A 138559-nucleotide genomic window follows, 5' to 3' on the forward strand; every position below is an offset into this window, starting at 1 on the left:
AACTGTGGACGTTCTGTTGATTGGGAGCAAATGTGAATGTGCAGCTTAGGTTGTGGATGATGGATTTAGTGAATCCCTAGACAACATGGCTAAATTTCCAGTAATATCAAAATAACCACATATATATTTTCAATATTCCAACTTTTGTTCTTCTCTAGCTTGGTCTCACTTCTCTTGCTTCAGGCTACCATTGGCTAGGGAAAGTAGCACTTTGGTATAAAGGATTCATAAACTAATGGTTCCCTAACTATTTGGCTTTCTCTTCCAGTTGTCCAAAAGCAATGAAAGGGGATACCAAAGAAAATTAGGGGGTGAATACTTATTTATTGTCTTGAATATAATGAAAACTATGTTGATAATGTAGAGACTCTGAGGGTTAAGTTGGGTTTAACCTATATAGTTGGACACCTAAGTGGTACAGTACATGGCAACATTGAAAAGTATAAAGAGGTATAGCCCCATGTGCTCAGGGTATTTCCTGTGACCTCTCTGGGAGGATGATGCAGCCCCAGGGCTCCATTTGTTTAAGTTTTAGATAAGGTTAGCTAGTGATAACCAGCAAGAAGAAGGCTTGAGTAAGGTAGTGAACAGTCCTTCGCTCCAACGAGGAGAAGGAGTGGGGTTAGGACCTCCTGGGGTCCTGTGAACAACTAGTGCAGGGATTTCAGTGGGTGAGTTGAGGACAAGGTAGGGTGCCTAGGCTGCGGATCCTAAAGCGCAGTGCTCTATTCTAATGGAGGAGTTCCCTCAGGCGTTTGGTAACTTGCACTTTGTCTACTTCACCCGTGGGAAAGATCTGTCACTATTACATTTAAATTTGCCTCAATCAATCAAAGCGACTGTAAATCTCTCTATCAAAGTGTTCCATGTTAATAAACCAGTTATTTTGATGCAAGAAACTTTTCTGTGATCTGACTCCACAGGGTGTCAGGAGTCGCTGGGACACAAGTGGGTCAAGGGCACCAGACAAACATCATAGACCTGTACTCATACTTAACTTCACATAGCTAAAGCACACCCAAGGGTGGGGTACAATCATATACCATGGACTTTTTCTGAGCTCAGTCAAAAGTTAGACTGCAAAAGGGACTCAAACCCCTAAAGTCTAAAGACCCATCATAAATAGCATGGCAGCCCTTTTTTGGTGTACATACCCAAAGGTTAGGAAGACCTTACTTAATTCTATTCTAAGCATCCAACAAGACCAGCAATTTTATTACAAGGAAATATATATATTGTATTTTTACAGGACAGCTGAATCTACTAAATGAAATAAAATTGCCTTTATTTACAAAAGGTATACAAACATAAACAACCCGAAGACACATTGCTTTGTAAATATTTAATTGTACAAAAAATAAAAAAGGCATTACAAAAAACATTGATAATACTTTCATCTTATAGGGAAACTTCGCCCTAAATTATACTTGCATAATATAAAAAATATAATTCTAAGTGATATTCCAATATACAATACTTGAAATGTCAATATCCCTTTCTGCACTGCTGGTTCAAACCCAAGGTAGCAGAAATCAGTTTATCAATTCCCACAATATTGTGCATGCTTCTTCCCAGGGGGCTTCTGCTACATTGTTCCATTTTTAAGTCAAAACAAGCAGTGCAAAGACTAACATGGGACAAACGAATACCACTTTCAATAGTAATTACATTTACAAATAACTCATATTGGGAAATTGCTGAGACTGACATTTTCATAAATTTCACTTACATAAATGGGATGGAATTCCCCTAAAGAGAACTTTACCATGTATTGAAACAGAAATGTACATATTTGGCCCAGAAATAAGTTTAGAATTCTGGTTGCAATGCTATTTTTAAATTATGCCAGAACACTTCTTGCTGCTCCTCGTCAGTAGGCCACTCCAAGTATGTTTTAGTGTTCATGAGCTTCCTCAGCTTGCAGAACCGTTTCGGAATAGTTTCTTGCTCAATGGGTTCCAACAGAATCAAAATGGCGGTGTCGTTATTTTCATCAAAGAGACGGAAGTGAGAGAATTCCAGCTCGTACTTACACCATTCGCTTCTGACAAAGTGCTCTGACAGTACAAAGAGGGTTTTGTAGCTCTTCTCCATGGCATCTATAATGTTATCAATGATCCACTTGCCGGGTACAAAGTCACGCTTATGCAAGCACAGTTTCATTGGCGGGCCAGCAGTTTCCAGCTTTGGCACCATCATATTCTCAACCCATTCAGAGTCTCTTTCACTGTAAGAAACAAATCCATCATAACAAATCTCTCTGTCACAGTTTTTTAAGGGCTTTCTTTTGGCTTTTAGCCAGGCCCAGGTCATCTTTACGTACCATATAATATGAAGGAAGTGGCAAAGAGCCACAATAGCTGCTACAAGTACTATCAAGAGAATACAGGACAGGGTTACAATTAATGTTTTATGGCACACTAGGGGAGGTAGGTTTGCATCTTGTATCCTTAGGCCTCTTACTGAAGAAGGAGAGTCACATATGTAGTCATTTGGCCAACCAACCAATGTAATTTTATGAGAATGCATAAAGCTTAAAAATTGGCAAGAACATAAATAATTATTCTCTCTTCCATCCAGTGTAGTAAGTTGGGGAAACAAATCCAAATCTGATTGACGGAAGTCATTTAGTTTGTTTTTACTTATACTTAACATTACTAAACTTGGAAAATGTATGCCTTCTGGCAATGTACTCAGCCTGTTGTTTGATATGTAAAGTTCTGTCAGATATGGCATTTTAATTGTAAATACGGTGAGAAAATTTAAACTCACGTCCAAGATCTGTAACGTTGAAGGAATGCAGCTATTTTTCATTTGACTCATTTGAGTGTTTGAGATGTTCAAGTATTTTAGGTTTTCAGGCCATTCGCACGCAGAAGTAGATAACTCACCAAAATTATTTTGACTGATGTCCAGGTTAATGAGGTGATTCAGGCCAGACAATATTTTTGCAACTTTTGGCAGAGTGGTCAGAAGATTTCTACTGATGTTTAAAGTCTGCAACATGGGCCACGCTCCCCGGCACGCAGCGTCTGCTAACATGGCGTTGGCAAGGATGTTTCCACTAAGGTCCAGAAATTGAAGAGAAGTAAAAGATTGCGAAAATGCACACGGCATTAAGAAAACTTTGCTGTCTGTACAGGCGATATTTTTAAAATTTGAAGCAAGTTTATAAATTCCTGAAAGGTCAGAAAACAAGAAAAAATTGGGTATGTGCAATTTATTGATAATAGCCGTCGTAACAGAAAAGGGCTTATCTCCAATTACTGGGGATCCTCTCCCTGTTCCAAAAAGTGTGTTGTCATCCAAGATAAGCTCTGTTATGTTTCTGTAAGTCTGAATAATTTCAATTAGTCTTGATCCACTTTCGTCGGTAATGAAGCAATTCCTGAAGAGCAAATGCTTCACGCTGGTATCATTGAGTATCTCCATAGCGTTCATGTCCTCGGTGTGGTTGAACTGCATGTCTTTCATTTCTAGCAGTGTCACGGAATGTAGAAAGTCATTGAGCAGCGCACGTAGTTTCTGAATATTCACTGTCAAAAAAGCATCGTTTATTTGCTTGATTGCTGCAAGACTTCCCTCTTCATACAGTCCCAGCTGTGGTGCGTTTATTTCAAGTTTATTTAGTCTCTCTAATCCCTCAAAGTTTTGCTTCTGAATAGCGGAAAATTTCTGATTTCCAAATCGTAATGATCTTAAGGAGGAAATACCAGCAAATAATGAATTCTTTCCAAGTGATAAATATTGGTTTCCTAAGAGATTTAAATGCTTTAACTTGTACAGATTTCTAAACCAGGCTGAAGATAAATGGCCTAAATTGTTATATGATAAATCTAATTCTTCCAGATTTCCAAGTGATTGGAATGAGGCGTCGTTTATAGTGTGGATTTCATTATGCTGCAGCAGAAGTGTTTGCAGTTGGTCATAGGGGTTCAGGTCAGTCTCAGTGACAATCTGTATGGCATTGCTGGAAAGGTTTAATCCCTTTGTATTTTTTGGTAATCCAGATGGAATCATTTTCCAACGCATTGAGGAACAATTGCAGAAATCATCTGTGTCACATGGGCAGTCTGTATCCCCTTTAGAAAGTACTGAAACAACCAGTGTAAAGATTATGCAGCTCCTGTATGTAAAATGCGTCATTTTGCTGTGAGGCACCTAAACAAAAATAATAAAAATAAATAAATAAAAACCATTCGATTTCTGTGTTTTTAAAGCAAATATTATGGTTTGATGGAGCAGAAAACTAGCTTACTAGCCTTGCCAAATGTATTTTAAAGAATAGAAGCCCAAGCCCAGGGTAGAAAGTATGTTTTTTTTTTTGTATTTAAGATCTGATTTTCTTTGTAATTGTATTACACTACAACCCCCATTTTACATTTTTCAAGGGACCAGAAAAAAATGGTGTAAAATCCAGGAAAATGTAAAATCAGGGAAATTTATTATGCATAATATATAGGTGGGACCACAAAACAACAATGTAAAATGAGGGGAAACTAAAATCAGGGGATGTAAAATTGAGGTTTCACTGTATATTTGTATGTTTTCTAATTGTTTATTTTTCAATAAAAATCTAGAAAAGATGTGTTTTCAGCCAATGGCAGTGCTTAACAGTGTGCCAACCCACTTTTCCCTTTAAAATTAAGAATAGGTTATATAGCTATAAAAGGCAAATAAAGTTGCAAATAGTTTGCTTGTGCACTTATGGTATAGAGAAGCAGTATGAATATCTGTCTGTGCATTAGCTCAATTCAATATAAAAAATAATTACGTATATCTCTCTGTTCAACTTCTTGATTTTGACTTGTGTTAAAATTGCACCCATGTTACTGACATGTGTAAAGAACTGAACCAATCATGAGGGTGCAAGTCCTAACAATGCATCCCTTTACATGTACTGTACCAAACTTAAAGGGGTCCTCCACCCAAAAACATTTTTTTTTTACAGTTAAAGAAATGTAATTCTAATAAATAATCAATTTATTTAAAATTATTTTTAATGGTGACTGCAGTGAAAAGCAGCCTCTGTCTCACTGTTACTACATGCTGTGCAAAGACTGGCTTTGACTCCTGAAATGTTAAAGCTTATTAAAAGAGTTGGAAGAATTTTGACTCCAATGGCATATGCCCTTATCAGTAGATAAGTTCTGGGGGAGAGACCCATATCTTCCTTGCATCTCCCACTCTTGCCAAGGATCGGGTGGCCTGGAATTGGGGGTCAGAACCAGAGAACAGAATGGGATAAACAAACACTGATTTCAATGATAACTGCAGATAACAATGGAAGAAAGGCTGTTATAATACTTTGTTCCCAGATTCTCCAAGATGCACATTGAGTGGCACTAACAAACCCACTTAAACTCATCCTCAAAGGGGACCTGTCACCCAGACATTAAAAGCTGTATAAGTCCTTTTCAAATTAAATATGGGATTCTTATTTTTAATAAAACATCCATGCATGTTATAAATGTATTTACTAGGGATGCGCCGAATCCACAATTTGGGATTCGGCCGAATCCCCGAATCCTTGGTGAAAGATTCGGCTGAATACCGAACCAAATTCGAATCCTAATTTGCATATGCATATGGGGCAGGAAAGGAAAAAGTTAAAAAAATTCTTCTTTTGTGATGAAAAATCACGTGATTTCCCTACCCACCCTAATTTATATATGCAAATTAGGATTCGGATTTGGTTCGGCCAGGCACAAGGATTCGGTCGAATCCTGCTGAAAAAGGCTGAATCCTGGCCAAATCCCGAATCGAATCCTGGATTCGGTGCATCACTAGTATGTACAAATCTCAGCTATTAGATATATTGCCTTCACTACTTCAATGGCTCAGGCACATCAAATACTTTCACTTTCATTTCTTCACTTCCCTGATGTCACTGCCCTCTTCACATTGCCCCTCTCAACTAATCATCATCATTTATTTATATAGCGCTGTCAAGATGCGCAGTGCTTAACTCACTGACTATACTTGTGCAGCTTGTGCATGGGTCTGGGCATCAGGTCCCTATTTTTTGAGCATTCACAAGATTTTGGGATGTTGCAAATAATAGTGACCCCAAAATATCACCTGCCTGTATGCTGTGATTGTCAATTCCAAGACTGAAAGAACATTTTAAAAACTCATATAGGCTAAGTAAAGTTTATTTATCTAACAGGATAGAAAGGGATTTGGAATTACTTAGGATGACAGGTTCTCTCGTTTCACCTGGTGAGATCTGATTGTCCTTCCCTACTTACTTTGTTGGTATTGGAGACAAAACTTTAGTTTTCCCCAGCAGTGAAATTCAGCCCACCACCCCCTCTCTCTAATAAAACTGTCATTCGTTCCTATTCAAGTTAACAAGATATGTAAATGAAACTGATTTATCTACACTTACCAAGAAGTCCCAGCAGTTTATACAAAATGATTGGCAGCCCACCACCCCTGGAATCAATTGTTGACAATCTCCAACCTCACCTTGTCAGCAGTGGAACCGTTGTGATTGGATTTTGTTGACTGGGTTATCCTTTAGGGTTTAAAATTTCCTTCCACTCGAACTGAACTGTTGAACTGAAGAAGCCATTTGGATGATTGCTGAAATTTCCTTTGAAAAGATAATTCAGCAAGTCCAGTTGCTTTAGACTACTAGGAACACAATTAAAATGATTGGAGATGATGATGATTATGATGAAGATTTCACCGTTAATTTGGCTTGAAAAAAAGGCAAAAGTCCGTCCAAGTTGTCTTGAAATATTAAAGACTTTGATCCATAAGGCACATGATAATGATGAAATTTTAGTGAAACCCTATAAAAAGATAAATATAAATTAATTATACATGACCTGTGCAATCTAGACCAGTTGCTTTTAAACTATCAGGTATGCCCACCCAGGGAATGAGGGAACATGTAGGGGGCATCATTTCATTTTTAAGGGTAATGGTGTTAATAGCTGTAGACACAAGCCCCAGGTTCCATAGTAAGCAGCACTAATTGTTTTCAGTCTTAGCACAATGTGGGTGAGACACTGTAAGTTCCAGTAAACTTGCTGTTGGTACTGCAGACATTTTGTGTGAGGCATGCTGGAGCCGTTTATAGTTATTTCTCTAAATATCCCTGTTTGAAGGGTTTGTGAGTCTGCTTTGTTACTAATAATCCTCTGGTCCATATCAATACTAGCACATCCTTACAGACATTACTACTTTACGCTGCACAGGGTTTAGTATTGAGCACTCCCACATGCTCTTGAAATGAGAAAAATTCAGAGCAATAACTGTAAAAGGCATGACAATAAAGTATTATAATTGCTTTATCAAAACTAGTTTATCTGGTGTGAGCCGCAAGAACATTAGCCTTTGAGCACACATCTCTTTACAATGCAGTTAGACAATAAAATATACCACGCCAGAATTTGGAATGTACATTCACAATCAGGGGTCATTTAACGGTCTTAATATAGAGTAAAAGCCCATAGTCCCCATAAGCTAGGCCACCTAGTGTAATGGCAGATCTTATGGAGCTCATGTTGGCGGGCAGAGACAAGTATAGGCCAACTAGCCAAGCAGTTTGGATTCCAACAAGGAGTTTTTCAGGCACTGATGCCCCAACAATAGTGGTTCTTAATATGCAGCACTCATTGAAACTCTTTATTTTTATATACGATGTTTGTTTCCCTTGTCTGTCCTAGTAATGTATTATAAAAATGTAAGTTGCTGTATGTTGTATACAAGTATAACTTTGTAAACCTATATATACATGCATACATATTGTAAAAACATATATATATATATATATATATATAAATATATGAGATGGTTCCTCTTTACCATGCGTGCAATATCTGAGAAGTGTAAGCAGACTCCATTCATTACGAAAATACATGGTATTTGTTCATCAAACAGTTGACTGCTATTTGTCTAAATAGTTTCCTATTTAGTTATTCTATTTTCCTTCCTATATTCTTCATAGATGATTAAGTTGTGGCTTTGCCCACGGAGTCTACATTTCCACATTTATTCCTACCACTAAAGACTGTTGCAGGCGCCATTTCACTTTTCACTCAATTGTGTTCTAAACTGGATCTTCCTGTTTTTATGCTGCATTTAGGAACTATTCCACAGTGATTCTCAATCTGCAGAGGAATTTCTTAGGGGCTTAAAAATGAAAACTTATTTACTGCCATGGATGCCCCCCTAGATCTATATGGGAGACTGGTACAATTGTAGTCTATGTACAGTGTTTGTTATCTGCTTACGGACTAAACACAGAGGGGGTAATTTACCAGTTTGTGGGGTGCAAGTGCTAGAACACTAAGGGCCATATTTATTAACATTGGAGACAACCAATCAGATCTTTGCTTTTGGGTTTTAATGTGTAGGCGACTGTTCAAATCTAATTGCTGATTGGTTGCTATGGTTGTCTCCAATGTTAATAAATATGCCCCTTAGGGTGGATAACTGAACTCTGCTCCTCACAACTGATTAAAAAAAAGTGTTTGAACAACACAATGCAGCAAATCTTTTCAAGGACCATCCTCCCATCCACAAGGACAAATACTTGCAACAAGTTGCATATATATCACAAGTGATGGCACGCCAGCTATTTTTGTTCACAAAACATTGGTCCCCTGTCTGCCAATTAATTCATTTGCCTTTTGGAATGTCAGTTTAGATTTTGGCATTCCGTACATTAGGCTAAATGCTACAAATCATGTTCCTAGGGGTTCTGCTAAACTTTAATTTGTCAATTATTTAGCCCAAAGTCATAGGCCTGCCTATCTGACAAATGAGATTTACCATTCCCTAGTACTGTGGAACTACTCAGCAGCACAAAACATGTAACTTGGGGTTTTCAAAGGTACTGAGCTTTAATCTGCCCTCTGGGCATCTCCAAATCACATGCCTGTCCATCTGACCTGTGGGTTTGTTCCACTCAGTAGTATCAAAGAACTACTCAGCAGCAGTAAAGGAGAGGACATACATATTGGCATTTCACAAACTTACCCTTCTGGCCAATGAGAGAGCCATTCCATAGTATCAGAGAACTATTCAGCAGCAAAACATGACCTAGGGCCTTTCAAAGGCGCTGAGCTACAAAATCTGCCATTCATTAGATAGATAAATGATAGATAGATAGATAGATAGATAGATAGATAGATAGATAGATAGATAGATAGATAGATAGATGATAGATAGATATAAAGATAGATAGATGATAGATAGATGATAGATAGATAGATAGATAGATAGATAGATAGATAGATAGATAGATAGATAGATAGATAGATAGATAGATAGATAGATAGATAATAGACAGACAGAAAGATAGATAGATAGATAGATAGATAGATAGATAGATAGATAGATAGATAGATAGATAGATAGATAGATAATAGATAGATAGATAGATAGATAATAGACAGACAGAAAGATAGATAGATAGATAGATAGATAGATAGATAGATAGATAGATAGATAGATAGATAATAGACAGACAGAAAGATAGATAGATAGATAGATAGATAGATAGATAGATAGATAGCAGTGCAGCAGTTTGTGGCAGTTTCAGAGGGAATGTTGTAAATCAGATCTCTATGGATAGACAGAATATCTTTCCTCAGTTTATACCAACCTGCATGCAGCTTGTGAGGGGCTGAGTTCCTGGATGGGTGCTGGATTCCGGAAGGTGATTTCTGTGCAGAGTGAGTCTGGTAGAAGCTGGATTCTGTGTGTGAGTCTGGTCCACTCCTGCAAAGGGTTGTCACACACACACTGAGAGATCAAGTGACAAGACTGAGCCGCAACCCTCTATGGGAGGAGATAGTTTTTTTCAGTGAAGCTGCGGAGCAGAGGAAATCCATGTCTTATGCATGAGCTTCAGCCTGGGTCTGCCAACAGGGAATGGTTGAGAAGAGGAAGCAGACACATACCCAAACAGTCAGGCAATTTGCTCACTGTATAACCCAAGTGAATTAGTCATCTACATCTGTTGTTGCACTTGACTTCCCAGCATGCCCAGTTAAATCAGTGTAATCTGTGCTGGGGCAGTCAGTTTGCAATCAGTGCAAGATTGTGGATTAAATATTAGTATGTGATGAGATGGTAAATGTACTGTATACAGAAGGTATAACTACTACTAACACTGTTTGTATCTAAAATTAAACAAAAATTTTTAAAGATTGTCATATTTTATATATTTCATTCTGTCACGTTTCAATATAAATGTCAGCAGAGAGGAACAGACAGTGCTTAACTAGTTCTTAACTTAAGGTCATGCCCAGAATTCAACGTTCTGAAACCCAGACAAAGCCACAGGAGTCAGGAGCATAGCAACATTTCATAACTGGTGGCTGTGATTTGAATTGGTCACTCCAAGAATAAAGCTGGCCATAGACGAAAAGATCCGATCGTACGGACTTCCCCATCTCCCGACCTGCCACTAACCATTCAGATCAAAGTCTTACCATTCCGATCGAATAAAGTAGAAAAGAACAGATCAGCCGATGTTCTGCCCCTGACAGCAATCGTACGAAAGTTATGTCCGACCAAAGCTAGTGACAGTCTCCCACTGAAAATCGTACGATCAGCAATACACGCAGAGATATTATCGACAGGCAACAGAAATCTTTTAACCTGTCTGATCGACCAAACAACCAATCTCCACCGGACGAAAAATGTCGGGACTCTCCATCCTCGATTCGTACGATCAGATCGTTGCGTTTATGGCCAGCTTAAGTAAAAATGTGTTTAAATACAATGGAAATGCAACTGATTTGTCCAATTAGTCTATGCACACTCCCTGGTCCCCTGTCTAATTCAGTATAAATGCAAGTGCATGTGTTTACAAAAACAGGGGCTTTTAGTTACAAAGTTATGATCACTAACCATTCCGATCAAATAAAGTAGAAAAGAACAGATCAGCCGATGTTCTGCCCCTGACAGCAATCGTACGAAAGTTACGTCCGACCAAAGCTAGTGACAGTCTCCCTTTGAAAATCGTACGATCGGCAATACACGCAGAGATATTACCTGCAGCCGACAGAAATTTTCTAGCCTGTCCGATCGACCAAACGACCAAACGACCAATCTCCTCCGGACGAAAAATGTCGGGACTCTCCACAAACGGTCCGAAAATCGTACAAATCCTCGATTCGTACGATTGGATCTTTGCGTCTATGGCCAGCTTTAGATAGAGAATTGGTCACTGTATAATATACTAAACCTTGACTTAAAGGTGAACCACCCCCTTTAAGAGCAAACATCTTATTGGTTGCTACTGGTTACTGCTACTGGGAAAACTTTTTACTATTTATGGGGTACTAGTGTGGCTTCCTCTCTTGCGTAAAGCTGGCCATACACTAACAGATATTAACTGCTCATAACGCATGGACAGAATATGGTTGTCAGACTTACCGATCCAGGTGAAACCACTGACGTTGAGGAAGACAACCCTTACAGCTCCCTCACCAGTTCTACATCCAAATAGGTACGGAGGGAGGCCAGTGAAGATGACTTATGGGAGCCTGTAAATCTAGGTGGATACACCAATCTGTAGTGCGACTTCAGCGCTGGATAACGTGACTGCAGGAGTACAGAGAAACACAAGATAAATGGTGGTAGCCACAGGAAGCGAAGATCTGTAGTTGCAGGGAGAGGTTCTAGGAAGCACATTGGCATCAGGTGAAACAGGCTCAGGCGTGGAGACCAGCAGGAGTTGAAGATCCGCCCAATGTTAAGGATTGGTCACGAACCTCACAGCGCAGAGAGATCAGGCAGGCGTCCAAAACGACAAAATAGGAGCACACAAGGCTGGATATCAAGGGGTTAATCAGTTGTGGAAAAATCAGGCAAGCAGGGTTGGCAACAGCAAATCACAGTCTATGTATCAAGGATAAGCGTAGCGGAGAGGTCAGAAGGCAGGCAGTCCAATCGAAGTATCAAGGGTTAACACAAAGGAATGGTTGAACAGCAAGCAGAGTTGGCAACAGTGGGTCAAATCCCAATAGAGAACCCAATAAATCTTTGCACTGCCTTGCGGTCACTAGGAGCTGGCCAATCAAGAATGGAAGACACTTTCTTGGAGTCCATAAAGACACCGTTAGTAGAGATGATGAATCCCAGAAATTCAATTTGATCTTTTTCAAACTCACACTTTTCCGCTTTGACTAGTAAGTTGTCTGAACGCAGTCGAGAAAAAACCTCCCATATGTCTACGGTGATCCTCCAATGATGAAGAATAGACTAGAATGTCATCCAAGTAGGCCACCACAAAAGTATCTAAAATGTCCCGAAAAATATAATTTATGAAATGTTGAAACGTTGCTGGCGCGTTGCATAAACCGAAGTGCATAACAAGATATTCGTAGTGTCCGTAGCGAGTGCGAAAAGCAGTCTTCCACTCATCTCCTTTCCTTACTTGAATTAGATTGTACGCTCCTTTAAGATCAAGTCTTGAAAAAATAGTCGTTGAACGTAATCTTTGGAAAAGTTCATGAGTTAAGGGAAGAGGATACCTGTTCTTGATGGTAATTTTATTTAATTCACGATAATCAATACAGGGTCGAAGTGAATGGTCCTTCTTTTCAACAAAGAAGATTCCTGCCCCTGCTGTAGACGTGGAGGGCCTAATAAAATTCTCGTCTATATAATCTTGTAGAACTTTGAGTTCGGGTTCAGAGAGAGGAAAAATACGCCCAAACGGAATAGTTGAACCAGGGAGTAAGTCAATAGGACAATCATATGCCCGGTGTGGAGGAAGAACATCGGCACGTTTCTCATTGAAGACATCCAAAAATTCGTGATATGCCATTGGAACCGCTGATAATAAACTCAAATCTCCTTCTGAGACACAGACCAAAGCTTGCTGAGAGGCGGGCGACCTTCTTTTGAAACAGTTCTTAAAGGGGACAAAATGAACTTTAATTACACTGTATAAATGATTTGAATCTTGTTTCCTTCAGTCTGGGAATTCAAAATGATAGCAAGCAGGCAGCAGCAATTTTGTGGACACGGTTTTTAAGAAAAGCCTTGTATCATCTCAGAATCTTGTTTGTGCACCAGAATGGGGGACCCGATGTCCATTCCCATGCCCTGGCTACACGTTTAAATGGTTAAGAGAACGGGGGAATGTGTGGAGAGCAGTGACATCTAGTAAGTGCTGAATGTAAAGTGAAAGTAATTGTCTGCCCCGAGTGGCAGACAATATTTGATTGACAGCTGAGCTTTTTAAATGAGTTTACAACAGCTATGAATGCTTTAATAAAACATAAAAATTGGATTTCATGTTTAATTTGAAAAGGACTTTTATTATACAGATTTTTGTGTCTGAGTGACAGGTCCACTTTAAGACAATAAGAGGATAACAAAGATAATTTCCCTGATGCCCAGTCAATAATAGGATTGTGAACCCTTAACCATGGTAAACCGATAATGATTGGAAACAGAGGAGAAGGAACCACGTCAAAACGAATGATTTCAAGATGAGACTTGTTTATTAATACATTTTAGGGTTCAGTCTCAAAAGAAACAAGTCCAGAACTTAAAGGTGAACCGTCCGCCATTCTGATCATCACCGGCTGAGCTCTTGGACGTAATGGAATACCATGGAAACGAGCAAAAGAGGAATCGAGGAAACAGCCACTGGCTCCTGAATCAATGATTGCTGCCACTTGCGTCTGTCAATCTGGATGGTAAACTGAATGAGCTCATCCAAAGGAACAGGAACTCCCACTCTGGCTAGTTCATACTTTAACTGGGTTGACAGACGACTCGATAATGAAGTCTGAGGGCAGACTCGTTCCAGCTTGTGTCAACAGCCCACCTCCGGAATTCCGCAGCATAATCTTCCACAGGGCACTTCCCTTGCATGAGGGCATGTAATGTGGCTTCTGCTGTTTCCGGACGCTGCGGATCATCATATAAGGATGCTATAGCTGCAAAGAAAGTCTCGACATCCTTCAGAAGGGGGCTATTTAGCTCCAAAAGGCGATGAGCCCAAGTTTGGGGTTCTCCTTGAAGAAAAGAAATGACACTTCCCACCTTGACTTTTTCACCAGCATAAGTCTTGGGCTTCATGGAGAACAGTAACCTGCAGCTGTTCCAAAAGGACCGAAACTGCTTGCGATCCCTGCCAAATTTCTCCGGTAAACTGATCTTTGGTTCAAGACGCCCGGAAGAAGATGCAGGGGAACTGTCGGCGTCATCAACTGGAAGCTCGGTTAAACGGGTTTGAATGCTTTGATAACCACCTTCCAAGTCTTGGACAGCTCGCGTCAGGGCCGCCATTTGCTGGGACAAAGTCTCTAGAATACTAGCTTCCTCAAGTGGTTCCTGTTGATATGGCTCGGACATACTGTCAGACTTACCGATCCAGGTGAAACCACTGACGTTGAGGAAGACAACCCTTACAGCTCCCTCACCAGTTCTACCCCCAAATAGGTACGGAGGGAGGCCAGTGAAGATGACGTATGGGAGCCTGTAAATCTAGCTGGATACACCAATCTGTAGTGCGACTTCAGCGCTGGATAACGTGACTGCAGGAGTACAGAGAAACACAAGATATATGGTGGTAGCCACAGGAAGCGAAGATCTGTAGTTGCAGGGAGAGGTTCTAGGAAGCACCTTGGCTCAGGCGTGGAGACCAGCAGGAGTTGAAGATCTGCCCAATGTTAAGGATTGGTCACGAACCTCACATCGCAGAGAGATCAGGCAGGCATCCCAAACGACAAAATAGGAGCACACAAGGCTGGATATCAAGGGGTTAAGCAGTTGTGGAAAAATCAGGCAAGCAGGGTCGGCAACAGCAAATCACAGTCTATGTATCAAGGATAAGCGTAGCGGAGAGGTCAGAAGGCAGGCAGGGTCGGCAACAATAAATAAAGTCCAATCGAAGTATCAAGGGTTAACACAAAGGAATGGTTGAACAGCAAGCAGAGTTGGCAACAGTGGGTCAAATCCAAGCAGAGTTCCAGGGGTTAATACAGGAGAATAGTCAAACAGCAAGCAGGGTTGACAACAGAGGTTCAAATCCAAGCAGAGTTCAAAGGGTTAATATAGGAGAATAGTCAAGATGCAGAAACAAGTCAAAACCGACTTCAATATATATATGAGAGTAACTTACTCAAAATGTAGCCAGGAAACACGATGTCTGAGCACTGGAAATCCCCTCTGTGCAGACTTTAATGGAGACGCCTGCATCATCACGCTGAACTGCTTGGCTCCCTGGAATCAGCGCCGTGACGCCCCCATAGTGACGTCACTGACCCGCACCATGCTGGAACGCAGAGCGCCTATCAGACCCAGCGCCAGCTACTGAGGTAAGTCCCTGACAATGGTACAAAGCCTCAAAGCCAATAATATGTGTACGTGTATGTGTATACCCACCTTTACAGACTTGCTTTTTTACTGAAACACACTATTCCAAATACTCCAGGTCACAGTTGCCTGGTATCTTGTTTTGTGATGCTAGTTCTGCAAGCTGAGCTGGACAATTGGATCAGCTGCTCCCTTGACTCATATCTACATGCAATGCTCTTTGGAGAGAGAAGGCAAACCTAAAAATACTGAGTGGGAACCAAACTAAATAAAGGATTTAAATAAGGTATGTATCGTCTGACTCTCTTGTTACTGTTCAGTGTTTGCCCTTGATATGGTACTGGAAGACTTTTATACACAATAAATTATTTCATTAGTAACACATTTGTGTCCATAGATTGAGGTCAATATTCCTAGCCAACCTCAGCTGGCAAACTGATTAGAATCACTGTGACAGTTGGCTGAGGCATAATATCTGAGTATGTAAAATGGGGCTTGTTACATGACCAAGCAAATATCTGATTCATTCTCAGAAACAACAACAAAGCCAAGAATGGAGAATGCAGAGGGGTTGTTCACCTTCAGACATCTAGTTGTTTCCAGATAGTTCAACAGAAATAAAGACTTTTTCCAATTACTTTCTATTTTCTATGTGTGATTGTTTTTCTAATATTGAAGTGTAAAGTGTAATGTTTTAACTGCTAAAGCAGCTCTGGGAGGGGAGGTGGGTCGCTGACCCTGTAAACTGTTCTAAATGGATACATTTAGTTGATTTCTTATCTTTGTCCCTGCTGAGCAGAATCCCTGAATTTACAGGCAGCTGTTAGAATTGATACAATAGTTGCTAATACTCCAGAGATGTTGCTGAGAAATGTATCAACTAAATATAAAATTGTAACAGTTCAGACACCTGAATTACTGAGCTGCCAGACTCAAACAACAGAGACAGGAACCTTAAACTTTAAACTTAGATTTTGAAAAAAAAACATTAAAAATAAAAAATGGAAGGTCATTGAAAAAGGTATTTATTTCTGGGGAACAATCTGAAAACAACTGAACTGACAACTGTTTGAAAGGTGAACCAGGTGATTAGGACATGGCTGCTCTGTGCACTGCACTGATTCAGAGAGCAGCAATGATGCAAGGGCTTATTAAATGAAGCCTGAGGAGTATTATTTTGTAGAGCCTGGTAGAATTGTTGGCCAAGGCAATACTACTTGCTTGGTACCATGTAAACCTTACCCCTGTCTGCTCAAACCTCCACCTTACTGCCTTAATCGGTGGCTCTGTCCCACCCCAGAATGTCACTCTGAACTGTGCCCTAACAGCAACTGCACCCTAAGTATGTGCCTGTCCTGCCTAGCACTAGTACAGGCCGTGACATTAAACATGTCTGGGATAATGATTCATTGGAGTGTGCTTGTTGATATGTCTGGGATTAATTCAATGCCCTTAATATAATATAGTCTAATTGGTATGCTTGTAGTTAATGCATTCCTAAAGTAGACTTTCATGGATGGCTGGTGTTAACAAAGTGCATTAAATCCATTTAGGGGGTAGTCTTTATGGCATGTCTGACTTTGCTTCGTGTGTCATACACATTCATATGAATTTTAGTGGGGATTTTCTAATGTTGCCTTAGCAGAAGCCACTCAATAAAGCAATAGATATCAAGCTGATGTTTAAAGAGGTCAGTTAGCTGGTGTCTAAATTGCAGTTGTGTCCATGACTAGTTGTAAATGGCACCAAGTGCAAAAATGTATGTACCTCTGTCAAAACCATCATGCATACAGTCACATACTGAAAACATGATACTTAGTTATAACCGGGGTAATAACCATTTCGCTTGTCCCTGTTTTGCTAGATGGTCAAGAATCTCAGATCTTCATAAATATGAGATTTGCTGACAGTGTGGCCACACAAGTTCAACATTCCAAAGATTGATCCCTGTAACTAAATCTGCAGAATATTTCATAAGGAAAGAGGAATAATGGTAAAAAAAATAACAGTACTAAGAAAGAGGAACATGGGTCACAAGGCTCACAGAGGGGAAGAGACCAACTCTCAACCATAATGTTGTTAAAAATGAACATAAAAACCGAATCCTTAGAATTCAGCACAGAAGTGAAACTATTTTTTCTTGCCCATTCTCAACATAACTGAATGCTGTGGTTTTTTAAAGCTGGCGTTGGTAAGTTGAAATTCTTGATTTTATAACACAGCCAGTGTGGCATAGAGTTTCTCAAAGAACTGGAGACTTTCATTCTGAAAGAGCACTCCAATGTCCCTAACTAACAGTTAAAGAGAAAAATCTAAAATAGAATAAGGCTAGAAATGCTGTATTTTGTATACTAAACATAAACATGACGTTACTGCACCAGAAGCCAAATTAAAAAAAATTATTTATGCTTTCAAAGTTGGCCACAGGGGATCACCATCTTGTAACTTTGTTAAACATCTCTGCAAGACCATGCACATGCTCAGTGTCAGGGCCGCCATCAGAAACCGCAGGGCCCGATACGAAAACATTTCCTGGGCCCCCTGGGCTGCGCCCACCACAAGCCCCACCTACGGGTCCGCCCTCCCCACCCCACAGGTCCACCCCCCACCACACACTAAAAAAAACATTGGTGGCTATGGTTCCCACATGTTAGTAAAAAAAAGGCCCCCCATTAAAAAATATTGGTGGCTAGAACCCCACATGGTGAAAAAAATTGGTGGCCAGGCCCACCCCCACGTTATAAGAAAATTGGTGGCCAGGGCCCCCCTTAAACGTCCACGTAAAAAAACTTGCCCCCCCAGAAGTTTAAAAAAAATTTGGTGCCGAGGGCCCCACCACACAACAGGGACCACAAAGGGTTACCTTTAGGGGGGGCCCTGCCATGTTACACTTACTTCATTAGTGTGGCCCACCTGCTGTAAGTGAACTGCCAACTACAGAAGGGAGGAGGGGAGCACAGGTGGCTGCATCTTCTTCCAGTGACAGCATTTTCTTCTCTTATTGGTCACAGAATTTCAAGTCCTGGTAAAGCTGCATGGTGATTGGATGAGCTGGAGGAGAAGTTCAAACCTAAACTATCCAATCCCTGAGCAGCTCAAACGGGACTTAAACTCAGTGACCAATAAGGGGAAGTAATGGACAGAAGATACCTCTCCTTGTGCTCTCGCCCCGCTTTCCCGAATTCGGCAGTTCTCAGAAAGCAGGGGGGCCCAGCTAATCAAGAAAGTGCGGCGTGGCCGGGCCCCCCTTACCCTCGGGGCCCCCTACAACTCTCCCCCCTGTCCCCCCCTGATGGCTGCCCTGCTCAGTGTGGTCCGGGCTGCTGTTTAGGAAAACAGCACAAAAATAATATTAGTCAGAAGCCGATACAACAAGACTGATTAATAATCAGAATATGTAGACTGCACTGGGTCCTGTGTTGTCATGTAATCTAATGTGGATTTTATAGTTTTTGTATTGTGTAATAGAAACTTTCTCCAACTCTCCTGAACCAGTGGCTGCAGCAAAAAAAATCCTCCAAATATAATCCCAGTTTATCTGTTGAAATCTGGCTCCATGATCTTTGTCCCTGCAGCTGGAGTTGGAAACATTAAAGAGGATGTAAAGGTAAAAATAAAATACAATTTTTACTTTATTAACTGAAAAATAAACCCGACTGTATGCAGTGAAATTCCCCCTTCATTTACTTGCTCTGACTGCTGCAGATATCAATCTCTATGTGGTCACTGACTTTTCTACAGTAACACAAAGCTGCTCCAGTTCTGGGAAGTCCTTCCCCCTTTTGGTTTGAAAGTATGATCCTTTCCCTGCAGAGTAGTTAGGGACAATCTGAAGTTTCCTATCTGCAGCTGTCAGAGCAAGTAAATGAAGGGAGAATTTCACTGCATACAGTCAGGTTTCTTATAAAAACGGTAGACGTTTTTTAACTTAAGTGTTTCTTTTTTGGAACAATGCATGATTATACTGTATCTATGTCTTGTTGTGGGTGGCATAGATGTGGGACTTGCACTCAATGTGCCATCTGTCCTAAGAAAACAGGAATCTTTGTTTGCAATGGCAGAGGCAACAGGTAAGTGTGAGGCTCCCTAGCTCCTTACATCTCCTAGTTATCTCCAACTTGTGTTCTGAATGACCCGCACAAGGGGTGTCCCAGGGGATGCCCATGTACCACACACTTCTAATCTTACCTGTAAACTGTCACCACCTATATCTACTGCTTCCTTCATATCTTCGTAAGCTGTGAGGCCTACATCCGGGCACATTGCCTGTTGATTCTGCCTGGACAGAATAATCACTGAAGTGTGTATGCACTAAAATGTGTTCTGGTGTGTATTGTCCACCTATAGTAACGAGTATTCAATACCAATTGCAAGTGTTACTGTTTTTTTCCAATAATATTATTAAAAGTTGATTTAATACTCACTGTAAACTTTATTTTGAAATGAAATATGCTTATTTAAAACATCACTGTCAATATATATATATATATATATATATATATATATATATATATATATAACGTTGTCAAGCTAATATACAGTATATAACACTGTCAAGCTAAAAAAAAGTAAATAAAAACAAGGAGATATTGTTTCAATTCTATAACCCTTAGGAAAATGAAGAAATTAAAAACAAAGAGGGAATGGGTGGTGTGTATTACTGGACCGATATAAAACAGGAATTGTGCTGCTCTAATGGTTTACCATGATTTTGATCCTGGTGAGCCAATAAAGGTACCGCCTTTACATAATTTTGGAAAATGATTCATAAATTCACGGTGTCTGCTGGTTCAATGCTATTTTTAAATTATGCCAGAACACTTCTTGCTGCTCCTCGTCAGTAGGCCACTCCAAGTATGTTTTAGTGTTCATGAGCTTCCTCAGCTTGCAGAACCGTTTTGGAATAGTTTCTTGCTCAATGGGTTCCAACAGAATCAAAATGGCGGTGTCGTTATTTTCATCAAAGAGACGGAAGTGAGAGAATTCCAGCTCGTACTTACACCATTCGCTTCTGACAAAGTGCTCTGACAGTACAAAGAGGGTTTTGTAGCTCTTCTCCATGGCATCTATAATGTTATCAATGATCCACTTGCCGGGTACAAAGTCACGCTTATGCAAGCACAGTTTCATTGGCGGGCCAGCAGTTTCCAGCTTTGGCACCATCATATTCTCAACCCATTCAGAGTCTCTTTCACTGTAAGAAACAAATCCATCATAACAAATCTCTCTGTCACAGTTTTTTAAGGGCTTTCTTTTGGCTTTTAGCCAGGCCCAGGTCATCTTTACGTACCATATAATATGAAGGAAGTGGCAAAGAGCCACAATAGCTGCTACAAGTACTATCAAGAGAATACAGGACAGGGTTACAATTAATGTTTTATGGCATACTATGGGAGGTAGGTTTGCATCTTGTATTCGTATGTCTTTTATTGAAGTAGGAGAGTCACATATGTAGTCATCTGGCCAACCAACCATTGAAGCTTTATTTGATTGCAAAAAATTTAGAAATTGACAAGAACATACATAATTTTTGCCTCTTCCATCCAGCGTGGTAAGGTTGGGAAACAACTCCAAATCTGATTGGCCAAAATCATTTAGTTCGTTGTTGCGTATATTTAAAATGACCAAACTTGGAAAATTTATGCCTCCTGGCAGCTTACTCAGTCTGTTGTTTGATATGTAAAGTTCTGTCAAATGTGGCATTTTAATTGCAAAAACTTTGAGATCATTTGAACTCACATCCAAGATCTGTAAAGTCGTAGGAATGCAAGTATTTATAATACTCATCCGGCTATCTGAGAGGTTCAAGTATTTAAGGTTTTTAGGCCATTTGCACGTAGAAGTAGATAACTCACCAAAATGATTTTGACTGATGTCCAGGTTAGTGAGATAATTCAGCCCAGACAATACTTCTGCAACTTTTGGCAGAGAGGTCAGACTGTTTCTACTGATGTTTAAAGTCTGCAACATGGGACATGCACCTCCACCCGTACGGTAGCACACTGAGCTTTCTAAAGCAGTATTATCCAGGCGACCTCCACTAACATCCAGGTATTGGAGAGAAGTGAAAGACTGTGAAAAAGGACAGGGAATTAAAAACACTGGGGAATCTGTTATAGTCACGTGTGTAAACTGTGGTACAATTTTATGCAATGAGCTAAGGTCGGAAAATATAAAAAACATTGGTACCTCCATTTTATTTACAATAATTGTAGTAACAGAAGATTTTGTATTTTGCAGATATGGACTCTGATATCCTTTCCCTAAAAGTTTGCAGTCTATCATGATGATGTCTGTTATATTTCTATAAGTCTGGATAATTTCAACAAATCTGTAGCCACTTGCATCCACAATTGTGCAGTTCCTGAAAATCAGTTGCTTCACGCTGGTGGAAGTGAGTGATTCAAAGGCTTGCATGTCGGCTGGAGTGCTGAATTCTGTATCTGTAATTTCCAGCGAGGTCACAGAATGTACCAAGTCTGTGAGCAGTGCAGGTAGTAAAGAAATATTTACACTCAAAATAGCGTCGTTAATCTGTGTAATCCTTGCAAGGCTTCCCTCTTCGTAAACTGTTAACTGTGCAGCATTTATTTCAAGTTTATTTAGTCTCTCTAATCCCTCAAAGTTTTGCTTCCGAATAGCAGAAAAGTTCAGATTTCCAAATCGTAATGATCTTAAAGAGGAAAGACTGGTAAACAGTGAATTATTTCCAAGTGTTAAATATTGGTTTCCTAAGAGATTTAAATGCTTTAACTTGTACAGATTTCTAAACCAGGCCGAAGATAAATGGCCTAAATTGTTATATGATAAATCTAATTCTTCCAGGTTTCCAAGTGACTGGAATGAGGCGTCGTTTATAGTGTGGATTTCATTATGCTGCAGCAGAAGTGTTTGCAGTTGGTCATAGGGGTTCAGGTCAGTCTCAGTGACAATCTGTATGGCATTGCTGGAAAGGTTTAATCCCTTTGTATTTTTTGGCAATCCAGGTGGAATCGTTTTCCTTGAGGAACAATTGCAGAAATCTGCTGTGTCACATGGGCAGTCTGTATCCCCTTTAGAAAGTACTGGACCAACCAACGAGAAGATTATACAAATACTATAGATATACATGACACTGCTTGAAAAAACACCTGAAAAAAAAAATCAAATGAACGTTAGGTCCTTTTTCATACTATATTATTAAATTATTATTTAAAGATGTATACATCCTAAATTAATATGGAGCAATTTAATACAACATCTTCCCAACTTTAGCAAACATTTTGCGGGGTTATTTATCAAAGTCCTAACAGTAAAAACTCAAAAAATTTTAGTTTGAACTATGAAATCTGAAATTTTAGTGGAAAAAAAATTCTGGCTTTTAGTGAAAAATCCTGAAAAAAAACGGATGATTCGGGTTTTTGCTCGTTTTTATCGAGTTTGTCCCTGATACAATTAAATCAATTAAATCGTGCTTTTTTAATAATAAATAAGGTCAAGATGTGGATTGGTCAGTGGCCAAAAATATTTTGGACTTGACTACTGGGATGTCAGGAAAAATCCAGTTGATGCCCTGGTCTGGGTGAGTTCTACTCCCTTTCTGGGGCACAGAGCATTGGATATATTTTCCAGGTTCTGTCTTTTGTTTTCATTTATACAAGGCAGCCTTCATTGAAGGAATAACACATGGATATCACACTTTCTTTAAAAGGAAATACCTTGTACAATGTGCCTGGAGGAAGAAAGATCGTGTAACCCATGAGAAGAAAAATGGTAAAGATTTAATTTAGGGCTCTGTGATGAACTCCAGTACAGGGGTAGGGAGGTTTGCCTTGTTTACTCCTTCTTTTGTTGTAAATGTTATTTATAAGTTTAGATCAATAGAGTAATCCATCAACCATAACAATAACCCATTATTTTCCATTTGAAATGTGTACGATTTAGACATTGTTTTGGAGAAAGCATGTGTACTAGTTACCATCAGCTCAAAGGGTTTAGAGATGAAGTTATTGTCTCAAGACTACCTGCCGTTCTGTGTGTTCTGTTATGGCAAACAAAAAATCTAGAAAACAAATCTACGCATATCATTAGTTTCAGGATCTACCTGGACTCAAACCTTGTGTGTGCTCCTGCATTACTCTGGTGAGCCACTGGAAGGTTTCAGATCTTTTGCTGGCGAGTTTCCTTAACAGGCATCGAGTATCTCTCCCTTCCACACAGTTACCTCCTTTTATGTCGGTAACTGCATATTTTCTATTGATAAGCCTGCTTCATGCAACTCCTAGCAGCTTGGTCATTAAAGTTCCCCAGCCTGTTATTCTATTGAACCTCTGTGATTCCCTACCCAGTTGCTGCCTTGTTCCTGAGTCCCTGCCTGGTTCCTTACCCTGTTCCTGTTTTCCCGTCCCCATCCTGTGCCCAATTTTTTATTGCTGCGGATCTTCTGGTTTGACCTCCAGCCTGTTTATTGTTTGCCTACTGCCTGCCTAGACCTCAACCTGTCTTCCACCAGCCCTGACTCCAATTGTCTGCTGCCTACCCAGACCTCAGCCTGTCTTTTGGACTACACCTGTCTTCCACCAGCCATGGCCCTCTGACTGTAACTGGACTCTGCCTTAACCTGCCACTAGCCTTATTTCTCAGTTTACACCTTATTAGGTTCTTGTTATTTCCATTCTCATTATTAAATCATTGCTTCCACTTTATCATGACTTCTTAATCTAGCCAATAATTAGCCAGTGCATATATATGCATGTATATATATATATATATATATATATATATATATATATATATATATATATATATATATATATATATATATATATATATATATATATATATATATGTATTTTGTGGTCACAGCCTCATTGCACCCCCTCCTAATGGTTTTAAATATTAGTGGTGAGCACAACTTTCCCTTGTTTGTTATAGTTATACAGGAGCAGTGACCAGCTCCATGTTGTAGCTCCCACCCTTCCCAGCTATAGTCAGGTGATCCCACTGGTGTCTAATAAAAGGGCAGCCAAGTTTGGGAGTTTTACTTTGAAAGCAGCTAGTAAGTTGCAGGTAAAATTTAGTCCCTTTGTAAAATGTATATTAAGCAATTGATTTCTTAATGAATCAGATGAAATTAAGCGTAGGACTGGCCAGATATGGGATGACTTTGACGTAGTTGGCCAGCTTAAATATATTGCAATATATGGACAAACAATCCCTGTGTTGTTTAAAGGGTAAGGCATTTTTTAGTAGCAGTATGCACAAAATGTCTCTGTCTTAAATATATTGATAATGGGTTGAGTGCAGAGGACCTCTTGTAGTTGACTATATATATATATAATACACAAAAGCCATGATATCCTGTAAATTATATCCTTATAAACGGTGAGTAGTGATGTCATCAGTTATAAACGGTGAGTAGTGATGTAATTTCTGTCACATGACTTACTAAATTTGTGTATTATAATAAATAAAGTACCCCCAGTTGTAAAATATGAGGATATTAGAAGTTACCTTGGAGTTCCATGACCTGTATAAAAACACTCGGCTTCGGCCTCGTGTTTTTATATGGTCATGAAACTCCTCGGTAACTAATAATATCCTTATATTTTACAAGAGGGGGTACTTTATTCACTATATATATATATATATATATATATATATATATATATATATATATATATATTATATATATATATATGTGTGTATGTATATATATGTATGTATATATATATATATATATATATATATATATATGTATGTGTGTATATATATATATATATATATATCTACACGTATGTGCATGCAGGGGCAATCCTGGCAATCTGCCGCCTCCCTGCATGCCCACCTTTTTGCACCGGAGGGGGTTTGAGGGGGGAGTCTACGTCAGCAGAGGGTTTTAGGGTCTCTGTGCTAGAAGACCCGAGTTTCTGGTTTGAAAAATGGAAATTCAGCTCTTAAAGTTGCCAGGAGCGGCATTTTTGCCACCCCTGGTAACCCGTGGGGCACTGCTGCCAGATGTGAGTTTCTCGCCTCATTAGGACAGCGCCCCTGTGTGTATGCATATAGATTGTCAGAATGGGGGGTGGAACCTGGCAGGGACTTGGGAGGGGCAGGCCAATATGCAGCAAAATCACTTATGTATATGAGTTGGCATCTGCAGTAGGTTGTCGATTAAAACCTCAATTAAATCATTATCAGTAGAAGATGCTACCACCATACTACAATTTAGTGTATAACTAACATTCATGTTATTTATTCATGCCATAGCACATAAACTTGCATTCATCAACATTGAAACTCTTTTACCAGTTTGTTGCTCAGTTCTCTGCTTTAGTCAAATCTCTCTGCAAAGTGGCAACATCCTGCCTGGAACTTGTAGCTTTGCACAATTTGTTGTCATCAGCAATAATAGAGGCATTGCTTACAGTGCGCACCTTGTGCTTCATTTATCAACAGTTAAAAATGTAAGGACCAAAGACAGACTCCTGTTTTTTTCTACTTACAACACTGGTTCAATTAGAAAATGTTCCATTACTTCTTGTAATCAGTCCTTCAGCCAGTTCTCTATCCAAGACTTGGGGCAGCTGGGAAATTGACAACATGTCTAGCCCCATGTCAGATTTCAAAATTGAATATAAAAAAATCTGTTTGCTCTTTTGAGAAATGGATTTCAGTGCAGAATTCTGCTGGAGCAGCACTATTAACTGATTCATTTTGAATTTTTTTTTCCCCATGACAGTATCCCTTTAAGTGTAATCATAAACATTGTCTAATCATAAACATTAGACATAGCACTGTGTCAAACTCTTGAAGTCAAACTAACAGACTGGAGTTTTCAGGTTGAGAACAGAATCCCTTTTTGAATAATGACATATTAGAAATATACCAATGTCTTTGCACAATGCCAGACCTCATAGAATCCTGGAAAGAACTAAAGCTGTTTCCATTCACATGTTCTATTCTCTTTTGAACTTCCTCCAGTCATCCAGCCATCACGGCTTAAATGATCAAAATTGCAAAAGTCCTTACAAAAACACTTTAAGCAATTGTACATTCATGTGCTTTCAGGGTTTTCAATTTCTTTAAACAATTCCATTAAAAAATGTAATACTAAAGATATATTGGCTTAACCAGAGGCAATGCTCAGTCTTTGACATGCAGAAGAACTACACATAGCATCTACCTACAACTGTGTGTAAAAGCAAGAACATGTTTGTCAATACCATACTAAATAAATACAAAATTTAGTCAATAGCAGAATAAATATATATATATATGAGCAGTACAGTAAATAAGGAAAAGAGAAAGCAAAAATAATTACAAATAATAATACATATATACCTGATAGTTTTGTAGTTAAGATGGAAACTATTCAGTCTGCTCTGTGGTCCCTAGAAAGAGTGTGTGCATCGTTCCTTGAAAGCTAAATTCACAGGTAAACGTTCTCCTCTTCTTGTTCCAGTCTGCATCAGAATATACTCATGTACCTTTGGCAAGAGTATAATGTTCTGGATTTGTGGGGAAAAAAATTTATACATAATGGATTAGCCAGACTTACTTGTGATTGGCTGTCTTTGTCGTAAACCCAGGTGAATGCAGAAGGGAATAAATGTTTTCATCTCTTAATTAAACTAATGGTTGGCTTTAATGACTGAATATATAATCACATAAACAAGTTGAACTGGTTATTCTCATTAAAAGCATAGGGATACTGTCATGGGATTTTTTTTTAACGCCTCAGCTAATAGTGAACTCCAGTAGACTTCTGCATTCAAATCCATTTCTCAAAAGAGCAAACAGATTTTTTAATATTTAATTTTGAAATCTGACATGTGGCTAGACATATTGTCAGTTTCTTAGCTGCCCCCAGTCATGTGACTTGTGCTCTGATAAACTTCAGTCACTCTTTACTGCTGTACGGCAAGATGAAGTGATATCACCCCCTCCCTTCCCCCCTCCAGCAGCCTAACAACAGAACAACGGGGAGTTAACAAGATAGCAGCTCCCTAACATAAGATAACAGCTCCCTGGTAGATCTAAGAACAGCACTCAATAGTAAAATCCACATTCAGACACATTCAGTTACATTGAGTAGGAGAAACAACAGCCTGCCAGAAAGCAGCTCCATCCTAAAGTGCAAACTGACCTGAGATGGTGCCTACAGACCAATATTGCAACTAAAAAAATACACTTGCTGATTCAGAATGGAATTTACTAGTGTAGAGTAAAATTATTTGCAGTATAATTTAGAAATACTACATTATAAAAATGTCCTTTAAAGAGACATTAACCCTTATTTATCATTTATTTCTAGCAAATGCTAAAAAAACGGTATAAAATTGTTTATAATACTTTTTGCCAATTTTAATCATTAAAAATATCTAGGGGTTATTTACTAAACTCTGAATGCAGAAAAGCTGAAAAATTCATGCTTTTTTTATCGGAATTTTAAAAAAACATGATTTTTTTTGAAAAAGTCCAAATCTGAAATCCGGCATCTCAGACCTGCCGAGGTTGCATATCAGTCAATGGGAGAAGTCCCAAAGATTTTTTGATCTGCGCTGGGTTTCTTGCAATTATTTAATACGTTTTCTAATAATAATATGTTTTCTGTCAAAAATCAGAGTTATCGGCTGGAAATTCCAAAAAACCCATAAAATTAGTATTTTTACGTTTTCTTCCCGCACATTTTTTTCGGGAAAGTGTATTAAGAAATAAGCCAAAAAAACTCATGTGGATTTGCCCAGAGTTTTTTTCAGAAAATGTTGAGATAAATAACCCCCCCTACTGTTTTTGGATTTTTTTTTTTGCTAATTATTTCCTGTTCCTGATGGCCGATGTTTCCTTTCAATCATGAAAATAACTTTTGTCCACACAAAAATCGTGGGTGGGTTATGTGTTAGAAAGGCAAATGAAATACAGAGGAAAGGTGAAAGTGGGTGAGCAGAACTTTTTATAAAACAAATAGGAGAAATAGGAAGAATAAAAAATGTAAAAGAGAATAGGGAAAGAGGTGTGGGGCACAATAGAAAGAAAAGAAATGGTGGGGGGGGCAAAGAAGAGGATCTAAGCAGCGAAAAAACTTCATTTGTTTAATTATTTTAGGAATAATAACTGAAATGCGGTTGCTAATATTGCCAAACATACAGACATCTGGCATCACAAGATAATTGACCCATCTTTGATTTTGTGGGCATCCAAGTTTACCATGTACCTGCTAGTTATTATGTTACAATTGGCTTTGTTTATGGACAGATCCAGTGGCAATGGTTTAAGCTACAAGTGTACCCAAACAATTTTCAATGAAATCAACAGGTGGCAATTGCAAGCAACAAACTATAACAATTCTGCAAGGCCATTTCCACTATAGAGGTGCATATTTTCAATACTGTACACAACAAAATTTCCCTCTTGATATTTATGTCAAAATAATGTGTCATTTAAGTTATGGAGTATCAGTGCAGTACATATAATTAACATAGGGTATTCCCGAAAACAAACTGTGATTACTAATCCTTTTAGCATGACCGCTATTGAGCTGGTGTGTCCTACATATTTAAAGTGCTATTATTGGGAACTATATTAGACAATTTTTAGTTCGTAATTGAGGCCACATTTATTTAACCTGTTTATTTGCAATCTGGCATAGAAAGCAATAGAAAGAGCTTTTGGGGGCGCCATCTTCTGGATCTTTGGAATTTTTCGGGTCCTCTTCAGATCCTCTTCGGAAATTTGGGTCCTCTTCGCCAATTTCTGGCACTTTTGGCTAGGGATGCACCAAAATCACTATTTGGGATTCGGCCAAACGCCTGAATCCTTTGTGATATATTCTGCCAAATACCAAATCCGAATTCTAATTTGCAGACACAAGGATTCGGTAGAATCCTGTACGAATCACGAACAGAATCCTTGATTCAGTTCATCCCTACTTTTGGCTCATTCACAGTTGGTACAAACCGGAAGTCTGCTCATGCCAGTACGGCGCTCTATTACAGATGAAGACTGGCGATCCGGAAGATGACGCACACAAGCTCCACTTCTCTTACTCTGCACTGTTAGGTGAGAAATATTTTAGGGACATTTTCAGACCTATTTAAGTATTGGGGGGGGGGGGAGCAGGTAGGGGCTTTTCTTAATTGTGGGGTTGAGTTCTTTAAAGTAGATCTGTTCCGTTCTTGCTAGATGAATATACAGTTACAACTCGGCAGGCTTCATTTCCCTTCTAACACCCATAGAAAGAGATTCTATTAAACAGGGAAAAGATTCACTATAAAATTTTACTTTTCGTCCATTTGCTGTGCTTTCAGCTACTGCGTGTGAACAGATAAATCAACAGTAAAGAATGGAAATGTAAAACTTCCCTAGATTTCTCTCTTAGTGGCACCTTATGCTCCAAAACGTTTTGCGAAAACAACAGAATGTGTCTCAATTTTTATAAATGTTCTATATATCCCTCCAGTTGGCAGTGAGATTCTGGAAGATAACCATAACTTCAGGTTGCCCATGCATGGTCAATCAAGACGATTGCTTCTGTACACATGACTGTACTGTGACTGTTTATTTGCTGTGCTGTTGAGGCTTTGGGTGTGAAACCAGTTACTTCCTTGGGTGTACAGCAAGTCAGACACATATTTTATAAGTACAGTCTAAATATAAATCTGCATAATATCACTTCCTCAAAGATGTAGAGCGCACTCTCCACCTTCTTATAACAGCAGAAGCATTATTTTATTTTGGCAATACCCTTCATTAATTAAGACAATATTGCATTGATACCCACAAGGGTAATATTGACAGATAATAAATAGGATTCATTTGCATGGGGAATACCCCTTGTATATTTATACTGTGCCTTCCCTCTGGCTAACTACAAATTAAAGGAATAGTACTGTGCGTAGTACGATCCATAATCTGCTGAGGACCAGTCAGCTGAAAGAATTTGCCAAATGGGAAATCATTTCTGAAACAACAATTTCTTAAGATCACAATAATGAAAAATTCAATCAATTAAGGGGCAGATTTATCAAGGGTCGAATTGAAAAATCGAATTTTTTAATTTGAATTGAGGTTATTTTAGTGTACTTTGACTAGGACTAGTCCAAATTCGAATCGAATTTGAAAAAAATTAGAAAATTTGAATATCGTAATTTATCATGTACTGACTCTTTAAAAATTCAACTTCGACTATTCGCCATCTAAAACCTACTGAATTGCTGTTATAGCCTATGGGGGACCTCCTAGAACCAATTTGGAGTCATTTGGTGGACTTTGAAAAATGTAAGTTTTTTTTGGGAAGAACTTTGAATTGAATTCGATCGAATACAATCCAAATTCAATTCGACTGATCGAATACAGCCTATTCACACGAGCTTAAAACATTTGATTTTTATAATACATTTCGGTTGGTTTTTTTTTTAAATTAAAATAACTCCCATCAACTCGAAATTCGACCCTTGACAAATCTGCCCCTAAGTGTCAGGGCAGCCTACTATACACAATATATTAAAAAAAAAAAAAAATACTGGCACTAAAAACAGAAAATCATGCACTTAAAAAATCAAACAATCCCTTTACGCTATCAGGCCCAGATTTGTCAAATCCCCCTTGGACAGTCCATTCGCCCCAACACTCTCGCTCACTTCAGATCCCCTCCCCCGCTAGTTTGCATGTGCACATTTTTCCGGTTTCAGGACTTAGCACGCAGGCAATTAAAATCTCCTGTGCACCCCTTAATTTCCACAAATTCATGCCTGTTTGCAATTGGCAGACCTTTCCTTTCTCTATTAAACACTTTGATTTATTTTATTGCAAATTTGTCTATTATAGCCCTAAACTCCACTGAAACCCAATACTTCTTGATAGCCCTGCACAGGTGCTTCTTATGATCTGATCTGCTCAGGGCCACGCTTTGGATAAGCCCAATTCAGCCCAGCATGTAAGTGGCCAAAAACTGGCAAAGTCAAAGATTCATTTGTTGGCCTCGCCATATACCTGGATGTAAATGTGTATGATCCACATTGGTGGCTGCCCTGTATTCAGAAACAGTGAAGTGCTCTCCTAGTCTATGATCTATGGAGGGCACCTGTAAAACAATTTGGAGATGTTTTTAATCCTATGTATAGCACAGGACTGGACTGGGAATCAAAATAGGCCCTGGCATTCCTAGTACACAGAGGCCCAAACAGCCCCCCACCAGCCCACGTAATACTGACTTTCTATGGCATCTTACAGCCGCCCCTCTGGCATTTGCCAGAACCCACAGATTGCCAGTCCAAGCCTGACATCTTTACTACTGAAAGGATTGAATCAAACCCAGTTAAATACTTTACATGAATTTACCAATAGGGAATTACATGCAAGGGCAATTAAAACATTGTGTGTTCAAAATGCTAGGTTCCGCCTATCTAGTTATATGGATAATTATAACTACAATGACACACCTAGTAAGTCTGTTTTGAGCCAATGCCAAGAAACAAGTTATGGAAACAACACTTCTGTTGCATGGATCCATGTGCTGGGGCAACCATTTTTCTCCATTACATTTCTCCATTATATTGTAACAAATTTTGAGTAGGGATTTCCTGTGTGTCTTAGTCTCTTCACTCACTGCACCATTTGTTTCCGTTGTTTGAAAAAAAAAAACCTTAGATTTGCTTTACGAGGGGGAAATTTTCTTCCTGAAAATATAAACTGACATTTGCAGACATTGTTTAAAAACTGTGCCTTGAAATATTTAGGTAATTACAAGAAATTTTAAGACAAATTCTCAAAGAGAACAAGAAATCTGGAAAGAGTCAGAAGGCGGCAAATAATTAATAAAAGCTATAAAAAAGACCAATTGAAAAGCTGCTTAGAATTAGTCATTATATAACATACTAAAAGTTAACTTAAAGGTGAACCATCTCTTTAAATGCCAGGCCATTCTTTGAGCCTTTGGTGCACAACTTGGAAGCCTAAATCCAAATACTCTTTTTCGGAAGGAGCAACTCTTAACTGTGTCATTAAGTGCCAAGCCTTGATTATGACTTCCATGATAGTCCAGATTTATGAGGGGGTGTATCGGCTACTAAACTAAACACACTAAGCATTGTTGGTCACAGGGACACATGAGCGGAATTTACACATCTCCATCCATAATGAAATCACATTCGGTTTTAGGAAAGCTTTTCTTGCATGTCTTGCGTCAAACAGATCTTTGTCTCTTTTATCCCATCTCATCATAACCATTAAGATATTTTAGCTTAAAGGAACAGTTCAGTGTAAAAATAAAAACTGTGTAAATAGACAGGCTGTGCAAAATAAAAAAAGTAGTGTTCTGGCTATTATGTTACTCCCAGACTTTTTTCTTGGCTAGCTAACTATATTGAAAACATTTAGCGCATTTGAATTGTACGATTCAAAGTTTTCCCCCCAAGAAAACTTCTATTTATTAAAGTCCACAAATTGACTCCAAATAGGTTCTAGGAGGTCCCCTATAGGCTAAAACAGCAATTCAGCAGGTTTTAGATGGCGAATGGTCGAAGTCAAATTTTTAAAGAGACAGTACATGATAAATTTTGAAATGATACATTTTTTTCAAATTCGAATCAAATTTGGACTATTCCCTAGTCGAAGTACACACAAATTAGCTTGAAATTCAAATTTTCACGTCGACCTTTGCTAAATCTGCCCCATAGCATATGCATGCTCAGTGTGAATGATATTGATTAACAGAGAATATCTGCAATTTGGGAACAGGAAGAACAAATACGACTCTTCTGGGTAGCACTCACTGGTGTGGTTCAGGAAAGGGTAATTTATACTTTTTTTTTTGTATTTTTTGTATTAGATTTTGTTCTCCTTTAAGCACTACATTGCTAGCATTGCACTCTCACACACCTGTACATGCTAGGTTATTTCAGCCAATCAAGAGACAGTGGTGTATTTTCTCCCACATTTTGAGCTGTTACATTTATATTTTACACATGCCTATGTATATTGTTTTAGCATTTTATTGTATATTTACCCTGTGGTGTTGCACAACGAGCCCCTATTTTTATAACTAAATATATTAGTGTCATTTTGTACATGAAAATATACTGGTTATCCTCGTGTTGCCTATACCTTTAAAACCCTATGCATTGACTGACTTAAGGCTGTCCACAGTCCCATGGGCAAGATATTTGTCAAATTTGGCCATGATTGTTGATGCCAGATTCATACCTAGAAGAGTGGAACCATGTTATGAGCTCCATGGTCAGATGGTTTTTCCTATCACCCTAAGGGCTCTTACACACGGCCGTTCCGACCTGCGCTCCCCTGCGTTCCGTTTGTTGGCGTTCAGCCGCAGGGGAGCGCAGGAATAGACGCAAGTAATGATTTGAAATGGGGCTGTACTCACTCAGGCGCGTGTAGGCGCCGAACGCAGGAAAAATGCAGCATGTTGCGTCTGAACCTGCGTTCGGTGCCTACACGCGCCTGAGTGAGTACAGCCCCATTTCAAATCATTACTTGCGTCTATTCCTGCGCTCCCCTACGGCTGAACGCCAACAAACGGAACGCAGGGGAGCGCAGGTCGGAACGGCCGTGTGTAAGAGCCCTATGGGCTCTTACACACGGGTGTAATTTCCTGCGCACCGAAAGCAGGTAAAATGCAACATGCTGCGTCCCAACCTGTGTTTGGCGCTTACATGCGTCTGTGTGAGTACAGCCTCCTTCACAATAATTAAGTGTCTACTCCTGCGCTCGCAGGAAAAACCTGCTGTGTGTAAGAGCCCTAACTGAAACACAAATTTATTGTTGGTACACAAATACTGGTGGTACACTGAGTCGGCTTCATACGCAAATGAAATGAAAAATTTGCGAGTGGTCTGCTTTTTTAAAGGCTTATTTTCAACTGCTATTGTACCGAGTATTTGCAATTCTCTATATGAGGTGTTTAGATGTTAGACATCCTGCGATTCAAAATATTGGTCAGAAATGCAAACCCTTGAAACAAATTAATCAAAACTGCCAAGTGCTTTTCTGTGCACTTTTGCAATATACATGATTTCTTCCTACTTTTCAATATATTAGCAGATTATACATTTAATAATAATGTATTTGAAATGTTACCACTTGTTGTTTTTGGTCGGCACAAAATTATGTTGAGTCTTGTGATGTGTTTAGAACTGGCTAAAGAAATGCCAGATGACTCTTCTTTGTTCATTTGTTAATTCTCTGAGCAGACTTTTTTCATTAACTTAATTTTCTACCAATCAGCCAAAATAAACAGCAGGTGGTGCCATTTTAAATTCATTAGCAGCATGAAAACGGCTTGTATTTTGAAAAAAACCCAGAAGAATTAAATACAGTAATGCAAATGGCAAAAGTGCTCAGAAGTGAACTCGGACCTAATTTAAATCAATTTGTTTCAAGGATTTAAATTTCCTTTAAATTTCTGTTGTCAACATTTAAGCAATGCAGTGCTAGAAAAAGGAAATCAGTGGCACACTGGTTATGTGCAAAGTGGTTTATGTAGATATATATATTCAATTTTTTTCATTTTAGGTTTATGAAAAGATCCAGACAGAAATGCAGGACAATTTTTTGTGAACTGCGCCAAATAAAAGTTAGAAAACGTCCGTAAAAAAAAAAATTTATTGATATAAAAAGTGCCAGAATATTCACCAATATTGTATTCTATTACAATAACTTGCTCACTCTAGTGATCAAAACTGCAAGCATTAATATTCACATTATCTTGGATCAAATTCAGTTCACAAGTTCCCACAGTAACCGGAGTCTCTCGAAATTGGGAAAGCGGCATTTCTGTTAGCGGTTGCTGTCCAAATGTCCAGGTTCATGTAGGCATGGAAGGGGTTAAATCTGGGCGAGTACTCCTGCTTGCACATGACGGATTGATTTCCAATGTGTTCAGAATGAGGAGGAGAGCCACTGATTGGGCAGCAGCCATCAAAGGCATCATTCCGAGGAGCCCAAATAGAGCCAAAAAGTCCTGACATGGGGGACAAACTTCTGGTGCTGGAGAGGTAAGACTGTAAAGCAATGCACAATTAGAATATAGTATCTAATAGTGGATTCCGGTTTAGTCATATACAAAATGCCGGATAATTGATTATGGTCACCTTGTATATCAGGGATTTCCAGCCTGATGAGCTACAGTCCTGTTCAACTTTGTATGTTTAGCAAATGGGTTATTTTTTATGCTACATATGCAAGAGCCAGATTATATTAAAATGATGATGGAGCCCTTGAACAGAGGGGGCAAAAAAAAAAAACCCTTGGGAGGGTCTCATCCAGCAATTGGAACTCCAGCTGCACAGACCTGAGCAACAAGATGCACGTTTTTCTGTAGTTTAAAAATGCCGGTGGAGCAAGTTTGTATTCAAACCATATCCCTTTCACTGGCACCAGGAGAGCTGCCGCTAAGCTGCAATGCAGTGTAATTGTTTGATTTTAGCTTTGCTTAGGGAACTCCACTCTACATTCTGTCATTTTCCTTTCAATGCATTATTTTTGTTCCTTTCTACTTCCCTAATTCAGTCCAAAAACCTTGACATTGCGGTTTGTTTCTACCCTAATGTATCATCCAATCAAGAGAGGGAGCTTACAAGCAATATTTTATGCAGGCTTTGCAGCTGCATCAATAACATGGCCAATAGGACTTTAAACTGACAGTTTTGGATGATTAATTATGCAATGTCATAAGTTACCAACTAAACAGATTGTCCCCTCTTTGCTTCTCTCATTTTTTATCCTCAGACCTGCCATGGTGCACTTATCATGATCATATTTGCTACATAATGACTCACATAGCTTGCTGGCTCCCAGGTGCTGGGCATGGGGGAGTCCTGGGGAGGAGCAGGGGGCACAGGGGCACTCATATTCCATGTAGGCTGGCACTGGTGATCAATAAAAGCTGGGCTCTGAACTTCAGGACATGAAAAACCACTGTGATAATTCATGTTTTCTGTAAAAGAGAACAAAATCGTATTAGTGTGCAATTATATCACATTCATGTATCCATGTTTAAATGCCCATCTCTCAACTGCAAACACCTTTTCTCTTGTTTATATTACCTAATTGGCGACTATTAGTAAATAGTTCTACTGAGAACAGACTCTCAGTGACGATCATTTATCAACACAGGGCAAATTTACACCAGGGCAATAACCTATTGCAGGCTATTAGTGAGTGGCTTTTTTCAGCCAGGAGGTAGAACAATAAATGCAACAATTGGATTGGTTGCCATGGGTTAGTGCCCGGGTGCAAATTTGCCCAGTGTTAATAAATGATCCCCAGTGTATGTTTAAAAGACCACTATATCCTTAGAGTTTTCAGTGGGACTTTGCTTGGTACAGGGGGAAAACTTACGCTAGCACAGGATTAATGTACCTTCCATAAAGGAATCTATCTGTCTATGTAGAGGGTATAGGGACAATGTCATGTTACAAAATGAATTTTCATTTCAATGCTTCAAAATAAAAAATATCATGGAGAAAATCTAGGGTAGGGCTTGTAAAAACTAAGCTCATTCTAACTGCCCTAAAATGTGTTCTCAGCAACATGTTAATTTAACGGGCTTACCTTCATTATATGGGGCCAAGTCATTTAACTCCAAAGGTCCATACATGCCAGAAAACTGTCCGTCACATGTGGAATTCCAATTAATGAAACTGAAAGTAAAAACATGTTTATGCAACTCTTCACTAGTCATATGACATTGTCTTCACATCTGATCTGGGAAGCAGAAATAAAGGAATCTTCTTGGGTTTTTGCAAGAATTAGAACTGACTCTTTGGGATATGGCCGCTACTTATGGTGCCAATCAAAAATCCTCTACTGGCCCTGGAACACTTTCCAAGCGCCCTGGGTATCCAAAAGGAGCTTAAAGGAGAACTAAAGCCTAACTAAAGAAGTAGGCTAGAACTGTTGAACATTATGTTTTGGGATACCACAGTCCTTTAGCAGTAAAGATCTGTGTCTCCAAAGATGCCCCAGTAGCTCCCCATCTTCTTTTCTGCTGATTCACTGCACATGCTCTGTGCTGCTGTCACTTACTGCGCTTAGGGACCCACTCACAATATACAGTACACATAGAATAGAAATGTAACAGTATAAGGCTGATTAGTAATTAATACAGATAATTACTACATGGCAGCACAGAAACCAGTGCAATTAGCATCAGCATTTAATAATTAGCCTTGTAGCATCAGCTTGTATTACAGGCCAACCTCATTTTCTGCTTGATAATTTGCAACAACCCCTAAGCTTAGCTTCTCAACAGCTGCTCAGAGCCCAGTGATCATGTGAGTGTCACAGACACTTTCCAAGATGGTGACCCCCTGTGACAAGTTTGAAGTCCTGGATCATTGCTGCTAAAAACTGAAACGTTAGGCTGGTGCAATAAGTTCAGTATATAAATTATACCATTTTTAGCCATTCATTCAAATTCAAATATATATATTTTTAAATGAATATATATATATATATATATATATATATATATATATATATATATATATATATATATATATATATATATATATATATATATATATATATATAAAAACCTCCATCTGCTTCCCCCTACTCATGCACATGTACAACTAAAAGGTTATGGTATGGCTGCAACACGTACCTATTTTGCACAGGAGTAGGATCACGCAAAACACATGCCACTGTGTTCTCCACATTATAGTTGACATCATTTGGTAAACAAGTGGGTTGGGTGGACCAGATGTCTTCATGGGAATACCGACCTACAAAGTACAAAATTGGGGTGACACTCGATTAAGATCAACTAAAACAAGCTATGTTTAGTAAAATCCTGCATGCCTAGAAAAGAGAAGCATAAGCCATGACAATATGCGATGACAATATGCGATTACACTGCAAATATTTAACATGGAGGGGGGAATTCACAAAAAAAGGTGCAGCCAAGCTTAACAAGGTAAGGAATGCAGTTTTATAGCTTCTAATGAAGGAGGAGAAAAAGTACCTTTGCTTTTCTCTGTATCTGGAACACTGGTGTAAGAAGGAGATAACATTTCTGGGTAATGAGGGATAGCATTTATATCTGAGCTGGAATCAAAAATATACAAAAGTGTTAAAAAAAAAAAAAAAAAAAAAAGTGACAACATGAGCAAAATATGGACTATATCACACGTGGAATCTCCTGCTGGTGGAGAAACAACATTGCCACTCAAGGTGAGCATATTTTGGGCTGAAATCTGGTAGATGCCAGTTGCATCAATGCTGGACAGACACTGGGCAGTAGTGACATTTCTTGCCATTGCATAAATACCATGTGTGACACAGCACTTAAAGGGATTCTGTCATGATTTTTATGATGTAGTTTTTATTTCTAAATTACACTGTTTAAGCTGCAAATAATTAATTCTACAATATAAAATTTCATTCATGAACTTGTAAGTTAATTATAAACTTTGGTGTGTAGGCAGCCCTTTCAGGTCATTTTGCCTGGTCATGTGCTTTCAGAAAGCACCAGCACTTTAGGATGTAACTGCTTTCTGGCAGGCTGTTATTTCTCCTACTCAATGTAACTTAATGTGTCTCAGTGGGACGTGGATTTTAAGTGCTATTCTTAGATCTACCACAGAGCTGTTATCTTGTGTTAGGGAGTTGCTATCTGGTTACCTTCCTATTGTTCTGTTGTTTGGCTGCTGGGGGGGGGAGGTGATATCACTCCAACTTGCAGTACAGCAGTAAAGAGTGACTGAAGTTTATCAGAGCACAAGTCACATGACTGGGGACAGCTGGGAAACTAACAATATGTCTAGCCCCATGTCAGATTTCAAAATTAAAAATAAAAAAAATCTGTTTGCTCTTTTGAGAAACGGATTTCAGGGCAGAATTCTGCTGGAGCAGCACTATTAACTGATGCGATGCGAAAATTTGTTTCCCCATGACAGTATCCCTTTAAACAATGTAAAAGGTAAATGAACTCCTTTCTGACCTAGAAGTTATAAACGTATATGTGTGTGTAAGTATGTGTATACGTGTACATTGGATTTTCCTTCAGCAACAGTCCCTGGTTATATGCTTAGATTACGTATAGGTTTTATTGTGCAAATGAACACTCCATCCCCATGTACACAGTGACAGGCAGGGGAGGATCCACAATGGCTGCCATTAGCCTACAACAGTGGCTTATTTGTACATGAGCAGTGTTATTTTTATTTTTAATTCTTCATGAATTTGTCACATTTCAGCTTATTCTAGTTATGTCAACAACACCCTCCTATAAAATGTCTAATACAGTAATTTCAATAGCCATCATTGCTCAACCTGTCAGACTATGAAATGGCTTTTATTGCCAAGTCTCATCTGCCCCAGACTGAAATCTATTAGGGGTTTTCCATGCTCTGGTGCAAACAACACAATGTTCATACAAGGTGGAAGCAACAGAAAATGCTTAAAAGGATACGGTCATGGGAAAAAATGTTTTCTTTTTTCAAAACGCACCAGCTAATAGTGCTGCTCCAGCAGAATTCTGAACTGAAATCCATTTCTCAAAAGATTTTTTTTATATTTCATTTTTTGCTGGCTTAGGAATGACATTTTATATTGTAATTAAATTATTAATTTGCAGTGTAAACAGTGTAATTTAGAAATAGAAACTACACCATAAAATTCATGACAGAATCCCTTTAACAGAATTTCTTCAATTGACTATAAGCGAATACTATTTTCTTATAATACACAAAGCCATGAATATTTTGTAAATTATATCCTTATAAATGGTGACTATCAGTTATAAACAGTAAGTAGTGATTTCATTTTAGTCACATGACTCACTAAAACTTGTGTATTATAATAAATAAAGTACCCCTTGTTGGAAAATATGAGGATATTAGAAGTTATCTCAAAGTTACACGACTTGTATAAAAGCCCTCGGCCTCGTGCTTTTCTATGGTCATGGAACTCCTCATTATAGCCTTAAATTTTACAATAGGGAGTATTTATTCACTATATTCTGTTAGAATCCCGTTCAGGATTGCTTATTCTCAGAAGTCAACACACCTCTCCGGCTAGAAAACATGATTAATAGAATGAAATCCCCTTTTCAACACCTTTCTACTTATCCAACATACTATTTATATCACTTTCACCAACTTACTGTTTTCATATTTGAGGAATGTTTTCTATTTTAAAACCTGCCTTTTGTTTTGCTTTCTAGAGAGGAATGCGCATATTTGGGTGCAGGTTATATATCTCTCTCATCACTGACATGTTTTGTCCTTCAGAGAATGTGTCGAAAATAGGCAAAGAAAATTTTCTGACAAAAGAATAAAAATCCCTTAATGGAGCTGTCCATCTATTATCTTACTTATCTTACTCAATCTTTCTTACAGGTCTCTTGCCGAATTAAGCATTTGGCAGTAGGTACTTGTTTAACAGAATTGTTGTTTAACGCTTCTAATATGCTCTTCTCCTGATCAGGTTCAGCACTCCTCTGATACAGCCAGAAAGAGGACGGGCAGTGTGAGGTCCATCTTTCCCTTTAATCATTTGCATAGAGTGACTCATATTGGGCTGGCATTACAATTGGGGCTATGCAAATGAACAAGGAAATGATGGGACAATTTATGTCTGTCTGTGTCTTTATTAAGGATTAAACAGCAATGTTTCTATAAGTTAGCCCAGTCCTGAACACGCAGCTTTGTAAGGAATAGTTATACAGGTATAGGATCCCTTATCCGGAAACCCGATATCCAGAAAGCTCCGAATTACGGAATGGCTGTCTCCCATAGACTCCAAATAATCCAAATTTTTAAAAATGATTTCCTTTTTCTACGTAATAATAAAACATTACCTTGTACTTGATCCAAACTAAGATATCATTAATGCTGATTGGAAGCAAAACCAGCCTATTGGGTTTATTTAATGTTTAAATTAATTTAAAGATCCGTTATCCGGAAAACCCCAGGTCCCGAGCATTCTGGATAACAGGTCCCATACCCGTACTATTATATCCTCTCTAGAAAGCAAAACAAACAAGCAGCCAAAGGGGATAAACTTTAAAGGATACTTATAACAAAATATGGCAAATTCTAGTTAAATATGTTCATACCTGGTATTACAGATGCTGTGTGACAGGTTGAGAGCAATGGGCGCTTCTGCAGGGTAACCACTCTGCGCCATGCTTTCACCTAAAGTAAGCACAATGAACTGTTAGCAGCCACACAAACAGTACATCTTAAATATTACTGGGAGGGGGGACATTCATATAAACATTCATAGCCTCTGGTTATATACATTCATATAGAAAGCGCAACAGATACTGTTTTCAGTAGCAATAGCATTTACAAATAACTAAAACCATGGCAAAGGTTACGTGTTCTTTCATTATGCAAATTCATTTTAGAGCAGAGGTCCTCATTAAAGGAAAACTATACCCCCCAAACAATGTAGGTCTCTATTTAAAGATACTGAGTAAAACAGCTCATGTGTAAAACCCTGCTTCATGTAAATGAACCATTATCATAATAATATACTTTTTTAGTAGTATGTGCCATTGGGTAATCATAAATAGAAAATTGCCATTTTAAAAAATAAGGGCCGCCCCCTGAGATCGTAAGATTCACTGTTCACACATACAAACCACATGTAAGGTCACATGAGCCAATTAACAGACAGAGTTCTGCCTTTTGCTTCCTCGCTTCTTCCTGTTACAGTTAGAGTTGTAGTATTTCTGGTCAGGTGATCTCTGAGGCAGCACAGATAGAGTCACGAAATGGTGGTTCAAGGCAAGAGATGTAAAAGAGCAATATTTATGTAAATATATATTCCAGTTTGGTAAGATTCTTTAATATGTCATTCAATTTGATATAAACTATCTGTTGCTTAAGTATTCATTTTGGGGGTATAGTTTTCCTTTAAGCAAATAACATTTGCCATTCCTCAGTCATTTTATTATGGTACCGCAATGCCCAGCCCAGGGCTTGGCTGAATCTTGATTCACTGAAACAAAACCTTTGTTTACAATATTTGAAACAGGTAGCTCTCGGGTTGAATTTCATTCTAGATTCATTGACTGGAATACAGTAAAAGAACACAAATCCCTTCTTCGACAAGGAAATCAAAGCCATTGATAGAGATGGCAATGTGTAAGAAAGAGCTGTGCCCCAAATTATCGAGCTAAAGTGGAAAAAAATAATCCGCTGCTTTGTCTTTCTCTAGCAGAAATACAGAGGTTTTCACATTACAGAAACTTAAAGTAGCACAGCCAGTGGGGTTTGGTTACACATTAAAAGTTAAGCTGGCCATACATTCAGGGATCACTCTCCAGCCCCTGGATGTCTGAGACAGACTTTCCGATGTTGCCCCCTTTGCCTGGCCACACCTAACATTTGAAGATACTGTGCGGGTCGAGGGGGGCCTGCATGGCTAGCACAGAGGGTGCAATAGTGTTCTCTGTACTAAAAAAAAGCAAACATGCCAATTTAAAAATTGAATCAATTAAATTTTACAAGGAGTGGCTTTTTGCAAGCCCTGGTAGCTTGTGGGCTGCTGCCTGAAGCAAGTTTCTCAACTCTTCCCTGCATACATGTAAAGATCAGATCATGGTAATGGGCTTATTCGATACTTTGGCCCAAGGGCCACAATGCAGGCCATTGGGGAGACGACCACATCAATGAGACAACGTGTTCCTCCACCAAATGGGATTTTAAAACCTGCCCAGATATTGGTTGGGGAGGCCCCCACACACAGGCCAATAAGCTGCCAACTGTTAGCTTTTGTCGGCTCAGTCTTAGAGATGTAAACATTAAAGGGGGTTATTTATCAAAATCTGAATATCTCTATTTCCGAAATATACTCTGACCAAAACCGCATGGGTTATTTCCCCATATTTATCAATACATTTTCCCGAAAAATTCCAGTGTTGGAAAAATTCGAATCGTACCATTTTTTATTTTTTTTTGGATTTTCCGCCAAAAAAAAATATATTTTTTTTTTTCTCGGATTTTTGCCCGAAAACCACAAAATCTTCGGATATTTGCAGGAAACCCAGCGCAGATCAGGATATCGTTGTGACTTCTCCCACTGACTTATATAGAACCTCGGCAGGTCTGAGATGCTGGATTTTTTAATTCAGATTTTTTCCCATCCTCGTGGTATAATAAATCCCAAATAATTCGAGTTTTTTTTTTTTTTGCTAGAAATCAGATTTTATAGTAAAAAAAAAAAAGTGGCATTCGGACTTTAATAAATAACTGCCCCTAACTGTCCAAGACAACCGGACAGTGTTTATGAATTAATAATGTGTATATATATCTATTCTGCCTCTCTCCTTCCAGAAACTACTATCTGGTTGTGGGGTCAGTAAACTTGAAAGCAAATTAATAGCAAGATAAGCCCTGGTTATGGTCACTATTTATTAATTTGGCAGGCTCTCTCTTTTTTTATCATACTTCATTCAATCCACTCCACTGTCTTGGCACAGAGGCCAATGATCCTCACAGAAAGATAAGAGATCACACTCTGGACTGATGAGGTGCAGAACAAAAGTAAAACAATTACATACAAAAAGACACACAAGAAGTAGACCAATAGCCAATAATATCTTGGACTAGCACTGTAAACATTGCATCAAATGTTCCATTGATGTTCTGCAAAGATCCATAAATCAAAAGGCAAACAACACCCCCATTGTTCTCAAATCCAGAAAATCATCTCAAATATGTATTCAATGAATCTTTTGGAAAGGTTTTGATTTTTTAAAGTTAGTATGGAAAAACAATGAAGTTAATATGTAAACATATTAAAAAGCTGTAATAGGACGCAATGAAAATTTAGTACAAATTTAATTCTAAGGCTCAAAGTTTGGCAAAGCTTTTTCCTGTATATTAACTGCTATGCAAATCTATGACTAGGAGGGGCAGTTATAGGGTCATAGCAATGTATACTTTAGCGACTGCTTAACATTTAATATGCACAATCATATTTAAAGGGCCCCTGTGTTTGAGAATGTGTGTATTAAAATGTGTGCTGAACACGTTTAATGCATAAACTAATTTAAAACAATTTTGTTTTGTAAGTTTAGCAAGTTTTTCTTTTTTTTTTTTAATATTCATAGTGTATATTAAAAGTCTAAAAACACAGTTAAATACAATATTGTTAAAATGTAGACCTGAATGCTCAAAGGCAAAAGCAGGCAGTTTTCTTCTGTGTTTTTGGTAGTAGTTTTCATAGTTGCCCAAATGCTCCAATTGTCTGGCCTATGGCCCCAGATTGATGATAACAGGGGCCTATAAGGGACAAACATGAAGAGACTTTATCCGGAGCCCATTGTGGTCCTTGTCAGATGGAATTTTTAAACCTGCCCATGTATATCTGCCCCAGACAGATATTGGTCAGACAGGTTGTCATTTTGGACCACACACAGGCCAACAAACTGCAGACACAGTTTTCAGTGCCCATCTCCCACCCCCCAAAAAATGATCATTGATACATACGTGAAGGAATAAAGTGCCTTGTAGATAAGCCATTTTTCTTATCCCCCTCAGAACTACTAGCGCTACTCCAGCTTCCCCAGCTACCACGGCTGGCTCTTACGCTACCACGAGAGCTGCTACAGTCAGAACTGGAGTCTGAAGAAAACTTGTCTGCTGGTTTCTTTTTGAGGATCTGATAGCATTCTGGTAAAAGAAAAGAGAAGGTTCTAGAATTATACAGAACAAAATACGGTGAAAGACAACAGCTTTGGACTAAATTAGCACTATACTCAAATTAAAAGTTTCTTTTAAATATATCATAAGGTTGGGAATCATACAGCAGGCAGAATAACTGCTAATAGGCTTTTATTTTGTGTCCACACGACATGTTTCCGGCTTCAAGGGCCCTTTCTCAAGTTTCTTTTATTGGCTCAATTTAGTTTATATGCTCACACACACACACATACACTCTCTCTACACTATTGCGGAGAAATTCAAAGTTCAGTTCTGCACTGATATTTATTCCGTTTACTAGGCAATGAGAAAAAAAATCACGTACAGAATATTTAGTCTTGCAGAGTTCTGGTAAATAAAAAAAACTGAAATTAAAGCAGAGGAACATGCACTAAAAGGCAACAAGCTTTTATTTGTAAAATATTATGATGCAAATTTTTGTTAGGAAAAAATCCAGAAGCACAGCAAAAGATGGCTGTGTGAAAATAGGTGATTTATTTCACCTATAAGCATTCAAAAGCAAGGCAACATTTCGGACCCCTCCGAGCCCTTTATCAAGCCTTATGAGTACATATTAGAGAACCTGAATTTAAGGAGGAGGTAAGGGGGGGTGGGGAGAGAGTGGATTACAAACACCTCCCACATTCCAAAGTGATGTCATCCCAAATTGGTATAATAAGTAGTCCACAATGTACATATGTCTCTTAATACTGTCCACCATCATGTGGTAAGTCCATAACACAAAGTCGGAGGAAAACACCTTCAATTAATCATTATTATCCATTGAACGAACATACATATATGTGAATATCTAGTACTTTGACTGTGATAATCGACATACCGGAGACGTATAGTTCTGCATATGGCTCTCAGCACATTTCCCAAGACGCTTTTTATACATGCAGTAGTCCTGAACCACACTCAAGGTATTCAATGTCGATTTTTTGATATCATATGTATGAATAAATAAGATATATATATATCTATATATATATCTATATATATATCTATATCTATATATATATCTATATATATATCTATATATATATATATATATATATATATATATATATATATATATATACACACACCCACACAATATTCTTAGAGAAGAGCATTTGCAGTGGCAATTTGTTTACAAGTGATCTAGATGAGTTTGCAACCAGTACAGATAGCCCTGGTATGTCAATGCCCAATAACAGAATGTCTAGCCAAAACTGCAATGACCACATTACCACATGTTTGTTCTTGCCTGAACAGTGCTTCTTTAGTTTATCTTTTCCTTTCGCCCTCCCATCATTATTCTATCAAATATCTTCATCACCCGCATCTATCCACATATTCCAGCTTTTAAATAAGACACATTTTTTGCCCCTTTTCTTCTGCTTTTATCCCTCCAAACCCTGATCCCTGCTCCATAACCAATTGAGCTCCTATCTCTCCAGTTTTCTCATTCAACTCTTTTAAGGTTCATGCATTTCATATATACCATTATCTCTCTCTCTCTCTAAATTATTAATACAGATGTCAGTCATCCACTTCTCTTCAGCTAACGTCCTTTCTTACTTTAAAACCATGCAGTGACCTCTTCTCCTTTTCTAATTATTACCTTATTACATTTTCTGCCTTATCCCTCTCCTCTTTTGCTAACTTTTCCACCACCTGTTGAAATACACGTGCTGTAAATGTGCCACAAACCTAATATTACTGTGTGCTCAAGAAAGCATTGGAGTGAGTGAGAAAGCAGAACTCAGCTACAATGAATATTTTATTTACTATGCAACACTACGTTTCGGGCCCAGTGCCCTTTATCAAGTGATAACCAACAACGCAATTCTGGTCTCAGTAAAGTACCTGTATCTCCACGGAGTGGGAATCTTCCATTTTTTGGTTCCCCTTTACACAGGTCCCCATTTGGCAATGAATTCCAATGTTTTAGCCTATTAGGACCTCTTATGTCTGATCGCTCTACCTCTTGCCACTTGTGTTTCAAGTCATTCTGTTCAGTACCCCTATAGAAAAAGCACAAAGAAAATACAATGAATTGGACGGAGTGTATGTTGATATATATCAGAGAAGGAAATCAGTTTTAAAATTTAGAATTTATTGATTAAAATGGTGTCTATGGGAGATGGCATTCCCGTAATTCAGAGAATTCTGGATAACTGGTTTCCAGGTAATGGATTCCATACCTTTACACAGATAGATAAATGATATATAGATAAATAGATATAAAGATTCTCTAGAGCACAGCCCTATAAACATGTTGTTGAAGTTTTGTTTCTGCAGAAATATGGCTACAGTATAAATACTAATTTCTGTCATTAGAAGAATGAAACAGACAGACGGGATAAGAGAGGCAAAGAGAAAGAAGTGAAGAGAAGTGCGACTGGCAATGTGTGAGTGTGACGAAGAAATGCTGTTGGGCAAGTCTCCTGAAATAATCTACATGTATAACATCTGTTATTAGGTGTATGTGTAACCCTACCCTTTCTTTAAGGAAAAAACAGAATATCTAAGCAGATGGCTGGCAATTTACAAGACGCTGATCTGGTTACAGACAACAAACCTAAAACAGGACATATGCAAAGATGCGGATCCCTAAGATATCTTTTCTGTTTGCTAAAACTATCCAATATCTGCAAACTGAGCAGTGTTTTTAGGCTCAAGTTATATACATGTTACTTATTGCCCCTTTAACAGCCACACAACTGTGCAGAATATTTCATATAATGTTTATACGGCAAATTAAGGAGCAACGGCAAACAACTTCTACTGTTTCTCTAAAATTCTGCTCGGAAATTATTATTATTATTGGCATATTATATATACAGGACTTCCACTGTCTTCAGATATACAGGACTTCTGCTTTATAATAATCATGTCTTCAGATATACAGGACTTCCGCTTTATAATAATGTCTTTACACAGGACCTTCAGCCTGCTCTCATACAATGCAAGACAACTTACATGAATACAAAGGACAGCTTTGTTCATGGAATGAAAAACTAGAGAAGATAATATACCCCGTGTGCTATGATCCTTAGTGAGAAAGTAGAGTGTGTCTGAGCTTTGTTTTGCAAAGTCCATGCTACTGCAATCAACAAGCTGTTCAGATATAACTTCTTCTGAGCCAACAGAAATATGCATGTGAAAATATTTATATTCAGTGTAGATCAACTGAGATTGGACATTTTAACTTCAGTCAAGTTTTAGCATTTCCCAAAAGACTGTGGGTGTAAAAAATAAATGTAAGCGGAAAAAACGGACAGCAGAAAGTGTATGATGTTTCTGGCACACGCAGCTAAGAAAAAAGTCTATTTGAAGGTAACTGATAGATTCTTAACCTTTGTTACATGCCATACATGCTGTGACCCTTCCTAGCAGATGGATACAGTATAAAGGTTTATATATTGTATGTCCATCCTTCTACTGTTCCATTCATTCAGGACCAAAGCCCAAATAATCAGAAAGGCATGCTGTTCCTTTTCACTACCTGACAGCTGACGCTCCACTGTGATGTATTGGCAGATTAGATTTTTTCCCAAAAGGTGGCCATAGACGCACAGATAATATTGTAAGAAACTAATTTTCATTCGATATTTGGTGCGTGTTTGGTGGGAAAAAAGCCGACCAATATCGGCAGAAGACTGTGATATCGGTCGGCTTGCCGATCGGCTGGACGGAAAATTTTGATCAGGTGGCCTTTGAAGGCATCCAAGCATCCAAATATCCACAACTGTTAGTGCTGAATCATCAGATACAGGTAGAATTCTATTGTTTGTACCTGTATATCTGTAAATATCTTTAGCAAGCCATAAATGTGCCAAACATAATATGAAACAATATTATCAGTAAATGAATGGCAAGCTTTAAAAACATACAATTACTATTTATTGGGCTGGCGAGGGGCTGTTTGGGCCTCTGTGTACTTAAAATTACAGGGCCTATTTTGATTCTCAGTCCAGGCCTCTTAACAGGTGTGTAAAAAACGAAACTCACAGAACGTGCAAAGACACTTTGGGAAATGGAGTCTTGGCACATTAAAAAAAAAAACAAAAGAAAAAAAGAAATTACAACTGAGGTTGCTTTCATTAAACAATACTGGGATTTGCAACCCCTTTAACTGCTAATTTGTTTCTTAATGTAGCTATTTCTGTAACTGGACCTTTGCCCACTTATAGGACATCATGCACCATTACCTGAAATTACATTTAGGGAATGGTGATTAAATTCAAGCAAGGCTATGATTAAGCCAAAATAAGAAAAAGTTGCAGGACAAGTGAGAGCAAGCTGTCAACTATAACAAGGAAACAAAGTAAATGTGGTTAACATGAGTGGGCGAGGGAGGCACCTTGCAGGAAAGATGCTGTTCTTCTTTTTATTTTTTCGAGCAGAAGATCTGTTTTTGTTCCAATTTAAATTTTGGAAAATCCCATCTCTCCTGTCGGTGGGGATTTTTTTCCTAAGTGGCTCTTCGTGCTGTAAAATATAAATATGACACGACTTACAGGACAATCAGACTTAACTGGTTCTTAGCCTGTGAAGATTTGTTTTCAGTTTCACTAACAATTAATCTCAGTTGGCATAAATGGCAAACAATAAACAGAGGTGCTATAAAGAACAAGTGCATATTTTAATTCCAAAATTAATACAAATTATGACAATGTAAATAGCCTTCATAGTCACTGCATCCAGTACTGTGTTAAAACAGAAAATCAGATGTTTAAAGGAAAACTATACCCCCCAAACAATGTAGGTCTCTATTAAAAGATACTGAGTAAAACAGCTCATGTGTAAAACCCTGCTTCATGTAAATGAACCATTATCATAATAATATACTTTTTTAGTAATATGTGCCATTGGGTAATCATAAATAGAAAATTTAAAAAAAAATAAGGGCCGCCCCCTGAGATCGTAAGATTCACTGTGCACACATACAAACATGTAAGGTCACATGAGCCAATTAACATACAGAGTTCTGCCTTTTGCTTCCTCACTTCTTCCTGTTACAGTTAGGGGCAGATGTATGAAGGGTCGAATATCGAGGGTTAATTAACCCTCGATATTCGACTAGGAACTAAAATCCTTCGACTTCGAATATCGAAGTCGAAGGATTTAGCGCAAATCCTACGATCGAACGATCGAAGGATTATTCCTTCGATCGAACGATTAAATCCTTCGAATCGAATGATTCGAAGGATTTTAATCCAACGATCGAAGGAATATCCTTCGATCAAAAAAACTTAGGCAAGCCTATGCTGCCGAAGTAGGGGGTCGAAGTTTTTTTTAGAGGCAGTCGAACGATTTTTAGTTCGAATCGTTCGATTCGTAGTCGAAGTAGCCCATTCGATGGTCGAAGTAGCCCAAAAAACACTTCGAAATTCGAAGTTTTTTTAATTCGAATCCTTCACTCGAGCTTCATGAATCGGCCCCTTAGAAGAAATGAACAATTATGAAAGGTTTAAGCAGCTAGCATCAGCTGCATGTTATAGCTATAGAACAGGGCTGGTTCACTTGATTACTGGATACTAAAGATTGGTTTTACTGTAACAGCCAAGTACAAAAATACTTTTCAATAGAGCTTTCAGAATTGTCAGATTTATTCACACCCATTAATGAAACAGTATGTATAAACCAACAGAGCCCTCTAGAGGACAGCTAATGTCAGTTGTGAGTAAATGGCTTAGTATTCTACAGGACTTACACAAGAACTGTTTAAATCAACGTACTTCAATTAGGGATACACTGAATCCACTATTTTAGGATTCGGCCGAACCCCTAATGCTGCTGAAATAGCAGAATCTTCACCAAATCTTTCTTATGAGAATCTAGCTCTTTAGAACACAAACTGAAGAAAGCCTTCCAAGTTTACAAAGTTCACTTGTTAGTTGATGAAAACTGAGGCTGAGGACAGAAGCTTTGATGGGTCCCAAGGATTTAGATCTGTAAGCTCTTCATCTAGTCATTATTTGGACTCTGAAATTCTATTTAAAGGGGTTGTTCACCTTAAAATTAACTTTTAGTATGATGTAAAGAGTGATATTCTGAGACAATATACACTTGGCTTTGCATTTTTTATTATTTGTGGTTTTTGAGTTATTTTGCTTTTTATTCAGCAGCTCTCTAGTTTGCACTTTGTAATTAATTAAAAAGTAGCAATAACAATACATGTGTGGTCTTAAAGAGCTTTGTTTTTTAGATGGGGTCAGTGACACCTGTTTGAAAGCTGGAAAGAGTCAGAAGAAGAAGGGAAATAATTCAAAAACTGTAAAAACTAAGGGGCATTAACTCAAGGGATGAAAACATAATTATGCCTCTGGTGATGCCTGATGAGGCCTCACCTAGAATATGCAGTGCAGTTTTGGACTCCAGTTCTCAAGAGGGATATAAATAAGCTAGAGAGAGTGCAGAGACGTGCAACGAAACTGGTTAGAGGGATGGAAGACCTAAATTATGAGGGTAGACTGTCAAGGTTGGGGTTGTTTTCTCTGGAAAAAAGGCGCTGGCGAGGGGACATGATTACACTTTACAAGTACATTAGAGGACATTATAGACAAATAGCAGGGGACATTTTTACCCATAAAGTGGATCACCGTACCAGAGGCCACCCCTTTAGACTAGAAGAAAAGAACTTTCATTTGAAGCAACGTAGGGGGTTCTTCACAGTCAGGACAGTGAGGTTGTGGAATGTTCTGCCGGGTGATGTTGTGATGGCTGATTCAGTTAATGCCTTTAAGAATGACTTGGATGAATTCTTGGACAGACATAATATCAAAGGCTATTGTGATACTAAACTCTATAGTTAGTATAGATATGGGTATATAGAATTTATGTAAAAGTAGGGAGGGGTGTGTGTATGGATGCTGGGTTTTCATTTGGAGGGGTTGAACTTGATGGACTTGATGAAATTTTTTCAACCCAATTTAACGTTACTATTTAATGTAACTATGAAAGCCAATTGAAAAGTTACTTAGAATTAGCCATTCTATAACATTCTAAAAGTTAACTTAAAGGTGAACCACCCCTTTAACCTTCACCTTTTCACTATTTAAACACAATTCCACTGGAGAGCTTGCGATCACAAATGATTGCTACTTGATGCCCTGCAATCCTGACACACATAAAATAATTACATACATGGGGGGGGGGGTACTGGAAATTAGGCCCAAAACAACATAACTTAGACTCATTCAAAATGAAAACATAACATATTAAGACTTGCTTTGTAGAACTGTACTCTTTTTCAGTACTCTAAGAAATGGCAATGGTCAATGCCTGTACCTGAGAGAGGCAAAGAATGACATCACACAGTAAACTGTCTGGAATCAATTTTCAGCAGTTACTAAAAGGAAAGGCTTAGCATACTGGACTAAAAAATGGAATTAACTCAAATGCAATAGGACTAGCAGGAACCTGGATAAAAAGGACAGGTGAAAAACAAAACAAAAATTTCTCATAATTGGTACCTTAACTACAAGTGCATCAGTTCGCCCACAAAGTTTCTCCTCTCTGGAAGTGCTACGGGAAATCTTCTCATTGGAAGCATCTCTTGTCACTTGTTTTTTCGTAGATTCTAAAGCTTCTCTGTGTGAGGTAGGAGGTGTCTGCTGCCTGTTCCCTGAAGCCAAAAAAACAGAATTTAGCCTCTCAGTCTAGTAGACTATTTCAGTCATGTTTCCAATTACAAATTAGAAGCTGGAATTAACCACAGGACACACACACAACACTGTATTTGCTTTTTTACTGTTATTCTAGGGGCATTCAAAAGCTGAAATGTCAGCATTTATTTTTCATAACACTACTGTAATGCTAATTAAGTTTACAGTGTATGAGTCCAGGGGAATCAAAGGTTACCACAGTTAGGATATTGAAACAAGAGGACTATGTGCATGATGTGCTGCATGTTTAATGCAAGCTAAATACATAGGCTCAGTAACATTATAATAGATTGGCCTTGAAATCTTTCCTTTACGTCGGGTGTAACCATTTCACAAGCCTGAGAAGTTATGTGCAGAAGACATGAATGACATGTCTTCAAATGACAGAAGACATGAACTGCATGACTTGCATGGTTACTTTTAAATGCAGAAAAAAAGTGACCTATAGGTCAAACGAAGTCCAAAATAGTAACGCATGTATAAATTAATAAGTGCTCTGTAGTGTTATTTGCATGATGCATTCAAGTGCACCTTAAAGGGATTCTGTCTTGATTTTTTTATGATGTAATTCTTATTTCTAAATTACACTGTTAACACTGCAAATAATTCACTCTACAATATAAAATGTCATTCCTGAACCAGCAAGTGTATTTTTTTAGTTGTAATATTGGTGTGTAGGCAGCCATCTCAGGTCATTTTGCCTGGTCATGTGCTTTCAGAAAGAGCCAGCACTTTAGGATGTTACTGCTTTCTGGTAGGCTGTTGTTTCTCCTACTCAATGTAACTGAATGTGTCTCAGTGGGACCTGGATTTTACTATTGAGTGCTGTTCTTAGATCTACCAGGGAGTTGTTATCTTTTGTTAGGGAGCTGCTATCTGGTTACCTTCCCATTGTTCTGTTGTTCTGTTGTTAGGCTGCTGGGGGGAAAGGGAAGGGGTGATATCACTACCACTTGCAGTACAGCAGTAAAGAGTGACTGAAGTTTATCAGAGCACAAGTCACATGATTGGGGGCAGCTGGGAAACTGGCAATATGTCTAGGACCATGTCAGAATTTAAAATTAAATATATACAAATCTTTTTGCTCTTTTGAGAAACAGATTTCAGTGCAGAATTCTGCTGGGGCAGCACTATTAACTGATGCATTTTGAAAAAAAAAACAACTTTTTTTCCCATGATAGTATCCCTTTAAACTTGTGCCATGAGGGACAGAGGGTAGGTCAGTGTAAAATACTGTACCAGTACCAGTGCTTGATAGGCTTGATTCAAAACTTAAAAAAGCTTAAATTAACTACACCATTAAAAAAATCCATGTTAATCATTCTGAAACGGCACTAATACCATAGAATTGTGATATATTTGGGTGCAAGGACGTATAAATAATTTACCCTCATTCTTCTTAGAAACAGTCCGCGATTCCATCTGCGGGTGTGACAGATGCTTTGACAGGTGACTTACAGACATTTTACTAGGCACAGGAAGATCACAGAAGTCCGGCTGCAGTTTGGGCTCAGATAGGCTCTCTGATGTTTTCAAATTGGTTTCCATAGGAAACATACATAGAACAGGATCTTCCTTCAAAGGGCTTTCACTAACAGTCCTTTGTTGGAGGTGAGGATCTTGCTTTGCAGACTCCTCTTTGCCCAGATTGCTGTCTGGGCTGGATAAGTGCCTTTCATTATCCATATCTCTGGATTCTGTTAGGTTCGGGATCTCATTACAATCTGAGTCCTTTGGGCATGCAGAGGGCATATCTGAGGTTTGCTGTTCACTTGCATCACACAACGTGGCAATACTGCTTGCTGCACTGCTCGAGGATTTCTGCTTTACACTGTAGTAAACCGAGCACTTGTGCTTCTTTTGAGAGTGGCTGTACGTTGCAGGACCCCTCTTGGATGCATTCTGGCTTCTGTTCTGGGGTGCGGTGACAGTCAGACACCCTCTTCCTTTCCCTTTATCAGGGGAGCTAAAGGAATCTGTGTAATTCTTGCAACTTCCCCTGAATAAAGATTGAGGATAAAAATTAGAATCATGCAAAAAAAAAAAAAAAAAAAAAAAAAGCAAAAATTTACTACTCAACTGCTGCAGTCTATACAGGCCTGTCAAAAAAGGGCCAAAGTGCTGGAATATAGCCCCCAACTCCAAAGGGCACTCAAATCAAAAATTCAAAAATATATTTCCAGTCAATTCTTAAAGTTAAAAAATCACTCTTTATTTATCACAAACATTAAAAAGTAGGCATACAGACCAATTGATGCTCCGCCTTACGCATTTCGCACCCACAGGCACTTATTCATAGGCATTACTGTTGTTACATTTGGTCACAAAATTTATACCCCAGGAAATCCCTCCCCAAACGTTAAAACCAATCACGTGTTGCCACCTCACGTTTCTTTTCTTAAAGCAGTTTAAATATAATATAAACTTATGACACACTGCATTGTATACTTCTTGTGTTGTATGGTAATTGAAGACAAAATAACTTATTACCTGAATGACTCAGATGTGATTGTGTCCACTTGACTGGAGATTTGGGGAGATGCAGAGATTGCACAGTTTCTGTGTCTTGACTTTAAAAAATCGATTAGAATACAATGTGCGTGTTGGGTGGCTATTAAAATGACGGCAAGCAGAGAAAAACTGGAAATCAGAAAGAAAAGTGTTTGCTTTACATGGGAACATACATAAACATATCAGAAGACAACTATGAATTTTTTGTAAAAAAACGCTGAATACACAAAATCTGCATAAAAACACATGTACTGAAAAGGCAAGCTTACTAAGATACAAGATAGTTTAATTAAAAAACCTGCATTGTTCAGCAAAATGCTAAGGGCTACCGTTTTGCCATCATATATGAATTGCAGATGTGTACAAGTAAACAATTATCAAAAAATATACCGGCATTAAGAGCCTAACATGGAGCGATCCTACGTGAAATATTGTCATACAAGCCCTATGTGTAGTGGGGTAGCGAATCTTTAAGAAAAAACACTTTAAAGAAGAATGAACTTGGACTTGGCACCATTATTTATCTAGCTTAAAAATAACAAGACATTGGTATGACAGGCCATCTCTTTGCTGCTTACTTGGTTTGGAGGTGACAAGATGGCAGCTACTATCAGCCACGTGTCACTAACTTAACTCTGCAACTGTGCGAGTTCTGAATCACACAATAAGTTGCATTAAGCAACAACTTTAAAGTATAAAATAAAAGCACAAACATTATTCCCTAAAATAATTCCGAAATGTGATGGCACGCACCTGACACACAAGACCGTAATCTTCCAGAAAGAATTCTCCCAACTTGGGCCTGGAACACCGTCTGCACACAGTGGGAGCAAATGGTGAGGCAGAGTCACGTTAAGTGTAAATCGGAATTCTAGATTGGAAGCACTCACAAGAGTCAATTCACGAATAACCCATGATGATGTGAAATCCGGAATGAATCTAATCATAAAAAAAGGATAACTTTTAATATGGGCAAACATTTCAACAAAACTACATATAAAGCATTAGTTTGGCTAAGGCACTAAATACTGCCTGTATTCAAAGGAAAAATATCATGCAAATGTTCTTAAAGGAACAGTTCAGTGTAAAACTGGATAAATAGATAGGCTGCGCAAAATAAAAAAATGTTTCTAATATAGTTAGTTAGCCAAAAATTTAATGTATAAAGGCTGGAGTGAGCAGATGTCTAACAGAACACTACTTCCTGCTTTTCAGCTCTCTAAAGGTGGCCATACACGGGCCGATAAAAGCTGCCGACAGACCGTGTCGGCAGCTTATTGGCCCGTGTATGGGGGCCCCCGACGGGCTTCCCCGATCAAGATCTGGCCGAAAGTCGGCCAGATCTCGATCGGATGGGATTAAAAATCCCGTCGGATCGCGGCCGCATCTGTTCGTTGATGCGGTCCCGCGATCCGACCGCCCGTTTGGCGAACGCTAGGATCCGATCGTTGGGCCCTAGGGCCCACGATCGGATCAGCCCAATATTGCCCACCTCAAGGTGGGCATATCGGAGGGAGATCCGCTCGTTTGGCGACATCGCCAAACGAGCGGATCTATCCGTGTATGGCCACCTTAACTCTGAGTTAGTCAACGACTTTAAGGGGAGCCACATGGGACATAACTGTTCAGTGAGTTTGCAATTGATCTTTAACATGCAGCTCAGATTCAAAAGCAACAGTTATAACCCCTGTGCCCCTCCCTCAAGTCACTGATTGGTAACTGCCTGGTAACCAATCAGTGGAAACCAATAGAGCTGAAAAGCAGAGTAGTGTTCTGGCTATTATGTTACACATCCAGTCACTCAGCCTTTATACATTACATTTTTGGCTAAATATATTGAAAACATTTTTTTATTTACCCATTTTTTATGTTTACACTGAACAAATCCTTTAAGTCCTGTGCACAAGACTGGATTGCTGTTAGGCAGCTAAATAATAGTGTGGCTATAAAGATTTCCTTAGGCATGCTTTCAATACTAAGGGGCAGATTTACTGTATTAAGGATCGAAATAGTACATTTTAAATCAAATTAAAATTTTCTAATAGTTTTTCGGTGTCAAAATTCACACATTTGAATTTTAAACCCCCAATTCAGATGTAAATTTGAATGTGAGATTTATCACTCCACGACCATGGAAACAGTTCTAATAGAGTAATAATATTCGCCACCTAAAACCTGCCAAGTTCATTTACAAGTCAATGGCAGAGGTCGATAGAACAATTTGAATATGTTAACTGTCTTCCTGACATTCATGTTTTTTCCGGAGGGAAAACTCGATTAGAATTGGATTCCAATTTTTGGGTCAAGACTATTCAATCGAATAATAGATGTTCAAAATTTTACTTAAAGGGATACTGTCATGGGAAAAAAACTTCAATCACTCTTTACTGCTGTACTGCAAGTTGGAGTAATATCACCCACTCCCCTTTCCCCCCCCCCAGCAGCCAAACAAAAGAACAATGGGAAGGTAACCAGATAGTAGCTCCCTAACACAAGATAACAGCTGCCTGGTAGATCTAAGAACAACACTCAATAGTAAAAACCCATGTCCCACTGAGACACATTCAGTTACATTGAGAAGGAAAAACAGCAGCCTGCCAGAAAGCATTTCTCTGCTAAAGTGCAGGCACAAGTCACATGACCAGGGGCAGCTGGGAAATTGACAAAATGTCTAGCCCCATGTCAGATTTCAAAATTGAATATAAAAAAATCTGTTTGCTCCTTTGAGAAATGGATTTCAGTGCAGAATTCTGCTGGAGTAGCACTATTAACTGATGTGTTTTGAAAAAAACATGTTTTCCGATGACAGGATCCCTTTAAATAACCTCCCATTCGAGTTGTGAGTATTTCCGAATTTATTAGGGTAAAAAAAAATTTCACATAAATTCGACCTTTGATAAATCTGCCGATAAGAGTTTCTATGTTGACTGCAGAATTCACACCTTCAACTGGCGCTGCAACTTTACTATGAGGAAGGAGCTTATAGTAGTGCATTATGAATTGGTGTTAGTAAGCCAGACAAATAAGATTTCAGGACACTTCTTAGCTTCAACCATTTCTCACAAGTGGTTGAGTTTTAATTCTGCATGCCTCAAACAAGTGCTGAAATATTAAACATAGGGACTTGAGCAAAAACAGTCACCTAAAGATATAAACGTCTCAAGAATAATTGGGAAAAAAACCCTTACACAATACTGATTTCTCTAGAAGAGTTTTGGCTGAGAGAAAAGGCATGGCAGTCCAGCACTTCAAACCCAAAGCCTTGGCAGCTGTACCCATTAATCTTCATAGACTGTATGGTTATGGGCAGGGAGCCAATATTCTCAACTTTGAAGACCTTTGTGATGGACAAAATCTGCTTGCTTTCCTTTAGCTCTATACAAAAAACACATAAGATGGAAAAAGTAAATTTTATCATCTGAAACATCTACAGCACATTAAAGAACAGTGTACAGAGGACATTCTCCTGCCAGGTACAGGTAATCACGTGAACCACACACCAAGGAAGTAATACTGAGGGGCATATTATTTACAGTGATACTGCACAAGGGAAGCATTGCGGCAGCTATGAACATTTACACAAACTTAATGTAGAAAGAAGAATGGATGCTTTATTTCCCTAATAAATTCATAAATCATCTTCTAAACATCTTATAAAATAGTTCTATAAATATTCTACTCTAAAAACACACCAACTACAATGCACTGAGCAATTTATTAAGGTAATACTGGAGAAGAGAATGCTGAATAGTTTGGCTGGTTAAGATGCCAATAAACACTGCTGAAAGCAAGTAACCTGAGTAAAGGTAGGCCCGTCCATGCCCTGATATTGGCAGTTATACAAAGGAGGTGCAACTCACGTTGTCGACAGTCCATCAATGTTGACTCTGGTACTTTAAATCTGAGGGATCCCCCTATGCCGGGAAGTCTTCCTCCCATGCGCAACATCTCCCGTGCTCCTACACCTTCCACAGTGATCATGTCCAGAATGGTCAGATTATTCCTGGAATACAAGACAAATATTGTCATCCCTGTAATGTCTCTGAGTAGGAGTGCAATTTTATGAGAGAAGTTTAAGATACTTGATGTATGTAGCTACCAGTCCCTACATACATCAAGTAACCAGCTACAGGTTAATGTGGTAAACACCACAACAATTTTATGCAATAGTATAAACAAAATGTGGAGCATTTGTTTCCTTTAGTTTCCCTTAAATTATATGCACGTGTGGGGCACAAGTGGAGCTCACAATACTATTGTTCAAAAAGTTTCTTATTCTGCATGCAGAGTAACTGACTGACCTACCTGATCAGTATGAGTGAGGTAACTTTTCTGTAATCAAGTGGGGTAAATATTACACCAATCCGCTGACTCTCCCAGGGTAGCAGCTGTAACTCTAGTACTTCAGTACTGCATTCATCAGGCTCTTCGTGCTGTAAGTTACATACATAGTTATATACTACATAAACAACACACAAGTACACGGTCCCTGAATTCTGTAAATGTTGTGCCTATAAAATGCTACAATATTTCCATGGTACCTACAATGGGACTGAGGGGCTAGGGAAAAGTCATCCAAACAAAAGCCTAAGAATTGCTTCAGTCATAAAGTTCAAGTGGTTATGACAAAGCTACCACTGCTTCAAACTTAGGGGCAATAATCAACTTCGTATGCCCTCATACAGTCATTATAATTCAGATAACATCAACATCTGTTTGTTTCATCTGTTTCCATTAGAAATCGAAAAAACCTTATTGCCTACAGGTCACACACTAACTGATATGGGGTCCTTTGCAAGTTTGTAAAACAACAAAGCTTGCTGAAAAAGCTCTAAACTTTCAAAATCCATGTTTTCGTCACGGACATGGATTTATACTGTGTTTGTTAACAAAAATAACAAGATGATGTCATTTAGAGGGTTTAGAAGCATGCGGTTGTGAGAGGAAACAAGAGAATTACACAACAATGTGCATTTACATAAATGTAAATAAAACAACACATATTTTAACAATTCTAAGTGATGAGTAAACAGGGCAATTCAAACACATCTTAGCATATACAGTAGATGATCCTGGCCTTTCTCAGTTTATATAGAATATCTTAACCATCAACACCCATGAACAAACCTTTACACAGCAGTTGGAATTCATGAGAACATACCATGTCGCTGCATTCTTTCTGAAGCCTAAATTCAGCAGTTGTGACATCAAAAGCCTGCTCCTTCACACCATACCTAAAAATACAACGAAAACATGTAGCAACAAATAATACTGTGTGCTCAAATAGTTAGACAATAGTAAAAAAAAAAAAAAAAAAAAGTTTCTAAAAACTAGAAATTAAGTTACCATTGGTAACTTAATAATACACCATTTTTTTTTATTCCCACAACATGTTTTAAACTGTGGCACTTTATCAAGTGTTGAAAAGCTGTAGTAGATGAATAGGCGTATTTTCCACCGGGTCCTACTTTTCTCCGAATCAATCCGTTGGGCACAGTTGATGCATTATCCTCTATTATTTAATGAAAATTTTTAATTCTCGAGTACTTTACTTCCTGAAATGTTGCTACCCAGTAAAAAATGGTTTAGCTATCTGCTTTTTAGACATTTAGAATGCAAGAGCTCACATGTAAGGCAAATTCCTGTGTCTTTGCATTATTATTTCTGTTACTTGTACTCCACTCACTTCTACTTCATTACATTTGTTTTACTGACTAACTAAGTTAAGCTAAGTACACAGCAAAAATGGCTCTGGCTATACACACAGCCCTGCCATTATTAAAATTCACCAGCAGCCATTCTATACCACTGCTCAGAAATGCTGGATAAAAAAAAGTATCTAAACTTAAGTTGAGCTATGAATACACGTAATTTGGTCCTGTACTTTAGTTATTAAATAAAAAAAGACAGTAGCACTTTCCATTTGTCACAGAACCCAAAATACTCCCAACGCCTAGTAAATGGAGTTTAAGGGTAGGGACACACTGGGCGATTTGGGGAGTTTTAGTCGCCTGGCGACTAATCGCCGCGACTTTTCTCCCCGAATGCCTCCCCTCGCTCTGCGCCTGGCTAAAATGAAAAATCGCCTGCGCTAATCACACGCGGCGATTCGTTTTCCGAAGTCGCCCGAAGTTTCCTCGTGAGGCAACTTCGGGCGATTTCGGAAAACGAATCGCCGCGTGTGATTAGCGCAGGCGATTTTTCATTTTAGCCAGGCGCAGAGCGAGGGGAGGCATTCGGGGAGAAAAGTCGCGGCGATTAGTCGCCAGGCAACTAAAACTCCCCAAATCACCCAGTGTGTCCCTACCCTTAAGCGTCACTGAAAAAACGTACCATTTGCTGAGCATGCTCAGAGCAGCTTGTGGATTAGGATAATGGGAGAGAGGTAGAAGTTGCACTGTCACTGGGAAGGGGGTTGGATTCTTTAGAGTAACATGCATAATCTAGGGAGACATAAGTAAAAAGAAATGTTAAGTATTGATACCATTTTTGTGAACAGTACTGTTCCCTCATGCAAAAGTATTCAGTTGCAAATATTTATCCAGACCATGGATATCTTGAACCTTTATAAAGCTGGCCATAGATGTTGAGATTTTTAAAAGATCAGATCCTGATCGTGAGACCACGATTTCTCAGAACGATCGTACGATCGTACGAATTTACCATCAACTAAAAAGACCAATTTGCCAGGAAAACAAAGGGGAGCTGCCTGCTCGGCCCTGCAAACATAGATAGATTGCACTGGGACCGACAAAGATTTTTTGACCTGGCCGATCAATTTCCTGACAGATGTCGGCCGAAAAATCTTAAAATGTACGATCGTTCGAATCCCACTAACCGCACGAGAATTTCGAAGGATTGGTCGGGCTTCCCTAAAATCGGTCGCTCGGCAAGAAGAATCGTCGCGTCTATGGGGAGCTTAAGTCTTACATGTTTAAAGGACCAATAAAGACTAGTAAGAAATAAAAATGCCATGAAAGTATTTACAAATTCACTTATTCTGCACTTTTTAAGTTCTGCACCACTGGCAGAAATTATTATATTTGTGATGGTCTTGTATGGCTTTTGTGGGTAATAGTATGTTTATCTAAAGCTCTAAAGCTATTTAAGGTGTTTTGGTGGCTGTGATTTTTTTGTAACCCCAAAACCTGGAGACGAATTGCACAAATTGAAATGCAAGTCAGGTGGTTGTATCTTGGAAACAGGGCAAGGATCACCGTCAGGCAGTTTGCCATAGCAGGTAATTGTAGGAGAATTCTGGCCACCCCTCCTGAGTTAAAATAAATTGCACCAACCAAGGAGTTGATACCTCCCCATATGCCAAAATTAACTTTTATACAACTATTTGAGTATAAAAAGAAAAAGTTCACCTTAACATTATGTGAGACGTAAACAGTGGTATATTGCCAATCCCTCTGTGGGTATTACAGAAAACACAAAGGATAAAAGTAAAGAGCAGCCACTTTATTAGCCAAACATAGTTATTTTGCTCTCTGCAAACAAATGGCATTAATACTAACAATAAAATAGGACTAGACTGAATGGAATTGCAGTAAATATCTTGAAACAAACTTCCCCAGATCAAGAGGCGCAAGGGGAGCACTATTGCTCTAGGGAGCACTAGGGGAGCCACAATTCCATTTTAAAAAGTTACCAGAGGCAATATTTTTGCTACCCCTGGCAGTAGAACTTTCATAAAAAATGTAATAAAACTTTATACATTACACATTATTACAGTTTAATAGGGGATAGGAATTTCATTTATAATTAGTCATAATAAGGTAAGGCAATTTAGCAGACAGAACTATGCTTACAGAGTTGTTACTTAGTGCAGTTGCAGTGAAATTAACCACAACACCAGGCTTGGTGATTAACTGTGGGAGAAAGGAGACAAAGTGTTTCTTTCCATCACTCTTCTGCCTTGCAGACCTGGAGCCCTCCAAGTTTTCCTTTCTGAAACAGGAGAATAAACAGATTCATCCCATTGGAAGAAACAAAATTCAATAAAATGAGCTTTTCTCTTATTTACAAGGAAACTTAAAAAGCAAACTATGTATTTACAGCAACCACAAATGGGTTCTAAAGATATTATCTATAGGTTGTGGGTTGCCTCCCCTGTTATGGAAACAGTTCCACTAGCCAAGGGACAGATGTGAATGGTGAACCCCTTTATTGCTGTAGACTGCAGAATCTATGCTGCTGACACATAAGTATTACAGTATTACAGTGCAAGCACCATAGATACTACATTTTCCCCTATGAGATAAATGCATTGTGCTGGTTAATGCTAAACATTATGCAATCTCTATATAGAGCTGCATGGTGTGTTTTCAATCTGTAAAGAACAAGAATAAGCCACTACTAATTCCAGAAGTCCAGTCTCAATGCTGAGCCTTTTTCTAGATTGGAAGCAAACATATTTACCCAACATTTTCTCCATCGTGCATCTTCTGATATTTCTCATAAATTTCCGTCCCAAGCTCATAATCAATACCCCATGCAGACATACTAAGGGAAAGGCTCTGCTGCCACCGAAGAGCTCCTCCTAAGAAAAATAGATTTCCTTTAGCCTTTCAAAAGAAATTCTAATGAAGTTGTTATAATATATGAATAATAATAAAGGTAAATTAACTAGGATAAAAAAATTAAAACCTAAAACAACAAATAAAATGCAAATAAGTTTGTGCTGGTATGACTGGGAATTAGAGCAAAAGGAAAGACCATATATCATATATATCAATATAAATAATATATTTTATAATTACAGATTATAAAGGAAAAAATTAGGAAGAAATTAAAGGATGAAGCAAGGGCTTAGAAGGGACAGGCAGAGGCTGGGGATTGTAAAAGTAGGATGCAGATTGAACAGCAAGAAGCTGGTACAACTAGCATAGAGAAAGAAATCAGAAGAAATTGATGAAGAAGCAAAGAAAGCATGGTAAATGACATGATGGGCTGGAGAAGGAAAGTGGATTGTGTAGGGCTGAAGAAGAAGTGAGCAGGAAATAGTAAGATGGAATTAAGCAGAAAGCACAAGTAAGATTTAGGGAAAATAAACCGAGCTTAAGAAAAGTAGATATTAGAGGGAAATGACTATTCAGTTAAAAGCAAAGCATGACAAAAAAAGAGTAGACAGGGGAATTAAGATTCATCTGTAAATAAATATATATATATATATGATAAATATGTGGCCATTCCGTCTGCCATTGTGATAGATTATAGAAGGAGTCCCTGCTGTGCTGGGGAAACAGTCCCTCTACCTCCAATTGTTAGCACCCCCCTAAACATGTGATAATGCCATCATTAATAAACTCCCGAATGAGAATAGCGGAATATGTTACTATAACCTTACACTGCTATTATAAAATAACACAAGTATTTACCAGCATCTAGGATTCTGATAAGTGGATGTTCTCCACATTGTGCATGAATCTTATCCTGCATGTTTCCCAGCTGAAAAAATACAAAGAAAAACACAGAACACAGTTTGTGTTAAAATGAAATTACAGTAACCCCCATATTTCTATAAAAACCTTCCTAATACAAAACCTCTCAAGCAGACTAATCGCAGACATTTCATCTACCCTATGCTGATGGGTGTAATATTCAAACCACCTGTAGTGCCAGAGAAATTCACAAATCATAATAATATATTTAGTGCTGTAATGGAGGCTGCCGTTGCCTGTGTGGAGAGTGTGAGACTCTCTATGCGTGTGGGAGAGAGAAGACTATGTCTGGAGCTGTGCTTCAGACAGTGCTGGATAAAATTACTTGGAATCTGGTTGTATTTAGAAAACTACAATCACAGGCGAGAAACTGTGATCATGTTTAGTTTTGTGGAATAAAGCAATGGCAAAGCCATGTTTTCAGCATTTTTATTGCCCGTCTTTTCTGTGCTTGCCTTCCATAATAAATGCTTATCTTCCCACAAAATAACATACATACAAACATATACATACAAGAGCTCTCTTCTATCATTTTCATATTGGATGAAGTGTTACAGCTAAATACACAATAAAACCAAACTTGGCTCCTGTGTGCCACATGGTACCTTAGAAAATGCAGACTGAACATGGACAGGAATCTTAAATGTGGTGCCCAGAGAGGTGCCAACCAGAATGTATGTTAGGTAGTTCAAAGGGGCATCTTTGGCTTGAATTTTAAATGTAAACACCTTCCAGCAACCAGGAGGCAATGCCAACAGTCTGGTAAAGTTAAGAATCTATAAAAACAGAACAAAACACAGTTATTTAGCAACAAATCCAGCACATTCTATTCCTATTTTTTATTGTTTTGTTAGTGCTAGCTGTGCCAGTCAAAAATCTTTTTGAGACTGGTTTTGTGAAATGTATAGCAAAACCAAAGACTAATTTTAAAATATAAACAGAGCAAAGATGTACTGTTCACACTAAATTGAATAAACACTTTCCATTTGCATTTTATTCCAACAATTTTGCAAGAAAACAGTAGGGGTCACGTTTATAAAGCAGAGTAAAATATTTATTGCCCACTATTGTCCTTACTTATGCCATGCGTATTCTGGTGTATTCGTAAAGAAGTATAATTTTAAGGCCTATGTTAACACTTCTGAAAATAACATCATTATTTTACAATGCAGTAACCCAATAAAGTCCATTAGGTGTCAGAATTGCAAGAAGAAAGTGATGCATAATATTGTGCAAATATAAAATATGTTTTTGTCTAGCGTTTTCAAGCACACATGTTGGTGATGTGTGGTGTATTGCATGCTTTCCTTTATAAATATGTCCCAAAGCACTGTGTAACGTTTAACTGTATGAAATACCTGAGTGAGTTTTCCAGGTCTCCTGCTGCTTAGTAAAGCAGAGCAATAATAGTTTTGTGACAATTCTGCCATTGGAGAGCAGTATTACTTTAGATATTATGGCTGGACTTACCAATTAGATCAGCCCGGGGTATTGGGTGGTGGTGGCTATGAAGCAATTTTATCTTTTTTTTTTTTTTTTAAATGAAAGTTTTGAAATACAAAACATAAATATAATTTCTAATGATGTATAAAGTGATAAACCGTGAAATAATACCAACCAATTTTATCTTTTTGTAATAGGAGGAAGGCAGCAATGCAAAAAAATAATGTCCCTCCCAATGTTGCTGAAAAACAAACTATTTTTAGAGGTTTAACAGAGAACCCTGAGTTTTTCAATTATTTTTAGCTTTAAAGGGGGAATGAAAATGAAAATTTAATATAAGCATCATAGGTATATAAGAAACTTTCTAAATAAGATCAATTAAATATTCTGTACTGTTTCTGAAATAATCAAGTTTATCTTCACTATTCCTCTCTCAGCATCTGTTTCTCTTATTCTGTAGTAGTTGGCAGTATGCAGTAGTTGGCAATCATCACAGTTAGATCCAATATATCTTATAGGCTCCTTTTGCCTAGAATATGTATTACTCTATCACTCTATTAAAATCACCAGAAATCCTCTCTACGTGCAGGATTTATGCAAAAGGCAGTTACTTTGTTAGATTTTGTTTTAACTGGAATCAGTTATTTGAGTGAGCTCTAATTCATCTGCTAGGAAAGGAGCCCCCTATAAGATATATTGGATCTAACTGCCAATGATTATCTGACACCCAACTGCTGCATGAAGACAGAATGAAGAGAAACAGATGCTGAGAGAGGGATAGTGACGATAAACTTGATTATTACAGAAACAATGCCGAATATTTAATTGATTGTATCTACAAAGTTTCTTATTTCATGGTGAAGCTTGTATTAAATTTTCATTTTGGCAATAGTTCCCCCATATACCCCCCAAACAATGTAGGTCTCTATAAAAACATATTGCATTAAACAGCTCATATGTAAAACCCTGCTTCATGTAAATAAACCATTTTCATAATAATGTACTTTTCTAGTAGTATGTGCCATTGGGCAATCATAAATAGAAAATTGCCATTTTAAAAAATAAGGGCCGCCCCCTGGGATCATGCGATTCACTGTGCACACATACATACCAAACAAACTATACGTCTTAGGTCACATGAGCCAATTAACAGACAGAGTTCTGTCTTTTGCTTCAACACTTTTCCTGTTACAGTTAGAGCTGTAGTATTTCTGGTCAGGTGATCTCTGAGGCAGCACACAGACCATCACGAAATGGTGGTTCAAGGCAAGAGATGTAAAAGGGCAATATTTACTTAAGTATATATACCAGTTTGGTAAGATTATTTAATATGGCACTATATGATATAAACTATCTGTTGCTTAAGTATTCATTTTGGGGGTATAGTTTTCCTTTAAGGCTTCATCTGGCAGTTACCACTTTAAAATGAGAGAAAAAGGATATTTGGCAAACAAAGCATTTTTATCCCCCCCCCCCATCTGTCCAGCTCCAAAATAGATACACGCAAAGCATTGACAGGAATACAGAGGCATTTTGACTGCTAGTCGTAGTCTAAACACACAAGTCATTAGCCTAAAGCTTTGCAAATGTAGTTTACACACACATACTCTAACAAAGGTGAGGAATGCCAAAATATATTAATCAGGGGTGTTTTCTGACATTAACTGAAGCTGTGTAAACATACCTTTAATAAGTCTTCTTTTCCTTGTGCCACTGACACTTCTGACAGAGATATATGGAAGTTGAAGTTATTTTCAAGCCATATAGACCATAAACCAATAGGGTCCTGAAGTGGTTGCATATAGAAAGATATGTTTGACAGATCCAATCCAAGATACCTACCAAGAGAGAACATACTGTACATAAGCACTAATATTTATGTAATAATACCACACCGATTTTAGAATGCAATCCCTAGGATCCCTAATAAGTATATTTTGTTAGCCAGGAAGTTCGTTCAAGGCATGGCACAAGCTGTTCTCAAATAAATACAGAGAACATTAATGAAAAAGCAAGAATCATACCTGTCTGTCACATTATGGGAGATGCAGGGGTACGGGGCAGCAGCAGCCTCAGGAACATTCCATTTGTTGTCGTCTGTGAAAGCGTTCTCTAAATCACATGCTATAGCTGCAATTCAAAATAACCACGTCATTAAACAATTGAAAAAAAATTGCCAAGAGTTAAGATGTGAGGTTCCATAATAATAATAAAGACTGTACAGAAGCATAGCATTCTGGAAAACACAAACTATAATCCAATACAGACATTTATTAAAAATGAAAAATGGAAGAATGCAGGCATAAAGCATATACATGTCATAGAAAACAGCCAGAGTAAATGCAGCTCCTAAATATTTTATAACAGACATTTATATTGTAGGACGGTTGCAAAATGTTTGGACATGGAAGCAGTTACTATTTAGCAATACCTTACTTTAAGTGGCCTGTACTGAGAGCAATGTATATACTAGCTTACTGACATACACTACAAACCAAAGGTTTTATAATATAAAGCTGCTGCTCTTCTGTGAAGGTTTTCTAATAGGCCTGGCTCACAGTTAGCAACCTAGGTCATTCCACAGGTATTAATTTGAGTGGAGTACAAAGCTCTATGCAGAGCATTTTGGGTTTAAATAGATTATAATTTATAGAAGGAGACTTCCAAGATCTCGCCACAACTTGTCTAGCAGCTAGAAATATTTGGTTGATTAGCCTCTTTTGTGCCTTTGTTGTGTCTCGGGGCAGTGCTTCCATTAATGCCTTGAATGGATTTTTTTGGAAGATAAAATTCAATATTGCAAATATGAAGTTATACACACGTAACCGGTATCTGGATACTCAGGGGCCATGGTCCCTGGTGTAGAGCATCCTCTGAAGCAGCTGTTTCTAAGATCAGGGTACATGAGTGCTAGTCTACTAGGTGTAAGATACCATCGGAAAAGGACTTTATAGCTGGACTCTAGTAATATTGTTTTGTTTGAACTTCTCCATAGATTCTCCCATAATTTGCCCCGTTCTGTATCTGTTAAGGTTTTCCCCAGTTCTTTCTCCCATAACTGAATATATTTTAAGTCTAATGCCTAGTTAATATAAGAATGTGATGGCTCTCGAGGGTGTAACCCCATCCATGCACCATTTCTCAGAAAAGGTCTGGTCTGCAGCATCTGGAGTATGTTGGTGCCAACACTGTTTAACAAAATGAGGCTGTAAATGTCTCATAAGTAATCTAGAGTAGCTGGACCTCTTGCAGTGAGTAAGTTTCTCATGATGTTCTGGTTACTCCACCATTGAAACAGATGACTCTTAAACCCTGGGATGAATTGTGGGTTATGGAAGAATATAGGGTTGTGTGTTAGTATTCCAGATCCTAAGAGAGTGCCACAAGGTGGGGCTAGTGATAAATGGTCTGTGTTTTACCTGTGTCCAGAGTAAGGAGACTGATGTATATGGGGCAACAAACCAGTTCTCTAGACATGTCCATAAGGGAGCTGAACTTGCATAAAGGGAAAGTGTACCAATTGAGCTGCTAGATAACACCTAATCCTATTCCCTACTACCCCATCCGATGTGGATCTTTGTAATATGTTTAAATGTTCCCCAGGTTCCAGATATGCGTTGAGATTTGGGATAGGCAATACTCGAAAAAAGGTATAGGATCTTTGTAAGCAAAACCATTTTTACCACTGTTATTCGCCCTATCCATGATAGTATGTGATATTTTCCCCAGGTCTGCAGAAGTTTACGTAATGTTCGATATAAACAGGGGTAATTGGCTTAGTATAGCTGGTCAACATAACACCCAAAATCGTTATGTATATAGTGTTCCATTGAAACTCAAAATTAAGGGTAGTTTGATTAGCTCATGTAGCAGATTTACACTAAGTGCCTCCATTTTTCATGGTTAATTGTGAGGCCAGAGATATAACTAAACCTGTTTAGGATACAATACAAATTAGTATCAATCAATACAAAGAGTAAAGGGGAAAGGGGGCAACCCTGTCTGTTTCTCTTTCAATAATAAATAAGGCAGAGAAATATGGCTCAATGTGGATTTTTGCTGTCGGGTTATCATAAAGTGCATTTAAAAAATGTTTTAACCATTGTTCCATGCCCCTCATTTTTGTAGGATGTAATGGAGACACTTAAGAATCAAACGCCTTTTTAATGTCCAGTTTTAGGAAAATAGAAGTTTTAGTATTAGTAGAAGTTTTAGTAACCCATGCTACTAATAAGATTATTAATCTCCTTATTATTCAACTGTCTTCCCTGAACAATCCCCACTCGATCTCTATGAATTAAGTGTGGAAAGATTATACTTGGGTATATAATTCTGGAACTTTCAAGATTCATTCATAGTCCACCATGCCAGGATTCTGAAAAGGGGGATAAGTGTTAATTTATATAGCATAGGGGAGTGATCTGACCATCTGATATATTTAAGATTCTGGAGGGCTGGGGCATTGTCACTATCCCTTGAGAAACCCAAATATGACCTGGTATATAATGTATGTGGTGATGAATAGTGAGTAAATTGTCAAATACCAGATGCAATTCTCTCTAAATATCCACCCATCCTTCAGATGTTCATAAAGTTTTTAATTTTTGCCGCCTCGGCTGAAATATGAGGGTGTTAAGGCTGTAAGTATCGCTCCTGATAATGAAATGACCTATAGTACCATTTTCTCAAACATATAGAACATTTGAACAAAGGAAAAAAACAACAAATTTTAGTAGTAATCCAGTGCAACCGTCCACAGTTTGGTGAGTTTCACCCATGAGCCCTTAAAACAAGGGAATCAGGGTAAAATCTACTAGTGGGCATCAAGGTAACAACATGGGGCTGACCCTGAAATAAAATAATCTATTTTGGGTAGATCATGATTTGTAACATCAAGTAACTGATAACTAATGATTAGGCAACCAAAATTTTGCATAGTCTTGGCAAGGTGTAGAAACAAAAGCACACTCAATCCAGGTTGGCCACATCAGGACTCCTTAAAGGCAAGATAACCATCACTGATCCGTACCAGTCAGGCATACTTAAATATGGCTCATATCCAAAAAAAGTATTGTCAAAGGCTAACAAATCTACTATTCTTAATTACAAGACATTTTCTGAAGTCCAGACAGTAGAATCATGAAGCCACTGTAGTGCAGAATCAAGCATGACCCTTGTTTGCCCACTGACCTGAGCAGGATATGGTGGCAGCCCTTGTAAAGTTTATGGAAGCACTCAGAAGCATCACAGGCTCAAAGTTTACAGTCAATGTGTCACCTAGAAAATGATGAACATCCTGGCACACAAAAAAAACAAAAAAAAAGTAAATTTTTACTTTCCAAAGAGCTATTAGCAGATCATTGGAACAATAAAACATTATTAATTATGTTACAAATAATAAAAGTGGCAGGTATTTAAATATCATTCCTTAGTCACAGCTTGACTTGAAGATACCTGCAACCTGCACAAAGCATTACTGCAATACAGTCTGGATAATTACCTGCATATGAACAAGACCACTGCCAGAATTTAACACATATACACCAATTGTGGGATCATCTGTAACAAAGGAAAAAAAAATATTCTTCAATTTTTTCATGTGAAATGTACATGGCTAAAGATGCAGAATGCCCCTTACCAATATTTCCATTGTGACTGCTTCTTACGAAGATCATAAAAATATTCTCCAGCACGTAATTCCTGAGAGTCTCCAAATCGTGTTGGCCGCCATCCAGCCTGACAGCAAAGTAGATCTGCAGCAGTAGCGAGTGTCCTGATGGCAAACAGTTCTGTGTGGTGTGAAGAGAAAGCCATATGTTAGACTGCAGTGCCCAGTTGAGCTGCCTGAATGGTGGCTAGTTCCGGAGCATATTACAACATACCTTGCCTTGCTGGTGCTTTTTGAAAGGAACACTGCATTTTAGGCGGACCTGCCAAACGCTGGAGTTTATGGCTTCTGACTGTATACAGAACATACATTTGTTTCATTAATGTATAAGTAGCAATAATCTGAACATATTCAAGTACACAGCTACTGGGAAAGGTATTAAAACAAATGGGTTAGGACGGGTTATAAGTGTTATTGTGTACTAAAAAGAAGAGATTAAAGGCACATATGTCAAACTCCCAACCCTCTGGCAATATCTAAACTACAACTACCATCATGCTCTGGTTGGTGAGATTTAGCTCAGAACTGGCCGGAGGGCTGCAAGTGGGTTAAGAATATGATGTGTTTGATGAGCCATGTTGTATCATGTAACAGCCCAGAGAGAATGCTTTCAACCAATGCCAAACACGTGCTGAGAACTGTGGCTACCCAATGATTAACTGGCTACAATACAAGCCACAGTTTGCTTCTTGGCTTTATAACTTGGCAACAAACACCATTATACGTAGTTTTAAAAGGGATGCAAGAAAAGCACTGTGGAATTAATAGTCACCACAAATTGTATCAAATTCCTTCCCATTATAGTTAATAAGTATAGCCTGGCTAATACTAGTAAGCACCTCTTTTGCCCATCTGTTTGAAGTTCGGCTCTGGGTACAACTTGTTATTTCAAGGTTTTCCACTTAAAGGGGTGCTTCACCTTTAAGAACTTTTAGCATATTATAAAATTACTAATTCTAAGCAACTTTTCAACTGGGATTGTTTTTTTCTTTTTTATAGTTTATACTTCTGCTATAGTTCATAGTTTATATTTCTGTCTCTCTACAGCTTTCAAATGGGGTCACTGACCCAGATACCTAAAAATCCCAAAAACTCTTTAAGGCTGCTGAAATTCTGAACTGGAGAGCTGCTAACTAAAAAGTTCAAAAACCAAAGTTGTCTCAGAATAGCCCTCTGTACAGCATGCCAAAAGTGAACTTAAAGGTGAACAGCCCTTTCAAACTGAAGTATCACATGTATTTATCTGTATTTGTCTAATCCCTGTCATGCAGAACTGCAGAGCACTGTGGCTGGCATCTAGAATAAAAACATAATAATAAATCCTAAGAGCGACAGCTGGAAAGGCTTGTCTCTCCAGACTGTTATATTAAAAAAAAAAAAAAACTAGAAGCTGCATTAGCTAATTATTTTTCACTGGCAAGGTGAACCTTAATGCAGCCATTAAATATGTCCTCACCATTAAGGAGGCCTGCTAATTAAAAGATTTGAAGCTCCACTCAGTAGTAAAAATCCAGCTTTCCTTTAGAATCAAGGATATTGCCTACAGCCCCTTAGTTACAGTGACTTACTAATGCTAAAGAAACCAGCAACAACTGCAGGTGAAATAGCAAATTGTGCTAGTATTAAGGCAAAACTTGTGGGTGTCGGAATTAGACAACCCTAAAACACTATTCCTCTGTATAAGGCCTTATTCAAACATTATTACATAAAATGTAAGGTTTATCTTTTACATATAAGGGCTAGCCAACGCCCTCTTCTTTAAAAATCTTTCTGGACTTAGCATGAATACTTTTGTTTTGTGCTATTTTGCTGCTGTGCCAGTGGTTCTCTGGATCTCTCAGTTTCTGTGCAGTACTTCTCCATGCATGGCTCACAGGCATAATTGTGCTGCCACATTTTTAAAGAAAACTACCAGTACTAGCAAGGTGTTTAAAAGATGGGAACCAGACAGTATGTACCAGTTAAAAATTGTATTGGCCTCCCAAACTTTTTGGCCTTTCTTGGTTCGTTTCGCTTTATACAGTTGTTGGAAGTACAAAATAATACAGAAATCCAGTGCAATAGTATAAACAATATCCAGAGCATGGGCTGGGGTTTTTACTTGACCTTTAAATGCAAAAATAGACCGTCCCATAAACATGAAATGACCTTGGCAGCAAACGGGCAGCAGATGCTGCTACTCGTAAAGCTCACTGCAATGTTTTATACGGAGAAGACAAGTACTTGGCTCTAGGTCTGCCCCTTGCCAGCCTATGGATTGTCACCCAAAGAGGCAGCTGAGTGATTAGCGCTTCATAACCAAAGCAAGATAGATTAGTATCTCTCTAAGTGAATCATCTCATGCTGGTAGAAGGCCTAGCTGGGATTCATATTGTCTGGAAGTATTGTATGCTCTGTTATTAGTAAAAATATTTTTAATTTTAAGTACAGACAGTCCCCAGGTTACGTACGAGATAGGGTCTGTAGGTTTCTGCTTAAGTAGAATTTGTATGCAAGTTGGAACAGGTACATTTTTATATTAAATGCAACTTAAACAGATGTTTGTCTTAACATGATGTTTATTTTTACCTTTCCTGTGCATATTTATTCTTAACTTTCTGTGCTCCGCAGTAGACAACACACACCAGAGGGGGTTGGGACGGGTGGATTATTAAAGCTTAATGCTAATAAAGGCCAAGCAAACCACAGTATGTTACGGTAATAGCCTCCATTTGTATGTGTGAGTTGTACGTAAATCAGATGTTTGTAACCCGGGGACTCTCTCTAGTAGACTTTATAACATATTGCAGTATATGCAGGCTATCACTTGGGGGCGCTGGCACATAAAAAATTATTTAAACCAGCAAAATACAGATGTTTATTTGGATTTCTAAGAGACTGGCCAGTGCTATGCTACTAAATTAAGCAGCAGTTTTTGCAGTAAGAATAGTACTTCTGGATTCCAAGGGCCCCTGTGCAAAGGAACAATATCTGGCAAAGCAGTGGCTACTATTTGTCATTCGTGCAAAGATTTCATGCCTTCCTAGAATACTGCAAGGTGATGGATCCCACATATATTGCTAAGGGATGTAGGGAACTAACCAGGCCCTCCAGTTGTAGAACTACAACTCCCAGCACCCTGCCAACCATCGCTACAGATGACAAATATGTGTGGATTTTTAAGGCAGAGGCACTAGGAGGGGGCTGGGCAAGTTTAGATAAGATTTGTTAGCTTAGACTTGCTACTGTGATCTTCCATTTAACCATTCTAACATTCCCTGATCAGACCACGGAGGCAATCATTTTGGGTCCATGCACAGGTCAATTATCTGTTGACTTTCTCAAGAAAGGTCAAGCAGGCAACCAACATCTGCCTCTGTGTGTGGGTATCTAGAAGCTGAAGAGCAATGCAATGCAGGTTTCAGAATTAAAAAAAAAAAGTTCACTAATTCAATAGCCATACAGGGGAAACTAGTTTAAGTGATTAGTCTACTCTAATTATCTTTTTTTTGAGCAGTCTGCTATAATTAGTATTAATTGCCGAGAGAGCAGCTCTTTTTCATTAAAAATCTATTGCTAAATTAGGAGCACCTTCTGCACGGAAGGGTATTTAACAATGACATTAAGTAAATATAATACAGGAAACAATGATTGTATTTCCCGTTTCTTATAAGAACTAGTCTCAGAACGTTCCCCTACAGTCTTCCTTTCCCACTAATTAAAGACTACTATTGAAGGGCTACTGAAGTACACAAATAAAACAACACATACGTTTGAAATATGTGCACTTGTAATATATTTTTGTAAGAACTATAATTCCCCTTTAAATGGGTGAATAATCTTAAAGCTTTCAAAGAACAGAGCTGCCAGTGTCCCCATACCTGTGATTGTGAAAGATGAATATTTGCAATATGTGGAAATATTACATCGGTGTTCTGAAGTGCATTCTTGGAATCATCAGAGCCAGCTGCAGGAATCCCCACTCCAAACACCTAAAAACAAAGCATGGGATGATTTTTAAGTACCAAGGAATGCTTTCCCAGTTGCCCACTTTCCCTATCTGTCATGGTGAATCACTGTCTCTGGTAATAACCTAGGTTTTTAAAAGGAAATTACACCTAATTTACATGCGGGCTACATCTGCTATTTTATTTTCCCAGTAAAGTATGTATAAACAGAGGTTCCCTTCTCCGTACATGTATACATACAGGGAAGCCCTTACATATAGTAAGGGCCTTTGACCAATGGCAACTGCCATGGTAGGATTACTACTATATTTCCCTTTTAAAGGAGAACTAAACCCTAAAAATTAATATGGTTAAAAATGCCTTATTTTATATACTGAACTCACTGCACAAGCCTAAATTATCAGCTTCTCAATAGCAGCAATGATCCAGGACTTCAAACTTGTCACAGGGTGTCACCATCTTAGAAAGTGTCTGTGACACTCAAATACTCAGTGGGCTCTGAGCAGCTGTTGAGAAGCTGAGCTTAGGGTTCGTCCCAAATTAAGGTTGGCCTATAATATAAGATGATGCTACAGGGCTGATTATTAAAATGAGATACTAATTGCACTGGTTTCTGTGCTGCCATGTAGTAATTATCTGTATTAATTACTTATCAGCATTATATTGTGACATTTCTATTATATGTGTACTGTATATTGTGAGTTGATTCCTAAGTTCAGTAAGTGACAGCAGCACAGAGCATGTGCAGTGAATCAGCAGCAAAGAAGATGGGGAGCTATTGGGGCATCTTCAGAGAGACAAATCTTTACTGCTAAAATGTTGTGGTTGCCTTAAGCTGGTACAGAAGCCCAAAACATAATGTACAACATTTCTAGCCCATTTCTTTAGTTAAGCTTTAGTTCTCCTTTAACTAGTTTAATAGGGCAAGACGTCTGACTAGTTGGCTTAACTGGTTAACATGGTTCCTTACCTGGTAGGACAGAATCCCATGCGAGGAAGTATTTATAAATATAGAGCTTTCAAAATTTCCCTCATTATCAGGCAAGAAGACAACTGTAAACGAAGCCTTCCCCCGGGCTCGAATAACCTGCACACCAAACAGATCACAATGAGAATCCATCATGTCAGGCTACACATCTGAAACTCAGGCATTCTAGGAACAGTTCCCAAATGTAAGCAAAGGGGCTTCATAGACATGCATGTTTAGTGTCACATAGCCAATGCTCTACTATTTGCCTTATTACTTCTGTTTAGCAGCATACCTAATTACGATACAAGTATTCTTTCTGTGAGATTCCAGGATGTTTTGCCAAATCCCAGCCTGCATTCTTGCACATTAATGCTCTTATTTTAAGTGGAATGTAGCAGTTACAGTAAAGCATACTCATATTTAGAATTGCAAACGACATCTGTAATTAATTACACATTTCTATACAAGTGAGGCAATGTTCTGCCCAAGGAATTTGTGTGTACGGAGTACTGACCTCATACGGCATAACAGACAATGACCAAATCTGATTGAAAAGTAATCTCTCCACACAGGCAGCATCTGTCTCTTTGCCAGTTAAACGTACCTAACTGCCTGTATTGTGTTATTACTTTATTACAGGCATGGGCCCTGTTATGCAGATTGCTCGGGACCTGGGGTCCTGGGGTTTTACGGACAACAGACCTTTCTGTAATTTGGGTCTTCACATCTTAAGTCTATTAGAAAATCATGTAAACATTAAATAAAACCAATAGGATGGATTTGCTTCCAATAATATATCAAGTACAAGTACTATTTTATTATCACAGAGAAAAATTTGGATTATTTGTATAAAACGGAGTCTATGGGAGATGGCCTTTTGGTAAATTAGGAGCTTTCTCGGCTGTCCAGATAATGGATCCAATACCTGTATTAAATAAAGGGTACTCTTACAGCTCATCCTTAGCAATCATGGAATGCCATAAGCGAATATGATACCATTTCATGAGATACTGTGGCTCCTACCATATGAAAGAAAAGCCTTGCAGAGAATGGGACTGTTCCCTAAAAGTGGGAGAGATGCTATTGGATGTGAAGTACCAAACCATGGTAACCACCAACTCAACTGCACGTTTTTTATTTCTAGATCATGTAAGGCTGGGGGGGATTACAAACAAAGCAAGATAATGGGCAAAACAACTTTGGGGTAATTTATAAACACTGGGCAAACTTGCACCTGGGCAGTAACCCATGGCAACCATCGGATTATTGCTTTCAGTGTTCAATCTGCAGCTATCTGAAAAAAAGGCAATTGGTTGCTATGGGTTACTGCCCAGGAGCAAATTTTCCCAATGTTTATAAATGAGCCCCACTGACTGATGCCTTTTTCACATGTCTCAACAAGATTGTAGCAAAACCCCTTTCCCTGACGAAGCCAGCATATTTATACACCAGTTGAAATGTTTAATAGATTTTACTGAGGGTTACGCTTCTATAATAACTTTTATAATGATTGGGCCTTTAAATGTTTCTGTAGCCAGATTTCTGTGAACAGGGCGAAAAAAATAAAAATAAAAAAATGGCGGCCAAAAGGAGTATAGTAGTTAGCACAGCTGAAAGGAAGTTAAAAAAGTTAAAAATAAATACTACCTATTTATTATGCCTTCTGACATACTTAGGTTGCACATTTCATAAGCAAATAAAATCCGTTTCTTTATAGAAGTATGCATCTGCATGCTGGAAAAGGGGCTTAGTTGGCAGCTGCAACAGAGGACAATTGCGCCAAGAAAAGCAAAAGATTCTGGCACTGGACCAGCGCATAGTTTCCAAGAGTACATCAACACTCACCCTGCTCTGTATGGGAGACACGTGGAAATGTCTACCACTTGTAAACACTGAATTCACTTCAACATCTCTATCCCTACAAGGGTTGAAAGCACAGAAGGTTTGGACTTTGGGGAGCCCCAATGACCTGTAACAGAAAAACAATGTCATTAAATAATATATCATGTAGTGCAATCAGTCCTTCATCAGAAAAGTCAGAATAGATGACAAGAGAGGAGGATTCGGAGGGATTTTAATCTCTATGGTACAAGCCCACAAGTTCTTTCACTGTGAGTTACAAGGATACACCCATACAGTATACTGTATAGTTATATATAAGCATAAACAGCCTGAAATGTTTAGTAAAACTGATTGACACAGATTTATAGAACACCTGAAAAAATATTATTATTACTACATGGATATTGTTAAGATTATGGTTTAACATATTTACATTACTCTTTAAAAATGTAAAGCCACCTTTTTTAGTTACATAAAGGAATATGTTCCTTGTACTTTCATCCTAGCATCCAGCCAAAGTATTTTAGAGGTTTAGAGTTCTCTCCAGAACCAGTAGCAGCAGAAAAAGAAAATATTTTGTATGAATTTAAAACAGAATATACTGGTACACCATTCTGGATAATGGATCCTATACTTGTATAGTAAACTGGCCTACTAGATGGGAACTATAGGATATGTAATCAAGGGGCCTTCAAGTTACCAATCCCAATTATATGCTCAAGAAAAAATTCCCCTCATCTTTATTCATGCCAAAGGAACACTGAATTAAGATTTATACTTACTGAGTTCCAAAGTCTAAAACCGAAGGCTGCAGATGTAAGGCCCTCCCACTAGGCCTTGCAAAACTATCAGGAAAAAAAGAAAGAAAGTGATTAACATTTTTATCTTGGGATATTTTATTTCAAAATACATCTTTGTGCAAATGAGCTAAATGTCTCAACATTATCCGCACTGTATCATACAGAGGGCTACATATGGTACAGGTATCTGGCATTATTATATACAGGGCTGCCAGCCTTTCTTTCAGTTATCTTGATTCACTGGTTAGGATACTAAACTGCCAGCCAGGTGGCAGCTCTATAGCTAAATAGGTCTGCCCTGAGATTTAAGTGGTATCAGTCTCACTGCAAGAGCGAAGAATAAAAAAACTCAAGCACAGCAATAAAAAAGGATGGGAAAACCAGTACTATAAAAGAACAAATAAATAATTAGTCTTGTATGTTGAAAAGGCTAAAGTTAGATTTCCATGCCTATTTTATAAGTAGTTATATCACTTTCCCCAGTCTGATTTATATTCAAACCAAGAGCGCTTATACACCAGCTGACCTCAAAGTTATCCAAAAATTCATACCACAGGCCAAACAGATGGATATTGGAGAGTCTCTTCTAGACCGTTTCTCCTTTCCCATTTCCCAAGCTCCATGTTTCCCCAACACCCTGTGGGGACTGTTTGTCTGGTAGTTATGCCACTTATAATAACCAAAAACAACTCTACCTGGACTGGACATCAGACCAGGTTAGCATATTGGCAGGAATGCCAACGTAACACAAGGCACATCCGATTTACTTTACAGTTTTGGCAGATCAACTATGAACCCATGATGGCCTACTGAAACTGAACACTACTGTGACTTACATGGTAAGTTACTATTGGTCAGTATAGTTTAAATAGGCCACGCAGACTGACTAAAACATGTATGGCCTGCTTTAGGCCCACTGTATAAAGAATTCACGTGCACACCCGGGCCCTTTGGATTAAGGTTCTGCCTGGTGCACAGACATTAAAGAGGACGGCATTTCCAAATAAATTGCAAAAAAGAAATAGGTGACGAAGGGGGAAGGCCCTGAAACATTGTGACGCAATAAACACACAAGGGGCTTATCCCCTGCTTGAATCACTTTGTGGAGGTCCTATTTCCTTTCTGCTTTAGGCCCACTCCATTCCTTGTTTCCAACACTCTAACATCCTTTACTTCCATTTTGTTATAACGCTACATGGGAACACAGCTACACAAAGCTCAGAATAATTATATAACTACTGTCCCATATTCAGATAAAATGAAGAGAAAACTGGAGAAGGATACTTCACAAAACCTACTGTTTTGAAGGAAGTTCAAAAAAATTGTATAAAAGATACAGACATGAGTAATTAGCACTATAAACTATTCCCCACGACCTGGCCGGTTTCCAAGTACCATTTAAATAGAAGACAAAAAATAAGGAAGAAAAGAACCAAAAAGCACCAAAATATTCTCCTTCCACATAACTGCTGTAAAACGGTTTGGCTAATTAAATGTAGACTAAAGCAATGCATAACCTGCTTCGGAAAGGATAAATATAGATGATGCAGCAATAGTGAAATAGATGCTGTCTTTAAAGGAAGCGGTATGATTTTGGTCAATTACAGAAGAGCTCTGCATGCATGGCTTATCAGTAGGCTGGGTGAAGCTAAAAAGGGAAGTTCATACTCAAACGTCATTTTAGTGTCTTAACGTCTTGTGTTTCTCTGTGGTTTTGGAATTATCTGCCTAATTATCTGTTCTGCTGGTAAATGTAAACTGCTATCTGGCTGCATGGGTCAGCCTGGCAAACATTCTGCAGTTCTTCCTTTCCTTTAATTACTACAGGTATGGGATCCCTTATCCAGAAACCTGATTTAGGTAAAGGCCATCTCACATATAAGCAAATAGTTATAATTTTCTCTGTAATAAACCATAAGTTTTTACTTGAAGGTAATTAAGTTGCATGAATCCACAGTGGCAAAACAATACTATTGGGTTTAACATTTAAATGATTTTTAGTAGACTTAAAATATGGAGGTCCTAATTACAAACGTTTCTTATCTGGAAAACATCAGGTTTCAAGCATTCTACACAATACAGTATATCCTATACCTGTATATATTTTAAATATTCTAAGAAACTCTTTCAATTGTCCTTTATTAATTATGTTGTATGTTTTTTTTTTTGTCTACAACAGATATTGCGTATCAGATCATCCATGTGGGTTAAACTTTAAAGGAGAAGGAAAAGCTTGTTGCACTTGGGGGTGCCAGATGTTAGGCACCCCCAAGTGATTGTATTGACTTACCTGAAACCCGGTGCTCCTATCAGCAGAAAACTGCACCGGCTATACCAGTGAGCACCACGGATCAAACTTCTTCCGTCTTCCTCTGTCTTCGTGCAGCTGCGAATGTGCAGTAGAACGAAAAGCTAATCTTTAACTAAAAAGTCACTATTTCGTTCAACAACGCATGCGTTTGCCCCGGAAAATGAAGAAAAAAGAAGACGGAAGAGGATCACTCCGTGGTGCTCACTGGTATAACCCTGGGCCGGTGCAGTTTTCTGCTGATAGGGGCACCGGCCCGGGGTTTCAGGTAAGTCAATACAATCACTTGAGGGTGCCTAACTTTTGGCACCCCCCCCCCCTTTCCTTCTCCTTAAAAAAAAGATTTATCAAAATTAAAAAATTCTTGATCTTGAGAAACGTATCAAAGTGGACAGTATTTCTACAATATTTATCATTTGTTGAGAGATACAATTTTAGCATTTTGCAGTGTTCCCATAGACTTTAATGACAAGGCAACTTAAGAAAGCGATCAAAATGCTCAAATGACAAGTATATGTCCACTGGTTTGATTTGGATTGAATTTTTAAAAGCTGGTTCAGCAAAGCTTATTTAAAGGTAAACCACATCAATAATATTCTTTCTATTCAAACCAATGGTTTCCATTTTATAGGCTGTCAATTAACCCTATGCCTAAGGTAACACACCTGAAGGACAGATTATTTTTTGGGAGAGTCATTTGAATCCCGCAACTGTTGATATGGTGCATGCTTAAAGTAAAATGGTGATGTATAAAGAAATTGAAAGAGTCCAGCTACATACAGCCCTTGGTCATTCTTTTTAAAATAAAATATTCATTATATAGGATCCTTAAATTCAACATATCTGGCTAAAGCTTAACACTTGTTTTCTGTTTTGCAACTACTAGAGGTTTAACTTTGGGTAAAATTTTGTAACTACAAATTGTTACAAAATCACTAGTGGATAGAGCTACGCACGCACACACAAGATAAGATAATATTTTGTGTACACAATATGAAATAAACCCAAATCATAATAGCAGTGTACCAGTTCTAACTCTAACTGGAAAAAGTGACTTGGAATGTCTGTGCCTAATTTGGTTATAGAGAAAGGCTTCTGCATGTACACTGTAGTGTGTGAATGTGGAGAAGAAATTCAGTGGTCTGAAGGAGCTTTTACTTTCATAATAAAAGAAACCACAAAAGTTTCAGCTTCTCAGCATTTAGCGTTGCTTTTTTTTTTTATTATTATTAGATTGCTCCTTTAAACACCCAGTATATTATTCAGCTACGGTACTTTATTCCCACTGCACTGAATTCCCACATAGGTTGCTTTCAGGTTCACACACAGGTATTTGCACAGTGACATTTTATTTTTCAAGCAGTAAATGGATGACAGAGGGCTCTATTCATTATAGTTAATAAATTAGTTATATTTAGGAGGGTGCAGGTCAATCTATGGAGAGCTTCTATACTTTAGATTAGTGTTGTATATGCTTGGTGTTGTAGTTCTTATTGGGTGGCGGTCAATAAATATGACACCCATGAATATTTGTGTTGAAGCACTTACTGTATAACGAACACTATTAGGCTCAAACGTGGTTATATTTTTTATAAATGTGTAGTGGCATGCACCATACATGCTAAAGAAAAGTTGCCATGTTTGTAAAAAAGGATCAAAAAAGGACAGCCCTCCAGAATAGAATGGCTCCAACAAAAAGTGCCCTTTAAGGGCAGTGGCCGGCGGGACGATTTATCACCCGTTATTATTTATGAGCGACTATGGATGACAAATTTCCCAAAAATGCCTCTCCATCTGAAATCATTGAAACCTCTGGTGGTATGATGAATACATCCCTAAATCGCCCAAAGTTACCTCTGGTGGATAAATTTCCCCGTTTGATGATCATACATTTTTCACTTTCTTGACCTTTAGTCTAATAAATTGTTGCGCATTAAATCATTACGCCAGTTTTTACTAATTTATTATTCCGCAGTTTTTTACACTACTTAATAAATCTCCCCCATAGTTTTGTATTTCTACTACTTTTTTCTACTACGTTTTTTTTAATTGAATTTGGCCATATTTGGTCGAAGTCAAATTGGTTGAACGTACGATGAAATCCTTAGAATCAAACGATTTAATCGATCAAACGATTTTACTTCGACCTCTAAAAACTTAGCCAAATGTTGGCTAAAGGTTCTAGGAGGTCCCCATAGGCTAACATAGCGATTCGGCAGGTTTAAAGTGGCAAAGTCGAACTTTTTTAAAGAGACAGTATTTTCGAAGTCGAACTTTTTTACTTCGAATCAAAGTCGAATTTAGGTCTATTCGATGGTCCAAGTACCCAAAAATTTGAAGTTTTAGAATTTGAATATTCACTTCGACCCTTAGTAAATGTGCCCCTAGATGTATTATTTTAGGGGGGTATTATTGTAAACATGATTGCTAGAAATACCAATATACACATGACTCTCCATGCCAGTGAAATTACACATACATGAAGCATGAGGTTAAAGGATAACAGTTGCTGCATCTGTAGAACAGGTTATGAGACATTAATACTAATAGAATGAAATCAGCTCACCAAGCCTTTGTTGCCTACAGGACGAGGCTGCAGGAAACGTACAGTCATTTTACCCAGAAGACTAATTAAGCTTTGCAAAAAGCTGTTATTTTGAAGGCACAATATTTGTTTCCCCAGAAGCTGGGAGGCTGACAGTTTAATAACAGGTTCCTTTTATTTATTGTTTTAATGAATTCCTATCACTGGAGCATATTTAGTTGCACTCTTCACTGACTGCAACAAACTTCTAAACTGGTCTTTGTAGCCAAATCGAGGCCATACTTTTATGACATTAACACCTGGAATAGTTTAGTTTACGGGATAGGGAGTATTTAAGGCACACAAATGCATTGCATAGGCAAATATAATCTTAAAGTGCAGTTACGGGGCTGGGCGCTTGGTTGCGTACAGTACAGTGAAATAATTCAAAATCCTCTATGGTTAATGAAGCAAATAAACTTTGCTCATACTAAACAAAGAGAGAGAGTGTAGTGTATATAGTAACTTATACATTTTCCTTTCAGTGGGTTATACCACCAGTATGAAGCAGCAATCCTCCATCAGAGGTGGTAAGGCATAAAGCAAATGGTTAATTTATTCAGATTATCCAACCTGTGCCCCCCTCAATCCCCAAAATGGTGCTAAAGGTGGCCATGCACGCACCAATATTATATCTTATATACGACAATCTGTGCATGTGTGGTGGGAGACAAGACGACCGATATCAGTGAAAAGCCTTGGATATCGTCATCTCGTAGATCGGGCAAGATTAAAAATATTGATCAGGCACCTTTGAATGTCGTAATGGTAATGCTGAACCGTCAGATACATCTAAAGAATTCTTTTTGTTTTTACCTGCATATCCTACGATTCAGCTCATAGCGCAAGATCTTTTGTACGACCAGCGATCGTAATTGTAGGGTGCATGCCCAAACAGCACATGAAAGCAAAAGCATTTGTAATGTAGTTCAGCAATGGAGGAGCCTCAGTCTAGGGCATTCATAAGGTCATTACTTTGGTTTAATGATCACAATGGCTGTTTACACCATTTTCTTTAAATTCTATACTGGGTTAGATTTTACAGCAGTAGTGACAGTTCTAGTTGTCATTTGAAGTAACAGAATAAAGATAGTCCGACTGTAGTATCCTCCTACATGATATGCACAACAGACTTTTCATACTTGCCACCGAACATGTCAGTTCATGTACCTTGTAAAACAAGACAATTCATATCAATGAGAAAACAGGTTCCAAAATACTCAACGCTTTGACAAACATTCTAAACCAAACAACAGATGTGAGAAGCAATTATTGTACAGCAACAAGTTCCTGTTATATACCTACGGTATATTCATAATGACAGATTCACACCAAAAAAGGGAAGCTAGAAACATGCTCAGGGCAGGGTATTCTCAGAAAATAGGTCAAGTTAAGAGTGAGTTTATTGTCATTTCATCCATATACGTTTGTACAGTACACAGTGAAACGAAACAACGTTCCTCTAGGACCATGGTGCTACAAACAACATAGATGTACTGGACAACAGACAAAAAGTGCAAAAATATGCAACTCCTGCCTGTACAATTCTTTATCTCTCTTATGCAGGACCAGGATATTGTTTTTTTTTTTCATAGTGAGAGTGTCCAAATTAGCTTAATTTATTCATAAGTTCTTTGTAAAGCAGACTCTTACCTATTTCATGCCTCACTTTGCCTTACAGAACTTCCCATTAGGGTTAATTAGGTTTATATATGGGGACAGTTGTTTAATATAGAGCATGTCTATTTTCTTCTGCTGCATTTGCTACGAAGAAAATATGTATTGCAATATAATACAGCTTTGCTTCCCTTGGACTTCTCAATTTAACCTTCTTTTTAACTGGATGAGAAAACATATGCCAAACATAGTCAAGGAAAACTTTTAGTTCCAAATACCAGACTGCAAACTTTAGGAATGGCAGAAAAAAAACTCAGTTAAGATGCTCAGTGCTCTTGGGAAATGGGGAAAAATAAATAGGAATGTTAAGCACATTTACCAAGGAAGATTCTTAAAATATTCAATCTTACTTCAATCTTACTTCCAAAAATAGACTTTTTAAACAAACTTCAGGATTATTTCAAGAAAGCCACACGAACTCATTTGTTTTGGAATGAAAGCGATTCTGAAGTATGTATCAGTTATTTGAGCCATTGTTTTCTCTCAAAATGAAAAGGAAAGAAAGTTTAATGAAAGGGATAAGAGGAAGGAGCTAGCGCTATTTCTGTCAAATGCAGATAAAACAAATATTAAAATGGGGCAGCACTCACACAGTTTGCAAAATAGTGTATTAAGTGAAATACTTCTTTTTGCAAACTGTGAGTGCTGCCTTATTGTGTTTTTTTGTATATGGGAGGAGGAGAGCATCAGCTGTGCACCACTATGCCTTATACAGAGTGAGTGTGTGTGTTATTGAGAGCGTGTGTGTTATGGAGAGTGTGCGTTCGTGTGTGTTATGGAGAGTGTGCGTTCGTGTGTGTTATGGAGAGTGTGCGTTCGTGTGTGTTATGGAGAGTGTGCGTTCGTGTGTGTTATGGAGAGTGTGCGTTCGTGTGTGTTATGGAGAGTGTGCGTTCGTGTGTGTTATGGAGAGTGTGCGTTCGTGTGTGTTATGGAGAGTGTGCGTTCGTGTGTGTTATGGAGAGTGTGCGTTCGTGTGTGTTATGGAGAGTGTGCGTTCGTGTGTGTTATGGAGAGTGTGCGTTCGTGTGTGTTATGGAGAGTGTGCGTTCGTGTGTGTTATGGAGAGTGTGCGTGTTATGGAGAGTGTGCGTGTTATGGAGAGTGTGCGTGTTATGGAGAGTGTGCCTGTTATGGAGAGTGTGCGTGTTATCGAGAGTGTGCGTGTTATCGAGAGTGTGCGTGTTATCGAGAGTGTGCGTGTTATCGAGAGTGTGCATGTTATGGAGAGTGTGCTAGTGTTATTGAGAGTGTTAGTGTTATTGAGAGTGTGTGTGTGTTATTGAGTGTGTGTGTTTGTGTTATTGAGTGTGTGTGTTTGTGTTATTGAGTGTGTGTGTTTGTGTTATTGAGAGTGTGTGTTATTGAGAGAGTGTCTGTGTGTGTTATTGAGAGCGGGTGTGTGTGTGTGTGTTTTTTTTTTTTTTTTTAAACTTTCAAATCTGTCCTTTCCACAAAAAGGCCAAGATCCATTGTACAATGATGTATTTTCTGATAGTTCCTTGAATATATATGCTAAAAATTAGACAAAACCGCATATCTAATAATAATACATGTACATGTATGATCAGACAAATAATTTGCAACAAATTTATAGATTTACCGGTATTGGGAACAGGTTTACAGATAAAAAATACAACTTATTAGCAAGATGAATACCCTCTAGACACACACTGGAAGGCATTAAATACTTGTTGCTGCCTCAGTACAAACCACTATTTCCCCCCTCATGCTTTTGTCTGTGCCAGGGTTATTAACAGTCTTGGATCTACTGTCCTCAAGACATTGAAAGTCTAGTGGTTTTCATTTTCCATTCACGACAAAGCAGCAAAGAGAGCATGATAAAGTGAATGGTTAGTTGAAGTACAGCCAATAAACTGCAGCTTTTTTTATTCTGAAATTGTATGATGGAGGACAGTACTATATAAGGCTGAGCAGAGGCGGAAAGAAAAAAAACCTTTATTTTTAGACAACAGGTGGCTGCTTTGAAGCTTACGTGTCAACAATAGACCTCACGTGCCCCCATTCCACCCTTCTACACAAATCCCTGCTAGTTTTGTCTCTGGCACCCAATAATAAAATATACAACTCATATTACTTCATAACAAAAGAGGCAGGATATCTGAGCAAATAACATATTCAACATTTAACTAGGAAGAGTAATCTAATTATAAAGGAGACAGTTGCACCGTTGAAGCTTTTATTTGTTGAGAGCAGGTAAAGTAATGAGAGCAAATATCTGCTATGAGTGAAATTGAGCACGGTTTGTCCATGTTATTACACAATAACCTTGGAGTTCAAGCATATTTTGAAACAGTAGGTACAGGAGGGATACCTGAAGTCATACCTTCCTTAGACCCAACATGGTTTAAAAATGAAAGGTCTTCAAGTTTGCCCACCAGTAATAACGGGTTTTAGGACATATATTTTGTTTAATCATATTGTGGTGCCTTGTGAATTGGGGCATGTCTCTATAACCCTACTGCCTTTTTTGGACTGATAGCATAGACTCCCCCCCCCCCACACACACACACTTTTTTTTTTTAATAATAACACTAAGACACTGATTTTTTTTTTTTATAATCCTCCTATTTACTAACACCCCAAGGACGGTAAAACAGATTGATGCTTAGCTGCAGAACCAGTAATACTGCAAATTTTTACAGTGAAGTTACTTGGTGTAAGCAGAGTGTCTTTTCTATTCATTTTCTCACAGAACAAACTATAAACAAGAAAACATAAATCGTTCTAGTCACGCAGGGCCAAAGACTGCTATTTCTGGAGGTAGTGTGCAAGATTAGGCTTGTTTGCCTTTAAATGGAATCTAGAGATGTAGGAATAAGTGGTTTATAACTTGTAAAACAGAAATTAATTTGAAAAAAATACTTTCCAAAGTCATTTGGTACACCACACAAGGATAGTAAGGATTTATGTCAGGTTTTACACCTGTGTTCGTAATCATGCGCAACTATGTTTACTTTTTTTATTTATACACTGTGTTTGTAATATTTAAAGGTAAAATTACCCTTTTTGGCATAAGCTCATTCAGCTGTGTTACCTGCCTCAGACGTGCATGGACCATATGCCAAACTTCCCTTTGACTGGAAGAGTCACACAACCTCTCTTTTCCATGATGAAATGAGGGATTCTGGGAATTGAAGTCCCTCTGTTTTCCAGAGTACCAGAATACATTGCCTGATTAAGCAACAATGGTGTTGAATGAGAATATGCAAAAGGGTATCCCCCAACCCCAGACATGTATTTTTCTTCCTCCACATACAGAAGTGGAAAACCTGCTGTCTATATGGCATCCAGTGGGCCCTGGTGCAATCACACCACCAGTAGTTATGCCACTGCCTTAAAGGTGAAGGAAAGTGTTCTTGCACTGTGCCAAATGTTAGGCACCTGCAAGTGATTGTATTGACTTACCTGAAACCCCAGGCCGGTGCTCCTATCAGCAGAAAACTGCACCGGCCAAGGGCTCTTCTAGCGGGCACCATGGAGCGATCCTCGTCTGTCTTCCTCTTTCTTCACGCGGCTGCTTATGCGCAGTACAGCGAAAAGACGATCTTTTCCTAAAAAGTCGGCTATTTAATTCCACTGCGCATGTGTCTGCCCTGGGAAATTTGAAGAAAGGAGAAGCCGGATATGGATCGCTCCGTGGTACAAGTCGGTGCAGTTTTCTGCTGATAGGAGCACCGGCCCGGGGTTTCAGGTAAGTAAATACAATCACTTGGGGGTGCCTAACATTTGGCATCCCCAAGTGCAAAAAGACTTTCCTTCTTCTTTAAGGGAGAACTAAACCACGCCTACAGCTAAAAAAAAACCATTTGCCTTGTCCACTGGCCCCCCTCCCTGGTTCCTCCCCACACAGTGTTTGACAAGATTAAGTGTTCGTACAGCTAAAAGCCCCCATTTGCCTTCTCTACTGGCCCTTCTCCCTGCATAGAATAAATGTTCCATCAGGCCACACCGACCTAAATTTGCAGAGTATCGCAGCAGAGCTCAGGGTCGTCATGTTTGTCGCTTCGGTATCTTCCAGATCCTCTTTTTTTTTTTTTCTGTAATTTTGGGAGCTTTACGGCTCCAACTGTGCATGAGCCAAATGCTGAAATGTCAGTGCTCTGTTTTTAACTGTAGGAGGGGTTTCATTCTCCTTTAAAATTACCTGGTTTTTGATCACGTAATTACACGAATTGACAATTTCTTTGTGCAGGCAACCCCCCCCCCCCCAGTTATGGTGATATTTCTGCCTGTTTTCATACCACAAAACAGCCTTTTGTTTTTGCTGGTTGAGGTCACAGCCCACTCTCTATCCCTTTCTTTCTCCTCTGCGCACTTTTTCTTGTCAGGAATACAGCGCGGAGGCAGTACAATGAACTGGGGTACAGCGTTAAAGAAAGACATTGTAGTGGAAGCAAGTTATGTAAAACATGGAGGCCAAATGGAAATTAAGGGTCAACAGTGATCTACTCCTGTGGTAATTTTAAAAATACTGTTAAGAATAAAAAGGGAAAAAATAATGAAAAGGAAATCTGAAGTTATTATGTTTTTATACATTTGTTTCCCATGCCTGTACTATTACTGTACATTTGTAGGGCTGTGTATACAAGTAGTGCTATACAAATAAAGCTTTATATATACACACTGGTAACCACTTCCCACTCAGTGCAGGTGGAGGTCTCGCATCACTTTAACAGTGATTCAGGCAACACCAAGTATCATACAAACCTAAAGATATTTCTATCATGTGAGGCCAATGACAAACATTGAAACTGTTAAGCACCCTTGCCCAAACTATTCAATTAAACTGTTCTTCCATCAGTTCCATTTGTACTAAACTATACTTTTCAAATACATTGCAGCCCTGATTCTTAGGCTATCAAATTAAATCACTCACGGATTATAATATATCGACACTTATGGAACCTGTTATCCAGAATGCTTGGGGTCTAGGGTTTTCCGGATAACAGATTTTTCCGTTATTTGGATCTTCATACCTTAAGTAAGCTGCAATTTGTAGGCTTCTGATCAAGTTCAAGGCAAGTTATTTGAACAAGTTCTATACAAAATTACAACTGATTAAACACTTGGCCCAAACAGTATTAACTTAAGTCCCGAGGGAGTTTAGCTCACTAACCGATATCCCACTCTTTCCAGCTTCAACTGCATTTCACTAGGGTCAGAAAAATAACGTGTATGATAATACTAAGGATAGTTGTAGTGAGGTATGTTTGACTTCACTGATTAAATCCACGACTTCCCAACAGACATTACCTTTGCTAGTAAATATATGAGGCACCATACAAATGAACTTTATGTTTTATTATGATTTTCTAGCAAATACTGATATTGGAAGAATGAAGGTTGCATGTTAAGGTAAGAAAAGTTTTTTTTTTGTTTGCTTTTACAGTGAGAGCTGTGGCCCATTCTCCGTGAAATAGAAGTGGTTGTACTGGCGGATAAATTAGGTAGCTTCAAGAAAGGGTTGGGGGCCTTTTGAGTAAAAGTGTACTAAAAGTTAATTTCAGTAACCTTGTATTCAAAGTTTATCCAGGGACTGGTTCACTTGTCACCTTGGAGTCAGTAACATTTTTTTCCCTTTAAAGGCAAACAAGAGGCTTCTTAGTTACTTGAGGTTCCTATGGATCAAATAGATGTTAGGCAGCTTTCTGGATGAAAATGTTACTATGGTTTATTATTTACTGATGTGAAACTAGAAATATACGTTCTGTATTCCAGTGTAGACACAACCAGTAACCCCTAGCAGTTTAACAGGTTCAGTCAATGTGTGTAGCCAAACTGTAATTATATCCATGTGACTGACCTGTGCATGACATAATTTTCTATTAAATGTTGTGACTGGGATTAGGGCAAGGGCACAATGCGTGGTCCCTACGCAGGTGGAGGAAAGCAGATCTGCGGTCATCTTCTCCTTAGTGTAGCCCCATTTACAGGCACAGAGCTGAACTATGTGTAGCAACACTGAGCAAACTTCAGCTCAGTGTAGCTCCACACAGGCCATCAATATGCCTGTCTATAGGGCTACATAAAGGAGCAGATGACAGCGGATCTGCTTTCCTTCACCTGTGTACAAAACGCAGGTTGAGGAAATCGGATGGATGTGCTCTGTGTACCGTTGACCTTAACATTAAAGGGATTCTGTCATGATTTTTTAGAAGTAGTTTTATTTCTAAATTACACTGCAAATAATTCACTATACAATATAAAATTTAATTCCTGAACCAGCAAGTTGTAATATTGGTGTGTAGGCAGCCATCTCAGGTCATTTTGTCTGGTCATGTGCGTTCAGAAAGAGATAGCACTTTAGGATGGAACTGCTTTCTGGCAGGCTGTTGTTTTTTCTACTCAATGTAACTGAATGTGTCACAATGGGACCTGGATTTTACTATTGAGTGCTGTTCTTAGATCTACCAGGCAACTGTGGTCTGCTTACCTTCCCATTGTTCTATTGTTAGGTAACTGGGGGAAAGGGAGGGGGGTGGGGATATCACTCCAATTTACAGTACAGCAGTAAAGAATGACTGAAGTTTATCAGAGCACATGACTGGGGGCAGCTGGAAAACTGACAATACGTCTAGCCTCATATCATATTTCAAAATTAAATATATAAAAATAGTTTGGTCATGACAGTATCCCTAATATTTTTACTAACATGAACTTTGCGGAAAGTTACACCAGTAAAGACACAAAAACAGAGAATACAGATAATATTTTTACTTGAACAATTTGGGCCTGACAAATCCACTAAGAGTTCTATATACTTACTTTTGTTCTTGAGGATTCTCCCCTGGGTTCTGATCAGAATCCGTCTGCAAAAAATTGCAAAGAAATATTACCTTTGGAATAAAAAAAACAAAAAAACAAAAACAAAAAACACTTGGCTGACTTATGTAAGCATAAAATGTGACGTCAAGTAGCAAACTAACCGTTGGATACAGATACCAGTCTGTGGTAACATTGAAAATAAGCAATAATACGAGTAGCGGAAAATGTTTGGGTAGCACTCTGATGGGACACATAAAGCCAGCTCTAAAAGCGTTAAGAAATATATTCAGTGAAACAGAATAAAAGTGATAGTGTCCCTTTAAGGGACAGCACTAGTACATGATAAGAAATAGACTGTATTAGGATTAATTGGGCTTAATTATATATATTAATTTCCTATATTAGTTATTAGGGTCCCCTGTAGCCCCAATCCATCATGTGAGTTCAAACAGACCAAAAGAGGTTTGTAACTTGAGGTTTGTCTGGAAGGTACTTTTCATAGTCCTCAGTCAGCTACTAGCATAGTACTGTGATCAGTGCAGAACTCCAGTCTCTATCTGCACTCACAGGTGACACTGCCCAGATCTGCTTCTCGATACCATGAGTCTGCAAAATGCAGATATTACACAGTTTTTGGTTGGGGTGGAAGATTCTATTTAAAGAAATAACTTAGCTTAGTCATCATAAATTTCCTTTTTAAACATTCACAGAACCCATAAGCACTTACTGACCACTTGGTACTTAAAAGTTAAAAACCTAGCAATATAAAACACAAATCTATCCCAGGAAACAGTCCTTGAAACTGTCAAGCCTAAACTAAGATTTGATTTCGGTCTTAAATGTTTCCCACATCTGTGAAGATCCCCCCCCCATCACTTTAAGGATTCAGAGTTAAACTGCCCCCTTAAGAGAAAATTCTCATTGAAATTTGCTTTCTCACGGTTGTGCTGCGGCTCCGGAAAAGCATATGTTCAGCCAAGATATGAACACTTCAGTGCATCCAACATGCACATGATCAAATTTAAATGTATATAGTTTACACCCCCCTCCCCCCAAAGACTAAAGCAAGAGGGCATAATAAAAATGTACCTACTTCAATCATGTAATACAACTAATTCCTTCTAAGGAAGCGGTTCCCAAATTGTGGATCTGGCACCCCTGGAGGGGCTTTAAGCAATGGCAGGAGGGCTCAGACTGAATGCTAATTAGGCTAATACTTGGGAAGAATGCCTATCTGCTCTCCTAGAAACTAATGAGAGCTCACTGGTCAATTTGGGCAAGATTTGGGGAGGAAACTTATTTGTTAATTGTAAAGGGGTTCTTCAACTTCTATCAGATAATTCGCCAGAAATAAAGAATTTTCTCAACTACTTTCTATGTTCTATTTGTGACCTTTGTTCTAATATTGAAGTTTCATTTTCACCTACCGTATATACTCGTGTATAAGCCGAGTTTTTCAGCCTCGAAAATCTGCCCCAAACCCGGACCCGCGACAGCCGCCAACACGCCGACAGAGAATGTGGATGCCCCCAGCAAGCGGCCGACCAAGCCACTGGAGCCCATGTGAGTAGCTGCTCACCAGGCTGAGTTCTGTTCCTGCAGATCGGTGGCATTCTGTACCGTAATTACGGTACCTTTATTTGTTGTTCTGCTTTTTATTAGCACTGGTGCCTGCATAAAGAGGCATTGTATAGGATCCAATCACAGGCAGGATCCAACCTGTAGCTCAGCATATTATCCCAAGTGGGGAAACCACTGCTCTAGGGATGAGAAGGTATAGAAACTATAAACTGCATTTCCCAGCAGCCTTTGCCAGTCTGAGTCACTAAAGGATTCTGGGAGTTGTAGTTGCAATAGCTGCTGAGTTTCAGGTTTACATTGTCCTCTTAGTGACTTAAAACCCTGTCTGGTCATTGTTCAACAGCATATACTCCCAATAAGAGTATGGAATGTCAAGTGCTTTTGTCTCTCTCTCTCTCTCTCTCTCTCTCTCTCTCTCGCATGCATCTCATGTGTGTATGTACAGATATCACAACACAGTGTGTACTGGAATGCACCCTAGGCTTATACTCGAGTCAATAAGGTTTCCCAGTTTTTGTAGGTAAAATTAGGTACCTCGGCTTATACTCGGGTCGGCTTATACACGAGTATATACGGTATGTCTCTCTGAAGCAGCTCTGGGGGGGGGGCGAGTCACTGACACTACAAACTGTTCTAAATTGGTAGATTTAATTGACACATGTTGAGCAGAATCTGTGAGTTTCATTACAGGCAGCGGTTATAATCGATACAATAGTTGCTAATACTCCACAGATGCTGCTGAGAAATGTATCAACTAATGTAGCAAATTGTAACAGCTCCAAATCTGCATCTGAATCACTGAGCTGCCCAACTGAAACATTTTCAAAACATAAAAAAAAATAGAAAATGGAAAACAACTAAAAAAAATAAAAAAAAAATAAAAAGTATTTCTGATGAACAATCTGAAAACAACTGAACAAGAAAAAATGTTTGGAAGGTTAACAACAACTTTAAAACTATGGCTGAATGACTTATTTTTACATCTGTAACTTGGTTATGAGCTATGGGGCCCCTTGCCAAAGGCTGGACCTCCAAAACGTGCTCAAACAGAAAAAGTCAAGTGTTTTAAACACAAGGTTGTATGGGGCCATAAAATTTAGAAAAGTTATATTTTAAGCATACAATGGAGCACAGACTAGGGCCAGATGTTGTAAATTTCGGCCTGCAGAATACAAACTGTTACATTTCTGAGCTAAAATCCATGGTGTCTTTATGCACCCAAGATCAAGTAATGTATTTGGGTGCAGCCACATCGAGCAGCAGAAGAGGAGGGAATTCTCTGCCTGCATTTCACCATAGGCCGATATCTGCAATGTCTGGCCCTAACCTATGAAGCATTTGTCCATCAGACAGTCCATTTATATCTAGTGGAGAATAAACATGTAAACAAACTGTAATAGAAAACAGGTAAAGAGAAGACAGAATGTGTTCCTAGTCTACTGTACAGTTTACTGTACAATACAAGTATTGCACATGGTTTTTATGAACTCAAACAAAAGTCAAAAGTCTATAGCATTTAATACTGCTCGGGACAGCTACCTCAGCAGAGAAATACTACATAAATTTGTCCTGTGAGTAAAGAAGCATGGCACTGTTGCTCATTTTTCTGGGAATTCTGACGACTCCATAAAAGCAACTTAGTCAGAAGAAACAAGTGTGTATTAATAATGCTGCATGTCAGTTCATTACACTGTATTCAGAGCAGGGAACGTAAACTTCAGTCTTTCTGGCCGTTGTAAAGGAGGACTCCCAGCAATTCTTTGGCTTCAATAAGGGAAGGACGGCTGCTGGAGGGCCTCATTCCACGCCCACTTTGGTGAAGGCCAAGTTACAGCCTGTGAAACTTAGCAGATTTTGGCGGCAGCAGAATGTCCAACATACATGAGATCTAAAAGGGAGTTGTGTAGAGCCCAGCAGAGTGACAACAGTACGCTGCATCTGGCACAAGTGCTGTTCTAATTTAACCCCTATTGTGAGTTCAGTATTACCCAGTAATCATATTGATACAACCTGTAATCTTCAGTGTGGAAATACAGGGCATTTGTCCTATGCATAAACAGAATAGTGTTCAGTAGGCCTTTAAATAAGAACTAAACCCTAAAAATGAATATGGCTAAAAATGTAATATTTTATAAACTGAATTTATTGAACCTGCCTAAAGTTTCAGCTTCTCAATAGAAGCAATAATCCAGAACTTAAAACTTGTCACAGGGGGGTCACCATCTTGGAAAGTGTCTGTAACACTCACATGCTCAGTGGGCTCTGAGCAGCTGTTGAGAAGCTAAGCTTAGGGGTCGTCACTAACTATCAAGCAGAAAATGAGGTTGGTCTGTAATATAAGCTGATGTTACAGGGCCGATATTAAATCCTGATGCTAATTGCACTAGTTTCTGTGCTGCCATGTAGTAATTCTCTGTATTAATTACAAATCAGCCTTATATAGTGACATTTCTATTCTATGTGTAATGTATATTGTGAGTGGGTCCCTAAGCTCAGTAAGTGACAGCAGCACAGAGCATGTGCAGTGAGTGAATCAGCAGAAAAGAAGATGGGGAGCTACTGGGGCATCTTTGGAGACACAGATTTTTGCTGCTAAAGGGCTGTAGTTGCCTTGAGCTGATACAGAAGTCAAAAAAATAATGTACAATATTTCTAGCTACTTATTCCTTTAAATGCCTCAACACACAACTTGACTGGTCTGGATTGTATTCCCAGACAAGTTGGCAATCCTTCCCATAGTGTCTGAATTAGTGAAAATTTACGACTTTTCTGAACCCGTGCTTTGCTAACATGAACAGAAATTATGTTTTCTCTGTCGCTTCAGCATGTTAAGTACCTAGGAGCCTGTCAAGGAGTGTTTTTCTTCTAACATGAGAGCCTGTAAAGCGTTACATACGCATCTGTTTTCTCCGTTTCCAGGAAATTCCTGCAAAAATTCCATGAAAACTGCTCCCACTGCTGCTGCTATAAACGCTATGGTATAGAGAAAGAGGCATGAACTGAAATACACCTACGTTATCCACTTCATGTGGTTCTCATAAAACGTTGCCTTAAATGCCGCCTAAGCACAGCACGCAGTGAGACATAAGCACACTCACATGTGAAAAGAAAAGGGAAAGTAGCCTATATATGAAACCGAACTGTAGAAACTCACTCATAGATTGCAGTTATTTTATCCATTTAACAAACAACACGGTGCAAGTAAATTCCACTCACCACAAAACATTAACTTACACAGCAGTGTCTGTCAATAGAGGGGATAAATACATATACACATAAACACTACAAACAGTTTGCACAAATCTACTCTACTTACAATGTGCATATTTATGGCAACCTCCAGGAGCATATACACTGAGCTACAGGTGCTCCTGTACAAATATGGCTCAAAATACCATAGGTATGGGATCTGTTACCTGGAATCCTGTTATCCAGAAAGTTTCGAATTACGTAAAGGCATTCTCCCATAGACTCCAAACAATCAAATAATTAAATGATTTCCCATTTCTCTGTAATAATAAAACAGTAGATTGTACAATTGTATAATTAGTCCTTACTGGAGGCAAAACCAGTCTATTGGGTTTGTTTTATGTTTAAATTATTTTCTAATAGACAAGGTATGAAGATCCAAATTACGCAAAGATCCATTATCCAGAAAATGCCAGGTACCAAGCATTTTGGATAACAGATCCTATACCTGTACTGTGCTTAATGCACCAGCAAGTTTCAGCATCTCTTCTATGGTAATGACCCTGCCCTTCAAAGTTGTCACCAACTTGGATTTATTAGGAATGTCAGTGGCAATGCACATGCTCAGTGAGATGGGAACAGCTGTTGAGAAACTAAGCTCAGGGGTTGTCACAAATCATCAAGCAGAAAACTAGATTTGTCTCTCATATAATGGATATGTGTCGGTCCCTAAGCTCAGGCCATTGACAGCAGCAGAAAAGGAGATGAGGAGCTACTGGGGATCTTTTTGGATACACAGATCTTCAGTGCTTAAGGGCTGTGGCTGCCTTGGGCTGGTACAGAACCACTTTAGCATTTGTAGCCTACTCCTTTGTTAAGCTTAAGTTCTTCTTTAAAAGGGCACCAGTAGGATGACACACTTCTGCAAATAAATTATGCTCTGAATTGCGAGAAGCCAACTGAGGAGGAAAACGTTTGCTGGGGAGAATACTTTTTTTCCCAAAACCCTCAGCCAGCCACTGTGGGATGGTGCTAAGAATATTGATTCACAATGTATAAAGCTGCCATTTCACAGTGTAAAATATATGCAAAAACTGGATTCTCAATTTTTTTCCTGTTGCCTTAAAATAAAATGGTGTGGTGGTAATAAGACAAGAATGGAAGGACAGGACAACATGCTATGAACACCACAATTATTATTTGCTTGGCTGTGGCACTACCCAAGATAACAAAGGTTGGAGGTCCACAAAACATTAACAGCGAAACAGCCAGACTAATGTTAGTACTGCAACCATAAGCTCCAGCAAAAGCAGAGAGAGACCCAGTCCACTATAAAGATATGGCTTATGCTGTCGTTTCCTTGAACAGTGTCAGACCTCTTGCAGTATATGACTTCATGAAAACCATCTTAATCCATCTGGAAATGGTAGAAGTAGAAGCCGCCTCTCTTTTCCTTTTGCCACCTGGAAGGACAAAGTCTATCCGCCTTTCTAAAGGTTTGGGTTACTTGGCAGTATGCCTTAATTGTCCTTCACATGTCCAGAAGATGTAAAGGATGATCTTCTGTTTCCTCTGACTCTCTTCTAAATGAAGGAAGAGATAGTTTGTCTCGAATGTGGAAATCTGTGACCACTTTAGGCTTGAATGAAGAGACAAATTTTAGGATAACTTTATCCTGAAGAAATATAGGGTAAGTTTCTGTACTTTTAGGGCTTGCAGCTCCCCAGCCCTTTTAGCTGAAGTCACTGCTACCAGAAAAACAGCTTTTAAAGTTAATGCCACAAGGATGACTCTTGAATTGGTTCAAATGGATCAGATGAAAGGAACTCCAGCACTGATGGAAGATCCCACTGTGGACAGGATGGTCTCTTAGGAGGAAGGATCCTGATAGCTGCTCTGATAAAATGTTATTATTAGCGGATGCAGAGCCCAACGGACACCTGAGAAGGTTGAAATGGCTGTCACATGGGTTTTGGGGGTACTAACGCTTAACCCTTTGTCTAATCCCTTCTGAAGGAAGTCGAGAATCTCCCCTATTGAGACAAAAGAATTATGTAAAGACTCTTTGCTTCTTTCTTTGATGAATGCTTTCCAGATGCTACAATATCTTGAATCCGTCGAGGATTTCCTAGACTTCATTAGCACCTCAACTACTCTGCTTGAAAGACCTTGAGCCTCTAGACCCTTCCGCTCCGTCAGGGCTAAGGGAGCTGGATCCGGGTGTATGAATGGTCTCTGAATCAGTAGTTCCCTGGAATATGGCAACTTCCATGGAGGACACACTGATAGTCTGATCAGTGTCGGGAACCACGGACGCCTTGACCATGCTGGAGCAATACATATCAATTCCCCTCTGACCTCCACTAACTTCTGCAGCACCCTCGGAATCAGAGGAAGAGGAGGAAAGACACATAGCATAAAGTCGTTGGCCATGGTTGGACTAGGGAATCTATTGCTAATGCCTTGGGTTCGGTCCTTCTTGCAATGAATTTCCTGCATTTGGTGTTGCTTTGCGAGGCTATCAGGTCCATACAAGGTATCCCCCACATCCTCCTCAACTGGCTGAAAATCTTGGGATGCAACTGCCATTCGTGAGGATCCAACATACTCTAACTCAGGAAGTCTGCTTCCCTGTTTATGGAACATATACCGCTGTCATCTGTGCCACGTGCTGTTCTGCCCAGGCAAATAATGGCTCCGCTTCCGACAATAGAAAAAGACTTTGTGTCCCTCCCTGTCTCCTGACATAGGTGACTGCTGAAGTATTGTCGCATCTGATTTTTACTCTGCGACCCTTAAGATTCTTCTGGAAATTTTGCAGAGCTTGAAGGATGACTCTTAACTCTAGAACATTTGATGGCTCTTCTGATGAGGGCTGCAGCCAAGATCCTTAAGCGAACACAGCCCCCCATCCTGAACCGGAGGCATCTGTAGTGAGAATAGCTCATTCTTTTGAAAACAGAGGAACCCCTGCTGATAGACGCCCTGGCTGAATCCACCAAGACAGGGCCTCTCTGAGACTCTGGTTGACTGGAATCTGTACTGATGGATTGAGAACACCTCCTGACGAATCAGAAGAACCTGAATAAATCTCATGTGCCAATGTGCCCACGACACTAGGCAAATAGCGGATGCCATCATCCCTAGGAGGCGGGCCAATATGCTGGCTGTAATGACCGGCAAACCTGATGCACTAACCGGAGAATGTCCTGCTGCCTCTAGCTGGACAATCTTATCAGACTGCTTTTTGAATTCAGTTCGGCTCCCAAGAAGGACACTTCTTGTATCGGTTCCCTCTGGCCTTTTTCGGAATTGAGACACAATCCATGATCTTGCAGAAAATGGATTACCCTGTCCCTGTGGGATATTGCCAGCTCTCTTGATGAAGCCAGAAGAATCAAATCGTCCAGGTAGTGGAATATTCTTATACCTTGCCATCTCAGATGTGCCACCAGTGTTACCAAGACCTTGGAAGACACCCTTGGAGCTGTGGATAGCCCAAACGGAAGAGAAACAAACTGAAAATGGTGATCCTGCACCTTAAATCTTAGAAACACTTGGTGTGATCTTGCAACCAAGATGTGATGGTAAGCATCCTGAATGTCCAGGGTACACATCCAGTTGTTTCGACAAATCTAAGCTCTTATGGACTCCAGAGATTCCATCCTGAATTTTCTGACACTGAGAAAATGATTTACTAGTCATAAATTCAGTATTGGGCGCCACGACTCCGATGTTTTGTGAACCAGGAAAAACTGGGAATAAAAACCTTTTCCATGTTCCTGTCTGGGTACTGGAAAGATGACCTTTTGGGTTATCATTTGATCCAAATAAAACTGCATGGCTCGTCTTTTTTCCACAGACCCTTGAAGGAGGCAAAGGACCCTTGAACTCCAGTCTGTACCCTTTTTTGATAATGCCGAGAACCCACTGATCTTCTGTGGATCTTTCCCAGGTGGCCAGAAAATGCTGTAACCTTCCTACTACCTCTGGCCCCTGGGACCACTCCCTTCAGAAGGACTTGCGGGATGAGGAAGGGGTAAAGGGCTTGGAACTAAACTGCTGAAAGGAACTTGACTGACTTCCAGAGAAAGAATCCAAACTAACCAGTTCCTTCCTACCCCTGAAGGGTCTAGGCTGCGAATTAGTTCTAGACTTGAAAGGAAACTTGCTGCAAAAGGTTTTCGTTGGCTGTTTTCGCTTCCTCTGTGGTAGGAATTGGCTCTTTCCCCCAGAGGCTTTAGAAATCAGCTCCTCCAATTTTTTACCAAAAAGCATTTGTCCCTGAAAAAGGCAAAGTAAGTAAGGCTGATTTTGAGGTAGTGTCTGCTTCCCAAGATCTCAGCCACAAAGCCCCTCTGGCAGAAACCGAGAGTGCCAAGGACCTAGAGGCTAGACGAGTTACATAAATCGAAGTGTTAAGAAGAAAAGAAACTCCCATTCTGAGTTCTGTAAGACCTTCCAGAATATCTGACTTCTCACGATCTTCCCTTATAGCCCCCTCTAGGTTCTCGAGCCAAATCTCCATAGCTTTGGTGACTGAAATACTTGCCACCGTTGGTTTTACCGTTTCCCCTAAGAAAAAAAAAAGACCTTTTCAGGTACATATCAACTTTTCTGTCCATGGGGTCCCTCAGTGTAGCCACATCCTCAATAGGAAGCAGCATAGACTGCCAGATGGACTACTGGAGCATCTACAGAAGGAACAGTGCAGATATCTTTGACCTCCTCTTGCTTAAAGGGATAAAGCTTGTTAAGTTTCGTTTGGGCTTTCAATCTCATAGATGTTAATTCCCATTCAGCCTTAATGAGCTCTAACATCATGGTGTAAAGGAAAAGTTTGACCAGAACGAAAGGCAGAGGAAGATGATGCTTGCTCTTCATCAGCCAGTTCCAGAGCATCTCTAACAGCCTTGATTAATGGACTAATCATGGCAAAATCAAATAAGTGGCAATCGGCATCTCCCGAATCTTCATCTGAGGAGGAACTCGCATCACTAGCTTCTTCCTGAAGTACCTCAGAATCAGGATACCCCCGATAAGTTACTCTGCCTGAAGTAACTGAAGACACTTCCTGGGACACCGCTTGATTAATCTATGACATGACGTCGGATTGAGAAAAGGTCGAACTTCCGGCTGCTTCATTCAAACACGCCTGGCACAACCTTTTATTTGGCAGAGGAGGCTCTGAACATGCTAGGCAGGATCCCAAATCCTCAGCAGATGCACTTGGCCCTGGGGAAGAGGCCTTCTTTTATTTTGCCTTCTTTTATTTTGCCTTGGATCTAGCAGATTTCATCACTGCCAATGAAGGAAATAAAAGTAGTTAAGAGATCATTAGGGGGTGGTTCTCTCTTTTTTTTTTTTTTTACCTCAACCTGAGGGGTAGACTTGCGAGGGTGGTGGCTGGTAACCCAGAAAAAATGCCTACAACAAAACAAAATAAAACTGGGACTAAACAACATTAGCCCCCACAGGCATCACTCCAGTCACCTTATTTACAAAGAAGGAAGCGGTTCCAGCCTCAGGCCTGGGCAGAAGAATGGCCACTTGCTGTCCTTCTTTTAAACTACTGCGCTAACTAACTTCCGCCACCCTCCCCCAAAAATTACGTATCCTGCTCCTGTGCTGTCGCGCGCAGGAGGTAGGACCCAGTATGCAATGGCTGCCGATAGCATTTCCGCATATCGGGTAAGCCGCCGAATGGGCGAACATGGAGCATTTGAGCACCGCACCAATCACCATGCAGATGCTGCTTTATGCGGACTGCCACCAGGTCTCAGAGACGAGAGGACAGGTAAGGGATCGGACCCTACCGCAAGTAAGCATCCATGCGAGGAAAAAGGCTTTCCAGCCAAAAAAATCTCTTGTTCCAGACCGCATTTCGCAGGCCCATACTACCCTCCAGGGAAAAAGAAACAGACTCCGTTCCAAAGGTATGGGTGAAGAAGAACTAAAAAAAAAAAAGACACGGGTGAGTTCCTTTGGATGTTATTTAATAACTTTGTGGGAGGGGTACTTCCTGAGGGTCAGGGGAGGAGCTATCCCGGAGAGTGCGGATATGGAGAGGGCCAGGGAAAATTGCATCCGGATAGAGCATATATACCATATATGATTTCTCTATTTTTAGCAGCACTGGCCCAAACAGTGCAGTTCTCACCAACTTCAACATTTGATCAGAAACACACTTGCTGTATTTGAGAAAAAAAAAACCTAGCATGTGCAGCTGCTGCACGTTCATTTACAGGAAGTTCTCAGCTAAACGCTTTCGCAAAAAACACAACATACATACTAACTACAGAGTAATGTTTAATCGGATCCATGGTAGAAGATCTTTGATAAGGGGCTTAAAGGGGTAGTTCGCCTTTACGTTAACTTAGTATGTTATAGAATGACCAATTTGAAGAAACTTTTCAAGTGGTCTTCATTATTTATTTATTTATTTTATATATTTTTTAAAATAGTGGAACGTCAATTTTACAGCCCCTGATTTTAAGTTTTTCCTCATTTTACATTGTTGTTTTGTGGTCCTACCTATATACTATGTATAATACATTTCCCTAATTTTACATTTTCCTGGCTTTTACACCATTTTTTTCTGGTCCCCTGCAAAACGTAAAATGGGGGTTCTACTGAATTGGTCCTCTTCTTCTGACTCTTGCCAGTTTTCCCCATATAAAAACAAAAGCTCTGTAAGGCTACATATGTATTGTTATTGCTACTTTTTTAATCATTAATTTTTCTATATAGGCCCTCTTCTATTAATATTCCAGTCAATGCATGGTTGCTAGGGTAATTTGGACTTCCGAAACTGCAAATTAAAGAGCTGCTGAATAAAAAGTCAAATAACGCAAAAACTAAGAATCATGAATGAAAACCAATAGCAAATTGTCTCACACACTCTCTACACCATACTTAGAGGTAACTCAAAGGCAAACAAAGCCTTTAACTGGCTGTTTGGAAGAAATCAGTAACTATTAAACAATATCGATGGATACAGAACACGGCTGTGACAGGCAGGCCAATGTAACAATGAAAATACTGGAGCATTGCTGTTATATATTGCTTTTCTTCGTAGGACTGTGCAGAAATAATATGGTTGGTAACAATAGGTGTCTCAGAAGCTTGCTCAAGTGGCAAGACATGGTTAGAAATATTTAAAAGACAACATAGTAAACCTTAATAATAAGAAGAAGAAGAACTGTTCTATGTGAAAGGGCTGAAGAAAGGATTTGGGGGCCTGTAGCAGCGAGGCAACAGTAAGCGTGCTGTTTTCTTTGTGTGACATCTCTCACTATACACAAACTGTCTGGGGGAGGGGGGCGACGCTTTCTGGCTGTACGAGCATGCACACAATGGCATCTCCCAGGCAATTTCATCAAACAAAGGTGATCACCATTACACATGGATGGAAAGGCTTTACGCTCACTCAGTGCAGCCTATGCGTGGATTCCCTGTAATGTGTCACCAGGGTCAGCACCTGGCCAGAAGACTAAAAAAAGGAAAGAGGAAGCGAATACTAAAACTGAAATACAAAAGAGGCATGTGAAAGAGAATGCCTACACAGACACTAAAAATATGTTTATTTATTTGTGAGTGAAAGCACACAGCAAAGCCTGCTGAGACAATTAACATTCTTTTGCAGAAAGGGTAATGGCAAATGGGGTGTTTTGTCACGGTGACTCCAAGAAAATTACCTGAATTCAATAGGGAATTTGGGGGTGTTATGGCACCTGCAGGAGTGTGATTCCCTGTGGGTCGAAAAACTCCCTATGTGCCATTGCACTAAGGAGACAAAGGAAATATACATATCTTTGAGTAACGGCACACCAAGGAATATAAGAAACAAAAAAGTAAACTAAATCAAGGTTTCTTTAATTTAGTATAAATAAACCTTGATTTAGTTTACATTTTATGTTATGGTTGTTATATTCCTTGGTGTGCCATTATTTGAAGATATACATATAATGAACTGGCACCCAGGCATTCTTTAACTTATGGTAGTGAGTTCCACTGGCTAACAGATCTTTCTGTAATTTGGATTTTCCTACCTTAAGCCTACTAGAAAATCATTTAAACATCAAATAAACCCAATAAGCTGGTTTTGCTTCCAATAAGGATTAATTATATCTTAGTTGGGATCAAGTTCAAGGTACTGTTTTATTAGTATAGAGAAAAAGAAAATAGTTTTAAAAGAAATTGGCTTATTTGGATAATATGGAGTCTATGGGAGACAGCCCTCCTGTAATTTGGAACTTTCTGGATAATGGATCCCATACCTGTACTGAAAGGTGCAACAAGAAATGGTGCCTGGCATGACAGGCTCTACATGTTGGCCTTATGTTCTGACCCTACTCATAATAGGAAACTAATCTTGACACCACTCATCATCCTCTTTAAAAAAAAACACAGGCCAAAAGGCTGAACACCTTTGCATTAAAACAAGGCACCCAATAATACATGATAGAGCACAATTGGCCATATACTCCTCAACATCAAGTTTTGCTGCCACTTAAAATCATTTAAAATAAAATTTAAGTCATGGTGATGCCGTCTGCCTGGAACAGGTCTCCCTCCACCCTAACATAATCTCATCTGACAGTGTGTGGGTGCTGCAGGCGGCCTTGGCTGGGCAGCTGTCATGAGGCCCTCCTCCCTTGTTGGCTGCTGGGTGCAGAGCAGAGGCAGGGTTTGTCACCCATACAGTCTGGCACAATGCTATCTCTGCTAAAGTTAGCGATCCTGTATGGGGGGGGCTGTCTGATGCACTTGTCACATTTGTTCCTTTCCTTCCATTGTCTGCTCTGAACAACATGCTGCTTTGTGTGTTACCTCAGAGGAAGCGTGGAACTCATGCATGCATTTGCAAATAAAAGAAGAGCTCAAGCCGTTGTGAACTACAACTCCCTAAATTCCCCAACAAGTAAAGCTGGAAGGTTGACATCCCAGGCATAAAAGGAATTTATGATGATCTAGGCACCTTCCCTAGCACAAATACCTTTCTTTAAAAACAGTGCCTCTGCGATACAAATGCCGAAATCCTTCACATGGGGCTGCCCAAAGATATTGTTTACCAGGTTCAAATGCACAATAGCGACAGTGTTATGGCTTATTGAGTCCACACAAAGTGGGTGTCACCTGTCAAATCACACTCATATTTTGCAATAATGGTGGGCAGGTTGTTACACAGAAAAGAATGGTGGGAGTCCATTCAAAGTCCACTTGACCAGAACACAATTGTTTTAATATTACATGTCAGATACAGCCATTAACCATGACATGTAATTAAACGACAAAATGATTTACTTACGTTTTATGCAAATCTTAATTAAAATAGCCCCCTCTGTAGCTGGTCCGTACAGAAGCGGGAGTGTGCCTATTGTTTGCAGAGAGGATGCCCAGTTTGTTTATAGGCAACAATATCCTGTGTCACATAGACATATCTCATGCGGGGAGTTCATGATCACACAAAGCAAGCTTTAGTTACTACTATAGAGACAGATGAATAGCAAAATAAAACACTGTGACTCTAGGATGCCTGTCAATGTTTATAAAGCCATCATTGCTACTAGAAAATAGATATTATAATTATAACTACCCTACATTCTCTCATATGGTTATGACAGCTAGGGGCAGATGTATTAAGGGTCGAATATCGAGGGTTAATTAACCCTCGATATTCGACTAGGAACTAAAATCCTTCGACTTCGAATATCGAAGTCGAAGGATTTAGCGCAAATGCTGCGATCGAAGGATTATTCCTTCGATCGAACGATTAAATCCTTCGAATCGAACGATTCGAAGGATTTTAATACAACGATCGAAGGAATATCCTTCGATCAAAAAAACTTAGGCAAGCCTATGGGGACCTTCCCCATAGGCTAACATTGACTTCGGTAGCTTTTAGCTGCCGAAGTAGGGGGTCGAATTTTTTTTAAAGAGGCAGTACTTCGACTATCGAATGGTCGAATAGTCGAACGATTTTTAGTTTGAATCGTTCGATTCGTAGTCGATGGTCGAAGTAGCCCATTCGATGGTCGAAGTAGCCCAAAAAACACTTCGAAGTTTTTTTACTTCGAATCCTTCACTCGAGCTTCATGAATCGGCCCCCAAGAGTCTGCATATTGGACAGCCCTGATATAAAGTATTACACTCCCTACTCCAAGCCACTATTCACCTATTATACTAAGTGAAAATTAAATAATATTAGAGCTACTGGGTGCCTCGATCACACCTCTAAAAGCATGGAAAAATGTACTTCAAACAATCTCTAAAGACTGACGGTAATAAGGTGCATAATATAGCAACTAGTTAAATTAATTTAGGGATATTAGCATGTTTATTGAATAAGATCTTGCAAGCTCTGCTGCTGACCAAACACCTTGGCTCTTACCTGAGAGTGAAGCATCAGCTCTGCCTCTTCAGCTTGCCAGAGCTCCACCATGCTGGGAACTGGTTCAATCACTAGGGGTTCACAAACAAAAGAAAGCATTTCAGTTGTGTTGCACGGCAAGAAGACAGGAGATATCAACATAGGCCAAAACTCATACACTCAATGTGTTTAGGTGCAAAAACTTGACAGTGACTGGCAGCTGCTGTTGTACCACTGCCAAATAAAGGATCAAAACCTGGGCCACCATTACAGCTGCCAATTTTTCTGGAAAGATAAAATACAGACTCACTATCTGTACCTTTCTTCCCTATTCATATACATGGAAATGAATGTATTGATCATTGGTACAGCCAGATGACAACCCTAAACTTTGCTGGTATTTTTTTATTTTTATTGTGAGGCTGTTGTTGTTTAGCTAGAACTTCCAAGCTCCACTCAGAGATGAATGCTGCCGAGGATTGGACACTACTACAATAAGGTTTCTACTTTAAAAGCCAAAGGTTCATGGATGAAATAAAATAATATCTATGGGCTTCTCAAATCTTCAGTTCTCTTTTATCCAAGCTGTACACAAATCGTAGAGGAAACAGGGCTGAACAGTAAGGGACCAGTGCTGCAGCCAAACAAAGCACCAAGCCCAGCAATGTAACAGATCCAAGGGGGAGATGGCAAGAAATGTGGTACCCCATGCCGACGCTACCACAGAATGTGCCTCACAAATCTCTCTGGCAGACAAAACTGTCACAATCCAAGGGTTCATATGGCCACAGCCTTGCCAGCAGAAGCCACAGCTACATGACTTGCAGGAGGACATGGCCTCAATGACAAAAGACAAAGTGCCAGATAGAAATATACAATTAAAGGCCTTTGTTTGCTTCCCTGAGCAGAGAAGCAGCAGCAGAGCTTAGAACAAGCTTCGCCTGGCAAGGACTGCTCTCCAGTTGCTGTTGCTGGACTACATCTCCCAGCATAGCAAGATTGCAAGACTGTAGCGGGTGCTGATGGGAGTTGTAGTCCAATAGCAGCTGGAGAACCTCTGGATGAAGCCTCTCTCTCCAGACAGCGAGGAGGCGTGCACCTATCCTCGATCTCTATTGTGTGCTGCTTCTTCTTCTTCCTCCTCCTCGTTCCCTCGCGTTGTTTCCTCACCTTGTCCCCCTCCTTGCCGAAAGCAGGGCAATAGGACGTGGAAAACCCCCAGCAAGATGTTGACTGTAGTGGCAGTGGAGCACTCGCTGGCCCTGAGCGGGTAGAGCAGCCCCGCCATGCTGCCCCTCTTGCTCGGGCTCCTGCCTCTGCGCTCGCTCGGGTGTCAGCAGAAGCAGCAGTGCGGGCGGGCCCGTCGTGCACACGTGGGTCTGTAGCCTCCTCTCTGTAAGTGTGTGCGTGTGTATGAGCGCGTCCCTTACACCCCTGCTACATACGGAGCATGCGCTGTTCTGTCACTGTGCCACTGGGCGGCGCTCATTTATTTGTAAAAGCTAAAGCTCAGGTTGGTGTGGGGTTGTTGAGCTGCAGATTTGCAGCGGTGTGAAGGTGGCGGTCACCTGATAGTAGGACACTAAGGCTAGAGAGAGGCCTGGGGCTCTTGCTGCAAAAAAAAAACACTGTAACTGAGTTCACACGTCATTCCTTCAATACGTGGCACACTAGTTATTATCTGTGCCTGACGCTCTAATGGAACAGGGTGTGTGGATTGTAGGGAATACATTGCATGGAGTCGCCAAACAGCAGGGGTGTCATTAGTTCTAATTAGCTACAGGTCATTGCGACTCTTCCCGAGCATGAAAGAATCAACATGGACGCGCCACACGAATCATTTAGCTCTGGTAACCACTGGCCTATTTATCATCCTGTGTGAAACATCACTGGTCATGTCGCCATAGCAACCGATTGGCTCTTTTGCTTTCGTTTTCTTGCTTGTAGATGACTGTTCAAATGTAATCCCTGATTGGTTTCTGTGGGCAACATCACCGGTGATAGGATTGCCACATTTCCTGGAAAAAAATACCGGCCTTCCTATATATTTATCTTTTTTTCCCTATTAATAACATTGGGATCAGCCATCATTTTTACCCGCCACGCCACTAAAATACCGGCCAGGTGGCAACCGGTGATGATTTTCTCCACAGTTTTCCACTATTAGTGTACAAGGAAGAGCTTCACAGCGATGGACTGTCTCATTGGCAAGTGGGCCTTTTTGTGGTGTATGTATAGAAGAAGCAGACAGCGGAAACAGGTCTGGACTGAGAGTCAAAATAGGCCCTGGCATTCCAAGTATTCAGAAGCCCAAATAGTCCTTCACCAGCCCACTAAATAGTGACTGTCTATGGGACATTACAGCAGCCCCTCTGGCATTTGCCAGAACCCACAGGTTGCCAGTCCGGGCCTAAGCAGACCCCACAGTCTCTCAGGGTGGGCCCGGACTGTGGGGTTTGCTTCCTCTATAGCTAATACAAAACCCCTCCTCCCCAGCCACTTTCTTACCTGCGGTGAGGAAGGGGGACTAGGGTTGCCACCTGGCCAGTAAAAATGATGGTTGATCCCAATGTTATTAATAGTGAAAAAATATAAATATATAGGAAGGCCGGTATTTTTTTCCAGAAAAGGTGGCAACTCTAAGGGGGATGCAGGGCGGGACAGGAAGTGGGCGAGAGGATGGGGATCAGAGTGCGCCAGGACCCTCTGAAGATTTTTATTGCAGGGGAGCCAGCACACTCTAGTTACGCCACTGGGGCCTTCATATGCACTTGAGAAGTAACTGGACCCATTGGAAAATCATTCTAGGGCCCTACAGTATAAATGTCCATTGCTCACTGTTGCAGGCTCTGGTTCAGGGGCATAGGTCCCTAAATACATCATAGTGTACCCCCAATACTCATTAGGTACCTCATGGTTGCCTCTCTGTGTGCTCTAGTTTATACCTGTAAAGAAGGCTGATTAGCATATGGCAAAGAGAGTATTCTCCTGGGTTGTCAGCATCTTATGGGCCTCTTGGAGCACGCATTTGTACTTAATTGAAATTTTTATTATAAACATATAGTTGCTGATCTGCAGTTGCTAGTGTCCTAACAATTGCCTAAGGCTGGGGGGTAAGTTGTGGTTCAATAAGATACAAATTGGACTTCCCTGAGCTCCATTACAGTCTTGTTCCTCAAACTGAATCCCCAGCCTTCCTTCAGTGCCAGGGCTTCCATTGGTTTCTCACGCTGCCCATACTGTATGTTGTGCCTGAGCACAAATGAAACTTATCACTAGTAAATCCTATTGGCATCATTGGAGCCGTTTTATCTTCTAACAGCTTCAGGCCATTGTTTAATAGCTCAGCTGCAAATAGGGTTGCCACCTTGCCAGTAAAAATTATGCTTGATGCCAATGTTATTAATAGGAAAAAATGGCAAGAATAAAGGAAGGCCAGAAAAGGTGGCAACCCTAGGTGCAAATATCAGTTCCACTGCAAACCAGGCCCGGACTGAGATTGAAAATAGGCTCTGGCATTTCAAGTACAAAACAAGTGGCCAGAGCAACCCCCCACCAGCCCACTACATATTGACTGTCTATGGCATCTTACCGCAGCCCATCTGCCATTTGCCACAATCCACAGATTTCCAGTCAAGACCTGGTGCTAACAGTAACCTAATGCAACCAATCACATTGCTATGATCTGCTTATACAGTAGCATTAAAATATTGGCTGCACAGTCTTGCAAAGTAGCTATTGGTTATAGCCACCATTAAGGTTAACTGTCATTTAAAACTGTCCCTTATAAATGCACACATCCATGTAAACTCTGTAAATCAAAGGCAGCAAAGTCTCTATGTTATATGTCATAACAAATCCTTTTTTTTTTCAGAATGTGACACTCCCAGTTGCCACTCCCTTGTTTTCACTTATGAACACAAATAGGCAGGAACAGATCCAAACAGAAAGAAGCATTTTTCTCCCCTGCATTGCCCAGAAGAAAAGATCAGGGGGATAATGCTTATACTTGGATTGAAATGACTATGTCTGTTTACTGCAACCACCTATCTAAGATACAATATGTTATGGTTACAGTTACTGTATCTCATATCTATTATGGTAAATGCTCTGTAGGCACTTTTAGACTATTGTTTTTTTCCTTGACAAAATAGTTTGTAACTTGCAACACATTTCCATACCTTCAATTAGGTTGAAGATATAGTTGTAGGCAGTACATTGTCACCATTTTCATTAATACTGTACAGTACATATTCGCAAAACTAGAAAAACACCTGGACAATTGTAGTTAAAACAGCTTGTCCCATTTTTCTCCCAGGTTGTTGCACTCTCTCAGTGAACTGCAACTTCCTACGTGTATGCTGATAGCTGTAGTAATGTGGGCAACAGTGGGAGACAGCCAATATAAGTATATTTTATTCTGCAAATATAAAAGTTGTCTGGTTACAAGAAAACCGAATAAAGTGTCTGTTGAACAGCACCCACCTTTAAAAACAAATCTTTTGCATTCATAAAGTGCAATGGAATTTACATCACAAACCATCTTTAGGGTGGTGGTAGATGAGGCTACTGGGGGAGATTATTCACCCAGCGCCTCTTCTTCGGGTGACTGATCTCCCCTAAAAGCCTACCCACCGGCTAGTATGTAAATCACCGACAGGATGGCACTCGGAACACTTCGTTTCCAAAGTTGCAACTTCGGGCAACTTTGGAAAACGAAGAGTTCCGAGTCCCATCCCGCCGGTGATTTACATTTCAGCCAGCGGGAAGGCATTTAGGGGAGAACAGTCACGCCGATTTACTAATGGTTGCTTCGTAATTTCGCTAGCGAAAGAGATAGACTCTAGTGGTACTTCGCTTCCTAACGCCTGGCAAATTTGTGCTCTGGTGAATGGACGTAACTACGCAAATTCACTAAGATGCAGATTTTACAGAACGTTAACTCTTGTGCCAGACTTGCCTTTGCCACCTGAGACTTGGCGAAGTGCAATAGAGTAGATAGGAGTTCCTCAAAATTTAGTTGAAAAATTGGAAAAAGTCCCAAAAACGCTGGTGTTTTTTTCAGCTCTGCAAAAGAGCCTAAAAATGTTTTGGGGTAACCTGCTCCCCCATACATTTCCTAACATATGACACATAAACTATACACTGGGCTCATGTGTAGGGCAATATAACAACTCTATTTTATTTTATTAAAGTTCCCTGAGCTTGTGTAGTGTAATGTATTTCCTGCAACATATATGTCCATTCAACTTTAACTTCCCGCCTTATGCAAATTAGGCAATGCTAGCGCAACTTCACTTTGTTTGGCGCAGTAATGCTAGCACAACTTCATCAGCGTTCGGCGCCCTGGACGCAACTTTTAGTGAATTAGCGTTGTCCTGGTGAATCTACACCAGGCGAAGTGTTGCAATGTAAGCAAAGCCGTCACTGGCGAATTTTCGGAGGTTAGTAAGTTTGCCCCGGGGAGTATTCCAACCCCTACCCTCATGATCAGGTCCACAATGAGAATTAAAATAGGCCCTGGCATTTCAGCTACACAGAGGCTTAATCAGCCCACAAAGAGACCCAAACAGCCCCCACCAGCCCACTAAATAGTGGCTTTCTATGGCACCTTATAGCAGCCCATTTGGCATTTGCCAGAACCCACAGATTGCCAGTCCGGGCCTCCTCATGATCACAGGTTGGGGTACTTTTTTGTCACAAACTTCTAAAATGGTCTGTACAATCACTGTACAGACCATAGATAACTTTGATATAAATAGCCTACTTAATGTTCTTTACCATATATCTATGGATGAGTGCAGAAGATTTGCAAATTCATCTGACATTGTTTACACCAAGAACAGGTGGAAATCATGGGGACAGTCAATTTATGCACTTAGGCAGTCCTTCTAAGCCGTCTCAGTTCAAGGCGCATCTTTTTTCTCCATGAGAAGATTATTTTATTAAAACTATGTATTTCCTTTCATTCACATAGCTGTGAGAACAAGAACATGTGCGATAACTCTAGGGAAATTAAATGAATGTCCTAATATATTTAAAGATAATTAAAATGACCATGGATTTGTCATACCCCAAATTTCCTTTTTCATACAAATTAGATCACTGGGGGACCAAGATACGTTTAATAACAGCCATTCTTATAATCTTTCCTCGTTCATCTCTTTCACTGCTCATATGGGAAGAGGAGATAGAACTGCTTTATTTATTCATGAGGACAAACCCATGAACAAAGAAAGAGATTAATGTAAATGTTTACGGTTATACCTTTATATCTCTGAAATGTATGTATATAATGAAATCAGGTCTGGACTGGGAGAAATATAACGATATAATCTTTTTAAATGATATAGCAACTTCCTTCGTACTCCACACAGCTGACATTCATATCTAGGGTTCTCACTTCTTCTGGAATAAAATGCCAACCTTGCTATATTTATATCCATTTTCCCTATTGGCATCAGGCAGCATTTTTACTAGATACCAGGAGGCAATGCTATCCATATCCTGTAATACATTTCGCCTCAAACACGCTACATTTCATTTACTCTCCCCTAGGCAGAAATGCAAGATCACTAAAGGGTGCAAGAGTGTACCCCTTAGTGCTCATCCATAGAGCACTTTTGCCTGGGGTAATGGATGCCGTGTGTACCTTGTGCCAGATAAAAAGAGGGCAATAGGTGCAGAACACAGCATCAGAGTGTGCAGACATAGGGCAGTAAAGACAAGGGTCCATTGTGCTGCTTCCTAACTTGCATGTCTAAATGATGGGCAAGTTACGGGGCGGGAGATGTAGCCTACATGACTCTTCCTTCTGGCACTCAAGAATGCCACTGAAGAACACAGGCATCATTGTACTTGTTGGGGTAGCCATAGGTCTCTGTGCTTTGGGGTAATGTAATAAAAGGCACTAAGTATTCCCAAGAGCAGCAACCCATATCAACAAATCAGCAGGTAGCATTTACACACATCTTATTGGTTGCTATGGGTTACTGTTCCTGGGCAAACTTTGTGCCTTTTATTACATATGGGGGTTAAGTTTTAAGGTCCATACACCACCACACAACAATATATACAGCAAAGAATCATGTGTATTATCTTCTACTATAAAGCATAAGTATAAATAAAGTCGACTTGGGGAACCCTGCATGAAAAAGCATGTTCTTATGTGTCAAAACCTCAGACCTGATAATAGTGTTTCTAATAAATCATCTCTACTACATTCATGTTAATGGATAAATAACAGGACACTCCTTACAGGCTAGTTGGGATTAGTGCAAGGGTGCCATAAAGGCAGATGATGATTAGTAGATCTCAAGAGAACTCAGTTAGTTTACTCTTCTGTTTGCTTTTTCTGACAAATGAATGTATTGTTATGTTTCCCTTGTCAAGGCAGCCTTGCAAGGTGCACTAAATATCCAAGGGCACCAGAAGATTAAGGGCATAGACACACGCTCAGAATCGGGGAAGTTAGGCGAGATGCCACACGGATCACTTCGTTTTCAGAAGTCACCCGAAGTTAGCAACTTCAGACGACTTCGGAAAACGAAGCACTCGGAGTGGCATCTCGCCGGCGATTTACATTCTAGCAGGCGGGAAGGTAGTTCGAGAAGATTTGTCGATGGGCAACAATCTCCCCGATTCTGAGCATGTGTCTCTGCCCAAAGGGAAATGTTCAGGATCCAAGAGTTTCCACAGGGAACTGAACCAGGATCTATAGCAAGAGATCTGTGTTAAAGACATCCTCATGCAATAGGGGTGATAGACCTGTATATCAGTAAAGTCTGGACTCCTGATTTAGTGTCTCTTGTTCACCACATCATGTTCAGAATTTGGTTCCAAAATATAGGTGTCGATACAAAAGAGCGCAGAAGTTCTGCTGCAAAACTGCCTTTATTAACATAACATGTTTCGAGCACCAAGGCTCTTTATCAAGTGTATACACATGTAACGTGTTGTGTTAATAAAGGCACTTTTGCAGTAAAACTTCTGCGCTGTTTTGTATCAACACCTATATTTTGGAACCACTATTGATGGCTTTGGATGGAAGCAACGTGCTGTGATACCAGAATTAAACCACAGAGGAAAAAGTACCAGTTTATTGCATTCACAACATGTTCAGAATTTGTCCATGACATCCATATAGAGTATATGAAATCATCACATTGCCTAAGAAAGTCCCTGAGGAAGAACTGCAGAAATACATTGTGACTAATGGCTTTAACTACATATATGTTCTGACTAAGCTTCCATAACTACCATGCTGAAATACCAGAGACAAACTTCAGAGACAGAGGACAACTGTAAAAATAAAAGCAGTAGTAAAATAAATGACCAACCACTCAATCCAGAAATACAACAATATAAAAGGCTACTCTGCCACAAAATGTCAACAGACATGACACACAATAACAAACCTCATGTATTTTATGCAATACACAAACCAAATCATAAACAAAAAAAGTCTACAACCATCTCGAGCAACCAAGCAAAGAAATATATACAACCCGGCCCCACAACTACAGTTGGGGTATGTTTAAAGGGGGTGTTCACCTTTTAATGAACGTATGTTGTAGAGAGTAATATTGTGAGACAATTTGAAATTGGTTTTCATTTTTTATTATTTATGTTTTTTCAGTTATTTGGCTTTTAATTCAGCAACTCTCCAATTTCATCTGGTTGCTAGGGTCCAAATTAACATAGCAACCATGGAGAGGGTTAAACATCATCTTTCTCATACAACATCCCTCGAATATTAGATGAAAGAAGGTTTGGCTGTATGAGAATGGTGTAGTTGTAAAATTCTCTTCTGAAGGTGTTGTAATGGCAGATGCAATTTATACTTACAAAATTATGTCATTTTGGCATGTGAGAAAAGGATATTTTCCCTTTCTGCACTAAACTGGAGACAGCATCGGAGTTTCTTTTAACCCATTATTTTTAACCCATTATATGATTTATAGGAATTAATTGTACAATGGATTCATATTTGCATGCCAGCAATGTCATCATCTACTATGTATGTTACTCCAGTGTTCCCATCTGCCCCTACCAAGAGCAGTGGAATTCAAATTCAGGAGACCAGTTTCAGACTGGGTCTATTAGGGCCTTCCAGAGAAGTCAGCATTTTGCAGCTAAACGAATTGGAATGATGGCGTTATACGTATAAATTGGTACTTCTGCAATAAAAGGAGACTGTGATGTCCATCTGTGCAGGTCTGGACTGGGAGTCAAAATAGGCCCTGGCATTCCAAGTACATAGAGGCCCAAACAACCCCACACCAGCCCAGTAAATAGATACCTGCAATGGCACCTTGCAGCAACCCCTCTGGCATTTGCCAGAACCAACAGATTGCCAGTCCGGGCCTGCATCTGTGTCTAGGGAAGGACTTTTTTTTAGCAGCAAAAGGGAAGGTCTGTTAGGCCCACTCTCATCACCACTTTGCCTGACCGTTGGATAACGGATCCTATACCTATATATATATATTCAGCACGTTGAACTAGTTATAACATTTTTTGTTTTAATTTCTTTTTATTGGCCTGCTGTCCCAGTCTGAGAGGCCTCTGTAGGTCAGCAGATATATGTGCAATATATATCAGTGTCAGGAAACATTGTAGCGCAAATATTGTAAAGAGGAAGCATGAGTATAGTCAATTATTTACTGTAACCATGTGAACGCATTGCGTCTGGATCCTCCCATGGCAACAGGCAAAGCATTAAATTGGAAATATTCAAGACGATAACATCCCATCCTATTATTATTTATGCAGTAACCTAGAATACAATTAAAGGGCATTGCGAAAATGATAATTTACAGTATGCTGAATCTCACTGAAATAAGAAACATTCTAAATATAATCATTTTAACATTCTGAACCATTTATCTGTTTTTTAAATAAAGTTACTCTGCAGTCTCCCTTTCAGCAGCCTTTCTCTCTTCATGCAGTAGGTGGAGTCCATTTTTGATTGACAGGTCATTCTTCAAGGGGGGGGGTTGCACCTTTTGCAAAGAAGACGTATTATTAGAGCTCTTTCAGAATTACTGGCTCTGATGGAAATTCTCTGCATGCACTCTGCAGCATCTGCAGTTTGCAGAAAAAACACATCCTTGTGCCACCTGCACCTTTGTGCAATGTAATTTTTGGATGCAAATTGCCATGTTTTTTTAATAACAATCCAGTGCTATTTACAAGATTTCCAGATTCACTGAAGGTGCCTGTTAGGTTGCAGGTGATGTCATTTGAAAAGCACCAATATATGCTGGAGATGTACGCAACAACTAGGCACCATTCTACACATCTTCTGGGCAGGCCTGGACTGGCAATCTGTGGGTTCTGGCAAATGCCAGAGGGGCTGCTGTAAAATGCCATAGAAAGTGACTACTAAGTGGGATGGTGTGGGCTGTTTGGACCTCTGTGTACTAGGAATGCCAGGGCATGAATCCCAGTCCAGTCCTGCTTCTGGGAATGTCCCAATATTCAGCATTTCTGGACTCAGATCTTGGGAGTGTGTAACAACCAATTACAATTGGATATACCTGCCAATCCGGCTGCAATCCTTCTCTATCATAATATGGCCTCTGTTTCTTCCTACAAGAAGTCTTTTATGCAATTTGCTTTAAATGCAGCCAAAATACTGATCCCTCGCAAATGGAAGAGCACTATTTCACCTACACAAGCTGAATGGGTACAGGAAATGGAAGAGTTACGCAAATTTGAGGAAATCCATGCTAAAACATTGGGCCACTTGGCACCTCTGGATACAATACTTGGATCCTAATGTATAGGGACACATTGGACGATATCTCTGAAAAACCATTTCTAACTTGCACTATTGACCATTGCTACTGCAATTCAACAGTGGACTGACACTGTGCTGTATAATGTTATGACTGATAGAATGTAGTAGTTTATACTTTGTATATCTTAGGATGTTAGCTTTAACTACAAGCTTGTCTCTAATGAGTAACCTATCTCTTGCTTTGCCTAGTCCTTCCCCCTCTCCCCCCCCCGGCCCTAGTTTATTCCCGGTTATTCTTGGTTCCTGATCAAAACGCGACGTAAGCATAGACAGCGGACAGTATATTTCAAACAGTCTCAGTACGAGTGATGTATGCAGTAGTTTTTCTACTAAGAGGCTGTCTATACATTGTGTAAATATGTGAAGCTAGGGTTACGGTGCTACAGAAATACAATGTTATGTTAGAAAGCAAGATGTGAGTACTGTAATCATGTACACCTTGACTGTTATGCATACAGTTGTGGGTATTTGTACATTTATACACGGTATTTGTGTTTCGATTTTTCCTGAAAGTCAATAAAAATAAACATTTTAAAAAAAGAAAAGCACCAATATAGATATAAAGCTGCATTGGCAAGTTGTGGAACATTATTTCCCTTGCATTTGTGTCTGATTCAGTTGGTACAAGTCATTTGCAACCACACAGAACCCTAGAATTACCTCCACATTCAGGCTGGAGTTAGTTCCAGAGCACTGTAACGTTCATGTGTGCACAAGCTATCCATTAAAGCAGTCTGGACAGGCTCATTGGCAGTCTCCAAAATAAGTTGCTTGGAGCATGTAGAGTGCAGGTTTTGGATAGCAAGAATCCATACTCATGTTTCATACCTCCCAACATTTTTTGAATAGAAAGAGGGCTGAAAAAAATTGCTATGCCTAGCACGGCAACATTCTTTGACCACACCCATTTTGTGGCCACACCCCCTAATTACCATGTTCATTTTACAAAATTTGCCAGGTTATGAAAGTTCGAACACATTTCTGTGGTTTTTATGTTATTACAGTTTTGATAATGAAGGTAAATTGCCCTTTAAATTGCTGCAAGGCAGTTTCCCGAAGAAACCTGCTTATCTTCAATTATTACAATTACTTATTTGTTTATCTTAAATTGTTACAAAAGTATCCAAGTGCACCTGGTGGCTGTTCTGGGCTCTCTGCCAAACGCCAATTTAGTTAGAAGCATTGGGGTATATTTATAAAAGAGTGAAGTTAGAGATCACCACAGCGCTAGAGTGAAATTCCGCCACTCTCCATTCATTTCGAGATTTCTAAAAGAGTATTTACCAATAGGTGAAAGTGAACGTTCACCCATTGGTAAATATGCCATAGAAATGAATGGAGAACGGCGTAATTTCACTCTAGCAAACTGTGGCGATCTCTAACTTCATGTGGCCCATTGTATCTTTTTCTGACTGTTCATCGCAGGAGAAAGTCAGGAAATTTCAGTAACAATCCGGGACTGCGGGTTGAGCTGTCAAAATCAGGACTGTCCTACGAAAAATGGGACAGTTGGGAGGTATGATGTTTGCATCCACACTAGGCAGTTGCTCTGTTGTCCTGGGCAGTGTAAAGTTAGGCACACGTACCAATAATTTGGTAACTGTATGGTGATTCATCATTCCTATCTGATATCTATGTACTATAGATATTGGTCGGCTCAGGAATCTGTCAGTTATAATAATTTCATCTGCCAATACACTATGATGGCCAGTGCATGATTTGCTCTTCACTGCCTGCTTCATACTCTTTCCACAAACGATAAGAACACTAGGAAGTCTGCCATACTGTGTGGCCCCACGTAACCTCTCTGTCTATTCAGTTGTGGGCCAGTCGTCCAGGAACATTCCTTATCACCCTGTGTATGACCACCATAAAAGGAAGGGGAACAATTAGCGAGACAAACTTACAGAGAATATCCATATATTTAGGACGGCTTCTATGATGGCTCTCTAGACCAATGCTATATAGTCCAACACATCAGTGCATTTATTTCATAAAGCACATTAGGGATGCCTGGTTGTTATGTAAATGTCATCATAGGAGTGTGTATTGCAGATAAGCTTTTTTATTCATCTGAATAGCCTAGCTCCAAGCATTAAACTGAACATTGCTTTGGAGACATTAGTACAATGCACACAAAGCCCATGTGTGATATCTCTAAGCACTCACTCACAGGCTGCAGCAATAAACGGAAAGATTAATAGTTCACAGAGGCATCTAATAACTCCATGTACTATTCATTCCAAGGAATACTCGTCACATAACTGCTTTTTTTATAATCTCATTACTCTTTATACCAAATCTTTAATAGCGTTTTGTTATTTTGTGCTACGAGAGAGATTTATGCACTGGGCTTTGTTTGTTTCTCCTCAGCCAGTGGTCTTATCCGTTTCACTCTCATAGCAAAAACTCACCCCAACAACAGTATCATAAATGAGCTTTCAGATAAACTGCAATTGATTCTGCTCTGTGTCAAACCCACTTATCCTGAGAGTATATCAAACTTCTATGCCATAAAGAAAGGCAAAACTGCTGCTATTTGCCAGAAAGGAAGTATCCCCAAATTCTGGGGTCCACTGCCCCCCAGCTCCTCTAGTCCTAACACCTATACTCTCAGGGAACAGAGAACTCCAAGGCTTCTTTGATGCAGAATGACCAGTAATTATCCAAACTACCTGGAGATAATGGAACTAACTAGTCTCAATGATAGTATGATCCTGAAAATATATATCAAGGGTTATATGTATATTTGCTTCATGAGGTTTTCATTTCATTGTCAGTCTTGGCTCCTAGGTCACACCAGAGAACTTGGCATTGAGGTCCCACAGAACCATTAGATATAGATGTAATAGATGCCATATAGACATCTGGTGAAATAGGAAAAAAACTGTTGGTGATCGTCATTAGCTGTGCCCGGTTGGACCAGGGTATTCTCTCAAGCCAATTCACCCCTGGGTTTTTCTATTTTCTACTGGTGATAGAAAGATGCACCATGAAAAAACTTTCATTTCACTGTCAGGCCTAGTCACCTGCAGTGTTGGATTTTACTCAACAGTTCATTCCATTAATATGGAAGTGCAGTTAGACTGCAACTCAGATCAGGCTCAAATATATTTTAAACCAAGGACATACTTTGGGGCTCTTCTTTCAGTACTGGGCAAATTTGCTGCTTGGTTGTAGCCTTTGGCAACTAATGCAATTTTTACTTTCATTGTTCTACCTCCACCTGGTTCAAAAATACCAATTACTGATTGGCTGTTATGGGATACTGTCCAGGTACAAAATGTACCCAGTGTGAGTTTTGGATCTTAAAATTAGAAGTACTGCACATGCCGTTACTAATATACTGCATTTTCATTAGCATGATAAAGCACCAGTATTTCAGGTGCTTGATACAACTTAACCACACTTTTATCCTGATGTATTTATTTTATAAAAGGCCCCTCGAGTGCACTTTGTTCTAAATTTGCCCAAAATAAGTCCTCAGCTACCTTAAACGTTTCTGACACTATTCGTTTCTAAAGGTGGCCATAGTCGCACCGATAATATCGTATAAAACAGTTTTTCGGACGATATTCAGTGTGTGTGGTGGGAGATGAGCCGAACGATATCGGCAGAAGACTTGAATATCGGCTGGCTCGACTATCAGGCGGGCAGGAAAATTTTGATTGGGCGCTTTTGAAGGCACTTGAACATAGGCCATTGTTAGTGCTGTATCATCAGATACAGGTTGAATTCTATTGTTTCCACCTGTATATCTGATGATTCCACTCCACACATTTGTATTGAAATGAACAATCTTTCCTGGAAAGATCTTTTCCAGGAAAGATCTTAATTGTAACATCTATGGCCACTTTTGTCAGACTTTAGAGTATGGTGCCTTATGTGAAATATTACAGTGGAAACCCTTAACAAAAAAGCTACCATACAATGCAGTATACCGCTTACTCATTCAGTGCATATTTATGGAAGGATATAAAATAATAACCCTTTTATTGTGTTGTGCATCAGAAGAAAGATGATCGATCCGACTCCCTATGTTTCATGTGGTGCCCTCTGGAGTTACATGTGCCACTCCCAAAGCCAAGCCTTGTAGGTTTTCTGCCTCTGATTACTTTGATTTGTCAGAACTGGACATGGCCTTTAAAGGGATACTATAAAAGGAATGCACGTGTTATATTCTAGTAATCAAGGGCATATGAGTGAGGCAGCAGTTGAATGATGGCTGCCTCTAGTTGTTGTCCAGCTCCCACATGATCTCCATCTGAAGAAAAAACCTCTATGGCTGTGCAATCTGTGAAAGAGGGACAATGTGTGATGTAATGAGGCATGCTGGGAGTCTGACTGACAGTGAGCATAATGTAGATTCGTTTTCAATAAGTACTCAGCAAGTCCAGTTGTTTTTTTAATTACTTATATTAGATATAACATGACCTGGATGAATGAAAATCTTCAGTCATATAATGTAGGGAAGTGACTTTGAAGAAGGATGTCTGCCTCTCATCTGTCTTCTAAATCTGCATCAGGCATCAAGAACAGCTGGTCCTTAGCATGGAATGGTCCAAGTGCCAGCACATTTGTTACAGCCTCCCATGATTGTCCTTTACTGTTATTGGCTGATAACAGTAATAGACAAGCAGTGACCTCCAATCTGATTGCATTTAGATGGCACAGGATTTTGTGGCTAGCTATGGTAAAGCATTGACCCTTGCATCTATTTATGCACAGTGTGAAACACGTATAAACCAGCACAGGAACATGAAGCTTACAAACTGAAATGTATCAAGCCTTCATTATTCCAGGATCCAGATCCAGAGGTGGAGGACCAGGTGAGGGGAGAATACTGTACACCTCATATAAGACAAAATAACACTCCAATTGTTACTAGTCCTGAGCCAAACTGAGGCAGATTAATTGGCTGTAGATAAAACATGCATGTGTGTCTATGTCAGGGCCCTTAGAGTGTAAGCTCCTCTGGGACAAGGGCTGATGTGTATTATCTTTGTAATACACTGAAGAATGTATATATATATATGATTGCTTTATTGATAAAGGACCATAATCACTATAAAATAATTGGTAGCACAAGAAATCTGTCAGTAGTCACTGATGCCCTAGCGATTCTTACTGAATAACACATTCTGTATCACTGTGTCAAGTAGCAGATACTCATAAGAATAACACGTAACATTCTGAGTTAGCAATTAAATGAATGTTCCCCTGGTGGACTGGTTAATTATACCTATAAAAGAAGATGACGAGAAGTCCTTTTTACTTTGAAACTGTGTGTTTTAGGTTATAATTAGTTTTAGTGAAGGAATAAATGCTGGCGTGCACCTTACACATCAGAAGTGGATAGATTATAAAAGCAGGTGGGAGGGAAACAATACAAATGGATTATTATGCAAAAAGCCTTTAAACAGGGAATTTGGCACTTGGATGTAATTCCATTATGTGCTGAAAGAGAAATAATCTTGAGGCAGAAGGCTATATTTATGTCTTGGGGTATACATATGATTAAGTACAAAATGGGTGAAGAGTGCAGGAAACACAATCCCACAGTTCTCTTAGTACTCTACAAATAAGACATTTTACTACCACTACTATACAAGTAATAAATCAACCTATTCATAATTAGTATCAAAACACAAATACAGATCATTGAGGTCTTTTAAAATGAACTATCCACTGGGCTCAGATGGGGCACATGGTGACATTCGAGAGGAACAAGACTTAGCACTTAGCTGTAGTTAAAACACACAGAATTTGACCAGATGTTGGAATACTGGTGGTGCCATTGCTTTGGCTTGAGGGAGCAGAGAGAAGCAAACAAACTGTAATTAATACCACTGGCTGCTCACCAAATATCTAATCACTTTGTTTGAAAAGGGATCTGCAAGTCAATAAATCATTCAGGCAACACCCATGTGTCACTGAAAACATCACCCCAACAGAATTGAAAAGCACCTCTGCTGCTACTACATTGTGTACCTTTAGCCATCAGGGATTCTATGCACCACTGCAAGCCATAGTTAACCTTCATATGAACCTTTTAGTATCATGTAGGCTTAAGTATTTTTTGTATGTATTTTGTGCATTTTTTTTTGTGTTGGGGACTTCAGAAATTGTACAGATTTTCAGTTACAAGCTGGAAAGAGACAGAATAGACAGGCTAATAATTGCCAAAGATTTCAGATTCTTCATTGTGTTCATGACGGCATGATTTGATGGTCAGTCAACTACAACACTGTAATTTCATGCTGCTGGCTTGGTTGAATTGTTGTGAACGGTGAATATGAATTAGCCCTAAATATCCTTTGTCACTTACTATGTAATACCATACAGATTATTTCCATCGGCCCTTTCCCACAACCCAGTGCAATTCCCTTTACTCTATTATTTTTACAGCAGACTATTTTTACAGCAGACGGGATGAATGAGTATGTTTTGCTATTAGACGTCCATTAGGAATAGCAACAGCTTCAGAGGGCAGGCCCCAAATCTCACCAGGATTCAAGGGCAATTTCAGTGTAAATGCAACACATCCCAATGCACTTAGAGGTGTGTCTGATGTCTGCAGCATTTTGCACTTGTTGGCTTGGGTAATTATTAGTTTTGGCATAAGCTTTCCCTAGAGAAAATAGCAAAAAGGTAAACTTATCTCAGCTGAATTCATTGTATGCATTGCAAGAGTCTTGACAGTAGAATACCTGTCCTGAGAATATGAATGGTATGAATGATAATTTGCTGTTCTGGGTACTGATAAACATATAGGAGGGTGACAGATAATTTAATGTTTTTTATGAATCAGGTATCTTAACCAATGCTGGAGCACCAGGATGTGCTTGAATCAATCACACAATGTGACACTTAATATGTTCAGAAGTATCAATACCACCCCTTCTGATTATTGGAAATAGCCGTTTTAAAGGGGCTGTTCACCTTTAAATGAACTTTGATGCAGAGAGTGATATTCTGAGATAATTTGCAATTGGTTTTCATTTTTTATTATTTGTGGTTCTTGAGTTATTTAGCTTTTAATTCAGCAGCTCTCCAGTTCAGCCATCTGGTTGCTAGAGTCTAAATTCCCCTAGCAACCATGCGCTGATTTTGACTGGAATATGAATAGGAGAGGGACTGAATTGAAAGATGAGTAATAAAAAGTAGCAATAACAATACATTTGTAGCCTTACAGAGCATTTGTTTTTAGATGGGGTCAGTGACCCCCATTTGGAAGTTGGAAAGAGTCAGAAGAAGAAGGCAAATAATTCAAAAACTATAAAAAAAAAATGAAGACCAATTGAAAAGTTGCATAGAATTGGGCATTCTATAACATACTAAAAGTTAACTTAAAGGTGAACCACGCCTTAAAGCCACAGATACAGGTGTATAATGTATAATTAATATACTGGCATTTACAGTATCAAATAATGAATGAACTTTCAGCTGGACATCATAATAGTATGCAGCATTCCCAAAACATTAGTTAGTAAATGTCTGTCCTGGTGGAGCTGCCTTGCTAAGCTTTTGCAAAGAAATAACCTACAGAGAATGCTGAAGCATGTTGTGTATATAAATCACAATCTCACCTGAGTTCCAACTGTTTCTGGACGCAACATGACAATAAAGCTGGCCATAGACGCAAAGATCTGATCGTACGTATCGAGAAATCGTACGATTTTCGGACCGTGTGTGGAGAGGCCTGTCATTTTTCCTCAGACGGAGATTGGTCGTTTGGTCGATCAGACAGGTTAAAAGATTTCTGTCGGCTGCCGATAATATCTCTGCGTGTATTGCCGATCGTACGATTTTCAGTGGGAGACTGTCACTAGCTTTGGTCGGACATAACTATCGTACGATTGCTGTCAGGGGCAGAACATCGGCTGTTCTTTTGTACTTTATTTGGTCGGAATGGTTAGTGGCAGGTCGGGAGATGGGGATGTCCGATCGTATGTTGATTCGTACCATCGGATATTTGCGTCTGTGGCCAGCTTAAGGCTATTTGTTGGGGGCTTCACAAGATTGACCTGCACAATCGAGCAGCAGCACAAATTTCATATCTCACCATGCACAACACCACAGGGATCATTTATGACCCCCGATTGTCACTGCGGTTGTGGAAGTTTGAAGCAGTCAAGCAGTCAATTGAGTAAATGCCCCAGTAGGCATGAAATGCATGAGGCTTTTGTTCATGTCCCAATTAATGATTTTGTACTTTTAAATCGTATTTGTTATTTTTGGGTGGCACTCATATACTCTTTGGTTTGCATCATAAGTACCCTCAGACTGGGGTGAAGTGTGAGTCCTTCCCTCTTATTTTGATTTATTATTGTTACTAGTATTAAATATATAGGCAGTGCACATAAATAGTTTTTGGCATTTTTGCACCATATTTTCTTTTTTTTCCTGGGTTTAGTAAGGACCCATTTTCCCTTACAAATGCATACAGGTGTGAGTTAGCACTGGAAAATTAAAGGCACTGTGTTGTGGAGGGTGGACCCTAATTCCATTTAAAACAATAAGGCTAATGGCAGTTGTAACAAATCCTTGCTTCCAGTTTAAGAAAGGCTTCCTCAGCATAATAATGGCCCAAACACAAATTTAGAGGTCTGTGCAGACTGAGTTAAGATGGAAATGAAAAACCAAACTGGAATGCACATAACATCTGTAGGATGAACTGGAATGCCAACTACAAGCCATGCATAATACCAATATCAGTGCCCAACCCCACCAATGCTGTATTGGCTGAATAAAAATAAATCCCCCCAAAAATGCTCTGGAGTTAACCTGAAAAGAGAAGGCTGTTATAGCAGCAAAGGTGATAGTAATAATCTTGGTTTTGGATAGACAGGTGCCCGGATTTTGTGTGCGAGAACATTATTGTGAAATTTAAAAATAGTATGTATAGAATACTGGAAATACAATAAAATGAGTTTTTATTAAGCGGCTTACTTTTAAGTAACTTTGTCAAGAATAAAACATATTTCTCAATGCAGTGTTGGACTGGGAGGAAAAAGCAACCCTGGCAAAAGTATCAAAGCAGCCATGTAATTCATGTGCATGATAAATATTTTCAACCCCAAGGTTAACGAGAACAACTGTTTATTAATAAATGGAGTTCTATTTACTAGATCAAAGCGGGGGTCCATTAGCATAGAATCTCCAGCATTATTTATATCCTGTGTGCTGAAACTGACCCTTGCAACAAGTATATAACCCCACATAACCCCATTCTTTCAATTGAGTAGTTGCCCCATACTTACAGTATATTCCCTCACTTTTGAAAAAAAAAAAAAAAAAAGCAGCATTTTCACACAAGCTATCCTGTCTCTAAAGTTGGCCCCAGTTCCTTGCCTATGTGATTTTGAAGTCAGATCAGCAAAATGCAACTGCAGTCTTATCCCAGCACTCACTTAAGGTGGCCATAGACACACAGATCGGATCGCACGAATCGAGGATTCGTACGATTTTCGGATCGTGTGTGGCGTGTGCCGACATCTTTCGCCCGGCGGAGATCGGTTGTTTGGTCGATCGGTCAGGTTTGATTTTGACCCGACCGATCCCGCCGGAGCTCATGGCACATCGTAATCTGATCGTTCGGCCATACGGCCGAACAATCAGATTACCCCCGATATAGCCATGCCTGTTAATGGCATATCGGGGAAAGATCCGCTCGTTTGGCAACATCGCCAAACGAGCGGATATTTGCATCTATGGCCACCTTAAGTCCTACTGTGTGGAGATTGGATAGATAGCAGAGTTCCTGGTCCCACCCCATATCACATACATGTGCACTAACAATTGCAGGTATTCGCTTAGTTGTGGGTGTCTCTTACGGACAACTAATTTACATTTTACATTAAAAGCCAGCGGCTCATTTATATATTAAAGACAGGCCTCATTTGTTTTTTTAAAGTAAGCAGCCCACCTAGCATTTGCCCGAACTCCCAGATGGCCAGTCCGGGCCTGTCTCAATTAGGGTTGCCACATTTCCGCACGGCTGAGACCGGGCAGGGGGTGGGGCGTGATGTCAGTTGCTGGGGCCATGACATCAGTGGACAGGCCATGCCATAAATGGGAGTGGCTATGACGTCAGGCCGACCGGCCGATCGCCATGTCAATCAAGAGAATCCTGCCCAGTTTTCCTTATTTGGAAAACCGGTCAGGAAGTTTTGAAGGCCTCCCTTCAAAATACCAGTCTCAATGTATTCTACCGACAAGGTAGTTATAAGGTTTATATGGAACAAGTTCTCCCGCATTCTGTGCTGAGAGCAGAGCATGTCTCCTCTATACAAAATCAGGGCTCTGTCACCTAATAACCCTTATAATACTTTACATTATAGCACAAGGTGTCTCACACCACATATTATCCACAGCAGTAGTTTCTAGAGCTAGTTCCTCTTTAATATCCCAACCCCACAGCTCCTCAAAATATTTGAGACATTGCTCATCTCTCAAATAAATGTGCAGACCATTTGTCACCCAAATGGACCATCAAGCTTGGCTCCTAGGACTATCAAGGACAACAAAGAGGTGTTACCCCTAAATCTTATCCTAACTAGTCCTTAGGCTGGCCTCGGTACCCCTGCTCTGGGCCATCTGTGGAAGCAGCCACGTGGTTTGGGAAATACAGATCTACAGTATGCTCAAACACAGATTATGGGCACAGATTATGGGTCAGTTTTTATATAACCTCACCAGCAATTGTCCCCGTTTACCAAGATGTAGATAAAATAGTTTACCAGAAATTGTGCAGTTAGAAGGGACTCAGCTAAAAGCAAAAGTGTCCAGTCCCATAAAGCCATAGCCTCAACTGTGATCTGATTCCATTCTTATTTGGTTTCTTTATAATAAGCACTGAAAAATAGCACAGATAGAATGTATTATGCATAAATAGAACACTAAGTTTACAAAGTATTTCATATCTATTAGTTACACATTTTTTAAGGGGGTAGCAATGATCTCTTATATAGATACGAAATGACACGCCAATTGGTTATTCCTAAGAACATATTTCTTTCTTCAGTAAAACTCAGTTGTCTCCTATAAATTCCAGCCACGAATGTGTTTTCATGTGGATAATTTGAGGAACCAGAACACATAAAATAGATCCCAAATAAAGTGCTTACTAGAGCAGAAATATATTGGCCCTCATAAAGCGTAAGAATGTACATAGTACAGATACAACTTCTTCCGTTATACAGAATGCCCATGATTTATTTCTTCCCCCCGGTTTTCAGAACAGAACAAATAGTTGCAAGTACAGAGCATGGAAGACTGCTTACCCAACATGCACAGTAAAAGGCAAAGGTATATAAGGGAAATACTGTCTGTGGTGTGACAAGCCATACATGGTAAATATATGGCTAGTGAACCCCATCACCAAAGACAAATCAACTATTTCTGTAGTAATTCTGTTCAACAACCCTTCAAATAAACTAATGGATCAGTGTCTGGTTGTCAACAACATGGCTGGCTGACTTGTACATTCGACTAATCATTTAGCCTGGGGCTGCTTTTCATACAACCAAAGCTAACAATGACTACTTACTTGACAAATTGAGACGGTTCGTGGAAGACTTTTTCTCTTTCAGCACAATAATGGCACTTACACAAAGCAAGGTTAGGGCAGAATATTTTAACTGACATGGAATTGGAAAAAATTGGCTTTTCTGCAAGGAGCCCTGGCCTCGACCCAAATGAAGGTAAAAAACTGGAACGTGAATGTGAGTCAGGCCTGATGCACAACCTCAGTAATTCTTTTGTGGCTGGATAGAAGCAAACTCCACCAACATTTTCCCAGAATCTACAGGAAAGCCTTTCCAGAAGAAGAAGCAGCAAATGGAGGACCAGCCCAATATTCACTCTTCATTATCTTTATAAAGGTCTTTATAAACCAGCTTGGTCCTGTGGTAGTTCAGTGGTGGAACTACCGGGGGAGCAGGGGGTGCGAGCGGGCCAGAGCCCGCACGCCACTAAAATGCGGGCCGAAAATTGCGCATGGAGGGGGCCGGCTGCGCGTCACGCACCAGGGCCCGCCCCGCTCTAGTTACGTTACTGTGGAAGTTGCTTGCCTATTCAAAGGGTAGTTTACCTTTACATACATTTTTATAATGAGGTTGACAGTGATATTCTGAGACAATATGCAACTGGTCTCCATTTTTTTTATTTAACCCTTTAAGTGCCACAGAACGTAGAATCTACGTTCTGTGGATCAAAGGACCAAAGTGCCACAGATCGTAGATTCTACGTTCTGCAGCACTTCCGGGTTTGCGAGCGGAGGAGCGGCTGTTAGAGCCGCTCGCTCCGCTCCTTCACGATCCCCTGCCCCTAGACAACGAGCAGAGCAGGGGATCGTGTGGCCCCTGGGGCGCGATCGCCCAGGGGCCCCAAAGCAGCAGCAGGGACGCGTTTCCTATGCGTCCTGCTGCTGCCTGCGCCGCACTTCCGCCCAGCTCCGCCCCCACATGGCTGATGATCGTTGGAGCTGGAGATCTGCTGCGTGGGACCCTTTCTGATCGATCTGCAGCATCTACCCCAGGTAAGTGTAACATTTACACACACAAAAACACACAAACACACCAACACACACTTATTACAGTAATATACACTTACATTCACACTTACACACACTCACACATAGATTTTTGGGGATTGGGGGGGTCACACACACTCACAGCACCCATGTACACTTGCACACGCGCACATGCGCAAATAACATGCAATTTACCCGTTGTGCACACGCATATGTACATATATGGCTTTGTGGCTTTTTTTTTTTTTTTTCTTATCGCATCGTCTCTTTTTGGGCTAAAAAAAATGTTTTATTGCCGTTCCGAATAGCGTATTCGCTAACCGTACTGTGCAATAGCTTTTGTATGTTATTTTGGTGGTTATATTGCAATTTTGGGTATTTTGGTGCATTTTTAGCCATTTTATTGAATTTTTAGCCATTTTATTGCATTTTCAGCTCTGCATTTGTGTTGTTCACTTGTTTCTGCCCGTATAATCGATTTGGCCCAGCTAAAATATTCAAACGGTAATTCTGGTGGCCGATTACACTAGTGTGAAAAAAAAAAGCATTGATTTTTGTGGTTTTATTAGTTTTTGGTGATTTATTTGCATTTCACACTGTTCTGTGTTATTTTGTTTTGCCTATGTAAATTTTATCTACTATATATCCATTTGGGGGTCTCTGTGCGCCACATAGTTTGGTATATCTATGCATATTGGGCATCAAAGTGTTCAGTAGACCCCTGTCATTCATATTTAGGATGTTTTATGCTGATACGTTACGAAATGTGGGGCACATAATGGGGTAAAATTCAAGCTTTGTGACGATTTTCAGAAATTTGATAAAAACCGTTATGTTCAGCATTGCTTTGCAGTTTGGCAGTTTGCTGTAGAAACACTTATTTACCCATTTTGGATTCGTCAGAATGTGTACTTTCTGAAAATATATGGTTTTCTGGGGTCTCTGTACTGTTAGGGGGGTCTAATGTCGCATAATACACACACCAGGTGCTTATATTGCAGCAGCCAGCGCGTCAGCTGTGAAAATGTCTATACATATTGTCATTTGGGGGTCTCTGTGCGCAACATAGTTTGGTATATCTATGCATATTGGGCATCAAAGTGTTCAGTAGACCCCTGGCGCTCATATTTAGGATGTTTTATGCTGATAAGCTACGAAATGTGGGGCATATAATGGGGTAGAATTCAAGCTTTGTGACGATTTTCAGAAATTTGATAAAAACCGTTATGTTCAGCATTGCTTTGCAGTTTGGCAGTTTGCAGTAGAAACACTTATTTACCCATATTGGATTCGTCAAAATGTGTACTTTCTGAAAATATATGGTTTTCTGGGGTCTCTGTGCTGTTAGGTGGTCTAATGTCGCATAATACACACACTGGGTGGTTATATTGCAGCAGCCAGCGCGTCAGCCGTGAAAATGTCTATACATATTGTCATTTGGGGGTCTCTGTGCGCCACATAGTTTGGTATATCTATGCATATTGGGCATCAAAGTGTTCAGTAGACCCCATGCGCTCATATTTAGGATGTTTTATGCTGATAAGTTACGAAATGTGGGGCATATAATGGGGTAAAATTCAAGCTTTGTGACGATGTTCAGAAATTTGATAAAAACCGTTACGTTCAGCATTGCTTTGCAGTTTGACAGTTTGCAGTAGGAACACATATTTACCCATATTGGATTCGTCAAAATGTGTACTTTCTGAAAATATATGGTTTTCTGGGGTCTCTGTACTGTTAGGGGGGTCTAATGTCGCATATTACACACACCAGGTGCTTGTATTGCAGCAGCCAGCGCGCATCAGCCGTGAAAATGTATACACTATTGTCATTTGGGGGTCTCTGTGCGCCACATAGTTTGGTATATCTATGCATATTGGGCATCAAAGTGTTTAGTAGACCCCTGGCGTTCATATTCAGGATGTTTTATGCTGATAAGTTACGAAATGTGGGGCATATAATGGGGTAAAATTCAAGCTTTGTGACGATTTTCAGAAATTTGATAAAAACCGTTACGTTCAGCATTGCTTTGCAGTTTGACAGTATGCAGTAGGAACACATATTTACCCATATTGGATTCGTCAGAATGTGTACTTTCCGAAAATATATGGTTTTCTGGGGTCTCTGTACTGTTAGGGGGGTCTAATGTCGCATATTAGACACACCGGGTGCTTATATTGCAGCAGCCAGCGCGCGTCAGCCGTGAAAATGTATACACTATTGTCATTTGGGGGTCTCTGTGCGCCACATAGTTTGGTATATCTATGCATATTGGGCATCAAAGTGTTCAGTAGACCCCTGGCGTTCATATTCAGGATGTTTTATGCTGATAAGTTACGAAATGTGGGGCATATAATGGGGTAAAATTCAAGCTTTGTGACGATTTTCAGAAATTTGATAAAAACCGTTATGTTCAGCATTGCTTTGCAGTTTGGCAGTTTGCAGTAGAAACACTTATTTACCCATATTGGATTCGTCAGAATGTGTACTTTCTGAAAATATATGGTTTTCTGGGGTCTCTGTACTGTTAGGTGGTCTAATGTCGCATAATACACACACACCGGGTGGTTATATTGCTGCAGCCAGCGTGTCAGCCGTGAAAATGTCTATACATATTGTCATTTGTGGGTCTCTGTGCGCCACATAGTTTGGTATATCTATGCATTTTGGGCATCAAAGTGTTCAGTAGACCCCTGGCGCTCATATTTAGGATGTTTTATGCTGATAAGTTACGAAATGTGGGGCATATAATGGGATAAATTTCAAGCTTTGTGACGATTTTCAGAAATTTGATAAAAACTGTTACGTTCAGCATTGCTTTGCAGTTTGACAGTTTGCAGTAGGAACACATATTTACCCATTTTGGATTCGTCAGAATGTGTACTTTCTGAAAATATATGGTTTTCTGGGGTCTCTGTACTGTTAGGGGGGTCTAATGTCGCATATTACACACACCGGGTGCTTATATTGCAGCAGCCAGCGTGCGTCAGCCGTGAAAATGTATATACACTATTGTCATTTGGGGGTCTCTGTGCGCCACATAGTTTGGTATATCTATGCATATTGGGCATCAAAGTGTTCAGTAGACCCCTGGCGTTCATATTCAGGATGTTTTATGCTGATAAGTTACGAAATGTGGGGCATATAATGGGGGTAAAATTCAAGCTTTGTGACGATTTTCAGAAATTTGATAAAAAACCGTTACGTTCAGCATTGCTTTGCAGTTTGACAGTTTGCAGTAGGAACACATATTTACCCATATTGGATTCGTCAGAATGTGTACTTTCTGAAAATATATGGTTTTCTGGGGTCTCTGTACTGTTAGGTGGTCTAATGTCGCATAATACACACACCGGGTGGTTATATTGCAGCAGCCAGCGCGTCAGCCGTGAAAATGTCTATACATATTGTCATTTGGGGGTCTCTGTGCCCCACATAGTTTGGTATATCTATGCACATTGGGCATCAAACTGTTTAGTAGACCCCTATGTTTATATTTAGGATGCTTTATGCTGGTAATGATACATGGACAATACGATGCTGGAAAGTTGAAGCTTTGAGGCAATTTTCAGAATATTTTACCAAAACCGCCAAATTTGGCAAAGCCTTGCGACTCAGTAGTTTGGGGCAGAAAGGCATGGGTACCCATTTTAGATTCTGTATAATGTGTACTTTCCAAAAATATATGGGTTTGGGGGGTAAACATATATTTCTGTGTTTTTACCCCACAAAAATGCAGTCAATGTGTTGATTTTTCATTAGCTGAAGTTACCCACAGGACTATTTGTATGCGCTAACTTCATTTTGGGGCCTCTAACTGCCATATACTTTGGTAAACCTATGCACAGTGGGCACCAAACTGTTTGGAAGACCCCTGGCAATCATATTTAGGGTGTTTTTTTTGGTGCGTAACGATACGTGGGTGATATGGTGCTGAGAAGTTGAAGCTTTGAGGCAATTTTCAGATATTTCACCAAAACCGACAATTGTGGGAAAGCCTTGCGACTCAGTAGTTTGGAGCAGAAAGGCATGGGTACCCATTTTAGATTCGGTAGAATGTGTACTTTCCAAAAATATATGGGTTTGGGGGGTAAACATATATTTCTGTGTTTTTACCCCACAAAAATGCAGTCAATGTGTTGATTTTTCATTAGCTGAAGTTACCCACAGGACTATTTGTATGCGCTAACTTCATTTTGGGGCCTCTAACTGCCATATACTTTGGTAAACCTATGCACAGTGGGCACCAAACTGTTTGGAGGACCCCTGGCAATCATATTTAGGGTGTTTTTTTTTGGTGCGTAACGATACATGGGTGATATGGTGCTGAGAAGTTGAAGCTTTGAGGCAATTTTCAGATATTTCACCAAAACCGACAATTGTGGGAAAGCCTTGCGACTCAGTAGTTTGGAGCAGAAAGGCATGGGTACCCATTTTAGATTCGGTAGAATGTGTACTTTCCAAAAATATATGGGTTTGGGGGGTAAACATATATTTCTGTGTTTTTACCCCACAAAAATGCAGTCAATGTGTTGATTTTTCATTAGCTGAAGTTACCCACAGGACTATTTGTATGCGCTAACTTCATTTTGGGGCCTCTAACTGCCATATACTTTGGTAAACCTATGCACAGTGGGCACCAAACTGTTTGGAGGACCCCTGGCAATCATATTTAGGGTGTTTTTTTTTTGGTGCGTAACGATACATGGGTGATATGGTGCTGAGAAGTTGAAGCTTTGAGGCAATTTTCAGATATTTCACCAAAACCGACAATTGTGGGAAAGCCTTGCGACTCAGTAGTTTGGAGCAGAAAGGCATGGGTACCCATTTTAGATTCGGTAGAATGTGTACTTTCCAAAAATATATGGGTTTGGGGGGTAAACATATATTTCTGTGTTTTTACCCCACAAAAATGCAGTCAATGTGTTGATTTTTCATTAGCTGAAGTTACCCACAGGACTATTTGTATGCGCTAACTTCATTTTGGGGCCTCTAACTGCCATATACTTTGGTAAACCTATGCACAGTGGGCACCAAACTGTTTGGAGGACCCCTGGCAATCATATTTAGGGTGTTTTTTTTTGGTGCGTAACGATACATGGGTGATATGGTGCTGAGAAGTTGAAGCTTTGAGGAAATTTTCAGATATTTCACCAAAACCGACAATTGTGGGAAAGCCTTGCGACTCAGTAGTTTGGAGCAGAAAGGCATGGGTACCCATTTTAGATTCGGTAGAATGTGTACTTTCCAAAAATATATGGGTTTGGGGGGTAAACATATATTTCTGTGTTTTTACCCCACAAAAATGCAGTCAATGTGTTGATTTTTCATTAGATGAAGTTACCCACAGGACTATTTGTATGCGCTAACTTCATTTTGAGGCCTCTAACTGCCAGATACTTTGGTAAACCTATGAACAATGGCCACCAAACTGTTTGGAGGAACCCTGGCAATCATATTTAGGGTGTTTTTTTCTTGGTGCGTAACGATACATGGGTGATATGGTGCTGAGAAGTTGAAGCTTTGAGGCAATTTTCAGATATTTCACCAAAACCGACAATTGTGGGAAAGCCTTGCGACTCAGTAGTTTGGAACAGAAAGGCATGGGTACCCATTTTAGATTCTGTAGAATGTGAACTTTCCAAAATATATGGGTTTTGGGGGGTAAACATATATTTCTGTGTTTTTACCCCACAAAAATGCAGTCAATGTGTTGATTTTTCATTAGCTGAAGTTACCCACGGGACTGTTTGTATGCGCTAACTTCATTTTGGGGCCTCTAAATGCCAGATACTTTGGTAAACTTATGAACAATGGCCACCAAAATGTTCAGAGGAACCCTGGCAATCATATTTAGGGTGCTTTTTCTTAGTACGTAATGATACATGGGTGATATGGTGCTGAGAAGTTGAAGCTTTGAGGCAATTTTCAGATATTTCACCAAAACCGACAATTGTGGGAAGGCCTTGCGACTCAGTAGTTTGGAGCAGAAAGGCATGGGTACCCATTTTAGATTCTGTAGAATGTGTACTTTCCAAAAATATATGGGTTTTGGGGGGTAAACATATATTTCTGTGTTTTTACCCCACAAAAATGCAGTCAATGTGTTGATTTCTCATTAGATGAAGTTACTCACGGGACTGTTTGTATGCGCTAACTTCATTTTGGGGCCTCTAAATGCCAGATACTTTGGTAAACTTATGAACAATGGCCACCAAAATGTTCAGAGGAACCCTGGCAATCATATTTAGGGTGCTTTTTCTTAGTACGTAATGATACATGGGTGATATGGTGCTGGGAAGTTGAAGTTTTGAGGCAATTTTCAGATATTTCACCAAAACCGACAATTTTGGGAAAGCCTTGCGACTCAGTAGTTTGGAGCAGAAAGGCATGGGTACCCATTTTAGATTCTGTAGAATGTGTTCTTTCCAAAAATATATGGGTTTGGGGGGTAAACATATATTTCTGTGTTTTTACCCCACAAAAAATGCAGTCAATGTGTTGATTTCTCAGTAGCTGAAGTAAAGTCCTGAACAATTTGGATGCGCTAACTTCATATTTGTGTCTCTAAATGCCAGATACTTTGGTAAACCTATGCATAATGGATATCAAACTGTTCAGTGGACCCCTGGCAATCATATTTCAGGTGCTTTTTCTTGGTACGTAATATAGTTTGGGATATGCGGAGCAGCAAAATAAAACCTTTGAAATGATTTTTCAAAATTTTGAATTTTATTTTGAAAAAACCGCTATGTTCAGACAAGCTTTTCTGTTTGGTAGTTGGGAGTAGAGAGACATAGTTACCCATTTTGTAATCGGCAGAATGTGTACTTTTCAAAAATGTATGGTTTTCTGGGGTAAACCTATGGTTTCAGGATTTTTTGCCTTGGAATCTAAAGCATGCCGTTTTCTGCCTTAGTGCTTTCAAAATTCAGTAATATACTGCCGGGAGTTTTTGCTGTACAGAAATCCTAAATCTCCCTAAAACTATACATATCTGGTATTGGCACGTTCGAGAGACATAAGGCTTTCCAAATCAGTTGGATTTTCATCTGTAAAATGAAATATTTTTCTGGTATAAATTGATATACAATGAAAATGGTAATTTTTCATTTTTTTTTTGTTATTTAGCACTATAAATTTTTTTGCACAGGTGGAAATACATGAAAACTCAGGCAGATTTAGAAAGCTCAGTTTCTACCGAAAAAAACAATGTATAGTTTTCCTAGGTAAACTATAGGTTTCCCCTCAGAAAATGCCCCTAAAGTGAGAGAGCACAAAATGCTTAAAAACGGCTGGCATTTCGTGTAACCAAAATGTGAAATTCTGCTGGCACTTAAAGGGTTAAAGATAAGCAACAGAAAGAAACTAAACACCTGCAGCTTCCTAGAGAAACAGATTTTGACTGCAGGGTCAATGACCCCCCCCCCCCTTGAAAAAAAGAAAACTAAAAAGCTATAGAAATTAAAAAAGAA

At 39.3% G+C, this 138559-nt stretch overlaps 3 protein-coding genes across 5 annotated transcripts; all 3 read right to left on the reverse strand.

The window, feature by feature from the left end:
• Positions 1–1327: 1327 nt before the first annotated feature.
• Positions 1328–9896, reverse strand: LOC108699311 (toll-like receptor 2 type-2). 2 transcript variants are annotated; one of them, XM_018231323.2, is made up of 3 exons: positions 9623–9896; positions 6472–6800; positions 1328–4161 (listed from the first exon to the last, which is right to left on the reverse strand). In XM_018231323.2, exon 3 carries the CDS (start codon positions 4144–4146, stop codon positions 1810–1812), a length of 2337 nt encoding a protein of 778 aa, XP_018086812.1. In that variant the 5' UTR covers positions 4147–4161; positions 6472–6800; positions 9623–9896; the 3' UTR covers positions 1328–1809. The 2 variants fall into 2 exon arrangements, with proteins under 2 accessions (XP_018086812.1, XP_041445365.1); XM_041589431.1 differs by lacking the exons at positions 6472–6800; positions 9623–9896 and adding an exon at positions 6392–6469.
• Positions 9897–19829: 9933 nt separating this feature from the next.
• LOC108699322 (toll-like receptor 2 type-2) lies at positions 19830–26948 on the reverse strand. Its single transcript, XM_018231330.2, has 2 exons — positions 26626–26948; positions 19830–22433 (listed from the first exon to the last, which is right to left on the reverse strand). The coding sequence occupies exon 2, from the start codon at positions 22411–22413 to the stop codon at positions 20077–20079; it is 2337 nt and encodes a 778-aa protein (XP_018086819.1). The 5' UTR covers positions 22414–22433; positions 26626–26948; the 3' UTR covers positions 19830–20076.
• A 7936-nt stretch (positions 26949–34884) lies between these two features.
• tmem131l.L (transmembrane 131 like L homeolog) lies at positions 34885–109174 on the reverse strand. 2 transcript variants are annotated; one of them, XM_041589443.1, is made up of 36 exons: positions 108919–109174; positions 107770–107840; positions 92607–92650; positions 79231–79293; positions 78452–78575; positions 76607–76723; positions 75550–75660; positions 71904–71981; positions 71660–71810; positions 71522–71580; positions 71212–71317; positions 68046–68151; positions 67706–67859; positions 65184–65354; positions 64516–64585; positions 63557–63677; positions 62947–63085; positions 62503–62547; positions 61466–61575; positions 60294–60366; positions 59438–59565; positions 58993–59135; positions 58321–58507; positions 55886–56071; positions 55112–55261; positions 54010–54620; positions 52430–52581; positions 49315–49442; positions 46815–46972; positions 44748–44930; positions 41363–41441; positions 38267–38349; positions 37907–38027; positions 36853–36941; positions 36078–36235; positions 34885–35300 (listed from the first exon to the last, which is right to left on the reverse strand). In XM_041589443.1, exons 1-36 carry the CDS (start codon positions 109034–109036, stop codon positions 35022–35024), a joined length of 4866 nt encoding a protein of 1621 aa, XP_041445377.1. In that variant the 5' UTR covers positions 109037–109174; the 3' UTR covers positions 34885–35021. The 2 variants fall into 2 exon arrangements, with proteins under 2 accessions (XP_041445377.1, XP_018086832.1); XM_018231343.2 differs by lacking the exon at positions 62503–62547 and having other exon boundaries at positions 108919–109173.
• Positions 109175–138559: the final 29385 nt, after the last annotated feature.

The sequence above is a fragment of the Xenopus laevis genome, chromosome 1L, assembly GCF_017654675.1.
Source record: "Xenopus laevis strain J_2021 chromosome 1L, Xenopus_laevis_v10.1, whole genome shotgun sequence".
NCBI lineage: Eukaryota > Metazoa > Chordata > Amphibia > Anura > Pipidae > Xenopus > Xenopus laevis.

Bases quoted from the DNA above. Each gene is read 5' to 3' on its own strand.
- LOC108699311 (XM_018231323.2), bottom strand. From the start codon at position 4,146: ATGACGCATTTTACATACAGGAGCTGCATAATCTTTACACTGGTTGTT.
- LOC108699322 (XM_018231330.2), bottom strand. From the start codon at position 22,413: ATGTATATCTATAGTATTTGTATAATCTTCTCGTTGGTTGGTCCAGTA.
- tmem131l.L (XM_041589443.1), bottom strand. From the start codon at position 109,036: ATGGCGGGGCTGCTCTACCCGCTCAGGGCCAGCGAGTGCTCCACTGCC. The intron at 63,086-63,556 runs GTAAATATGTTT...CTCCTGTTTCAG, and splicing joins CACGATGGAGAAAATGTTGG to AAAGGAAAACTTGGAGGGCT. The intron at 54,621-55,111 runs GTAATAAGTTAT...ATCTTTATTCAG, and splicing joins ATCACATCTGAGTCATTCAG to GGGAAGTTGCAAGAATTACA.